Source organism: Pygocentrus nattereri, chromosome 2, assembly GCF_015220715.1.
Source record: "Pygocentrus nattereri isolate fPygNat1 chromosome 2, fPygNat1.pri, whole genome shotgun sequence".
Lineage (NCBI taxonomy): Eukaryota > Metazoa > Chordata > Actinopteri > Characiformes > Serrasalmidae > Pygocentrus > Pygocentrus nattereri.
This window is the reverse complement of record NC_051212.1, coordinates 50,900,303-51,013,820: the sequence shown is the minus strand read 5'-3', so window position 1 is coordinate 51,013,820 and position 113,518 is coordinate 50,900,303. Positions and strand designations below refer to the sequence as shown.

Below are 113,518 nucleotides of genomic sequence, written 5' to 3'. Positions count from 1 at the left end.
GATGAATACTGGATGGATAGTGGAGGCACATGGAACATCAACAGTTGTAGTACGTTGTTATAATAAACCACAAACTAGGAACTAGTTTTTGTGTTTTTAAATAAATAAGAAGTCTAAAAAAATACAGTAATTTATTCTATTAATGCTGAATCTGGCTTGGGTCCAGTGTTTTGATCAGACATTCTAGATAGTGAAGGTACAGTGAAAAAACTTTGAAAGACTTCTGCAGCCAAAGACTCTAAGAGTTTTTTTGGAAAAGCTAAATGAGGGGCTTTGTCAAATAAAGCTGGCATTTCATAAATGAATGTTGAAAAACAAGTCACCAGCAAATTATTTATTGATTTGTTTTGAATAATGCCTTCTATATGAAAAGCCACTGTGCAAATTAAAGAAGTGTGAACGTATTCAAGATGATGTTCTCCTGTTTATTTTGTCTGTTCTCTGTCTGTGTGTGCAGCTCCCGCTCTGGACGTGGACTGGCAGAGCAATAACACGTTCGCCTCCTGCAGCACAGACATGTGCATCCATGTTTGCAAGCTGGGCCAGGACAGACCAGTCAAGACATTCCAGGGCCACACGGTAATATTTCTTTTTTTAAACTGTCTAATTTAACCGAGTGTGTGCGTCTGTGTTGAGCTGATAGGTTTGATTCTCCTTTTTCTGCCTGTTCTCAGAATGAAGTGAATGCAATCAAGTGGGATCCGACCGGCAGCCTTCTGGCCTCCTGCTCCGATGACATGACGCTAAAGGTAACATGCAGCCGATAAACAAGGACCTCGTTTAGAACAAGATGGCCTTTATACGGCTTCAGGCTTTCTAGTTTAAAGGATAAACGGCAACATGGTCCGAAATCTTGTCCTGATATCTTTGTCTACACAACTTTGCTTTGACCTCACTATGCTTTTTATATCTAACTAACGTTTTTATATCAAACTTGCCGTTTTCAAATTGCAGGAGCTGCGGCTTTGTTATATTCTACCTTATTTAACACAGTTAACAGGTTTTATGGGGGGAAATTTAACCTAATAACAGAGCTTGTGAACTGGCTAGTCTGGAACACTATAGTCAACATTCAAGGCCCAATCCCATTCCTTATTTTTACACTTTCCCCTCGTTTTCAAGTGTCACCTTGGATCTCCTTGGAGTTACAATGGGCGGTGGTTGAAATCCCAATTAAATGGGACCCTCAAACCAAAACGTACATCATTCCGTTAACAGCTACCAGCGCTGCTCTGCAGGCGACCCGGCTTGTCTACAGTGACAGCAGAGGAGGGTAAAGTTCAGCTCCTCACTGCTGGGCTTTAGTTACATTTAGGGAGCCATATGCCTTCAAAGAGGGACATTTATTATTTCTCTCCCCAAGTTCTTCAGTAACATGAAGCTGAATTCAGATAGTCAACAGCTTCTTGTTCAAATTTTCCCGTTCCACTTTCAAGCAAATTGTGTATGCTGAGAAAATCTGCAACAAACACCACCTTCAGCACCGCATCGTGGAGGCTTGTGACAGCATTTCTCCAGAGATTCTCATGCGGGGTCATAACGATTGGATCCTGTGCCTTCAGCTCTGTGTTCAGCACCAGGGACAGCACACTGAACAAGTCAAATAGCTGTGCATCACAGGCAACGTTCCCAGTTGTAGTTGCAACTTTGTGCTAACTTTTGAACCATGAGAGATTGCAAATCTTATTGTGGCGATTTCATAGATAATTCTGGTCTTCTTTGATCTGCTACATGACCACCTTCCCATTGGGAAAAACTTGCCCTTGTTCCAATATGGCAGCTTTCAAGATGGCACAATGTTCCGGACATAGCCTAAAAGATAGACCCCCTTGCCTGTTACTTGCTGGGGTATTCAGATCTGTCATTTTCCCATTCGTTTCTGAAATAAAACGTGTCCTGTGACTTTTGACTGACCCTGTACATTGAAACGACATTAAGACAATATAATGTTTATCGTCATTTTTAACAGAGAAATTCTCACCTCTGTTTGGAGGGCCATCTAGCCCTAACATTTCATCCTACCCCTCTATCTCAACAAGAATCGGGATATGCTACCACTAGACGTGAACGTGCAAAACAGGGATAAAGTGGTAGGGCCAATGGGGTTGGGCCCAAGCCTCAGATGTGAACAAATGGAGGTGAAAGCTGGTCTTTTTGGCAAAAAAAAGTCTGGAGCTTAATTTATGACAATCACCTTTAAATTGCCAGGAAAAAAAACAGTTGGGTATTTTCCACCTGTGTTGTTCAGCCCTAGTTGTCAATATCATTCAACATAGTTATTGATAACTACATACATTTTTTAGTGCACATTAAAGTCTGAGTAGTATTGTGGTTGCTGAGTAAAATAAATGCTGTGTTTGTGTTCAATATGATTTATTGTGAAGATATGTCACATAAAATAAGTAAACACAAATACAAAATATAAATAAAAATCTCAAATCTCTTCTTTAATAAGCTTTGCACTTTCGCTGGGCCTTTACATTCTACATTCAGCACTCAGGATCCTTAAAGCCTTTACTTTGTGCTGTTTCGAGAGAATGGCTTGATGACTTCTCTCTCGCCTTATAGTGTCTAACGGGCACGTATTGCCACCTGGTGTACAGAACTGTTCAAAGTTGAAGCCCTTTTTGCTGATACTCGATTGAGATACTAGCATAATCATTTTAATTGAAAATGCTCTGTATTATTGCTATCAAGAAATGTTTCATTTTATTCTTTTTTTTTTTATTATTATTGCTTTGGTTTCTGTGCTCGTCAGACTGATTGAGTATTGCATCATATATAAAGTTCTTTATGACGCTTTTTCATTTCCAGCTTTGGAGTATGAAGCAGGACACGTGTGTTCACGACTTGCAAGCCCACAGTAAAGAGATTTACACCATTAAATGGAGCCCCACTGGACCGGGAACCAACAACCCCAACGCCAATCTTATGCTGGCCAGGTACGCGGTCATTCGACCAAACACCTGCCACCTAGAAACAGGAGTGCACAGAGTCCTGAATGATAACAACATAACACATCATGAAGTTTTCTCTGCTTTTACTGTAGGAAAGAGTGGTCAGTAACCTAGTGGTAGGAAAGGTGAACAGTAACTGGAAAAGTATTATAATAACAATAATAACAATCTTTGGATTCGCATGCCTTGCAACTTAATACATAGGATTTCAGGTACCACAGCTGTGGTCAGTGTGAGAATTATATCATAAATGGCCAAATTGCAACCCAAGTTCTGGCCCAACCCACTCATTGGGCCTCTTTTGAGATGTAGTATTTCTGTATATGTTGTAATGAAAGAGTCACACCTTCAATGTAGAAAGTTTAGACCATGTGACTTATTTGAGGCCACGGCTGAAAGCTGTAGTTGGCCTTCTTTAGTGTTGCACTGGAGCTAAGAAGCAGTGGAAACTTATGGCTGACATTTAGTATTGTGTAAACTGCATGCCTAAATGGTGGCTGCTACTTTCTTGGCTCTGCTGTGTCCCTCCACTTTTATAAATAACTATCCTACAGTATGAGAAACCTCATAAGCCAGTCTGTTTGAGAATCCACAACAACTCGACACGGTTTGAGAGAAGCATGGTATGATGTAGGCCTGGCCTGCAGATTACATCAGTAAGGTATAACTTTATTTTACTTGTTAGCAGTGTTAGATTTAGTGCCAATCTACGAGTTAACTTCAGGCATCGGGCATGTTTTGGTCGATCAGCTACTTTTGGTGCGCGGGGAGAATTCAGAAAATTAGATGTTTTTGCCAAAGTGTCTTTTTGTTGAGATGTTGGGGTCGCGGTGTGACGTCTGTGCCGCTGTTCTCTCTTGCAGTGCGTCGTTTGACTCGACGGTGCGACTGTGGGATGCTGAACGTGGCGCGTGCATCCATACGCTCACCCGGCACCAGGAGCCCGTTTACAGCGTGGCCTTCAGCCCTGACGGGCGGCATCTGGCCAGTGGCTCCTTCGACAAATGTGTCCACATCTGGAACACACAGGTACGACATGGATGTTTAGCCTTTTGCAAGTTTTCCAAATTGCAACAGAGGACAAATATTACTACCTTTTTTTTTTTTTTTTTAATTCGTTGTGAATGTGTCAGTCTATTTTTCTTTTATTTTTTGCTCCCCTTAGATTTGGAGTTTTAAAACCAAGTATTGTTTGTTTGAGGATTTTTTTATATTTCTAGATAATGGCCACTTATGGATTGCCGACCGATGAATGGCGAGGGAAATCGCCACTATTCACCACCGTTCAGTCGCCGTCATTGTTAGTATATGCAGAATGTAAAGCTCTGAATTGGGATGTTTTGGTTTTTTTTTGGCCTACTTTTTAAACTTTTTTTAAACGGATGATTTTGCTGTGACTTTTAAATGCTGCAGTAAAGTCTCACACACTCTTATACACTCTTAAATGATGGCTCTCATTTTGTGGACTTCTTGAACAGTTTTATATCGTCACAAATGTGTTAAAATTTCATATTGCTCTAACATGCACTGTGGCCACTCCGTTTGCTCCATTTCGAACATGCTGTTTATGCCAGCGACACTGATGCGTACCAGAAGCAGCTCGGTCTGGTCAGCAAAGCTGAATGTTCCAGCGATGCTTTCGTTTTCAACCAGTCATGACTCACAAATGAAAACGTTATGGGAGAGTATTTTGTACATGATTTTCATAGCATGTCGTTCACGGCAAGTTACAGAGAAAAAGCTCAAAGTATAATAGCCGGATTCCGGGCTTTTGAAGAAAAGTGGCTCAAACACAGTCAAAACACCAGCCTCTGGATCGGGGGCTTGTGTTTTTGGTTTTCCTCTACTACAGCGGTCATCTGAGCCGGACGTTCAGTGTCTCTGTGATGATCACCTGACTCAGTTGCTCATCTTTTCCTGTACGCTTCTGCTTTCTCCAACAGAGCGGTGCTCTAGTGAACAGCTACCGGGGGACGGGGGGCATTTTCGAAGTGTGCTGGAACTCCACCGGAGACAAAGTGGGAGCAAGCGCGTCGGACGGATCAGTAAGTCTTCTCTCTCTTACAGAGCAGAGAAACCAGGTCTTTGATACACCGGTCAAAATCTCAACAAGCGCATAATATTTGCAGATTATGTGGAGCTTCTGTTGGAAAAGCATCACGAGGCCACATGAGAGAATGTTAAGCGTGTGTAAAGCCGCATCAAGGCGAAGCGGGGTTCCTCTGAAGATTGTAAAATTGACGACTTTATCTGAATAGCCTCTATTATTGATGTTCAGATTATGAACAGACTTTATGGTGTCTTCATGATTAGGGTTAAGATGTTGTGACAGAGGTAGATCTAGATGTCTTACAAGTCAGGGTTCTCTAAGTTGCAAAGTATCGACACCTCGGAAGCAGGATAGCTAATCAGCTGTTTAGGCTTGTACTTCTACAGTTGCGTACAGGGAACATAAAAAGACCGTTATTAACAGCAATTGCTTCTAAAGCCCTAATCGGACGGCGATTAGTTTTACATGAGGTGCTACTGAAAGCGCCATGTCAGTTATTTTAATTAAAGTGGGTGTGGCAATAATCTCAGGTTATATTAATCCCATGCAGATCCACATGTTGATGTAAATGCTGTCAGATCTTGTGAAAACAGAGTTTAAGTATGAAGTTACACAGAGAAGTGTTCACTTGTGTTCTCTGTGGCTAAAATCAAGCGGATATGTAACTCGGAACATGTAAAAATTACAGAAAAAAGTTTGACTTTATGCGGTGAAGTTGGCTGTTTGCTGTGAATTTCCAAGATAATGACGCACCGCCTTCACTTCAGACGAAGAAATAACGGCTGAATGAATTTTCTTGACGTTTTCCACTCTTTTCTGACGTAAAGCTGGTGTGTAAATCAAGCAATCACTCCCATCTCTGTCATTTACATTGAGATTTCTTTGTCAGTTAATCATCAGTTAACACTAAAGGATAGTGACCTGTCTGACTCCAACCTGCAGAGAGTTGTGTTTAGTGTATTTTGAGTCAGGACGTCCGGGTAAGCAGGGAACCCTCCCAGCGTAATAACGGCTAATCCATCTGTTTCAGGTTTGTGTATTAGACCTGCGGAAATGATGCTGCCAACCGGGGAAGCCATGGACCGACTATGAATGTGTACATAGCCAAATTCACTGACTGTCCCTGGCCCTGGGTCTGCTGATCTGAGCTCTGGACCCAAGAGAGCCCTTTCAGAGAGGACACACTGTTCCACGCATACACACACACACAGGTGTGATAAAGGACTGTTATTTTCCCACACAGGACCCATGACCAATAAATCACCAGTGTACATCTGTTATTTTATTTTAATTTTTGTAAGAAAGAAAAATTCCCTTGTTCTTCATTCCAAAACGAAGAGGCAGACGGTATCATCGCTGATGTGTGGCACGTTCAGCACTAAGTAGACTGTCGTTTTATTTTAGCAGCTGATGAGGTCCCGTTGGGCGGCAGTCACTGAGAACATTTTCCCTTTATTTCTTTCGAGACAATTCGCTGTGGGTTTTTTTTTTTGTTTTTTTTTTAAGCTTTTGATATCTGAGTGAGGCCATTAGATGACCTGTATATTGATACGGTAAAGTGAAAAGTTCATCTTTTCAATTACGACCTATGCAACGTTTATGTTTGACAAAATCGAACGAATGAACGGAAATGAATTCTAGGGTTACTGCCCATCCTAACTTTGTCCCCGCAGACGTTTGCTCTGAAATGATTGGCTAGTACTTCCCAGGAGAATACCATGGGCTTGCTCTAGTGATTCCACTTGAAAGGTGGAATATTGGATAGTGGGATAATGCATCGAGGCAAAAAATCATTGCAGCTGTTCGGCAGCATTAACAACAGACAGGCTTCAGCTCCGTTTGCTGTCGTAGACTCCATTAGCACCTAGAAGACTCCTGCAGCGCTGAACATGAATGTTTGCCACATGTTTGTCTGTGGCGTGTTGCAGAGTGTAAACTCCATCAGGTCGACTTCTCCCCTTTGACGTGACTGTTTTCCCCACTTCAAATGTAGTTCATCAGTCAGGACGGGTTTGGTTTAGTTTTGCATTGGACCTGTGAGGCTACTGATGTTCAGTGGTTCTCAAACCACATTTTTTTTGCTTGATCTCAGCTCCCAACATCCAGGGACAGAAGAATGTGGACTGTCTCGGGGGGCTGAGGACTGCTTTTGAGAACCACTGATGATGCATACATGTATATATGGTTTTTCAAGGGTTCTTTAGTAAAGGCAGTGGTTCTATATAGAACCCATGGTTAAATGATTCTTTGTCTGGTGAAGTGGTTCTTTAGATTGATGAAGAATGCATTGTATCTTTTTGTAAATGCTTCTATATTGCACCAAAAAAGGGTTCTGCTAACAACGTAAGAACCCTTTTCAGTGCTATATAGAACTGTTTTCACGGTTGTTCTGTATAGAATCATATACAGCACATTGTCTATCAGTCTGAAGAGCTATTTAACCAGGCAAACAGCCGCTGAAGCATGAAATATTTGTATGTGGATAAATAGAAGTAAAGAACCCTTGAAGGATCATCTTGAAACGTGTAGATGACAAGAACTGAGGCTCACACCCCACCAGTCAAACGGCATTCCTAAAATCATCAAACACTTGCCTCGGATTATCCCCTAGACTTTCATGCACTGGTATCTGTAGAAGTGAAGGAAAGCACCTGAAGTTTGTCTGCATGAGAAATTATTTTTGAGATTTTTTAACTTGATGCTGTTTACAGGAAGTGTAAATTAAGATTTAGTCTGTGTTGAACTTCAAGGACTGGACTTGAAAACCCCTGATGTGGTCAGTAGGTTTTTTTTTTGTTTGTTTTGTTTCTCTCCAACCCAGATTAATCTTACACTGTAAAACGTGGCTCCTCAGACCCACCGAAAGAAATTACTTTGTGTGGTAACAAGAAAATTAACTAGTTTTTTTTCAACCTAAATAAAAACTTTGAAGTGTTTTTTTTTTTAAGCTGGAATAAAAGTAGTTCAACTGCTTGTTACCACACAAAGTAATTTAAGTAGATTTGACAAGCCACTTTTCACCAGTAGCGCTGCAGTTTAGTCCAATATTAGGCTTAAAAGGCTGATTTTTAAAATTATTTTTTTGTATAAAATTAATATTATAAAAATAATATTTTGTATAATTCAAGCATAGAGTGGTTTGCTGTGAAATGGTTCGCTGTAGATGGACTTTCTTCACGGGGGGGTGGTGGTCATGGGAACCAGGGGTCGCTGTATCTGTATTTTATTTACAGTCAAAAATAAACAGGACCTTTAGTTTTTATATGCAATGATAATAAATAGTTCTAAGTCTTTAAGGTTTTCTTTGGGGACCATTGTGCCTCTAAATAACCTGGGTGTACCGCTCCGCCATGAATCGTCTTTAAAATCACTTTTTAGGCTGGAAATATTATAAAATAATGTAATCAGGCACCTTTGTGAGGGAGCTTTTAGAGGCACTAAACTCTTCAGACGTCTGGTTCCTATCAGCGCCACTGTAACGTGAACAATCCTGACTAGAACGCCACATTCAAAATCAAACCTTTCTGAATAAATTTCCATCTTAAATGTTTTAGGATGCAGACATTTTTAAACATTCCCTTTGATTCGTGACTGGGAAAGCAAATTATGAGCACCAGACTGTCTTGGATGTCCAGTTACATGTGGTTTAAGGGGAAAACTGTCCATTTGAAGTATCACTTTAACGGCTCCTCGTAACCCTGTTGATCTCTGCGTCACTTCAATCACAGATCAGAGCTGTAGGAGCATCAGTGACCGTTTCCAAACACCTGCAGCTTTTCCCTACGAGTTCAGTCTCCTTTGCCCTCGTATGTCGTCATGGAACAGAGAAACGGTGTCCTCTTCAGAGCAGCGAAGGTCAGTCTGTGCACTGAAAGTCGGTGGCTTTTTTTTTTTTTTTTTTTTTTTTCTCTTCTCCATCCGCGAGCGCCACTAAAGCTCGACTGTAGACCCGGAGGAAGTTTTTAATCATTTAGTTTTGTTTTGTTTTTTTAAATCCATGTAAGCGCAGGGATTTTCCTAAAAACACTGCTTTGAAGTGCGTGATTAGCAGACGAGCTGTCAAGTTCCTTTATAAAATACCATTAGACGGTCATAGTTTCTACGAATCGGAAGTGAAAGGATGGACGACGCGCAAGTTACTCACCTGCACTTTAGATAGACGTTAATGCAAAGAGTTCCCTTGAGCACTTAACAATTCTGGATATGTTTTGAGGAAAGAAAAAAAAAACTGTTGCATTGACTTGAACGTTAGCTGGGTTATTACAGAACACTGGTTCTAACAGTTGTTGCAGGACGTTCCAGTCGGCATGTCCTACTGCGACGACATCCAAGGATTTTCTTTTTTTTTAATGAAAATCCAAGGCACTCATATATATATATATATATATATATATATATATATATATATATATATATATATATATATATATATATATATATATATATATATACACTGATTTTTTTTTTAAATATACTATAGCCTAGTATTGGTTCACGTTCTTCGTCAAATAAATCGTAATTTGCAGGTTTTGTCCAGAATGTCTAAAAATTTTGTAAAGAGAAGAAAAGTATTTTGATGCTTGCTTTAAATAATCAACATAGATTGTACCATAAAGACACTATTTATTATATTGTCTATGACAGTGGAATGGTATTTTATAACGTTTTTTTTATTTTAAAGAGAACATGCTTTTTATGGTGCACTCAAGAAAGTGAAATGAAACAAACAAGCAAAAAAAAAAAAAAAAGTCGGTTTCTTTTCCACCTGGCTCTCTCCTCGCCGCGTCCGCTACCCCTGGAGGTTTTGTACTCTTTTGAAATCTTTTGTAATTCTGCTTTATTTGTAGTCGTTTACGCAAATTTTAAAAAAAATGCTAAAGGACGTACATGGGCATATCACATCATCCTGGACCATGTAAATATCTGTTCATTTTTGGCTTTTTTGTTGTTTTTGTTTGTTTTTTGTTTTTCTTTTTTTTTTTTTTTCCCCCCAATTTTCTTTCTCTTGCTCACAGTTTGTTGCAGAAGCTTTCTCTGCAATGTTGATTTGACCTTTGTGATTTGAGTCAAATCAAATGGAAAAAGTCCAGAATAAACTATATTTTGATAAAGTGTCGTTTGTGGGTTCTTTCTCACAGTTTGTGTGACCCAGACAGTCAAAATCTCATTTAAAAACAGCTTGAATACATTTTTAAAAACGCACTGCAGCGGATAGCTTTGGGTTTGAAAGGGCTCTGCAGTCGCCGTCTTGTCCACATTAGGAACTCGACAAGAAAACTGAATGGCGTTTTCCAGATTCCGCCTGTGGTAAACAAATGTTCCTGGGGCCGGATTCACGACAGTGTCTTACAAAAGAAAATCACCTTAAATGTTTTTTTTTTTTTTTTCTTTCGTTTTTTTTCTCTTCATTCTTAACCTCTTAAACTCAGTGGTTCCAAACTGTACTTGGTCATGTTCTTCATAACGTTCATATTTCATAAGCTCCATTCAGAAGCTGGGCGTCGTGTGAGGCTGTAGTTCTTCTCTCCAGTCTAATAGACGGTGATGCCATTTTAAACCCTTATAATAAAAGAAGCTGAACTTTGTTTTTCTACTGAAAGTCGAGCCGTTTTTCCCCCAAATCTGGACTATAAACTATAAACAAACACCGTCTCTTCAGTGATCTGCTCTGAAAAACTAATAAAATACATCAGAGATTTTTGCCATTCAGCAGTAAATTGTAAGCATGTAGTAATATGTGTAGATCATAAAACACGTTCTGTTCATTTGATGGAAATTCGAATGGACAAACCAAAATATACCCTGGAGAATAAGAGGTTAAGAAAAAGTTATGAATGATGTGATATTTTCTTTTCTTAACTGTGTTCTTAAGAATATTTCTAAGAGCAAGTATTCTTGAAAATGTTATGTTCTTTAATGTTTTCTTGGCCTTGCACAGCCTCACGCTGTCTTAGACTGCAAGTTGACAAGGTCAGCGTCTAAACTTCTCAGGTATGCTGCCTCAGCTGTACCTGCCCGTCCTCGTCGGTCACCCCACAATTATTGTATTTTCCAACGAGGATTTTTTTTTTGTTGGTTATTTCTTCCTCCATCACCTCTAGCTCTTGTTTGCTAAACTTTCTGGTTTAATGTTTTGTTTTTTTTGTTTTTTTCCTTTTTTTTCTCCTCAATTAAGCAACAAATACATTCTAAATGTATCTTCCGCTGCTTACAGTACAGGGTCAAATGCAACATTAGCAGACATAAAAATACAAGGAAGATTGTTTTTGATTGAAATAGTCATTTAAAAGTCAGAGGTGCCATTCCGGATTTGGTGGTTTTGGACTTTGCTGGACCACGTCATGTGTTTACGTATTAACGCCATATGCACAGGCTCAAAATGAAGGTCCAGGTTGATGTTTTGATCTCAAATGCAAAATCAACATTATACCGATGAAGATGTGATGACAGAAGTAGATAATTCACTTTCATCCTTCAGGTTTTTAATGAGTTCTCGAACTCTCGACACACACGAGTCAGATTCATCTGCTTGTGGGGTTGTGAAGCACAATGTCATGTGCAGTTACATAAATCCACCAGAGAGGTCTCCAAATCCTACATAGTGTTGCTTCCAATCTAGTCCTGTTTTGAATGGGAACAATACATAGCAGATAATGTTCTCCATTGAGAGCTGGATTTTGGGTGTCCCTATTTGAACGTGTGAAGGCACAGATGGAGGGTGACCAGGATCTAATCAAAGTGTTGGACTGGGGTCTCTGGACCATGACTTTGTACACCGTTAGATGTCCAGGAACATGTTTGGAGGCCTTCATTGAACGTGAACCTGTTCAACTCTAGTAGATGATTTAGTAGACTTATAGGTCTTGTAGACAACACTCTGTCTGGAGATCCAAATTCATGCAAAGTGGTATGAAAATGTGTAAATGTCTTGGAAACATTGCCCGTCGGCCAGGAAAATCCTGACCAGTGATGCGTCCTAGAAGAAATGACCTGTATTTTCTGAAGAATCCCGAGAACATTGTCCTAAAGAGGCCATCGCTGTGTGATACATAGGTTTATCCATTAGGACACCAATAAAATATGCATATACTGACTTGAAAGTTGTCAATGATACATGACCGATTTGGATATTTGGCCATTTAACCCAAGAAGGGGAACTAATGAAAATAAGAAAAAAATCCAGTTCTTGGGTGTTTTAATAAAATCTTATTTCTTACACTGGCTGAAAACAAACCTTAAGGTTTTGACAGAAGTCATGTGTTTACATCACTTTCGGTTTCAACTTCTCGCTTTTTTATCTTTCACTACAATACCCAGCATGCTTTGCCCAAAATGTTGGAGAAATGCACCAATGTGATATTTGGTAGTGGTGGCATTAGCTGTCTGTTGACCTTCTAGTGGACAAACACTGTGACAAATGGTTCTGAATGCTATTCTATTCTAAATCTCATTTTTCAGACTAGTGTAGCACCACTGTAGGAGGTAAGCAGGCATGTTTACATACAGATGATAAATCATAAATCAGTTTTTCATGGCGACTATAGTGTTGCTTTAAGTAAAAGTATGAGCATTATCTTAATTAAAGTGAAAAATGGAGCCAAACATCTTCCGTAAAGGTAAAAACAACACTGACATTTAAACATACACCAGTATATACTAGAAAAAGTAAATATTTTTACACACAAATGAAGACTTTTCTTGTTTGGTGGTGGTGTGGCTTATCAGCGGTTCTACTATGCTAAGGCTACTTGACATAGTTCTGTTATATTCTATACTCATGTGGATTTGGTTGGATGTTTTAATAATAAAACAATTCAAACGCACAACAAAAAGAGGAAAAACCTCCCAGCCTTTGAGACTCAGTGTCACTGATACTTGAGTAAAGTTCAAATCTTCAAAAATGATACTTAAGAGTAGTGACAAAGTACAGTTATGCAAGTATTTTGTACCGCAACGGCGTGTTAAACAGTGTTGACCCTGATGGCTAGAGGATAGTGGGCCACTGTTGGCTTGCTGAAGGCAAAGCTGGCGGCCTACGAGCAACGTGCTCAGCGTTTTCTGGGTGGCCCACCGGTTTTAAGCAGCGTATTGTACAAAATTCCCCTTATTAACCCCTTATTTTCCACTCACAGGCAATTGTACTTATTTTTAGTTATACTTTTTAAATTAGTTCAGTGAATAATTTAATCTAGCTCTATGTTAGCAGATTTTTCTGTCAAATCATTTTATGTGAGGTCTAGTCATTATTTCTTTTCTTATATTTTTCTTAGTTTATTTTCTAAAATAAAAGTCTCTGCGTTTAAAATCTGAGGAGACTAAAAACAGCCAACCAACCTTATCAAGCCAGTGAACCGATATATGTTTGCTATCTGGGGACGTTTATTAGACTTCCTTTCATGCAATGCCAGTAGTTTTATGTGTATATTGACTGCTAAACAGCCTTATAGTTTTAAAAAAATCCAGTGATAACATCTACATTGGCAGCTATTCTCTAAAATAACAGATTTTTCACAGAATATCTGCTTAGTGTTCCTAACATCCCTGCTACAAAAACAAAACACAGAACCCATTAAATGTTTCTGTTCCTGGTAGTTCCTGATAGTTTTCTAACGTGTTTTGGCTTTTTAAATGGGTTGATATTACAATGTATCCTAATGGTTTAACAGTTGGACAGTGGCTGCTTCTAAATGCATTGATGGTGTCCTTGTGGGATCTGAAAGTGTTCTACAGGAAACTAGTGGTCTCTACTAAAACCCTTCAACCAATTCCCTTTAGAAAGCAAAAGCATTAGGCTTCAAACCTAGTGGCTGTTTATAGTCCTTTTACAGCAGGAATGGGATGGGCACCTGCTAGGAAAACCAGCATTGACCAGCGTGCATTGTGTTGTGGAGGCTAATATGCTAGTCAGCAGAATGTCCACACTGCGTGACCAGCTACACCAGCGCAGAATTCCTGTGTCTGTGCTGTATTTTCACCATGGACATGACTTCTGAGGACTATGGGGCAGAAATAGTCATCACCTCTTCAAAGTCTGCTTTTCTGTGCTACATGAGTTTAGCTAGCCATAGCTATTTAGAGCTTTGTAGCTCCATAATGAAAATAAATTTAAATATAAATTCATTTATGTCAGAGTACTACTGAATGAAATACATTCAGGGTTATATTTGACGTGAAATGCAATATAAGTTTAACATTAATAGGTTAGCGGTGGCTATTTATAAAGCTAGCTAAGGTGTATCTGATTATTAACACTGCCATGTGCTGGCTAGGCTAGCCTTACTGTTAAGGGGTCAGCATTGTGATGGTCAACACCAAGGGGGCTGGAAACCAAGAAAAAAGAGACAGTAAATTATCAAAATTAAACATTTGTAAGTACAGGTCTTATAGGTTCCCAACCCTGTCACCCAAGAGAACATGGTGACTGTAACACCCGTCACACTAAGGTCCATCAGCAATGGGGAACGACTCAGTGACCAGCCTGTTGGCTCCTGCCAAACCCTCTACAATCAATGAAACAAGAAGAGCCCGGAGGTAGAAAGGCGCATCTTGGCATATTAGTGTTTGTTGGGGTCAATGAAAAGTGTAACGGCTACATCATAGGCATAGAGATTTGGACTACCTGAATGTAGTCCGTACGATCATCGCTGACTGAAATAGAAAACGCATGAACTGAGGCATTCAGAACAAAATGAGTCAAGTTGTAGTGATGCCTTTTACATCAGTCATCGCCTTTTCAGGATCCAGAAATTCCTTCACGTCACTGTTGAATGAAACGCGGAGCCACGCGGGCCTTGGCGACCTTTGTGGTGTAGTCTGGGAAGATGGCTATCGGTTCTCCCTTGTAGCGAAGCAGCCCGCTCTCCCGAGCTCGGCGCAGCACATGAACACAGTCCTGGTAGTAGTGGAGTTTGGCAATAACAACCCGTGGTTTTCCATTCGGCTTTCTCGGAGTTAGTGGTCGACAAGAATGTCTTTTTCCAGATGCAACACTTCTTTCAGAAGATTAGAGACTGCCATAGTTGAGCATGAGCCGGATTCTTCCGCGATCCCCACGATACGCATATTGCATCTCCACATTCTCCCCTCCAAATCCTCGCACTTCTCCTTCAGATCAGCCATCTCGGTTTTGAGTCCCGCCACTGTAGTCCGCAGCTCAATTACCTCACTGGACCATGAAGACTGGCCCTCTTCCACGTCGCTGACTGGGTGCTTCATGGCGTCCATTTCAGTACGAATAGCTGCTGTGTTGTTTACAATTTCGGCCTTAACTTCTTTCAGTGCACTCTTTAGCTCTGACTTGATAATTGCAGAAATGCAATTAGGGCCGCGGTGTTCATTGCTGACTCTGGCTGTGGTCTAGGTGGCGTTTCCCCACGGTCTGTGGCATTTTGCAAAGCTTGCGTTTTAGGCCTGCTACTTGCGGTCCTGTTATACTTATATTTACAGAGACCAGCCACAGGTGTAACATTTATAAGTCCAACTAGCTTCCAGATGTTCTTACATGCAACGGCGTACAGCTTATACCGTATTTATGAAAATAACGCGCAATAAAACAAAGAAGTAAGTGAAGTAAGGCAGGAGCCACATTCTCCACTGCGCCCCCTTAATGGTTCGTTTCTGACCACAGAGCCAAATTCGGTTGGACAGTTTTGGGTTGTGGACTGATGTGCTTGCTATTTGGGTCTTAGCCTAGGAAGCACCAACATCAACCTGTAAAAACCCCAGCAACACCGTTCTTCTCAACAAGAGATAATTCACGGCAATGGTGGCCAAACTTGAGATGCACCTGTTAAGAATGAGCTGATTGAGCTGGACATGAGGGCCAGACCCTGAAATGACCCCATCTGTGTCCTCTAAGTGTAATTACAGCTTTACAAAACAGTGTACATTCTGCGCACAGTGCAATGGATATTCTTCTCTGAAGGCACATGTTTTTCCCTTCACGCTCATGGAAAAGATGAGTAAACCCGAAACGGCTTAAATAACACTGGCCTAATACATTGGACCAGTACTGGTACATAGAAAATGAGTCTAAAGAGCACTTTATCCAAGAAGTGGTCAAAAGGGAAGAGAGAGCTTTAGTGAAACGACTACTTTTTCAGGTTCACTGTGCTGTACAGTTTCATTGTGGCACTGACTGGATTGAGAGCTTTTGTGTGTGGATGTCAAAGCAGTTTCTCCACTTAGGAAGGCCGGGGGAAAAAAGCATGTCGTGTTTTTTTTCTTTCTTTTCATTTCCCATAAACATTCATCGGCCCACTGGCTTATTAAGGTTGATATACTACTGACTGTATGTCACTGCATGTCACTGCTAGTCGGCCCACCAAGATCACTTTCCTGCATGCAAAATCTAACAAGTTTTTTGTTCTCGACAAATAGTGCAAAATGTGCACAGTTATTAGGAACAATTGAGAGGAAAAAGGATGACTAGGCCTAATATAAAGTAATTTTGTTGACAATGTTGTTGTTAACACTGTGCTAGATTGGTTCCAGCTGTATAACTGGCCTTATTTATGATATAACTGTGTATAACTGATGATAAATGTAAAATGAATGGAAATTAAGTAAATTTGTTCTGTGAATAGAAAGTGAGCGATGAAAAGTGTCATTTTGTCTAACACTCTGCTTAACCACTAGCGAATTGCCCCATAAATACTGAGCAAAAAGCCAGTGGGCCACCAGCTTTGCCACCAGTGGGCCAAAAGTGGCCTGCTATCCGGGTTCAACTATATCTAACTGATAGTACATCATCATCAGTCCAGTCTCAAAAGCTTGGCCTCATCTACTGTGGTTTGAGAGCCTATTGGGTGGATCATCATTTTTCCCAGCAGTTGTTTGCAGGTGTGGGTAAGTATGAAATGTAGTGATGTTATAAATTAAGTTTTAGGGGGAGGAGCATGCCTGAAACCCATCCGGCTCCCAATCTAAAGCGCTATAAATTCACATCCTCGCCTTTCGTTCCTGTGATGAAGTGTTCCCAATCCCCACTGCCTCCCCATCTCCTCCCTGTTCCTCAGTCCTACTACAGCAAAGAGGGTGTCCAGCCTTCTAGATGCCCAGAACTCCAGCCCAAGTTCTCAGAGTTCTCCCCCCTCCCTTGATCAGTCTTCACTAATACTACCACCACCATGTTGACGGCATGGTCTGAACTCACAAACATTGTCTGGTAGATTTGTACAAAGATAGAACCATTGTCAGAACTTGCAAGTACTGATACCTTAAATACATTTGGTCTAAAATGACCACTTTTTATTATACCAGCTGATTTCTTTCAATTAAATATGAATAAAGTGAGACTTCCGCTTCTCCAAAACTCATAAAAACATCCTTGGAACCGTTAAAGAAGCACTCTGTCCAAAATCAACAATGTGATCTTTGCTACATCTGTTGTAAACAAAAGTACTCGCCTCCTACAGAGGCGCCATAGTGGTCTCTAGAGCGAGATTTTTCATTTTAATGACTAGGAAAATTCGTCTGATGATGCATCTTGAAGGTGGGAGGAGCTTTTGAAAACTACAAGGGCTTTATATATATATATATATATAAAAATAAAACATACACACGTTCAGGCATAACATTACCACCAGCTTGTTTCTACGCTGTATAGGATAGATATATATATATATATATATATGCTTTGTAGTTCTACAGTTACAGACTGTAGACTGTAAACAGACTGCATCTGTTTCTTAGCCCCCTTTGGACCCTACAGAACATACAGAAATGTTGTGATATGAAATACCATTTCATTCATATTAACATTTAATTGGATGAATAGTATAATATAAAGAAAATATATGATTACACTACAATAATTAGGCAATTATTAATTATAATTTATTCAACATGTTTACTAGTTGGCTAGCTTCCTAACCTAGCTAACTCGTTTTTTTATCAGTTAATTAAATGGTATATCACATCACTACCATGCTGGTTCGATGGACAGTGTTATGAAATACCAATGAATTGCCAGATTTAGTGATATGAATTTTTTTTTTAATCTTTTAACGTTAATTTAAAAATGGGCTAGCTAGTTAGCCAACTAGTGAACATGTTGAACAAAATGCATATTTAAAAAATTAAACTAAAAACGGTAAAAAGCATACATATCACCAATAGACTGGCAAGTGTCATCAGTAAGGTGGTTCTGTTTAAAGTCCCAGACCTCAAACTCAAAATCAGTTTCACATCCTTTAGGAGACACTCCATCAGGAAAAAAAAATTCTTTCCTTGCTGAAGAATATCCTTCAATCCTGCATCAGTGGCCATTTTAATTCTTCTGGTGCCACCTCCCTGCTTTGCCCTCACCTGTTTGGTTATTTTTCCATCATGATGTATCCATCCTATTTCAACATTTCTTGATGTTTTTTGCTTCTTTGTCTGTCTTGTTTGTGTGTCTGCATGTGAGGTGTTCTCCTTGGGACCTTCCTTTCTGTTTTGCATTTTTTCACGAAGTTTTTGTAAAAGTCCTTTTTTTCTTTGTGAGAGTGGTTGCTTGGTTTTGCAGAAATTGAAGATGGCAATGCGGTCTCCATAGGAGGGGATGTAATTTGCCAGAGCTGCGTCATCCATCGGTGCTATGACATCACTGTCAATCTACAGAGAAGAAGAAAGAAAAGAATAATTTTCTTCAAAGTTCACATTGCAAAACAATTCAATTCTATTTATACAGCACCAAATCACAACAAAAAGTCACCTCAAGCTGTGTCAGCGTCTCCAATTAACAGGAAAACCATGTATTCTGGGACAAATACAATAAAGGGATAAGAGAGCTACAGTATGGCCTTTAAGCAAACAAAAGAAAGTATAAATCAAGCTCTCTCACTGCATCCAGCAGTAAATAGTCATGTGAATTCCACTGAGCAAATGGTTTAGTGTTTGCTGGCCGGTATTATTCTGTTATTTATTTATTTATATTTGTCTTCATGTGTACATTACGCCCGGTAACAGTCATTCTACATTTCCATTGGTCGTGCGGTCAAAGTTCAGGGTGCTTAAAACATCGCCAACATTAAGCTTGTTTTTAGTTGTAGTGCAGCGAGAGTGTAGCCTCTTATTTCCATATTCTATAGTACTGACACTGAATTCTAGCTAGAAGAAGTTCACGCCCCGGTGGTACGACGATCGGTTGGTGAAGGACGGGATACAACCGCTTGCTAACCGCTAGTCCCCGCTTGCTAATTGTGGTCATAGCGATCACTTCCAATAGCGAACCAGTGAAATTCTCAGCCCGGGTCTAGTCAGCAGCCTGGCGCGGCACCGGGCTGAGAATTAGTTCGGCTAGCATAGAGCGGAAATTGTGATTTCAGTCTTGAACAGTCCTAAACTGGGATTAGCAGGCGGCTAGCGCTCATAACGTGCTGCTTAATTGCCGTAGTAAACATACTCAGTTCACACTGAAAAGAAGTACAATAATCCTCAAAAACCCGTCAATTCACCGACTTTGATGTAATGTGAGACGTGGCCTATTTGCCTAACATTATAAGCTAACAAACATGCTAACAAGTAACGGTAACTTGCTGAGAAAAAAAGTGCCAGCCGACAAACTGTCTTTGTTACTCACCTTCTGCTCTTCCATTATTGAAATGGTGTCTTCTGGCGCCCCTCGCCCACGTAGAAACTCACTTAAATCAGACATTTTCCGTCCACAGGTTGGTTCACCAACTGCACGCCTCTACATGTCTCTGTCATTAAGATGATGACTTCCAAGTACCCACAATTCCGAGAAAAAAGTCAGAATTGTGAGATTAAAGTCAGAATTCCGAGAAAAAAGTCAGAATTGTGAGATTAAAGTCAGAATTGTGAGAAAAAAGTCAGAATTGTGAGATTAAAGTCAGAATTGTGAGAAAAAAGTCAGAATTGTGAGATTAAAGTCAGAATTGTGAGAAAAAAGTCAGAATTGTGAGATTAAAGTCAGAATTGTGAGAAAAAAGCCAGAATTGTGAGATTAAAGTCAGAATTGTGAGAAAAAAGTCAGAATTGTGAGAAAAAAGCCAGAATTGTGAGATTAAAGTCAGAATTGTGAGATTAAAGTCAGAATTGTGAGAAAAAAGCCAGAATTGTGAGATTAAAGTCAGAATTGTGAGAAAAAAGTCAGAATTGTGAGAAAAAAGTCAGAATTGTGAGATTAAAGTCAGAATTGTGAGAAAAAAGTCAGAATTGTGAGAAAAAAGTCAGAATTGTGAGATTAATGTCAGAATTGTGAGAAAAAAGTCAGAATTGTGAGATTAATGTCAGAATTGTGAGATTAAAGTCAGAATTGTGAGATTAATGTCAGAATTGTGAGAAAAAAGTCAGAATTGTGAGATTAATCTCAGAATTCTAGCTGCCCTTTTTTTCTCAATGCCCCATTTTTATTTTTTTTATAGTGGCCCTAATCCTCTTCCGTAGGGTATACGTTTTAGGCACATTTATTACAATTTAAATGTTTTAATTTATTAATAAAAAATAAAGCCAGCTAGCTGCTCCGTGTGCTAAGCTAGCAGCGCGAGGTCACGCCCGCGCGCCTCAACAAAACGGCTAAAAAAAAAACACAACAGAAAAACCAAGGAAGGCAGAAAGAAATGAAAGAGAGAAGCAGCGGGTTCAGTGTGTGCTTGGCTCTGCACACGACCTAAAAGGTGTCAGAGAACGGCGTCCATGTGAAAGGCAGATTGTTTCCAACGGCAGCGCCGACACCCATTAACGTTACCGCACACAGAGGGAGAGGGAGAGGCGCCGGGGGAAGAGGCACTCTGCCCACCCGTGTCGGAGGTCTGTCAGAGCCGAGTTAACTTTAAACCAACCAGATGAACTTAACAGATGAAGACAACGGCGGGCGCTGAACTCCACAGACGTAAGGACCACCCTAACATTATCTGAGAAGCTTCACATTTTCCTCTCACCGTGGACGAGGAGGACGCCGGTCTCTCGCGTTACGGCGGCGACCGAGGGGTGAGTTTACCTAGCGTTAACTGTTAACCAGTTCGGTGACATTAATTTCGAATATGTGGGGTGTTCTTAAAAGCAGATAAAAGCGAAAACGTGTTATTTGACTTCTCAGCAGCAGCAAGTTTGAAACCCGCTTTTTCCCCGAACTTGTTCAGTTCCACCTTAAATGGTATGGGAGTTAGACGTACTGTACCTGCCGCGCGGCGTGCGGTTATTGTGCTGTTTAAGGTGGAACGGAAAATTCGAACTTCAGCTGCGTGGAAGATAATTCGTACACAGATGCTTAATGTTTACACGAAGCCTAACCGTTTATCCACATTTGTGGTCCCCTTTTCTGTGTATAATAGGAAATGTGTGACTTTAGTGTTTGGTTTGAGAGTTTGGTGAGTAAATGAAGAAAAACGCGGGCTTGCTGTTTGGTAGAAACTTGGCGGTTTGGCGTTTCTTTTAGTTTTGTCATGATTAAAAAATGCCTGTTGCCCTTTACATCTGGTTGCATTGAGTTACATTAAAAGGAAAGGAGGTTTTGTCCTTTTCTTGTAAAGTTACCATTTTAGAGATATGAGGTTTTGTATAGGCAACGGCTCTGTCTCTCTCTCTCTCTCTGTCTCTCTCTGTCTCTGTCTGTCTCTGTCTGTCTGTCTCTCTCTCTCTCTCTCTCTCTCTCTCTCTCTCTCTCTCTCTCTCTATATATATATATATATATATATATATATATATATATATATATATATATATATATATATATAATGAATTAAATACACACAGGCATAACATGATCACCGCCTTGTTTCTACTCTGTATAGGTGACCTGTTGTAGTCCTACAGTTACAGACTGTAGTCCATCTGTTTCTCTGATACTCTGTTACCCTGTTCTTCAGTGGTCAGGACCCCCATGGACCCTCACAGAGCAGGTACTATTGGGTGGTGGATCATTCTCAGCACTGCAGTAACACTGATGTGATGGTGGTGGTGTGTTGGTGTGTGTTGCGCTGGTTTGAGTCAATCAGGCGCAGCAGTGTTGCTGGAGTTTTTAAACACCTCAGTGTCACTGCTGGACTGAGACTAGTCCACTAACCAAAATATCCAGACAACAGCGTCCTGTGACCACTGATGAAGGATTAGAGGATGACCAACACAAACTGTGCAGCAGCAGATAAGCTGCTGTCTCTAACCATACGTCTACCAGGTGGACTAACAAGGTAGGAGTGTCTAATAGAGTGGACAGTGAGTGGACACAGTGTTTAAAAACTCCAGCAGCACTGCTGTGTCTGATGTACTTGTACCAGCTCAACACACCACCACCACAGCAGTGTTGCTGCAGAAACAAGGTGATGGTCATAATGTTATGCCTGATCACTGTGTATATAATATTAGTGTCACTGTGGCAGTAAAATATCAGGGGACGTATGCAACATAGCGCGAAAGCCCTGCAGACTGCAGGTCACATAGCAACACAGTCTCTCCTGGCTAGCAGTGGATGAAACGGCAGACACAGATTTGAGACAAACATTTGGAGACTTATTTGTAATTATAAGCACCTTAGTTGGTTTCCTGCAGCGTTAAATCTGCGACGAGAGACTGTCAAACACTAAAAAGTTGCGTAGTCGCTTCGCTTTCAAATTCTCCCGTTCCACCTTAAATGGTGCTGCATCTACATTCTGGCACTTCAGGCAGAATTTAAGGTTGAACGGCAAATGAGAAACGACTTTAGCCTCGTAAAACAGTCGAGCGTTGAGGGACATTTTACAAGAAACTCTTCTACTTCTAAGGAAACGTTCCCTGGCGGAAATGGGAGGAAAGCAATTATAACTAAAGCTTAAAGCAGAGCAAAGTAAGTCTGTTTTCTTTTATATTGTTTAGCCTGTACTGGACATTATCGCACACTAAGACATACTGGGCATTAAATGTTGCGGCTCCCAAGGTGGTTTGATTTTGTTGAAAGGACAAAATTTCTTCTTAAGATTTGGATTGTGACTCTTGATCTAACCCGGCTTTAATGCAGAGCCAGAAAGAAAGTCTTAGGCACCCAAGATTTTTAAAAATATATTTGTGTAGTTTGTTTATTTGCGTGTTAATATTTGAATAAATAAGATTTATAGAATGTGTGTGTGTGTGTGTGTGTGTGTGTGTGTGTATATATATATATATATTAGTGGATGTTAGTGTGTTTGTTTAACCATTTCCAAGCCTCTCCTCGAGGAAGCCCAGTATTATATGTAGTTAAAAAGCAGCTCCTGGTTTGACCAATCAGTGCTCAGTAAATTGAGCTTATGATGTAATTGATGATATTAACGAGTCTCTGTGAAGATGTGAAAATATAGACCCAAGAAATTCTTGTTACTTTTTATTGTTTTTATGTTTATTTGAAGTATGAATACGACTTTATTCTAATGTATACTGTGATGAACTCACTGCTGAGGTCAATTATTTAAAAATTAGATGCCTAAAACTTTCGCACGGTGTGATAGATAGATAGATAGATAGATAGATAGATAGATAGATAGATAGATAGATAGATAGATAGATAGATAGATCCTGTATTATTACAAACTGATTTTTTTTTTTTTATTTTAAACCTAAATACAGTTAAAGCTTCAAAAAGTACTGTTCTCTTCCTACTCTGTTCGGAGTACCTTAGATAACGGCTCATTTTGTTGATGTTTATGATGTCACGGAAAACCAGCACATTTATGTATATCTTTCTACTGAAGAAGTGCTGAAGTTATAAGGAGTGTTTCAGCCTCCTTTTAGAATGAGGAACCAATCAGAACAGAGCTTTGTTACAGTGTCCTTAAAGGCCCAGGATCCTGTCAGACTCTTCAGGGACAAAGAGAGGTTGGGCAACTATCGATATTTGTCCTCATGCTCTTTCTGAGTTTGTTCTTGAACATGTTCTTGAGAAAGTTCCTAAGAAGAAGTCATCATCGGATTAATGACGTGTTCTTAAAACGCAGAGTTGTTCTTACCTGTTTGCTCTTAAGTAGATTCTGTTCTTACCTAAGAACAAACCCCAGATAAGAGAATATTGGACACCAGAATCTTCTCAAAAACTGCGTGAGTGGGTTTTTATGAAGAAATGTCTCCTTAAGCATGGTTTGTGACTGATGCCCAAAGAGATTACAACGGTTTTAAGTTCATAACACCACACAAATTGACCTACAATGCAAGAAGAATGTAGAATGTGTAAGTTTTGTAGGGCTCAGTATTTTTCTGCATCATATTATATGTCTAACTTGGCTGCCTCTGATCATTCTCATTATCTTCGTTCATAAGTTATGAGATCCCAATCTATAAGAAACTTATGATGAAATTCCTGTGGGTTCCTGTGGTCAATACTGAGAAGAACATTTCTTACAGCATTTGACCAACACCAACCTGTGCACAGGTGTTGTTACTTTGTCGCATTATGTCTGAGACCATGGTAACAGAATTTTTAGCAGCTAACTTTAACGATGTGTGTGGAGGACGATGCATGAAGGTTCAAGTAAAGTTGCACCCAAGTGAAGCAAGAAAGGGTCCTGCATAGTACCAAACAATAGTAAAGCCATTTACAGTTTTCCATTATAGAGAATAACCACTTATGCAGTCAGATGGTTCACAGTTCTGAATATTTGCTTTTCCCCACACTCTCAGAAATAAAGATATGGATCTGTGACTGGAGCAGGACCCCTCTTGTCACTGAGGTGGTACCCTCAAGGGTACATCTCAGTACCTTTAGTCAGGGAACATAACTGAACCATAATCCACTGAAATTATATTTTCTAAGCAGTACCCCCATCCACACCCCCATCTCATCTCCAGGCTTTTATTTTATTGATCTATTTTAAATCATTAGGATATGAAAAGGTACAAATACGACCTTTACACCTGGAAAAACGTATTTATGCTGCGCAACTGGACCTTAAAACCACTGCTGTACCTTTGATGGAACGTTTACATTGTTTGGGATCTGGGATCTGAGTAGTTTACATTGTTTGGGATCTGAGTAGTTGTGATGGCTCATAATGAGAAACAAGGTCTTGTAAGTACTTGGGAGTGAGCCCATGTAGGGCTTTATACATCAATAAGAGAATTTTGTAATCAATACGGAATGGAGTGATGGCACTGGACTGATATGATAAAATTTTCTAGTTTTAGTGAGGACCCTGGCTGCGGCGTTTTGGACTAGTTGGAGTTTGCTCAATTCCTGCTCGTGCATCCTGGCAGTAGCGGATTACAGTAATCTAGCCTGGAAGTAATAAAGGCATGCACCAGTATTTCTGCATCACGCAGGGATGGGGCATTTCTTATCTTGGTAATGTTGCGAAGATGTGGAAAAGCTGTTCTAGTGATGCTGCCTATGTGTTGATCGAATGATAAATCTGAGTCAATTATAACGCCAAGATTTTTTGCTGCTGAGCCAGGTGTGGCTGGAAAGTCGGCGAGATATAAGATTAAATCTGGAAATGTACTTCTTGCTAATTTAGGACCCAGAAGGAGAACCTCTGTTTAGTTACTGTTTAGTAGGAGGAAGTTACGTGACATCCAGCATTTCACGTCTTTTACACAGTCCTCCATTTTCTTTAATCTGTATTTGTCATCAGGTTTGGCTGATATGTACAGTTGAGTATCGTCTGCGTAACAATGAAAGTCATTCCATGGTTACCTCTAACTGTGCCTAACGGTAACATGTATAGAGTAAATAATAATGGTCCTAAAATAGAGCCCTGCGGAACTCCAAATTTTACTTTTGAATAACTGTAAGATAAATTGTTTACACTGACGAACTTGTAACGTTCTGTTAGGTAAGATCTGAACCATGATAGGGCCGTCCCTGTGACTCCAACCATGTTTTTAAACCTTTCTAGGAGAATATTGTGGTCTATTGTATCGAACGCCGCGCTGAGGTCATGTAGCACTAAAAGAGATATGTAGCCCTGATCAGAGGCAAGAAGAAGATCATTAGTTATCTTAACTAGAGCCGTCTCAGTGCTGTGATGTGGCCTGAATCCAGATTGGAATTTTTCATATATGTGGTTCTTGTGTAGATATGAACTAAGTTGTTGGGCCACAGCTTTTTCTAAGATCTTAGCTATAAACGGTAAGTTAGAAAGAGGCCTGTAATTAGACAAAACGGTGACATCAAGATTTGGTTTCTTGATCAGGGGTTTAATAACTGCTAGTTTAAAAGCTTTGGGTACATGGCCCAGACTAAGGGACGAGTTTACTATAGTTGAAATAGGGTTTATAATGACTGGTAGTACTTCTTTGAGTAATTTTGAGGGAATTGCATCGAGTGTGCAGGTTGTGCAATTTGCAGAAGAGATAAGCTTCTCTAGCTCCAGCTGTGGGAGTGGGTAAAAAGTTCCCAGCCTTTCTTGTACAACTGTGTTTTCTTCTATATCAGCTAAGTCAGATGACAGCCGGGTTGGATTTAATACTGTGAGTTGAATTTGTTGTCTGATATTTTCAATTTTATTATTAAAGAAGTCCATAAAAACTTCACTAGTGAGAGTTGCTGCGATTTCACACTAAAGAGAATTCTAGGATTATATTTATTATTCTCGATCAGCGAGGCCAGATATGCTGAGCGAGCTGTAGTGAGAGTATTTCTATCCTCTATAAGGCTGTGCTTCCAGGCAGAGTGGAACACTTCCATCTTGGTTTGTCGCCATTTCCGCTCTAGTTCCCGAGTTTTTTGTTTTAAGGTACGGGTTTTATCGTTGTACCACGGGGCCGAGCTTTTTCTGCCTTATTCGTTTTATTTTAAGTGGCGCCACCTTTTCTAAAGTGGATCGGAAGGTGTTTTCAAAATAATCGGTAGTAAATCTAACTCCATGTGGTCGGATGGATTGAAAACTGGCGTTGATAGTTCTGGCAAATTTTCTACAAATTGTAGGGCGATAAAAGGTCTTATTGAGAGCTTTGTAGGTAGAATAACGAGAGGACGTACATATATTATGGCTAAGATGTCGGAGACTGAATGGTCTAATGTGAAATGGTTCGCTGTAGAGACTTGGGCCGCATCCGGAATGGTCCCCTAATAACGGTAGTAAATGATTTTGGACACTTTAATCATTTGGGTTTGCTCAGTTCTGTGCAACATGAATCCATCCCATGAACACTATAAACGTCATGCCACTAGTCCACTATAACCGGCAAGTTATAGTGCAGCTGTAACAGGTCTGAGAGCTCTGTGGAGATGCTGCCGTTGTGTCTGGGCTCAGTGATCCTCCCCAGAGAAGCTGCTTGTGAATCTTGATACCAAACAATGCTGTGTATTATTGGTATCCCCTCTCCACTAGGGTACATTCTTTGTACACTATTTATTGTGCACTTGAGTGAGTGCACTTGATCTTCTCCACTTTCTTTGGACACCAGTTCAAAATGACAGAATCCCAAAATAGGGCACTGTATAGAGGATGTGGACCAAACACAGCTTTGGATTCGAATTTCTTAAAGTGGTGGGAACCAGGAATCAAATATAACCGTAGCCATTTTATTTACTATCCAGAACCTTTTACATTACATTTACAATATTTTACAATTACATTTACAATGTTTGTGACTTACAAAAGTGGTTTGTTGTTGACTCAGAGAATGTATGTTTGCTAGTACAAACCTTTTAGAGCCCGTGTGTCAAACACCAGCCTCGTAGGCCAAGCTGGGCTCGTGACGCAGTCCTATCCAGCCTGCTAACCCATGTTAATTTCCTGTTGATATTAGCCGAACTGCGCTTTGGAGACAAACACACACACATACAACCTGTGGGACAGCGGTCTCTAGTTCTAGGTCTCTAGAGGTGTCTAGTTCAGGCAAATAGGCAGGTTTATAATACCTACCTCCTGGGGGCATTTAAACAGGTTTAACAGTTATCTGTAGCTATTGTGGCCTGTTGCTTTATCTCAGAAAAAAATACATGTTCCGATGCAGCAGTCATAAAAAAATGACTTGAAGTATTGTGGTATACTGTTTTTGCCATATTGCGCACCTGTAATCTTAGTAAGGATATAATTGTGCACGGCTTTAAAAATATCAGTGGAGTTCACCTTTTACAGGAGCTACCAGCCAACCAGCTACCAAGTCAGTCAATGCGTGACAAATACAGAAAGCACTCTGCAGATCCGCAGTGGGTCAACCAGGACTCTGGACGAACTGCTGTGTTTACAGATGTGTTTGGCCGTCGCCTGAGGGATGAGCTCAACGCTGTTATCTGAGACGTGCACGTCTCTCATGCAGCATTTATGATGAACCAATTATGAACAGAAGTTTTAAATTCGAGATGCTGGTTGAAATGTTTTGACACGTTGCTCAGCGATGGTGCCACAGAAAAACAAGCCGCTTTGTTTCTGGATCGTCATTGATCTTTGCTTTGCTCATGTTGGCTTCCTGTGTATTCTCAAGGTGGATTTATAGCATGTGGTTGAGCAGGACTTCTGCTTCAGAGGAAATATGCCGATGGTCAGAGAGTAGTAACTATTAGTAGCGTCTCGCTGTTGTCCGATGAAAACCTTGTACCTCCAAAATGGTAACTTTACAGGAGAAGGACTCGCCCAAGTCATTTTGGGCTGTTTATCCTTCATGAAATTTACACACAATACAAAGGCCAACAGACATTTTCAAATTATGTCCATTGACCTAACCTGACCATTACACCTATATGATCCCATTCTAAAACCATGGGCCCCGCTTTGTTGCTATAAGTGATCCTATAACAGCCTCCACTCTTCTGGGAAGCTTTCTAATGAGATTTTTTCCATTCAGTCAAAAGAGCATTCATGAGATCAGGCACTAATGTTGGACAAGAGGGCCTGGCTCACAATCTGCATTCCAAAGATATTCAGTGGGGTTGAGGTCAGGGCTCTTTGCAGTCCACTGGAGTTCCTCCACACCAAACTCGTCAAACCATTCATCTTTATGGAACTCACTTTGTGCTCGGGGGCTCAGTCATGCTGGAACAGGAAAAGGATCTTCAACAAACTGCTGCCATGAAGTTGGATGCATATAATTATCTAAAATGTCTTTGTGTGCTGTAGCATTAACATCACCCTTCACTGGAACTAAGGGGCCTGAAAAACAGTACTGTTGGAACTCCTGCAGGAAACAACACAGTTACAACCATCAGCCTGCTAGATAGTGTGATTCATCAGTCCAGGGAGCAAAACATGGCAAATTGATGATACTGAAGATCAAACAAGACACAAAAACACCACTTTCAGTATGACATACCTAAAAGGAGGACTGTCTGTCTGGTGTTGATATATTGTGGTTCACCCCTCAAACTACCACGATACAATAGACAAATCCAGTCGTTGCTAGCTGGTGTTTGAATACTGTGATATGGATGTGGTAGGAGCGTTGATGGGTGTGGTAGGAGCGTTCATGGATGTGGTAGGAGTGACGGCAGTGAGGCGGTGTGATCCGTCACTGATGTCCTGAGCCAGCTAATGTTGGCTGTTCGTACTAAGTTGACGTTGTTGAGAAACTAAACAGTTTAGCAGTGTTTTGGGCCACTTGATTAGTCTTAGTATCGGGACAGTCGAGCCTTGACTAAAAATAATCAGCTAAAAATAATCTTTTCTTTCTTAAGTTATGACTATTACAAAAACTGCAGTTGAGCTTTTTTCCAGCTGGTAAAACAGCTCACCAGACACTTTCTCCCACTGTCCCATGACAGATCTGTGAGATGTTCCACTGTTTGGTGAGTGTTTGTCGTGTTCTGTCCATAAAGGATGGTTTAAAACGGGGATTAACCACCCAGGAGCAAAAATCAGCCTCCAAACGGGAAAGAAATAATGATTTGACAGTTATCGCTGTATGTATCGATATCAAATGATATGAATTTTGTTTTTTGTGATAACATTTTTGGCCATATCGCCCAGCTCTAATTTTTTTTTTATTGCAGTCTGTAAACATACCTGTTTCTCAGTACACACCCGTTTTTTTGTTTATTTAAATAGAAAAAAGAACATGTATTACTTTTAACTGTTGAATCTCATTAATCTATTAGAGTAAACCAGAACAATAAAATATTGTGGCACAAATAGAAGCAAAACCCCCAGTGTTGGTCAGTATCTTGCGATCATAAGATAAAAATTGCAAAAATACTAACATTTGTACTTTTTGTAATTTAACATTTTACTTCAAAACACTTCATAACAGTAACTTTATATATTAGTGTTACAATAATGAGAATTTGGTCACTTAAGTTGGAAAAAAGTTACCAAAATCAGTTTGAAGCCATTTAAATTATTCAGGTTTACTTTTATTCAACAGGCGTCACTGTGTGTAAATCCAAAAATAAAAACAAGTTTTAAGGCTGCCAGTGTCTCACGTTTTCAGAGAAGAACTCCTGTACAAGTGTTTCTCGAGTGCATCTAAGCTGCTTAAGTTGATTCCCAGAGCTGTCAGCGTTGGTTTTAAATACAGAGTTCTAGTGATTTTACATCAGTTACAAATAATTGAGAACCTGCTTTGTTCTAGTTTTAGTTCTGTAATGTCAGTAAAGGGAACTTTGTTCTATGAGTCAAAGACATGGAAGTAAGCAGTTCTCTTTAACCCAGCGAAACGGAAAACCAACACACAGGATTGCAATTATAGCATGTTTCTATCGGTCATCATGTGACATTTGAGTTATGTACATATAGTTAATTATTTAATGCAGACTTTTTGATAATTTGAGGTTTTTTTGGAAGCAAGCATCGTAGTCATAGAAGCACCAGTGGTTCCTAGGCTATAAACTATAAACACACGGCATCTCTTCAGTGATCTGCTCAGTAAAAATTATTTTTGCAAAATAATACAAAGAGTGTCAGATTTTTGGCTTTCACCAGTAAATTGTAAGCATATAGTGATATGTGTAGATTATAAAACATATATTCTGTTAATTTGAGGTGACCCAAATCAATAAATAAAATAAAAATTTGCATTTATTTCATGCAGCTACTGAATAATTAACCTTATGATTTGGTCATGTCAATTCAGATGGACAAACCACAATATACCCTGGTCAGAGGTTCCTTTATTGCAAGTCCCATACGAAATTCATGCAGAACTATTGTTTTAAACTTATATCTGCAGTTCAGTCAGTGTGGCTGAAATCATCGCAAAATCATCTGTTTGGCAAAGTTCTCTTTTCACCGATAACGTCATCTGGCTACAAGCAAGCGAACAATGCTATGCACAGAAACGATGGTGCATGAAAATAAAGTCTACTGTTTAACTGTAGAGCTGGTCAAACTGTTGTCTAAAACTGCCAAAGCTTCTAAACGACCACATTAGACAGCTTCCCTCGTTGTGTGGGGTATTTTGGTCAAGTTATTAGCGTTCTGTCACTTCAGTGTCAACAGTGTTGGTTTGCATGAAGCATTGCTCATATTTGGCAGCTTAGACTCCAGAATGATGGCACAACTCCAGGGGTCTATAGTGCCTCAAATGCCGCTGCTGACATTGTACAGGGTGTCCTAAAAAACTGACATCTTCAGTGACATGACAGGCATCTTCTCAGGTTTTAATGTATGTAGTTATTTGTTTTCTTTTAAAGAACGCCAAAAACAGGGGGGTTTGGGGAAAGAATTTTTAAACAATAAGAAAGAGGGAGAGCTCCCCAGATTTAGTGTATGATTCCCAGTATTCCAGTCACCCCAAAAAATCAGTCCAACAATGTGAGACGTAAAAGCTTTGTTCCTCAACATCTCAGTCCTGCAGGGAGTTCTGAAAGAACCTTGAACCTTATCATCCTGACCTGAGGATTGCTGGAATACTGGGCCAAAACAAAGCAATGTGAGGAACGTAGTGAGGAATTCTAGGGTGATGATCCCTTGGTTTTATTCCCGTGCCTGGCGGAAGCTGCGGGTTCTGGGCGTCCTTTGTGCTCTCACTGCGTTTGAAAGCTCTGCATCCCTCTCAGCACTTTTTCACTGCCTCTAAGGCCTTAAAGCCCTCCATTATTGGTGACTTTATGGCACATTTGCTGTGTTGGCTTTTACATTGACACACGGATCTCTGAAAAAGTAAAACCAGGACACTTCCTTGACAAAAGTCCCTACAGGGAGGTATGCTAATGTGACCAGATTAGATTAGTTGGTATCCAAATGTCTGTTAGATAAATAGACACAGAGACATTTCCACTCAGGCAAAAATTACACTGCCAAACTGGAGTGTGTGGTTGTTTTATTAGTCAAAACTGCATTAGGTGTCTACATTGCATCCTTGTCCGTGCTGCCAGCTCTGGTTACTTTATAAATACACTTTGTAGTTCTGCAGTTACATATTGTAGTCTGTTTGTTCATCAAAGGTCAGGGCCTTGGCCTTTTTGATTGGTTTTACAGAGTTAAATTGTTGTAACGTCGATGGCTGCATTAAATTCGGATGCAAAACAAAAGCTACTAACTTTGTTTACATAACATTTAGTGAAGTGGTTATCTTGCTTGCTGATATACTGTTACGTACTGTACAGTTAAAGACTAACATAGCAATGACTACCGCAAACTGGCAAAATATTGTATGTTTATAACTGGCATTATATAAAATGTTTTTGTCATTATTTCACAATTAAACAGGAATAATTATGCTGTGTGTAATCAAATGGCCTCTGTTCGTTAAAGGCTTCAGATGTCCATTTATGTTAAATGTGTGAAGTATTGAAATCTCGTTCAAAAACTGATGAACTAATATTTCTATTTCAGATTTGAAATGGTCTCGGCTTTATGATGCATCTCCGACTAGGACACTGTGAGAAGCAATGTCTCTCCATGAAACGTAACCCAGGCCTGTTCTCTGCCACCTCCCAAACATGACTGCAGCTCAAGTTCTCAAAAGGTCCAGGATGTTTGTGAATTTTCACCGGCTCAAAACACGCCAAATTCAGCAGCTGATGATGACGTGCTTTGCGTTATCAGTGGTCATGGTGTACTGGCAAAGTCTTGACAGTGATCTAGTGAGTCATATAAAGTCCTACTCTTTACGACACCTGCTTACCAATCTTGACTTCATCACTGCCAACTTGACAATTAGCCGTGAGGAAGCCCAGAAGTTCAGCAACCACCGTTACTTAATAAACCAAGAGGGGAAATGTGCCGACAAAGATGTCCTGCTCCTACTGTTCGTGAAGAGTTCACCGCAGAACTTCGAGATGAGGCAGGCCATTCGGTCAACGTGGGGTAATGAGGCCTACATTGAGAAGACCTTGGGTGTTACTGTGAAAGTGGTCTTTGCTCTTGGCTTCCCCCCACAGCCCTTGCAGAGGAAGAAGCTGCAAAGGGAGCTGTTTCAGGAAGACCAGAGATACCACGATTTGATCCAGCAGGACTTTCTTGATACCTTCCACAACCTGACCATCAAACTGCTCTTGCAGCTGGGTTGGACGCATGCATACTGTCCACATGCCCGATTCTTCATGTCTGCGGATGATGACATCTTTGTTCACTTGCCCAACCTCATCCACTATTTGCAAGAGGTAGACCGAGCTGGGGTAAAGGACTTCTGGGTCGGGAAGGTACATCAAGGTTCTCCACCAGTTCGTGACAAGGACAGCAAGTACTATGTGTCTGAAGAGATGTATCCCTGGCTGATGTATCCTGATTACACTCCTGGATCTGGTTACGTCCTCTCCAAAGACTTGGTCTCCAAGGTCTACCAGGCTTCCCTCACCCTGAACGCCTCCCTTTACATTGACGACGTCTTCATGGGCATTTGTGCCAATGCAGTAGGGGTTTTGCCCCAGGAGCATGTCTTCTTTTCTGGGGAGGGCAGGGCCCCTTATCACCGCTGCATTTACAGGCAGATGATGACCTCGCATGGACATGTGAAGGACTTTCATGAACTCTGGAAACAAGCAACAGATCCCGAAGTGCAGAAAGTATACTCAGGAGCCTTTGGAAGACTTTACTGTACTCTGGCTAAAATCCCACTGCTTTGTAAACCATTTTTTACAAATACTTATCCATGCAAAGCAGCGTTCCTGTAGAACACGGAACTTGGTTTAGTATGAAATTGCTCAGATGTTTCCCGCCTTGATTTTTTTTTTTTTTTTTTTTTATAAACAGCTTGCCACCTTTTGCTCCGAGAGCAGGAATATTTTTTTTTTTATGGCCCAAAAGTGTCACTGTCTCAAGTGACACAAAAGTGTCATCTATTCATGATCATAAGTACTTCGGTTGTGCATTTTATTTTTCCAACTTCTCGAGAGAAACCTAGGCACACCCTTGAGAGTCTGGACCCCATACAAGGATTATACTCTTGACACTTTGAGCCCTCACAAAGTATATTTGCATAAGGCTCCCAATTTTGGTTTTGGACTACCCAACCCCCAAGACAGCTCCAAGACTGTGGTTGGGAACTATTGGTAAATGTTTGTCTACCGTGTTTTTACTCTTAAATTAAGTTTCAGTGAGCCATCAGTTGGGACTGCAACGGATGGAAGATTGGAGAAGCTGAAAACTCTAACACTGAGGTGACTCGTTCCACACATGGATGCAGAGGAGGGGGAGCAAGCCGCAAGGAAAGTACGTTGGACGTGGGTTTTGTTAACTAGTAGGCAGGGGCCAGTGCATTGGCAAATCACTGTTCCTCAAACTACGAGCGCTCGTCTCTTTGCTGCTGTAATGTGAAATTCTGTATTTGTACTCGTATGTGTAACCCACTACCTCAGCATCTGCCAAAAGACACAACATAAGAGTTTACTCAAGTGTGATCATTGGTTCAGCGCTGACCTCAAAATCACCTCGTGATCTGTACATCCGTCATACATTTCTGGGAAGCAGTGGTCAGAAAAACTGCGTATGATCAGAACTGCACGACGTTGCTGCCTCACAACTTGCCTTAAACACCACAGATGGCGTAGTGTGTTTATTTTGCACTGGAAAAAGTTTACAAAGGTGTGGCTTTGTGCGCTGAAGACCATATTTGTTCAAGTATGTAACCTTTTTAAAGTTTGTGTAATCAGGGACACTTGTTTGGTCATCCCTTTTGTGTGACTAAGTAGGTTGCTATGGGGTCTAATGAAGACGACTCTGAAACCCGTTTCATAACCGGGGACCTGTCCCTATCCCCTGCTGAAGGACTACTCTATTTTTAGCAGAAGGATCAAATGTCCCAGCTGCAAGACCTGGACATCAGATTGTGTTGCACATGTCAACTGTTGGCAATATCTAGAACTCAATGTTCCATGTCCCTGTTACATTCTTTTATAAGATGTGTATTTGAGTAATATTGAATATTTTTTTTTCTATACTGTTAATAAAGTGTTTGTTGCTCCATTATGTGCATACCTTCAATTTTTTGTTCATTGTTAAAGTGAGATGTTGAAATACAGAGGAGGGTTGTTGCTTTCTTAAATGTACTTTTCACTTAGTCTTCATTTCTCTCAATCATGGAGATTTTGAGGTAAAATGCTGTTAACAGCCTCCTACTTGTCAGAGTTGACACAGTAAACCTATGAAACTGTAACTTGCAAGTTTCAGTTGGCAAAATGGATCAAGATTTTCTCCCCCAGTTGGCTCTTTCCTTCACCAGTACTCAAGACTGCTCAAAAGACTTTGGAGACACAGGTTTAATAATTTAGGTTTATCCGTCTTTTCAAAGCAGGCTGCAGTAACTGGTTACTCAGTTTAGTGTTTAATTCAAATTCAACTTGGACCTCACTGTTTTAAGTCTGATTTTTGACTATTAATTGTAAATTTTTTTTTGGAGAAATGCATGCAAGAAAATTTAGCCTCATTCACCAACCTCATCCTAAAATTTCTGAGAAACATCCCAAGTAATTCATGATGCGTTCTGAAACCATAGGATTGTTTGCTGTGTGTACACAATTTCCAAAGAACAAATCTCTCAACATGGCAAATGTCAGAATCTTTATGAATTGTAAAGTAAGGTTGGTGAAAGAGACCCATCCTTAAATTCTTTGAAGATACTAATTTTTTTTGTCCAGTTTTCCCCTCTTAACTCAGTGCATGTTCAGTCAAACACTTTCCTACCACATTGGTGCATATATACAAGTGGTAGCAACCACTACAGAAAGCTCCTTAACGGTGACCCACTACCTGTCTCATCTCGATTAATCTAGCAAGCATCAGGCATTTTTGTGATCACTGAACCCACAGCTCTTTCCAGCCACTTCAGTCAAGAGTCAGGTCATGAAAAATTCAAAATCAAGCTAATCAAGCCAAATTACAATAACAACACTGCACAACTACTTTATTGGTTCATATAACAAAGCCAGCTTGGACTTCTAAAGTGGGGGAAGAGGGGGTTGGAGATCCTACATACATATTTTATATATATATATATAAAAATATATATATATATATAGGCACACCACAGTTCAAGCCTTGCTTGCTTGACAAGCACCAGCTCCCTTCCAGTATGCACAGCCAAGTCAAATTCTGTTGGATCGCCAAGGGGGACCAAGCACGATCTTCCTGCTATGGCTTTGTGGTTCTTTTGCATTTCAAATATGATGTGCCAGTGGATACATGCCAACCCCTCTAAACATGAAACTAGTCAGACATCTACACAAACCGTTTTCACCCCCACACCCAACTAGTCACCCAGGTCGATTCTCATTTAAAAAAAAAAAAAAAAAAAAAAAAACCACTCCACAAACAACTCTAAAAGATGTAAAGCCAATCCTTTATAACAGTGACCATGCCAGAAGAGCCATCAATAGCAAAACAAGAGTTTAAAATAAATACAATAGACACCTGTCAAGCTTAAAACACTCCAAAAAGCTCTAGGTGGAGTATATCACTATCCTCTTTATTTTCAAATGAGCCAAAACACCACATGGAACATTTAGTTTAAGACCCACCTTTGAAGAGGACTTCACACAAAGAAGTACTTGATAACAATATACAATTAAATTAATACATTCAACAAAATAAGTGCCTTTCGTTTTACTGACATAGGAAGAGTGAGCCAAGTTAAACTGCACACATATGTTAGCATAACATAATTGGCAGACTTGATGCAGCACTTGTATCTTTTAGTCCACAAGTAGATTACTAAACGGTGAAGAACATCTAACACGTACATTTTAAACATACTAGGGAGAAAATACCTGATAAAGAATACATTTAAAGAACCCATGTTCTGTAAACTCCGCTACCAGCGGAGGCTGGTAGGGAGCTTACGACCGTCCACGCAGAAGAAGTCACGTCACGTATCGAATTCGCAAGTCTGATCCACAGCCAGCATCGAGGAGAATGTTTTTTTTTTTAATTCTTCCAATAAAACAAGCGCAAAAATGCAAGTGATTATTCAACAGCTATCCCTGCATTAAAATCTCCGGAGTTTAAATCAGGTCCGCGACATTCATGGGCATCTCCTCAACGGTCGTGTTGTAAAACGTCTCGATGTCTCGAAGAATCCTCTTGTCCTCCTCGGTAACAAAGTTGATGGCAACACCTTTTCTGCCAAACCGACCTCCGCGGCCAATCCTGGCAAGGAAAGACAAGTTAAGCAAGCTGGCCTTACGACAAGTTCCAGAAATGGACATCTGACCACCGCTATGACTCACCTATGGATATAGTTCTCTCGATTTGTTGGAAGGTCATAGTTGATGACGAGCGAAACCTGCTGCACATCAATACCACGTGCCTGTGGGGGGAAAAAAAAAAATGGTCATTTTACTAACCTCACAAATGCTTTGTACAACATGTGGTTACAGCACAAACATATATGCAACAACCCAAGGAAGTGAAAACCCACTGCACAGAAACAGTAACCGTGTCAAAGAGCAGGCACACCAAGTTACCTAGTACTACAAAATCTGATTCACATCACAACAGAACCCCCAAGGACAACCAACGCTGCAGCAGCCACAACTGAAAGCATCCGAGGGGTCACAATCAACTTACCAACAAATCTGTAGTAATCAGCACTCTGCTAGAGCCAGATCTAAACTCTCTCATGATAACGTCTCTCTCCTTCTGGTCCATGTCTCCATGCTGCAAGAAAAGATTTTATTTAGAACCAGCACCAACACTAATCTCTCCAACTTCAGTTGGTGAGAAGCCAGTTGGTCAGAAGTATGATCAGAGAATTTGGAAGTGTCTCCATTACAAGTCAGTCCCGAAAGATGAACCATCATTTCACACTTAATCCAACAGGCAGAAACGGTAGGGACAAAGATTCGATTAACTTCTAAAGTGATATCTGCTGCTGGCAGATCGATTTTATTTGTAGTGCCAGATGCGTGAGCAGCTTTAATAAACTTCTCTTACCAGGGCAGAAACGGTGAAGTCTCTCGCATGCATCTTCTCAGTCAACCAGTCCACCTTTCTTCTTGTGTTTAAGAAAATGACAGCCTGGGTGATTGTCAGGGTCTCGTAGAGATCGCAGAGTGTGTCTAATTTCCATTCCTGCAAACCAAGGCATTTCGTTGTTAGAGGTGCATTAACTAAGAACGCAAATTTCGGCATCCCTGTACTGGAACTTGTACCACAGAATCTCGAGACCTAGGACATTGGACATTAAGAAAGAGGTCCGCCCCAGGCTCATTTCTGAAACTGTGTCTTTGCTCTCCCTTCTTTGAAATACCACACTAGCATGACCACCAGAACTCAGCTCGAAGGCTTAGTCCTGATGATTTTGGCATGGCGCTTTGTAGAAGAAGGTTTTTTTTCTATCAAACAGCACCAAGACAAAGTCCTCACCTCTCGTTCTACGTTAATGTAGAACTGCTTGATACCCTCCAGGGTAAGCTCTTCTTTCTTCACCAGAATGCGGACAGGCTCCCGCATAAATTTGGTGGTCACATCCAACACCTCTGCAGGCATGGTGGCCGAAAGCAGCACAACCTATAGAGAAGCACACGAGCATCACTCAATGCTTGGTTTCCTGGTAAATACATCACTTTTCAATAACAGCATCAATCTGAATAACTGTTGCACTGAACCTTGAAACAAAGGCCACTGGACATTAAGAAAGCGGTCCGACCATCTTTCATTTCCGGTGCAGGGCAATTGCTCTCCTTCCATTTTGTTACTCTGCTAGCATTATTACATAAACCAGGAAAACCTGGATTCTGTAATTTAAGCACAGTTCTTTTATATGGAAGGGAAAGAAGGCGAGAAAAAAGACTGGGTAAAGCTCAACTAACCTGAATATTTGTGCTCAATTTCTGGAAAATTTCATAAATTTGATCCTTGAATCCACGACTAAGCATTTCATCTGCTTCATCCAAGACAAACATCTTGATCCATTTGGGAGCTATAGGGGTAAAAAAAAGTTGTTCAATTCATTGTTCAGAGCAGCCTATACAGACACTCCATATACTGGACATGAACGTGATCAGTAAAAAAAGAGACATCTCCATGACAAGTCAGTCCCGAAAGATGGTACCATCATTTCACACTTGGTTCAACATAATAGGCCAGTGAACAGATGTTTTGGTTTGAAACACTTACAGAGGAACCTCCTGTTCAGCATGTCAAATACACGGCCTGGAGTTCCCACAACAATGTGTGGGGCTTCTGCTTGGAGTTTCTGCATTTCATTGCGAACATTGGTACCCCCAATGCAGGCGTGGCATGATGCACCCATGTAGTCACCTAGAGCCAAGATGACCTTCTGAATCTAAAAAAAAAAAAAAAAAAAAAAAAAAAAAAAAAAACCCAGCAAGGAGAGAATAAAGAACAAGTCAGTTAAAAATGACAAAATTAGATATATAAAAAACATAGCTTATAGCTCTTAACCATCAACTTCTAGATCTCAAGACATTTAAAAACAAGTCTGTTAACAGTGAATTCACAACCAAATGACTGGGTTGCTACTCCCTGCTAAACATCAAATAAGACTAAGAGACAAAGTCCACATTTCACCAGTTACATAGCAGGAAGAAAAGCAAAATATTACCTTCATTTCAGCTACCGCCCAAATATGCCGCCTTGGTCTGAGACACACTTAAGTTTATCATGACCTCGGGTACAGCATACCTGCTGAGCAAGCTCTCGGGTTGGTGCCAGGACCAGAGCCTGAGTCTCTTTCTGCTCAATCTCCAATTGCTGCAGGATTGAGATGGCAAATGTGGCTGTTTTGCCAGTGCCTGACTGGGCTTGGGCAATGACATCGTAACCTGTAGGACAAGCATCATTAATCTCAAGCAAATGCAGTACAAGAAGGCCTTCAACAGCCATTATACAAAATAAAATTTAACCCCCAACCAACAAACAAAATCACCTTTTATGCAAGGAATAATTGCTCTTTGCTGAATAGCTGATGGCTTCTCGAAACCATATGCATAAATCCCACGGAGAAGTGTCTCCTTAAGGTTCATATCATCAAAATTGTCTGTGATCTCATTCCAGTTGCTCTGCAAGCCAGAAAACCATGTGTCAAATTCAGCTCAAATGTGTGAGCATTTAAGGGAAACTCCACCGATTTCCAAAAAGTCAACACAATTTAGCAACTAAGATGTAAACAGTCCCTCAGAGTAGTTTGCAGGGAAATGCTCAGTTTGAGAGGTCACTCAGTTGTGGCGATGGGAACCAGGCGCCCACCTCTAAAACTGACATCTATGACCAGTTTGATATCTTTCAAAAAACATTCGGCTTAAAACGTATATTAATCAATGCATGGCAGACAGGATCACAGAGCATAGTAAAGCTAAACAGTCCCAAAAGAAGTACGCGTTTCAGATTTATGGCCATTTCACGATCAACAACATTTAAAACTCAAGACACTTTCAACTGTTTTTGAACGATGAATAAAACAGCTGTATTTGTATTGTAGACACGGCAACCCATGGTTTATCCAAGGAAACCCGAGTCCAAGTCTCTTGGCCATTAAGCACTGCAAGCCAAACCACTGTGAATGACTCCATTTACATCTCAATGACTGAATTATTCAAAAATTCAGAAGCATATCATAATTAAGACATTTCAAGGTGATTACCTCGATGACACCATCTGGGTCCATACCCTCCGGCCCGCCATGGTCTCGATCTCTAGAGCTAAGGGGGGAAAAAAGAGACCAAAAAAATGTTCAGGAAAGGTCTTTCCAGGCTTTTCCAAGGCCCTGGGGATACCCCAAGAGCAATTCCCAGAAGCAGTATAAAGAAATGTCCCAACTGGAAGTTAAGCTAGGAGCTTTGTGTGAGGGGAACCAGGCGCGTTCCTGGCGTGCCACGTGGATAGGGTGAGCAAAGTGAGCCCCTCTCTCCATGACGAGTAACATTAGCAGCGCATTACAGTACCATGCACTCCTACAACCCACTCCTCACGCAATTCACGAGGCTAAAGTTTGCCTAATATTCGCCAGCTTTTGTGCGAATTTTCCGTGCCACCTTAAGTGGTGCAACACTCGCATACTCGCGTTTCCCGTTTCACCTTAAATAGGGCAGCGGTTTACATTTCGCCGTTTCCCGTTTCACCTTAAAGGGGGCAGCAGTTACTTTTTGGCCCCAAGTGCCATAAAGTAACTGCTGCACCACTTAAGGTGGCGCGGGGATATTCGAACAACAAGCTGGCGAACAAGATCCTAACTTTAGCAACATACGCATTTATACCATTTTAAGGTCAAACGAGTTCACTATCTCAATATTAAGCCTGAAAACCTACTTATGGATGTTATAAATCGTTAACATACCCCTAAAGTACAGCACCATCAACGCTAAAGAGTGGTTAAATCACCCTGACGCCAAAAAACAGCTCTTAGCTGGTTAGCTGCATTGTTAACATGCTACTGCTCAGGCTAACAGGCCGCAGCATCAAGAGACGGGCGTGGAGCGAACAGAGGCGAAATATTGGGTTTTGACTGAATACATCACTTTATTTCAGACAGAAGAACGTAACCGAAGAACGATATGGCATTAAGATGTGCAAATTAAACACCATAAGCTGTCCGTTCTCCATTTTCGCGCCTTCGGTGTTTAACTATAGCTATGCGGCTAACGATAACTGGTGTGGCGCAGGCCGCTATACGGAGCCACGACCGTTTACCGGCAATTTAACACCAAAAACACGAAGATGGGCGGTGTTAAAACCGCGGTCGCTACAACATACAACCCTTTGCCGTAGCACAAAAACACATTTATCCGATAATAAAAAGAATTACCTGTGATAATCGGCAGAACCGCTAGACATGGTCCGTTCGCGACTTCGGCATCCACTTGGAAAGGAGGAGCAATTGAACCTCAGGCGATTTTTATCTGCCCGGAACTTCTTTCCCTTTCCTCCCCTATCGTACCCGAGCGGTTTGAAACGCTACGATTAGCGACTCCTTCGGTTGTAGATTCTTCACAACTCCCATCAGCTACGCAACAAAAATATTCCCCGGAGAGATTTAGCCTCGCTTTTTTCGTGGAAGTTGCGACGGAGCTTTCTAGCCTATGCGTAGGACTATATTGTGAGGCGCATGGATATTGCCGCAATGGGGAGGGCGTGGTGAGGTCGCTACGGGGTCTCCAGCAGTTGTGGCCTGCTGGACCGGCCCGGCTGGTTTGCTGGATTGTAGAACATTTTCCTCACATTTTTGATCTTTATTATAGTTTTTTCTGGCTTGTAACAGTTGTAAATGAACCTAAAACAAAACCCAGAGGAAAGAAATAATCTAAATGAGACCTCCTGTTTGAGGTGGGCAACATGGCAAAAATGTAATATCGCGATACTTCAAGAAATGTTCACGATACATCGCAATATTTATTTCTTCAGACATCGGATCAGTTGGAACTGAGAAAATAGCACTGCTACATCTTTAAAAGAACTGTGAGAAACTGTGAAGACAATTATTTTTTATTAAATATTGGACGTTTTGTTTTGTACTAAATCAGAGAAGTTACAAAAAAATGAAACCAGTCGCTGGTTAAAGTAAGAAAGGGAAGAGAATGAGGCAATGAAGCAGGGACAGCCCTCCCTGATGGAGTGGTGGACATCTACCCAAGCGCTGTAGCCTAAACAACTATTTTATTGATGTGTTATTGAGGCAAATGGTACAAACTGTTTATGATGTTTGTCTTCATGTTTTACCGGTGATTTCAAACATGTTTTTGAAACTGCAATTTGACCTTCAGTTTGAAGTATTTTGGTCTCTCCCTGGGAAATAACTGCCCGGTGGCGTTGCAAAGGAGGCTGCCCAATGAACAGACTTTCCTATAAGGACTGAATCCAGTTAAACAGGCTCGCTTAATAATGAAACTTGCTGTTGGTCAATGCTCTATGATTACTGACCATATCCACAATATGTTCGCTAAAGCATGCCATATTGAATTATGACATAATTTATCATGACAATGATACATATTGCCATATCGCGCAGTCCTGTCTCCTCTTAATCTCACCCATTTCTCCTAGACATGGTTAAGTCCTGTTTGAAATCAGGACGTGAGGATTATTAAAGGGGGAAACTCCACCGCTTTTTCAAAATTTCGGCATAATTTAGCGGTTGAGATGTAAACAAAATTGTTTGTGGTGTGGTCTGAAGTGTCTTTACAGTGGTGGTGGGAACCAGGGGTTACCATGACAACACAAATATAGGCATTTAATTTACCATCCAAAACCACCAGAGTGTCTTCTTAGTTTTATACGCAATGTTAATGATGGTAAAATAGTAGAAAATGGGAGGGGGGGGGGGGTACTTTTGGGTCTATTTTGCCTTAGAACACCCTTCTCTTGTATCCTTCCACCAAAAAAGGATTACAACAAACTGATGAAAATACATTTTATTAAACTATTTAACTATCACAAATCTGCCGCAAGATCAACATCTCAGACATCAGGCTGGGTATCTATAATCATTTCATGTGGTCACTTTCTGGGAGGGAGCTTTTAGAGGTGGACGTCTGGTTCCTATCACTAGCACTGTAAACAGTTCTGACTCTGTAAGTTTCTCTAGAATGAAGCGTTTCACACCAAACCGCTCTGAATAACTTTGTTTCTTAACTGTTTAATTATTTGGTTCCCCTTTAAGCCATTTTTTCCTCTGTTTCTGAAATTTGGCTCCTGCTGAAAACAGACCATTAGAACCATTAACGTTAAAGCGTTATGGCTTTGCTTTTTTAATGGGAATTGGTGTAATGGTTACAACCACTGGAAAGGATTGATCACTCATTAATAAAGAACTGAGATCGGCTGTATTTGTAGCTCTACAGTTACAGACTGTAGTCCATCTGTTTCTCTGATACTCTGCTACCCTGTTCTTCAGTGGTCAGGACACCCATGGACCCTCACAGAGCAGGTACTATTTGGGTGGTGGATTATTCTCAGCACTACAGTCACACTGATGTGGTGGTGGTGTGTTAGTGGGTGTTGCGCTGGTACGAGTGGATCAGACACAGCAGTGCTGCTGGAGTTTTTAAACACCTCAGTGTCACTGCTGGACTGAGAACAGTCCACCAACCAAAAATATCCAGACAACAGCGTCCTGTGACCACTGGTGAAGGACAACACAAACTGTGTCGTCTTATCGATGATTCCAGGGACATGGCTGGTGTTGGATCTGCAGTCCTGAGATCAGTTCATCACCTCAGCTCTTCTATTTACACGCTCAGTTTCATCTCTCGCTCTGCAGATGTGTTGCACACCTCCTTTCATGGCCTGAATCCTGCCTGGGCCTCGAAGTAAGTGCGGCGGCGCGCTCCGGTTCTCGGGCGCTTCGGTCTGTGCAGTTCATCACGGGGCTTTTTCGGGAGGTACAGGTGAAGTAATGACTCGACCCCGAAAGCTGCAGCTCCACCTCCACCACGGGGAATCTCACCCAGGCCCTGGTTTGCCAGCACCAGTCGTTTGTTTGCAATATCAGTTGGCACCCTGAGTGAGGTGGTCTGGATCGCTGGGAGCTTCGTGGTCTGGTTGCTCTTTGGCACGTGCTGGTGCTTCTCCACTCTTTGTAGACCTCCAATGCTTGGAAAGCGGGAACCACCTTTCATATTGGCTTCTGTTAGAAAGAACGTGAGCACATTAGAAAGTAATCATTAAAAATGTTATGTACATTTTTTTTTTTAAAAGATGGTTCCTCGTGGGTTCTGTGGTAAAGGGAATGGTTCTATGGTCCTATTTCATGCTTGAATGGTTCTTGGCATGGTAAAACGGTTCTTCAGATCGATGGACAATGTGATGTCAAGCTTGCAACAATAGAAGAACCCATTTTTGGTGCTACACAGAACCATTTTCAGAAAGGTGCCACAGCTTCTCTCATAGAACAACCCAACATCAAAAATGTGCTGCTGGTTCTCTAACAGAAGAACCCTTTTTGGCGCAAAGTAGGACCATTTTCCAAAAGGTGCTATACACTTTTAAAAAATGATGGTTCTTCAAGGGTTCTTCAGGGAAGAAAATGATGCTATACAGGACCACGAACACTCAAAGAACCCATTGCATGATTAAAGGATTCTCTGAGTTGTTTAAACGTTCTCCAGATTGATGGAGAATGTGCTGTAGATGGTTCTATAAAGAAGCTTTTGGAAAAGGGTTCTACATAGCATCAAACAGTTCTGCTAGTGTCGATGTCAAGCCTGTAACAATAGTGGAACCTCTTTTGGTGGTGTATAGAACCATATACTACATTTTCTGCATCAATCTGAAGAACCGGTTCACCATGTAACACACCATTAAATGGTTCTATATACGTAGAACTCATGGTTTTAAATAGAACCATTCCCTTTACTAAAGAACACTTGAAGAACCATCTTTTTAAAGAGTGCATCATACAATATGCTGCTGTTGGGACAAAACATTGCATCTGAATTCTTGTCGTTTTTTTACATTTCTGACATAATTTGATGGAATGAATCATTTCCTCTTCATTCATTTCTATTAAAACGTATAAATGTTTGTTCCTCCTCCTGTAACGTTCCCTTTTTCTGAGATGTTTTGTTCCAACAGCAACAATATATAATTAGCTTACGTATCGCTGCTGTCCGAACAAAACCTCAGTTTCAGTTTCTGACATCATTTGAAATGACCTGTTGCCCTTTTACATTGTTTGTAAGTTTCACGATAAATGGACCAAAGACACGGCCCAAAATGACTTGGAAAGACGTCTGGTTCCATTGACTTACATTAAAAGTAAAGTGTGTTTTTCCTTCTCCTGTAAAATTACTTTTTGGTGATATGAGGTTTCTTCTGAAACAGCGATAATATAAACACACTCAAAGCATTTACCTTTTTTTTTAGTTTGTTTTGCTCTTCTCAGGTGAAGTTCTCTAGTCAAAGGAAATTCTGCCTGTTGTAATAAAAGTAACGTACAGAAATAACTGGAGTTAAAAGTGCTAAAGAGCTGATATCGTATCTGTTCAGTCTTTTTCATGCAGTGGGCAAAATGGTAATGATCAGTTTTGCCCAGACGTTCTATAGAAAACATCCAGTGTGATGTCACAGGCGGAAGCGGTGATGTCATAATGACTGGGTCTCCAATGGAGACGCTGATAATAACTGGCAGTACAACGACGTAACGCCGCATCACAACACTGAGGACTTCAGTTCTTTAAAATCAAAAAAAGGATTAATGTGTTTATGACTTTTATACTGGTGTCCAAGACTGTATCCCAAACCACGGAGATGAAAAACATCGCAATTTAACTGTTTATCAGTTTCATATGTTGGTTAATAAAGACCTATTTCACCGACTGTGAAAGAAAATTCACAGGAATTTGGATTCGGATGAATTCAGAGAGCATTTCCGACATTGCCCGGAAACATTTAGGTCAGCTAAGGTACTATCAGAAATATTTGTGTGATTATATCACATTAAAGTGTTCCATAATCGCAGAATTAATTTCTCTCGCATGAAACTGCCGCACCTGGTGAGCTGTGGTAGAGCTGAGGGACATTCTGGCCCAGACTGATATGGTGCCGTCACTATCAGAGGAAAACCGCCCAGATGTTCTGGATGAAGCCGTCGGTTTCAGGCCTGGTCCTTGGTAAAGCAAACATTTGTGCAACATAAAACACAATTAAGAAAAACACTGAAATTACGGACTAGTCTTCTAAAATGAGGCTTTACTAACACAAAGAGAAAGGGGGACCTCTGGTGGCCAATAGTGGGAATAACCTCTTAATGGCCTATAAAGGAAGGACAGAAGTGGAGCCAGTGGATCATAAGTGGGCAGAATGTCCCGCCTCAGAGACACTTAGTGTTCAAAACAAGCTGCTTCAGCTTTTCTTTTCTCGAGAAACGCCTTGTTTCCTGGAAAGATTATGAGAATGTTATGAAATGGATTTCACCAAAATGACTATTTGGAGCTCTCAGTCCTTCTATCAGAGGAATTTAGAGGCCCGTTATAGTGAAGTGTAATGATCACAGTGTCAGGAAAGGTATAAGACTTGAGCGGAGCTGTTTTAGGTAAATCTAAATCTACCTCCCGTTCGACAGAAGGGTTCCAGCAGGATATTAGTGCATTTCGGATCCCAATAAAGTAAAATAAATATTAAAAAATTGTAAAATACTCATTTTTATCCTTGTAACATTCGCTCTATTTTACCCTTCAAATCTTTTTTTTGCCATTCAGATTTTGTACCTAAGGGGACAGCATGGTGGTGCAGAGGGTGGCTCTGTCGCCTCACAGGGCCTGGGTTCGATTCCCCAGCCGGGGAGTCCAAAGACCTGCAGTCAGGCTGATTGCAGGCATCAGATTGGCCCTAGAAGTGAATCTGTGTGTGTGAATCTGTGTGTCTGCCCTGTAATGGACTGTCCAGGGTGTCTCCTGCCTTCTACCCAATAACCTAGGAGGATAAGCAGCTAAGAAGAAGAAGAAGAAGAAGAAGATGATGATTTTCTTCAATGATACTCACAAACTCATTTCTCTAAATCAGATGATGGTCTTGTTCCTAAACTATGACACTTATTCGAGTGGAATTGAAGAAGCTAGTGGTGGCAAAAATATTGTCTAGTAATACTTTTTAGTAAATTATCTTCATAATATTTGTTTCTCCAGCTCAACTGGAACTGAGAAAAAAGAGCCAGCAGTGCCACTGCTTTAAAGATGCCATCAGAAACTGTGAACACAATGACTTTTATTCAATATTTGGCACTAAATCAAGTTAAACGGGACCCATTTTTCTCTCTTTATGAAGAAAATATTCTGCCAAATGTATTATTATTATTATTATTATTCACGAGATCAACAAAGACGATGATGATGATTTATATTTTATTTTATTTATATATATTTTTCTTTTTATTAGTCCTTTCATTTGAATATTTTCAGTGTAATTCTGTATATATATATATTATATAATATTATATATATATATATATATATATATTAAAAAGTGTGTATATATTTTTAAAAGAAGCCCAATATAAATCTGTATGTTTAATTCTTCTAAAACGTTCAGGATCGTTTAAATAAATAAATAAAAAAAAAAAACTTTTTTCCTGTTTTCTTTTTCTCCTCTACCTGCGGTGGAAGCCTCAGTGCGCAGTAGCGGAAGTAGATGAAGAGCCGAGAGGGAGAGCGGAAGAGGGTGTCTGGAGATCACAAACATGGTAAATGAGGACAAAAATGTGTTTTTATTCGTTTTACGGCCGCGTAGTTCATGGCGAGCCGCAGTCAGGAGCCTTATCGCTGTCGCCGGGTGGGTTCGGCTCGGGTTAAAGCCGCGGAAGGCGCGCTGAAGTGTGAGGAACTGTCAGAGAGCGGCTCTCTGGGCACTTCAGCCCGAGTGCTGAGAGTTAGCCAGCCGGCTAACGCTGCTCACAGCCGGACGGCGCTGCAAAGCCGCGGTCATTCTCCAGCCGAGGCGGCTAGAAAAGCGGACCGACGTGCGGAGGCGGTCAGTAAAACACGAGACCGAACGGCGGCCGAACTGGGCCGGCCTTCTTTGGGTTTAGATTAAAGCGTTCACCGCGAAACGCTGCCACCTTTTCAGAAACTGGACCTTCAGCGGCTGCGTCCTAAATCGCGCTAATTCGGGGGCAAAGTGCACTATTTAGGGCGCAGAAGGTGCTCTCTGATGACCTGTGCGGTGCACTATGTGGGGAGTTGGGACCCGTTTGGGTAGCAGCCAAAGCCAGTGAAGTCATTCATTCTTCAGTGTAAACAGACTCTGTGGTTTGCGGTGGCCCACGTTTGTGATGGTTCTGAATGTGTAGTGAAAAACGCTTCGTTGTCTAGTTAATGAGTGTTCGCTAAGAAATCTCAGTCAAATGTGCAGTAAAACAGGACAATATGTGTTTCCCGCAGTTGGAAGGGAGCCCACTTTTCATGTGTAAACTCCTGATTAAGAGGTTGAGATGTAAACAGTCATTAAGGGCAGATGAGTGTGAAGCGTTCCTCTTCCACAGAAACGTACCGAGTCGGGGTTGTTTACAGTGGTGGTGATAGGAACCAGACGTCCACCTGTAAAAGCTCCCTCACAGAAAGTTATTATTAGAGGTGGGTCCATATATGCCTGAGGTCTTGTTGAGTTTTGGCTTAAAATTTGCTTTAATACATTTATCTGAAATCGTTCGTGCTGGAGGGGCACACGCAGGGTGTGTTAAGGCAAACCAGCCCCCTAGATAGGACTGATTTTTTGTGTTGATGGCTGTTTCATCATCATCTACATTACATATGAAAACTCTGATGACACATATAGGGTCACTGTTGGTTTGGTTAGTAAATAAAATGGCTATTTGTGTTGACATGGCAACCCCTGGTTTCTATTACCACCACAGCGAGAAATCAGAGTTTGTAAGTTTCACTGCAGTGGCCCATTTCATGTCAAACCACTCCCAATGCTCTATTTTAAGTCTAAAGGATTGAATTATTCAGATATTTGGGGAAAAAATGGGTGGCATTCCCCCTTAAGGAGAACAGAAAGTGGATAAATAACAAATAATAATGAAAAACGGACCAGTGGCAAACCTAAATATTACCGTTGTAACATCTTTGGAAGACCACCTTTTCCCTTTTCCCATATTGAAGCCTAAAATATCAGTCATTTCCGATTCTGACTGACTGAGCTTCCTTTAAAGCCAGCGTCAAATACTTAATATACATCAGCTGAGTTGTGTATAAATGCACGGAGATACTAAAAAGTGGGTGGGGCCAGGATTAACGGTACATTAGAGTACATAAACAGCTTGAAACTGTACTAAACATGTCCTATGACATGTCTGAGGGTCTGACAACTATATATATTTGTGATTATTTGAACATAAGCTAAAAAAAGTAGATTAAATAACTGGAGTATACAGTGTATTCTGATGTCTTAAAGTTATATTTACCACTCATGAGTGGCCCAAGTTAAATGAATATAAATCCCATGGCTGGGGCACCTCAGGAGGCCCGGAGAGCTGTCACTGTCCATCATTGCCCACGCGCGATTTCGTCTCACTGTCTCTCTGAGCGCATAGAAGTAGTCGTCAGGCTCATCGCTTGTGGCTGTTTGCTTTCGGTACAGTTGTAGCTGTGCTGTGCCCTCTTGAGAAGTGGTCCCGAATATCACTATTTTTGGCTGCGTGCTTATTTTTTAGTAGGCCGCTTTTGCTTTCTGCGCAATTCAGAAACGTTCCTCAACTTAGAGTGATAGCCTTTTCAAATAGGAGCTGTAGTTTATTGGAAATGAAGTCAAATGTGTTGTTTTTTTACCAGTACATTGGTCAAACATTGGATTAATTGTCAGTCAGTTGCTCATTTGCATCCATAGCATCGCCCAGACTGCTGAGCTATTTTACGTTGAAGCGCTTCACTAAAGGTGGACATCTAAAAGCAGACTCTCGTGCTGAACCTGCTCAAACACTCACTACACCACAGGAGTGAATGAGTGCTGGTTCAGGATAGATTAGTTTCAGGATTGGATCGCATTCGTCTCTTTTTCCCCTCTGATATCCTGCCCAGCATTTTCTACTGATATTGGCCCGATACAGATGTTCCATCCATAATTGTGTCAACAGAGCAGATTGAAAAGTCCTGAAAAGTCAAAGTGCTGTCACTTCAGTGAAATAATGCTCCAGTGGAAGATACAGAAGCTGCCAGAAACCAACTCGGTCAAAATCGGGTCAGAAACTGCCCGAGGAGTTTCCTGTACGACGGCATTGAATTTTATTTATTTATTTATTTTTTACTGACTCCTGCATCTGTCAGCGTAGAAACTGGAGTTTGTTCAGCCCTTTTCTCCTCCTTTGGGGATTCTTTTGGTCTAGAATAAAGTGCTTAAGCTGCCAATAGAAAGATGTGAAGAATAGTAAGGCTTTCCAGAAGCTGACCCACCTGAACAGCATGAAAGGAAACCCATAAAAGGGATTTCTAATGCGAATTATTAAAATGACGCCGTGTAAAAAGTCCTTTCCTCACGTGTGTGCTTGCGTCTGAGGAAAACCAGGGCTGGGCAGTTTCACAGTATCTGTCATTATCGTGATGAATGACCTCACAGCGAGCCTATCTTAGCATATTGTGGATATCGTTAGTGCTTAGAAGCACTTTCCAACTCCATGCTCGATCACCAAAACAGCATCGTTACTTATTTTTAATTGTATTTACTGCAGCACAACGTGTGAAATGTTACATTCAAACATAGTTATTGAGTTTTTTCCAAAAGTGGCTGTTTCAATGTACCAAATGTCAGAAAAAAAAATAGCGTGACTTTATTGTGTATCCTGAAAACGTTTCAAGTATTGTGATATTAAAATTTTTTGCCATATTGCCCACCTCTAAGTAAAGCTATTGAATACTTAAGTAGCTCTTTCTTCATTCTGCCCGAGCAAATACATCTTAGTCCCTTAATCTTGTTTGTGCTCTTCCCAACAGAACAAGCTGAAATCCTCACAGAAGGATAAAGTTCGCCAGTTCATGATTTTCACCCAGTCCAATGAGAAAACAGCACTGAATTGTTTGTCTCAGAATGACTGGAAACTAGACGTCGCCACAGACAACTTCTTCCAGAATCCTGAACTCTACGTACAGAACCTAAAGGGATCGTTCGACAAGAAAAAATTAGAACAGCTCTACAATCGGTACAGAGGTAAGGAGTACAGAGTGTGGGGGGAAAGCTCATTATTGAATTGAATGACCTACAGACTAGGTGACCTACATTCAAGGGAATGGTTTGAAAGAAGGCTCCACTCTAAAGGCTTATAAGTTTTCATTGTTAGTAATTGTGTGTTCTTTTAAATCATCCTTCTTTGAAGCAGGCCTGTTTAATATTCTGCAAAATAGGGATGAAATTGTACCTCTATGTACTGAGATTGCGATATGCTTTGCAAGCAAGCAAGCAAAATTTATTTATATAGCGCTTTTATTTATTATATAGCGACAACAGGTGTTGTCAAAAAGCAGCTTTACAGAACAGTCAGTATTACAGAAAGAAAGAAAAGAAAAATCCGGGTCCGAGCCCCCATGAGCGTCGCCAGCGGCGACAGTGGCAAGGAAAAAACTCCCTAAAGAGAAAGAAACCTTGAGAGGAACCAAGACTCAGAAGGGGAAGCCGTCCTCCTCTGGTCGACACCGGATAGCAATCATTGTTAGTATAAAGTATTATAGTACAAAGTAGGAGAAAGCAGCGGTTAATTTGATTAGTTTATGAATATGCAGCAGCAGCAGCATCTGACCGTGAGGACTGCACAGCATCGTACAGCAAGAAGCTCAGTGGTGGTCAATCCGGTCCAGAAGGCTGGTGAGCAGTGGCACCCGGTCAAGGCAGAAGAGGCAACAGCAGTGTTTGCGATGTATTAACAAAGCATTGTTGAAATATTGATGTGAGATCTTTATAAGGACCGTTTGATCAGGACACCCACAGAAACGCTCATCTGGAGCTGTGATTGGTCAGGATGTTCACAACCCTAAATTTTTCTGATCGGTGCTCTCCATCGATAACGCAAGCAAAACAAGCTACGTAGGGAAACGCTCACTGCTTTTCACTAGTAAGAGGTGATGTTCTCCACGTATGCGACCCATACCTACAGGCTTCATTGGAGTTTGGTTTTTGGAGTACATTCATGCGATCTTACATTACATCCAAGGGCTAACGACAGGCTGCTTGTCTGCGGGACAGTGTTGACGTCGTCCTCGACTTTGAGGTCTGCTTTTACAAACAGTTGGATTGGTTTCAAAATTTCACACTTACTTTGCTCCCACCAGAGTAAATCTACGTTCCCACCAATATTTAGCCCAAAATTTCTCATGGTTGTTCCCGTACATTCATAGCCAAACGTTATATCATATCTCCGTGAGGTGAAATTAGTTCCCCAGCCATCTGATTTAACAGATTTTTCTAGCCCCTCAGGCTTTCATAGCTAGAAGCTGTAATATTTGCACACAGGCTTTGAATTGGTAAGTAAAAAAAATTAATTTGAAGCTGAGGTGTGCAGATTGTTTGCATTAAAAATCTGAATCTTGCGTACATGCATTTATTATTCAGCATAAAACGAAACGTGTTGGGTTGTGCCGCGCTCTCCCCCATTACTAAAGTTTTGAATTACCCAGCCTGAGCCTTTAATGATGTAATGGGGAACTAACCATGCTCTTTCTTTTCTTTTCAATAGACCCTCATGATGACAACAAGATTGGTATAGATGGCATTCAGCAGTTCTGCGATGACCTGGGTCTCGATCCGGCCAGTATTAGCGTACTACTGATCGCCTGGAAGTTTCGCGCTGCCACGCAGTGCGAGTTTTCAAAGCAGGAATTCATGGATGGAATGACTGACCAAGGGTAATTGACCTCTATAGTTCCTTATAGTCACATTGTTACGTCCACCGCTGATAAAAGATTAAAGGTGCAGTCAAGTTTCTCCACCCTTTGAGATACATTCAGACTATTGGTCTGTCAGTCAGTCTGTCAGTCAGTCTGTCAGTCAGTCTGTCAGTCAGTCTGTCAGTCAGTCTGTCAGTCAGTCTGTCAGTCAGTCTGTCAGTCAGTCAGTCAGTCTGTCTTATATAGCACATCTAAATCCAAAGTGCTTCACAGTAAAACAAAAAGACGGATTCCCACCTTCCGAACACCACTACCATACATTCCACCAGCAGTATACAGACCTCAGATCAATGACTTGTATTAAGGATTGTATCTAATATACCTTCTCTCTCACAAGATGTGACAGCATAGAGAAGCTTAAAGCACAGTTACCCAAAATGGAGCAGGAGTTAAAAGACCAAGGGAGGTTCAAGGACTTCTATCAGTTTACCTTCAACTTTGCAAAGAATCCTGGACAGAAAGGCTTGGGTATGTATCTGTTCATTTCTTCTGCATTGGATCAGATTTGTAGTCACACCGGTTTGTTAAATTTAGTCTTTTTTTTTTTTGTTCCAGATTTAGAAATGGCAATCGCTTACTGGAATTTAGTACTGGCTGGACGCTTCAAATTCCTAGACCTGTGGAACAAATTTTTAGTGGTAAGTGCATCTTGCTAACCTATTTTACAGTATGTTGCTGTTGTGAGAAGACCTTCTTCTGTTAGACTTGTTTTTTATTATATAAATATACATCTTTACAGTTTAAGCATGAATGCTTAATAAAGCATTTGGTCACTACAACGTTTACGTACTGGGCATGCATCGAAGATTACTTTAAAACCCAAGTATTAATTAAATGTGTAGCTAATATGCCTTTAGTGTTATTCTATAAGAGAAGCTTAGGTTTTTATTCTAGCCATGATCTTCTGTGTAGCTGCAATAGAGCTAAATAGACAGTGCTGTCTTTGGCCCAATCCCATTTCATCTTTTTACCCCTACCCATTGTTTACCAGTGTCACCCAAACCCCTTGGAACTGAATGTAGTGGTTGAAATTCTGCCCTACCAAATGGGACAACCCTTAAAAAATAAGAGAAGAAAAAATGATGTATAATCATATCAGCGCTCATAAAAACTTTCTGCTGTGTGTTGTATCTCCCGCAGGAGCACCATAAGAGATCCATTCCCAAAGACACCTGGAACCTCTTGTTAGACTTCAGCACAATGATAACCGACGACATGTCCAACTACGACGAGGAGGGTCTGTGTCTGCTCACGTTTTAACTTCACCCTTCACTTTGATCCTTTTATGTTCTGCTTCACAAGCAGAGATTTAGTCTTCTCGTTTGTTTTTATGGCTAAGCTGGGATTGTGAGTTTCTACACTGTTTCTAAATGGCTAATTCCTGCTGACACACACATGACTACATTAGCAAGTCAGTAATTTGGCAGTTAACTTCAGTATTAATCGTGTGATCGGAATGGACTGAAAGGGCCTCCATCCTACATTTTTTTTAAGGTGCACCCATTACCAAAAATGATGGTGATTCATTTTTATGTGGCCGTGATGTTTTGGTTACTGTGCCTTTAAGACTGGTATATGTAAATCATCTCTGTTTTGGTTGGTTGTCCTGTATTTTGCCTCATTCAAAAAGCACTCAAAGCTGAAACACTCCTTAGAACGTCAACGTGAATGGGCGGAGCTAAAGTGCTGTAGGGAGTTTATATATAATATATGGCTGTTGTCGGAAGAAAACCTTGAATCTCCAAAATGGGAACTTTACAGGAGAAGGGAAAAAAACCTACTTTACTTTTAATGTACGTCAATGGAACCAGACGTCTTTCCAAGTCACGAATTTTACAGACAATGTAAAGGCATTTTCAAATTATGTCAAAAAGTGAAAAACATCAAAAATGGAGATACAAGGTTTTCTCCCGACAGCAGCGATATATAGATGAGTTTCTCTTGGCAGCACAGAAACAAATTCAAAACAGGCTGTTTTCATATTACTTTAAACTTTATTTTAAAAAGTAAGTGAAATGCATTCGTCCATGATGTGAGCCCCTTTAACTGAACATTAACACACGACGCACAGCCTTTCAGAAATGCTAAAACATGAACAAAGAAAACAAAAAGAAATGATATAAAAAGTAAGAGAGCTGAAAGAGCGAGCAGTAGAATAATCACGCTGAGACTAATTTAATCTTCATATGATTTTTATTTTTTGTGCTTTTAAGACTGATATTTAGCCCCATATTCAGGTTTATTGAGTAGGATCAATGGAAACTTCACACATGATGTGATAAGGGCAGTCGTGGGCTGGAGGTTAGGGAACCAGCCTTGTGCCCGGAAGGTCGCCGGTTTGATCCCCAGAGCCGACAGCACATGACTGAGGTGTCCTTGAGCAAGACGCCTAACCCCCAACTGCTCCCCGGGCGCTGTGGATAGGGCTGCCCACCGCTCCGGGCAAGTGTACTCACTGCCCCCTAGTGTGTGTGTGCTCACTAGTGTGTATGTGGTGTTTCACTTCACGGATGGGTTAAATGCGGAGGTGAAATTTCCCTGTTGTGGGACTTTAATATTAATCTTAATCTTAAATATGCCTGATTTAGTGAGTAATTAATGACTAGTAAATTCATCAACTTCATCAGTAGTTTGAATAATTGCCTGTAAAAAATCATAATTAGGCGCTGGTACTGTCCTGACTCTCCTTCAGTAGAAGCTTGGATAGATTTAGTAACTTTGTTAAGTCCTGGTCAAAACGATTGCTTTTGTGAAGCCCTTATAAGCACATTTTAAGGAAGAATCCAATGTTATTTTATAATTATTATATAAAGTGAAATGAAAAGAGACTGTTCAGACGATGAGAGCTCCTCGTTTTTAGTACTGCTTACATTGCATCTATTATTTTAGTTTATATCTGTAAGTGTGGGCTCTTTTGAACCGTCTCTCTAAATAAAGTGGTTGGTTAGTGTAGTGGGTAACACCTCTGCCTTCTACACTGTAGACTGGGGTTCAATCCCCACCTGGGTCAGCACCCTACACTATACCAATAAGAGTCCTTGGGCAAGACTCCCAACACCACCTTGGCCTCCCTGTGTAAAATGATCAAACTGTAAGCCGCTCTGGATAAGAGCGTCAGCCAAATGCCGTAAATGTAAAATAAAGAATATTTTTAAAAATCACCGAACCCTTTGAACTTTAAAGGCAAACTGAAGTAGAAATGGTCATATTAAGATTCATTGCACCATGTAAAACATATTAGCCCCCATGATCTTCCTTCAAAATGTTCTCTTTTGTCCACCTATAAAGCAGTTTCTGATCGCCGTTGCTCACCAATGGACGAGGCAAATAATACTAAGCTATCTGTCATCATGAGAGACACTCCCTGATACCACGTTTCAGTCAGAAATACGTTACGGCAAAGAAATAATTCTTATTGTCCGTTTGTGGCCCCACATTTTAATTCCTCAAGCCGGATTTGCCCCTTTCCAGTTCGGGAGCTCGATCAGAAGCGTCTGATGTTGCGGATGATCTGGCAGCGTGAGGGGAGAAACGAGTGAATCTTCAGCCCCTAAAGTGATCCGAGACCCTCCGATATTATCAAACTCGTTTGATTTTTATGACTCGAAGCGTTCGCGAGTCCAGCAGCCAGTCAGAGCTGGAAGATGCTTATAATGTTGGATCCAGATGTCGAGTCACTCTCTTTAGTTTCAGCTCGGCTGCCAGTTTGTAGTGACGTTTTTCCAGCTCTCACTGTAATATCAGTGATTCTCAGCCCTACATTAACCCTGTTTCCATCAAACCCCAGACAGGTCCAGAGAGTTTAGCTTTCTTTGTGTTGTGGTTTCTGAGGAGTTCTGGGAGTTTGAGTTCTTATTCATAGCCCAAACTCATTAAGTGTTATACTCTCTCTGCGCTGTCGTCTACTCCGAGCACCCTCACGACACACAGGCAAGAAGTTCTGGGACGAACTGATGTTTGTGAAGTTGTGAAGTTTGTGATGCTCTCCATTTCACGTAGTGAAGACCAGCCTCACTGTAATAACGACGCACCTTATGTATTACTTATTATAGTGGTGGCTTAATAGTGAATAATTATTCTGCTGTTTAAGTGTTGTTTTTAATAATTAACACATTTGTGGCTTTGTTTCCTTGTCTTCCAGGAGCGTGGCCAGTACTTATCGACGATTTCGTGGAGTTTGCTCGGCCGCACATCGGGACCAAGAGCACAGCCGTCTAGGCCCCTAGGCCTTCTCAAAGGCCGTCTGGACCTCTACTTTGGCTCCCAGAGCACAGAGAACTGAACTGAAATCTACATTGCCTTTCCAACCCTCAGGATCGAGACGTTTGTGGACAACAAAGACATTTCAAAGACACGTCTCCTCTTCAGTCATCTAGTGGTGGTTGAGGCTTTTTAAATCGTAAATTTTTTTGGATGTGTGCCACTTTTGTGTTGGCCCGAGTCAGCAGAAGCTGGTTGGAACTCTGGGACCTCGTCAGTGCTCAAACCCCCCCCAGATGTGCTCCGAAATCAGCCGGGCAAAAGCTAAAACCCAACAGACACTCAGACATGCCATCTTAGTCCACACCCAGGGCTCGGTCGGGGAATGTCAAAATTCATCAGATAATCTTAATTTTAATACTCCATGTGCATTCCTGCTTTGAATGTTTGTTTTCTTCGGTTTTTATGAAACATCCGAGACAGAGCTTTGATTGTATTCTCTTTTTTTTAGGGGACATTATAAGTAAAACAGAAACACCCAAATTTGTTAGTTTTATTGTGACTTATTGTATATTTTCTGTTGCTGTTAAGAAGATGGCTATGATTTCACACTGCTTGTTTGGTTTTGATTAAACTTGATCGTCAGTATGACCGGATATCCTGTATATTCCATCGTTTTTTCTGTCAGTGTAACTACGTTTTACATTCTCTTAATTTACCCTGTAAATCAAGTAAGTGTAGTTCATGTGTGGTCTAGTTAAATAGATGACAGGTAAGAGCTTTTAAAGGATAAAGTGGTCTAATATTGAGCCGATATCTAATTATTTAGACATAAATTAATGCTTAGAGTGTTATTTTGTACAAGTGGCCCAACTTCATTTAAGGTAAAAAATAATTGTGTTGGGCTAATTGCTAACGGAGTGTCGGAGCCAGAGTGACTATATTTTACATTCCCTTAATGAATTAAGTCAGAATTAGTTTTTGGTACATCCATTGTATATATGCCAGGTTTCGTGTGGTGATATTTGACCCGGTTAATCCAAGTTTTTTTTGTCAATTTACAGCGATGAAATGAATGCGGCGCAATTTAGCTAAATGCTAACAAAATCTCTTCTGCATCTTCAACAAATCCTGCAGGTTTACAGTTAGTCTGGTAACCTCAGCAGTAAATAATTATTAAAATGATTAAATTAAAATGAATTTTGTATGTGGCTGAATTGCACATCTTAATTTAAGGGGGAAATGGTGCTGTTATGCTAATTGCTAACAGAATTGTGGTGATATTTTTACATTCCCTGGACGAAGTAAACGAGATATATATGTCATGTGTTGGTTACATATAAGCTGATTGATATCTGACTCATTGTTTAATGATAGTTTGGGGATCAAGTGTTGGCTTTTAATATAAATAATCTAGAATAATCCAAAAAGAAAACTTTTTAAAACATGGTGGAATTCCCCTTCAGACATTGTAGTACTATAATGGTAAATTAGGGAAATTGTTTCAGGAAAATTGTAGTGGAGCAACATCTCAGGCAACATATTCCTATATCCTCTGTTGGAGGGTTTAAACGTTTTCAGACACCTGCTTCACAATGAAACATCTGAATTTAGAGAATTTGGTGGAATGCCCCTTTGACAGCATAGCGCATTCATTCATACTCAGAACATTTCCAAACGTTTCCAAGCTTAAAGGAGTAACTCCAGGGCTTCCCTCTGGTGAAAGACTGCACACAGTTTCACCTCCAACCAAAAGACCACTGGTCCAGCAAACCGGTGGTGTTTGAAGACCATCATGTCCTGGATCAGGGTTTGGGGATTAGAGCTGAAACTGCTCTGGTGAAAGAAAGATTAGCATACAGTTGCTAACGTCTGGTAAGCTGGTTTCGTTAGCATTTAGCTAAACGCAGCCTCTTCAGCTCCGTGGGACCACCGGTGGTTCCTGAATAACTGGCCTTAAGATCTGGCCACGAAAATTCAGGTGGACAAACCCCAGTAGACCCTGGAGAATGAGTGGACCACATGGCTTAAGTTACCGCGACCGCTCAAAATATTCCTGTCAGACAGAAACAGCACAAACTGAGCGTGTCCGAGGGACAGGCTGTTAGCAATTAGCTTAGCGTTACCTCATTTTCCTTCACCTCACATGAAGTTTAAGTAAAACTTGCACGAATTTCACTCTAAAGATTCGTTTTTGTGGAAGAATCTGGCTCCTAAAACCTGAACAGCTCGTTTTGTTAGTTGGCATTCAGCTAATCATGCACTGCTTTTTGTATATATATATATATATATATATATATATATATATATATATATATATATATATATACACTTTTTTCATAAAACCAAATACATACTATATTGACTTGGTTAGTACTGGTCAAACCAACAAACAAACAATATATATATATATATATATATATATATGTTTGTGTAACCAACACACTTTCCGTACGGGAGTGTTTAGAGGTATTGAAGTCTTTAGACGTCTGGTTCCTATCACTCCCACTGTGAAAAATTCGGACTCTTTCTCTAGGTTTCTCTAGAACAAAGCACGCAACTCTGAATGACTTTGTTTACATCTCAACCATTTAATTATGTCGAAGTTTTGAAAATTACTATTCAGTAACCACTATGAATAAAATTCCCCTTTAATATTATCAACATTACACATATGAACTCAGATGATGTTTGCTGGCCATTTTGGAAAGCAAATAAAATGGCTATATCATATATCTGTAGAGAGATATAAGCCGATGGCTTTCCATACAATGCCCCATTTCATGTGAAACCACTTTGAATGACTACATCCAATGAATTATGCAGGTATTTTGGAAACTCGGTGGAATTCCCCTTTGACGTTGCTCGTTGTATGCGGCCTTTGACTCTGGCGCCCTCTGTTGGCGGTAGGCGGTACGTTTGTTGGCGACGCTGTTGCTAGGTAACGCATTTATAGGGCAACACTGGGCTGAGAGGGGAAGCGCTCAGCTCGCTGCGCTAGTCGGTAACTAGATAGTTATCATTTTCTGTTTGAATCCCTTTTTTACACATTTTTGCCGGCGAAGAACGACAGAAATGGCCAGCGCAGTTTTATCTGCGATAGACTGGGACGAAGGTTTCACCATCCCCGTGCCCAACGCAGCAAATAAAGCCCTGGAGGAAAAGGTGAGCGAGTTTATCGACGAAAATCAGCAACGTTAGGTTAACATTAATGCTAACCGTTAAAGGGGGGGGGGTCCACCGAATTTTCATAATTTGTGCATAATTTGATGGTTAAAATGTAAAGCAAAGTCTATCCGAGCGGTTTGGTGTGAAATGCGCCATTCTAGACAAACTTAATCTACAGAGTCAGAACTGTTTATAGTGGTGGTGATAGGAACCAGACGTCCACCTCTAAAGTCTCTCTCACAGAAAGTTTCTAGCTGCCTAGGTCAGGTTGGCTATGGTAGGATATGGTGCTCGATAGCCTGACATTGTTTTATTAAAATTCTCAGGTTTTGGCTTAAAACATCTGTTTTTAAAAGCCATTCATGGCAGAGGGGCACAAGCAGGGCGTTATAGGGCAAATACTCCCCAAAGAAATGTATTTTTTTCCAGATTTCCAGATTTTTTACCTCATCAACATAACATAATAACCCGAGAGGACGCTGGTAGTTGGGTTCACTGCTAAATAGAGTGCCTGTGTGTTGGTGTGGTAGACATGGCGACCCTGGCACCCTCCACCACCACCGTAAACACATCTGAGCTGGCAAGATTTCACATCAAGCCTCTCTGACTGAATTATACAAAGTTTTGAAGCATTGGTGGAATTCCCCTTTAACTTCAGTTCTACTGACCTTCTCATAGGTCAGTCTTTTAGTCCTTATTGTTCTGGCCTGTTTGGTCACTTAAAGCCACAGGTTTTAGTGCTGGACTTAATATCTCAAATGAATGACTTATTCTCTTAATATATGGACTTAATATCTCAAATGAATGACTTATTCTCCTAATATATGGACTTAATATCTCAAATGAATGACTTATTCTCCTAATATATGGACTTAATATCTCAAATGAATGACTTATTCTCTTAATATATGGACTTAATATCTCAAATGAATGACTTATTCTCCTAATATATGGACTTAATATCTCAAATGAATGACTTATTCTCTTAATATATGGACTTAATATCTCAAATGAATGACTTATTCTCCTAATATATGGACTTAATATCTCAAATGAATGACTTATTCTCTTAATATATGGACTTAATATCTCAAATGAATGACTTATTCTCCTAATATATGGACTTAATATCTCAAATGAATGACTTATTCTCTTAATATATGGACTTAATTTCTCAAATGAATGACTTATTCTCCTAATATATGGACTTAATATCTCAAATGAATGACTTATTCTCTTAATATATGGACTTAATATCTCAAAATAATGACTTATTCTCCTAATATATGGACTTAATATCTCAAATGAATGCCTTATTTTCTCAAAACACTGATTGATTGTATCAAACCATTTTGTATTTTATTGTAAATATGGACTCATTTTCTAAAGATTGGGAATGATTGAATTTTAAGGAAGTAAGTATTTGGGGATGATGAGTAAATTAAATCATATGTCAATATTTTCAGCATCGTCACTGTTTTTAAAATGTAAGTCTGAGAAACAAGTCATTATTACGACACAGCAAGTCGTAGCTCATGTTTCGGTGTCGAGAATGTCGATGCCATGATCAGCTTATTGGCTCTTTGTGCTGAATGAACTGAATGAGGACAAAGTGAATGAAAGTGTTTTGGGCTTTGAGCTTAAGGTGACTTCTCTCTCCCCTCTTCAGCTGCAGAGGAAGCAGAAGGAGAAGGCGAGCATCGACAACAAACTGAGTGAGAACAAAGACAGGATAAATGCCATGACTGAGCATCTGAAGAACGTCCAGCTGGAGCTCTCTCACACTCAGGTGACCCTAAAACAGCACTTCAGGCAGCAAAGTTTTTCCAAACCCTGCTGAAAAAAGACCATTAGAAAGCATTAGGGTTAAAACCTGGTTTTGCCTTCTAATGGAAATTGGCTTTATGGTTTCCAACAGAGAGCACTAGTTTCCTGTAGAACACCTTTTGATTCAGAACCAACCAGTGGTCACCTGTTAAACCATTCGGATCCTTTACCCTGTGATACCAACCCATTAAAAAGCCCAAACACATTACAAAACCATCAGGAAGCAACGAAACTGTCTTTGGTTTGGTGTTTCTAGAGAAGCTTCTAGAGGACTGTTCACAGTGGTGGTGATAGGAACCAGACGTCCACCTCTAAAAGCTCCCTCACAGAAGGTTATTAAATGAAAAAGGTTACAAATTTGCTGTTTTGAGAAGGTTTTGGCCTAAAATGTATGTATTTTAAAATTCATTCATGCTGGAGAGCCCATGTAGAGGGTTTGAAGAAAAAGTAGTAAGTGTTTTTAGCCATTTATCACTGCTGTACCATCATCAACATTGCATACTGAAACCTAGAAGACACATGTAGCTCCACTGGTCATTTAGGAGAGTAAATACAGTTGGGACATATTTGCGCTGTAGACATCACAGCTCCTGGAGCCTCATTCACAGAAGCTTTTCTAAGGAAAACAAACCTAATGATGAACATTAAGGAGTTCAGAAGATTGGGCCTCATTCATCCGTCATTCTTAAGAAGAAATGTCTTCTTAAAACCCACTTAGACAGTTTTCACAAGGACTCAGTTTCCACCACGTTTTCTTATTTGGGATTTGTTCTTGGGAACAAACAGAGTTCACTCAGGAGCACCAAGATGTGACAGTTCTGCGGTTTAAGAAGACGTCACGAATGACTTTTTCTCAGTACTTTCCTCGAGAACAGATTTAAGGAAGAAAGGCCCAATCCCACTTCACCCCTCGACCCTACCACTGAGCCCTTACCCCCTTTGTTCTGCACTTTCACGTCTAGGGGTTTTTGTTGAGATAGAGGGGTAGGGCGAAGTGTTAGGGCTACATGACCCTCCAAACAGAGGTTATGTTATGAGGCAAAAAGGAAAAAATGACTAGATGTCAGAACTTCTGCACTATTTACAGTGGAACGAGAAAATTCGAGCGAGAGTAGCTGACTTAATATCACTGAAGAATTAGGAGTGGGTGTTAATAAATAATTGCCTTCCCCTATGATGCCCCAAATATAACTAAAGCCCAGCAGTGAGGAGCTGAACTTCACCCTCCTCTGCTGCCACTGCAGACCGGCAGGGTCGCCTACAGAGCAGCGCTGGTAGCTGTTGATGAAGTGATGCTCTTTTTAATTTGAGGGTCCCATTTTGTAGGGAAAATTTCAACAACGACCCCTTGTAACGCAGCTTCAAGGGGCAAAGTGACCACAAGAGGCTGGAGTGAAAATAAGAAATGAGATTGGGCCTTGGTGTTCGTCTTAGGATGCTTTGTGAGTTTTTTCCAAGGAAAGCTTTCGTAAATCCGACTCCTGAGTCGGTGATCTTCCTTATCTCCCTGCCGTGAACCGTTTCACGTCGAGCCACTCTGACTGACTTTGCCCCAAAGGCTAAATTCTGGAACGTTCTGGAAAAATGGTCAAATTCTCAACAATTTAAGGTCGACTGATTCCTGATCTTTCCGCAGGCGCTGATTAGGGCCAGAGAGAAAGAGACAGAGTCCGAGCTGCACTTTAAGGCTCTGGCAGAGAGAGAGATGGGCCGGCTGCGTCAGGTGATCGCTCAGCTGGAGAACGAGCTCGGGTCGCTGCGGGAGAAGAAGAACTCACAGGAGGTTGGAGAACATGCTCTTTGACATGTTTGAGTGATTCAGAGTGGACAGCACCAGTTAAAAGACTGAACACGGCTGGGTGCATGTATAGTTTTCATAATCTTAAAGGCTTATGCTTAAACACTATATTGCAGCGATAATATCTTATTACTATTAATAATTATATATTTTTATTGTTATTATTACTATTACTATTATACATTTGATATTGTGATATCAAAAAATATCATGTTATTGTCTGAATAGTAGAAAATACCGTTCTATTAAATTTAAGTTCATATAGAACTCAGATTTTTTTGCCCCACCAGTCCAGGCTTTTATTTTCTTGATACAGATATCTGAACTTGATGGTCCGACGCTGGGGCTTGGTTAGGGCTTGCGTGTTTAGTAGTGGCAAAGCCCATAAACAAAAGTATACAGTAAAGGCTAATGCTCTGTTGTGGACATGGTCATGGTCAACCTGTTTTCTAGGATGGTGCAAAATATTTAATTCTGTTGGTTTATATGAGGTTTATATAACAACAAACCGTGCAAACTCCAATATCCAAAAAAGTGGTGACAGTAAGAAGGGTATTTTTAGGTATTTCACCCTCTGCAGCGCATAATCTCACCCAAAGATTCTGGGAATTTGGAGAAATCTGCGCGTGTAAAAGACAAGGCTGAAAACCACAACTGAATGCCCATGATCTCAAACGGCACTACATTAAAACGGCCATGTATCTGTGATGGATATCACCTCCATCACACCGTCCATCACCGCATCCACAAAAACAAGTTAAGACTGTATTGTGCACAGAAGTCATACATCAACAACCTCCAGAAATGCCGCCAACTTCTCTGGGCTGGAGCTCATCTGAAATGGACTGATCTGCTGTGAAAATGTAGGTTGTGGTTTGACGAATCAACCTTTCCGATTGTTTTTTGCAAGTAATGGACTTTGTGTTCTCTGGGCCAAAGAAGAAAAAGATCTAGATTGTTAACAGCATAAAGTTCAAAATCCAGCATGTCGTGGTTTGGGGGGTTATTAATTGGTAACTTCTGTGATAGCGCCATTAATGCTAAGGACATTTTGGAAAGGTTTGCAGATTTTTAGGTGCTGGCAAAGTTGGAGTGAGCATATATGTGCAAGAAAAATAGTAAATTTCATAGGTTAAACATCAAATATTCATTTCACTTACTTTCCCAACTATTTTGGAATTAGGGTTTTATTCATAACAAGCACAAAAAATCGCTAATAGCATGCTAATGCCTCGGTACCTAGCGAGCCAACATTCCCGTTCCACCTTAAATAGTCCAGCAGTTCTGACGCCTGAAGCACCAGAATGTAACTGCTGCACCATTTAAGGTGGAACGGGAAAATTAGAACAAGAAGGTGGTGAATATCTGACTTCAGCTTCATATCACTAAATAATTAGGGGTGGGTGTTAATAAATAATTGCCCCCCTCTTTGAAGGCAGATGATGCCCTAAGTGTAACTAAAGCCCAGCAATGTGGAGCTGAACTTTACCCTCCTCTGCTGTCACTGCAGACGGGCAGGGTCGCCTACAGAGCAGCGCTGGTAACTGCTAATGAAGCGACATATATATGTATATATATACTTTTTTTTTTTTATTTCAACCACTACGCCTTGTAACTCAGTTCCTAGGGGTTAGGGTGACACAAGCAAACAAGGGGTAGGGGTAAAAAGAAGAAATGGGACTGGGCCTTACCTTCACGCTTTACGTCTGTGACTTATTGTCTCACCTATGTAGCTTGCATTTGGGGTCCCCTGTCATAATCTTTTAAAAATGTTGTCCTGCCTTTCTGGCTTTTAGAACAACATCTTCAAAGCCACCCAGAAGCTGGAGGAGCTGAAGAGCCAACTGAACTGGGACCAGCAGACGCTGGACGCATGGCTGGAAGAATCAGCACGCAAAGATGAGGACACCATGGCCATCATCAAGTACGCTCAGCAGGACGAGAGCAGGATCCGAGTGAGTGCGCTGTGGGGTTTCACAGACAAGTCACGGGAAGACTGCAGCACATAAAGCGATAGTTTGATGCAATATTGGACAAATAGACTTTGCATTACTAAAACAGTCATAGCTGCTACTACGTACTCTTGTCAGTTAATGTTATACAGGCACCACTGCATTTTCACTTGCATAATATTTATGCGATTTTACTTACTGATTTTTGTTCTGTGCATTATATTCTATGGTTTTAGCATATTTTTATGATATATCTTTACCTCTTTTATTTACTTTTTTTCCCACTTTTGCTCTTATTTTACTCTTTACTGTACTTAGTGCTGCAGTAATTTTCTTTTCCTTTTCTATCTATCTATCTATCTATCTATCTATCTATCTATCTATCTATCTATCTATCTATCTATCCATCTATCTATCTATCTATCTATCTATCTATCTATCTATCTATCTATCTAGCTCACCGCCCACTTTATTAGGTACATGTTCAGTTGCTTGTTAACACAAATAGCTAATCAGCCAATCACACGGCCGCAACTCAGTGCATCTAAGCATGTAGAGGTGGTCAAGACAACTTGCTGAAGTGCAGACCGAGCATCAGAACGGGGAAGAAAGGGGATTTAAGGGACTTTGAACGTGGCGTGGTTGTTGGTGCCAGACGGGCTGGACTGAGTATTTCAGAAACTGCTGATCTGCTGGGATTTTCACGCACAACCATCTCTAGGGTTTACAGAGAACGGTCCGAAAAAGAGGAAATATCCAGTGAGCGGTCAGTTGTGTTGACGAAAATGCCTTGTTGATGTGAGAGGTCAGAGGAGAATGGGCAGACTGGTTCCAGATGATAGAAAGGCAGCACGATCTCAAATAACCAACCAGAATCTCTGAGTTTCCAACACCTTGTTGAAAGCATGACACGAAGAATTAAGGCAGTTCTGAAGGCAAAAGGGGGTCCAACCTTTCACTAGTGTACCTAATAAAGTGGCCGGTGAGTGTATATACACTATATTTCCAAAAGTATTCACTCACCCATCCGAATAATTGAATTCAGGTGTTCCAATCACTTCCATGGCCACAGGTGTATAAAGCCGAGCCCCTAGTCCTGCAGACTGCTTCTACAGACATTAGTGAAAGAATGGGTCGCTCTCAGGAGCTCAGTGAATTCCAGCGTGGTGCCGTGATCGGACGCCACCTGTGCAGCAAGTCCAGTCGTGAAATTTCCTTGCTACTAAATATTGCACAGTCAACTGTCAGAGGTATTATAACAAAGTGGAAGCGATTGGGAACGACAGCAACTCAGCCACGAAGTGGTCGGCCACGTAAACTCAAGAACAGCGCAGAGAGCTTCATGGAATGGGTTTCCATGGCCGAGCAGCTGCATCCAAGCCTGACATCACCAAGCGCAATGCAAAGCATCAAATGCAGTGGTGTAAAGCACCGCCACTGGACTCCAGAGCAGTGGAGACGTGTTCTCTGGAGTGACTAATCATGCTTCTCCGTCTGGCAATCTGATGGACGACTCTGGGTTTGAGTTTGCCAGCTTACTTGTCTGACTTCATTGTGCCAAGTGTAAAGTTTGGTGGAGGGGGGATCATGGTGTGGGGTTGTTTTTCAAGAGCTGGGCTCGGCCCCTTAGTTCCATTGAAAGGAACTCTTAAAGCTTCAGCACCAAGAGATTTTGGACAACTTTGTGGGAACAGTTTGGGGACGATCCCTTCCTGTTCCAACATGACTGAGCACCAGTGCACAAAGCAGGTCCATAAAGACATGGATGACCCAGCTTGGTGTGGTAGAACTTGACTGGCCTGCACAGACTCCTGACCTCAACTGATAGAACGCTTTTGGGATGAATTAGAGCGGAGACTGCGAGCCAGGCCTTCTCGGCCAACATCAGTGTCTGACCTCACAAATGCGCTTCTGGAAGAACGGTCAAACATTCCCATAAACACACTCCTAACCCTTGTGGAAAGCCTTCCCAGAAGAGTTGAAGCTGTTATAGCTGCAAAGGGTGGGCCGACATCATATTAAACCCTATGGATTAAGAAAGGGATGTCACTCAAGTTCATATGTGTGTGAAGGCAGATGAGCAAATACTGTCTCTCTGTCTATCTATCATTTCTTTAATGATAGAATGAATGAATCATTAAACGCCTCGCATTCAGTTTTCCAATGAAATCTGCAGCCACACCTCCAAAGTTCATTCTTAGAAGTTAGTTGCATAAATGAGTTTGTTGTATTTAAAGGCCATTTTGACTGGAAAATAAATTAATGAAGAGTGTTCTCACTTTTGTACAGTACTGGGTCTTGGTTGAATGGCTACATTTGGGGTTTGGGGAACATTTTTTGTGATCCATCCCGCTCATTAATGTCACATGATCTTTTTCTTGTGTGGTCGATATGAGCTACTCTAGCATTACTGCTGACTTCTGCATATACCTCACAGGAAGTGACTCTGAGCATTGAGAAACTGACTCTAGAGGCCAACCGGAAGAAGAAGGCCTTGGACAACGAGCTGACAGAGACCATCACAGCACAGGTCAGTTAATCAGGCATTCAGACCGTAGTTCATTTTTGCTACATGGTTTATCAGCCCCCCTCTACCCCTTTGGCCCATTTTGGACCACAGGGCTGCTGTTGCCCAGGTATTATTTGGGCGGTGCATCATTCTCAGCACAACAGTGACACTAACATGGCAGCGTGTGGTGTTGTTGGGCTTTTCACTCCACTCATAAATATCCAGACAAGAGCAGCTCTGTGGTCAGAAACGGACCATTGAAGAATGGCGAGAGGCTGGCTAGCACAAGCTACGCCTCAACAGATGAGCTACAGCCTGTAACTGTACATGTATGAGGGTGGAGCTGAGAGTTATGGTCAAATAGACGAGTAAAATGGCTGTTCTGTTGTAAACATCTCACTCTGTTTGTTCTCTGAGCTCAGATCGGTCTGGATAAGACTGCGGAGACATTCCGGCAGGCTCACATGGAGAGGCAGGAGCTGATCCGCCAGTGGGAGAACACCATCGAGCAGATGAGGAGGAGAGACCAGGAGATGCAGCAGTGCGCTCTGGTAACCAGCAACTATTGATTTCCTACATACGGCTGCAAATTTGAGCATCAGCGGTTTTGTTTTTTAGGGCATTTTCACACCTACCTTGTTTGATGTGGTGGGTGAACACCACTCCCTTACTTTGGTGCACACTACACATATGAACCGTCTGGCAAAAATCACAAGATATTAAGTGAACCCGGGTTCACAGCTGGTAAGACTGCTTTTCTCTTCTAGCAACACATGAGTGCTGTACTATCCACATAATCTACATTTGACTCTACCTAGACGCTCATATCAATTTTGCAACATGAGGTGCTGCTGATATCAGCAGATGAACAGCAAAAGCAATGCATTTGTTTGACACATGGGTCACAGCACTTATTTGTGGCCACCCATTAGCGACCTGGTGCCGTATTACAAATGATAACTTCATATCTTTTTGTCTTAACTCAAGACAGGACTAGATAAGATTTGTCACAAATTTCGATTAGAGAAGCCAATCTTCTCTTGATATAGGAATCTTATCCCAACTTACAGCATCTTATCTCAAGTTAAGAAATCTTAACTGACTTGATTGAAGTCGACAATCAACTGCCATGCCTGTTACTTGGCAATCGACCATATCAAAATTATATCGACACGTAATCAAAATGATCAAGCTAGTTAGACAGGTAGCTAACTACCGTTACTGATGTACAAGCTAAAGCAAGATAAACTGAAAGTTAAGAATATTGTTACAGCACTGTGTGCTGTTTATCAGACCGTCCTCACTCCGCAGTTTCAGTTTCATTTCCCAAACGCTTTAGCCAAGCGCGCTAACGTTATTCCTCCTAATAAACAGACCCAAGTTCAGCTCTGCCTCCTCATTATTCACCACCATCACTGTAATATTTTATCTCACGAGTTTTCATCAACATTACCATACGAAGGTAATAGTAGTATAGTAATAATGTAGTAATGATGAACTGTGCTGCGTGTCACTGCATAAAACAATAGAAACAGACGATTAAATCAGAAGACACCTTGGGCTTTGTCTTAAAGTTAGGAAAGCATTTAGGAGATTTAGGCCCGATCCCATTTCACCCCTCACCCCTATCGCTGAGCCCTTTGTCCTCTGTCCTTTGCGCATTCACGTCTAGGGGTAGGGTGTCACAATTTTTGTTGAGATAGAGGGGGAGGGCGAAGTGTTAGGGCTGTATGGCCCTCCAAGTGGAGGTTTTTCAGAGACTCCAAACAGTGTTATGAGGAAAAAAAAGAAAAATCGGCAAGACGGCTGCACGAGACGGCTGCAACCAAATAAACCCACAAATGTGAGAATTTTCTTCTTTAAAGAATCACGATAACCATTACAGGATCTTAGTTTAATGTTGTTTCTGTGGTTTTTTTGGTCGTTTTCTTCAGAACAGGCATACAAAATCGCTAATAGCATGCTAACGTCTCAGTAGCTAGCTGGCTAACTTTCCTGTTCCGCCTTAAACAGTCCAGCAGTTTTGATGCCTGAAGCTCCAGAATGTCACTGCTACTCCATTTAAGGTGAAATGTGAAACAAGAAGCTGGCGGATATCTGACCTCAGCTTCGTATCACCAAAGAATTAGCGGTGAGTAATATAATTAAATAATTGCCCCCCTCAGTGAGGAGCTGAACTTCACCCTCCTCTGCTATCATTGAAGATGGGCCGGGTCGCCTACAGAGCAGCGCTGGTAGACTCTTAATGAAGCAATTTTTTTTTTTGAGGGTCCGATTTCGCAGGGCAAGACTTCAACCACTACCTCTTGTAACTCAGTTCCGAGGGGTTAGGGTGACACTCGAAAACATGGGGTAGGGGTAGAAAGAAGAAATGGGATTTGGCTTTAGTCTAGTTATGATGTTTCTGTAATATCTTATCTGGAAATAAGATCCATCCATCCATCCATCCATTTTCTAAGCCGCTTCTCCATCAGGGTCGCGGGGGGGTGCTGGAGCCTATCCCAGCAGTCTTTGGGCGGAAGGCAGGATACACCCTGGACAGGTCACCAGTCCATCGCAGGGCAGACAGACAGACAGACACAGACAGTCACTCACACCTAGGGGCAATTTAGCATGTCCAGTCGGCCTGACTGCGGGAGGAAACTGGAGAACCCGGAGGAAACCCACGCAGACACGGGGAGAACATGCAAACTCCACACAGAGAGAACCCTGGCCGCCCGGCAGGGGAATCGAACCCAGGCCCTCCTCACCATGAGGTTACAGCGCTTCCCACCACGCCACCGTGCCGCCCTGGAAATAAGATAATAACAGTAATTCAGTCTTAACTGAAGTTGTCATGGTGATTAAGCAGATAAGATCATTTTCTGTAAAAAGGCCCCAGATTAATTGGTTCTTTTCAAAATGACAAACCATTCAGTCTTAACGAAGCAGAAATCAAGTGTGGTTTATGTTTATTACTTTGATTGTGATACATGTACGTTAAGCATCTCTAGGCAGTTCAGTACTAGTTTTAGCTGTTTAACCGTAAGAACGCTGCTCTAAATTGGTTACGGTAAGTTTTGGTTCAGAGGTGTATTAAGCTGCTGTAGCGTCTACCCTGACTGCATGAAAAAGCAGTGCCATAAAGCAGCCCAGCTGTCTGACCAGTAGATGGTGCTTTTGTTCAGAGCCAGGCAGTGGACCTTGCATGTAATCTGAATGGCTGTTGAAGTAGGGCTGAAGGGCTGACCATGTAATATCTGGGCTGAAAACACATCAGGCCGACCATGTAATATTTGAGCTCCGGCTGGTGATGATACATCAGGACCCAGTTTTTGGTTCCCTCAAAGCACCGTTTTTGTCCACCATGGACATCTGTAGATGTCTCTGTTATCACTCGCAATAATAAAAGCATATTGTAAGTTTATAGCCATTATTTTTCACTCATATAGTTTGTAAGTAGGAGACAAGATATTTTATGATCCAAGTTTGATGAGAAGTTATTATGTAAAAATCTTTTACACTTTTATCATGTTTTTATCTTTTTTTTTTTTACGATAAAATGAAAATGCAGACTCGAATGACCAGAATTGTAATTCAGTACTTAAAGGCTAATCTAATACTCAGCAATTTCCTCAGATTTTTCAAAATTTCTGCATAATTTAGAGTCATTTAGAGTGGTTTGATGTGAAACGGTTCTAGAGAAACGTACAGACTCATTTTTTTACCGTGGTGGTGATAGGAACCAGGGGTCAACATGTCTACAGCATACAGGATATTTTATCCAGAATGACCAGTGAATCTACATGTGCCTTCTGAGCTTTTATGTGTAATGGCTGTTTATGGTGAAGTAGTGGTAAATATATATATATATATATATATATATATATATATATATATATATATATTGGGTACCATTTTGCCTGGTAGTGTCCTCAGCACTGTCCTCAGTAGTGTCCATGTATCCCTCCACCATAAATATATTTTAAATTTGCTTTGAAAAGTCTCGGAGGCAGGTCTTAGAGGTCTGGTTCCTATCACCACCACTGTGCACAATTCTGTCTCAACTTGTTTGAGACTTGTAACAGATATTAATATATATTTTACCTTGTACCAGTTTCACAGCCTCTGTTTTGCCCCTTGACTGAAATGCACTGGTCAGGCTGCCACTCATCTAGAATGTATCTAGAACTTACTTCCAGGACTGGAGTGATGTTTTGCACTTCAGTTGGTTCCAACTGTTATAAATCAGAACGTGATCGGTTGCTTCCACTGTCCATTCCTAATTATGCTGGTAGCTAACCGGTCACATGAGGCCTTCAGTTTGGCTCCTGAAGGCCTAACCAATGGGAGGTCTAGCATGGCTGTATCAGTCTCTATACCATGCAGAAAAAAACTGATTGGATCATTTTTCATTGGCCGTTTCAGGATTTTAACCCTTTTGTTTTTCCACCCACGACTTAACAATAAAGTAAGAGAAGTACTGTAACACCTGCAGAGTTTAAACAGCAAGCATGCTATTAAAAAAGTACTGAAAACTACAGACGTTTGTTTAATTCCTAGAAATCGTTAGGTCTCCTCTTAAGGCCTAGAAGACCCCACTGCTGTAAGTCGTGTAATATCAACTTCCTTGTCTCCTCTAGACGCTTGCTGAGAAGAACCAGATGATCCGTGAGCGAGAGGCGCTGATTAAGGAGAAGAAGAGCTTCTTGACCAGCGAGGTGGAAAACAATAAAGAGTGCGAGAGGAAGATTGCAGCTGCAGAGCGACAGGCCACCAGGCTCCGGCAGCAGCTTCAAGAAGAGGAGGGCAACCGCATACGCCTGCAAGACGAGGTGAGTGTTTCATAGCTGCGCTGAAGGCACTTCGTAGACAGGACAAGGCTTGTTGCTCAGATCTAATCTTTTTGACTTGACAGCTCACATTCGTGCTTGTGACACATCCACTGTCATTCATCTGTCATCTGAAATCATCAGTCACATGTGGCATCCAAGGGTTCTAGGGCTGTCAAAGGATTAGAGTAATAAATCATGAATAAAGGAAATGTTTGTATGGTTTGAGCAAATAAGACAAATGCGATTAATCGCTATTAATGACACAAATTGCCATTCATCTCGATTAATCGTGTTTGTCTTATTTCTTCAAATTAGATTTTTTTCTGTTCAAAAGGCTGTACATTTTATTAAAGCTATATGAGTTGACGAAATTGTCACGATTGGTCCCTCCCAGTCTAGTCCACGTGCTTCTTTGTTTTGGTATCCGTAGTCCTGCCCCTTGTTTTGTAACTCCGCCCCTGATTGTTTTCACCTGTCCCGGTGTCATTTTTAAGCCCTGTGTTTGCCCTTTGTTTTTGCTGGTCTTTGTTTGCTTTGGTTGATGTATGTTGCTTGAATCTCTGTGTTGTTTGTAGTGTTTGATTCTTGTTTGAGGCTCTTTATTGTCATGTCTGTCCCGCGATTTCTTCGTGTTGGCTATATGAACCTGGACCGTTCTGACCATGACCTTGGATTTGCCCTTAATAAATCTCGCTTATCTCCGCATATGCGTCCGCCTCCTCACTCCCTGTTACAGGAATAAACTTCATCAAAATATATTTATTACTTTTTATAATGCAATAATATGGTGTGAATGCAGAATACACATCAATACGAACATGAAAATCATGTGATTTCCATACCAATGTTCCTCACCAATGTCCAGGGAGAGCAATAGCAGCTTTCCAAACAATGAGTGTATATATCATATTTCATAAATATAGTCAATGGTTCAACTCCCATTCTTGTTCATGCAACTGGGTTCTTGTTACATTGGAGGCTCTTGAGAGGAATCTGAAGCTCCACTTTACTGTTGCTGTTGTTAGTTTGCTGCTCGTTTATTTATACATAGATTATCTGCCAGCACTGTCTAGTGTGGTTAGCAGAGTTTCTGAAGGTCCTGATGAAAAGCTATTAAAGCTATATTTTAATGAATGGGCTGCAATCACAGATTCTACCATAGTAACACAGGATTTGTTTTACTTCAAGCCTCAGATGTGAACGTAGCCTAAGACCCGATGCAAACTGCATGTTTCTCTCTGTGAATGATATGGAGGAATTGACATTAATATGAAGGTGTTGCTCTTCCTTAGCTGGAGACTCTGAAGGGGACAGTGGATGGCGCTGCGACAGATGTGGAGGTTCTGAGGTCTAACTTAACCAGCATGAAGAAGGAGATCAATGACAAAACCATCAAGTAATGCTATGTTATGTGTCTCCAATGTACATTTTTGTGTCTGCTCTGCTCTAAAACACGCCTTGTCCAGCTTCTGCAGGACTTCATGGGTTTGGTTAAGGCACTATCCTCAGGAGATCTTGAGCTCGGTCCCTGGTGATGCCACAATAATCTGTGACCAGGAGTCCAAGATAATTGGCCTTGTTCACATAATAGGCCCTCACAAGACTATTCCATATGATCATGTGTAGCTCATCATCTAAGGGTTTGTGGACGGTGAATTCAGCAGCAGTTTGTGTTTCTGTCTCACAGGCTGGAGGAGGCCCGGCTGCAGAACGTCGCTCTGGGGGAGAAGCTTCAGGTGGCCACAGAGGCGGCGCTCAGCGTGGAGGAGAGAGCAGAACAGATGGAGCAGATGCTCTGTGACCAGGAGCTACACAGCAAAGTGAGTGTCAGCAAAGCATCGAGGGTTCTCACCTGAGACAGGCTGCTTGAGGCAAACTCTGCAGGCAGAAAGAGCATGAAATTGTCACGATGCAAGCTTGTTCTGAGGTTTGCGACGGTTGGTTGACTTCAGATTTCTTTGTGCAGTGTAAGAGCATGAGAAAACACCCAAAATCACACCCCTGTGTCTGAAGGCAGGATACACCCTGGATAGGTCGCCAGTCCATCACAGGGCAGACAGACAGACATATACATTTACACACACCCCTAGGTGCATTTTCAAAACCTGCAGTAACGCCTTATGTTCATTACGGTGAACTGTTATATCTCTGGCTCAGTGCACCTTCCGGTGTTAAGTCTCACCCCATGATGGTGGGCATGACAAAATCAGTTACTGCATCACATATAAACAATCTGGTTGGTTGGTGCTTTTGTACAGAATGAGAGAGCAGAGTGAGGGATCTGCATCAGTGGTCTGTTGTGTCCCTATGTGTGTTTATACACTCACCGAGCAGTTTTGCTGCAGTGCTGAGAATGACCCACCAGCAAAATAATACCTGCTCTGTGGGGGTCCTGACCATCAAAGATGGTATCAGAGAAACAGATGGACTACAGTCTGTAATTGTAGATCTACAAAGTGCACAAAGTGGAGCTGATAAAATGGAAAATGAGTGAAGATGCAAGGAGGTGTTCCTAATGAATTGATGGTGAGCGTGTATATATTCTATATGTGTATATTGTCATCTCTGGCCTTGTAATAACGCCTTATGACATGTTCTGTTTGATGTAAATTGTGAAAGAAATTAAATAGAAATGCATGACATCGTTTTTTTTATGACACGTATGCGGCTTAAAATGTTAGCGCCCCAACTTAAAACACTTTCCTGCGTTCCTGCACACACCAACACTTAAATGTCTGGGCTTAACTTAAATCAATAAAACATTCTAGGAGTTGTTGTATTTTAGGTTTATTTTTTTAAGGGCAGGAAAAGACACTTTTAACACACAGAATATTGAAAAGCGAATGAATTTCGGCCTCAGAATTGAAAATTGCTATCAAACCTGAAACTGTGTGCATCTTTACACCCCTACTGTGTAACTGCATGCATCTAAGCTGTGCGCAAGGTGCAAACGGCAACAGGTAAACATTTGCATACGACCACATGACACTTATATTTGTGTTTGAACTAACCATTACACTCCTTCTTATAAGTGCTTGTCATGTTTGTAAGGGTTGCTGAGCTGAGCTGAGCTGAGATGTGACCTGTGTGTGTCCGTATGTGCAGGAGATTGATGCCCAGCTGCAGCGGCAGCGTGAGCTCCTGTTCCGCAAGAGGCAGGAGCTGCAGACCCTGAGAGCGAAAGAGAAGAACGCCACGGCGGAACTCTCAGGCAGCCGGGCCGCGCTCTCCAACCTGGACAGTCGTCTCAACAAACTGGACCAGCATGCTCTCAAACAGCAAGAGATCATCTGCAATCAGGTAAGAGACCCATCCAGATGTTCATACTGACCGCAGCAGATGTAAAGAAAGATTCAGTTCATCTCACTAAACATCTGCACCTCTGTACTAAAACATGTACTTTTGCCAAATGTGGTCAATCAGCCAAGTCTTTGACTGTGACTTTGACTTAGTGGCTGCTTCTTTAGTTTTGTAGTGAAGCTATCAAGCTAATGAAGGCAACAAATAACAGCCCTACAAGTTGAACTGCATGCTTAAATTATTACATGCGTGCTGCAAACAACTTCGAGTTGTTAAGTAATCTCAAATAGACTTGCTTAAGTGCTTTGTGACTCTATATGGCATGTTGATAGTTTAGATTTCGTTTCAATGGAACTAAGGGTCCTAGGCCAACCCCTGAAAAACAGCCCCATAGCATCATCCCTCCTCCACCAGACTTTACAGTTGGCACAGTGCAGTCATGCAGGTAATGTTCTCCTGGCATTTGCCAAACCCAGCCTCGTCCATCAGACTGACAGACAGAGAGCGTGCTTCATCACTCCACAGAACTTCCACTGCTCTAGAGTCCTGTGGTGGCTGCTTTACTCCACTCCATCTGACGCTTGGCATCGTGCCTGGTGATGTAAGGCTTGCATGCAGCTGCTCAGCCATGAAAATCCTGCCATGAAGCTCCTGGCACAGAGTTTTTGTGCTGATGCTGATGCCAGAGGAGGTTTGAACTCTGAAGTTATTGAGTCAGCAGAGCTTTTATGCTCCTCAGCACTCAGTGACCCGCTCGGTAACTTTACACGGTCTGACACTTCATGGCTGAGTTGCTGTGGCTCCCAAACGCTTCCGCCTTTCACAGTTCATCGTGGAATATCTAAGAGGGTAAACATTTTTTGACTTGTTGCAACCGTGGCATCCTATTACAGTAGCACAGTCAAATTCAGTGAGCTCTTTAGAACAACCAGTTTGTTCAGAAATGGGTGTAAAGGCAGACTGCATGGCTATGTGCTTGATTTTATACACCTGTGGCAATGAGACTGAGCAAAACACCTGAATTCAGTGATTAAGATTTGTGTCCCAATACTTTTGGCCACAGAGTGTATTTCTTTGTTTGGAGTTTACAGGATGCCACTTTCGCCATTCCAGTTCTATGAGACCAGACTGATAGCTACAGCTGGAAAATATGACAGGATACACTATTATCATGATAACATAACATCACAATATGTCACAATAGGTTCTTCTGAGAATATCATGGATTATCAGCACTTTAACTGCAAGTTTGATTAAAAAGAAAGCATAATCAGTCCAGTTTGATTGGATTTAGTGTGGCACGGTGTGTGCAGTGTTGAGTACAAGTAAACGGATTAATAGTTTTTGATGGTCTTTTTAAGACGTCGCAATACTTTGTCTGTTCTAACTTATCAGAAGAATCACAGAAAACAAATATCGTGAGTTGTGAAAAAACAACATATTATCATATTTTGCCATATCGCCCACCTCTGCTAATAGCTGCGTATTTACCAAACCTGTAGAGATCTCAATGACTGGTGCTTTCCTCATATAGCAACATTTATCTCATATTCTATTCGATTGATAGTCCAATTAGTCTTTTGTTTCAAGACCCAGCATTAATTAAAAAGCAATACTGTGCATCCGTGTTCTTCTTGTTTCTCCTCAGGACGTCCAGATCCAGATGCTGAAGATGAAAATGGCTCGTCTGAAGGGCGAGGTGAACACAGAAGAGAAGCAGGTTCTGGAAAAGAGAACCTCTGAGCTCAACAAGGCTCTGGAGGAGAAGAAGAAGACGGCTATTATGCTCACCTCACAGCTCAAAAAGCTCCAGGTGAGGCCAACAAAGCTAAAACGACTTTAACTGGCAACAGTGTCTATTGTACAGTGATGATGAGCACAAATTTGGGAGTCTAAACTGTTTCTTCATATCTCCCAGCACTGAACTGAGTGTAGTAATGCAGGCTTGGGATTTACTGTTCATTTGAAAGTGATTCTTCAGTTGGGCTATGGACTTCATTTAAGTTGGTGTGAACCAGTATTCAATTATGTTATTATACTCTAGTTATAATTATCATTCCCAAATCATGAGGTTTAATATGTAGTTGCCTCCCCTTTGCAGCTATAACAGCCTCCACTCTTCTGGAATGCTTTCCACAACATTATGGAGGAATTCTTGCCCATTCAGTCAAAAGAGCATTAGTGTGGTCAGGCACTGATGTTGGACAACAAGGCCTGGCTCACAATCAACGTTCCAATTTGTTTAGTGGGGTTGAGGTCAGGGCTCTGTGCAGGCCACTGGAGTTCCTCATGGACCTTGCATGGTACAGGGGCTCAGTCATACTGGAACAGGAAAGGGCCTTCCCCAAATAATTGCCACAAAGTTAGAAGCATATAATTATCAAAAAATTTCTTTGTATGCCGTAGCATAAACATCACCCACAGGGGACAGGCACTGTGCGCTTCATCACTTTGTGCGTTTACATGGTCTACCATTTTGTTGTTGAGCTGCTTCCATTTCACAATAATAGCACTTACAGTTGTCTGGGGCAGATCTAGCAGGACATAGATTTCACAGACTGACTTGTGGCAATGGTGGCATCCTATGACAGTGGCATGTTTAAAGTAAGTGGGCTCTTCAGTTCAATACATCTGACAGCCAGTGTCTATTGAGATTGCAAGGCTATGTGCTTGATTTTATCCACCTGTTAGCAATAGATGTGGCTGAAACACCTCAAATGAATAAGTAGGAGGGCTGTCCACATACTTTTGGCTACATGGTGTACACCTTTATAATAACAGGAACTGTTTCAGATTCTTTGAAAACCTACCAAGGAGGCACGAAAGAATCGCACCTCAGCTTTTTTGAAAAGGTCAACCCTCAAACAGTTTTCCCAAGCCACTGTATCAGATGACTAGTTTATATACAGCTATTTATCACTGCAGATCCTGTTGTACCATTTCATAATGGCAAATTATGGAGAAATTGTCTAAATCAAAGTCTGTGTATTTGTGTAAATGTATGAGAACTCTTTACAATATCAAATGCATATTTCCAGGATGATATCCGCTGTCTGAGAAAAGAGACGGAGAAGACAGGAGCGGAAAAAAGAGACCTGACCACCAAGATCGAGGAACTGCGTCTTTTCAATGACACTTCTGACAAAGAGCTGAAGAAACTGCGACTTAAGAAACAGGTGACAAGACCATGCTCCCTCTTCACTGACCAGTACAGTTTTTTTTCATATATTATGTAATAATTTGGCAGTCGTGGGCTGGAGGTTAGGGAGCCAGCCTTCTGGCCAGAAGGTCCTCGGTTTGATCCCCTAACAGGACATGACTGAAGTGCTCTTGACCAAAACACCTAACCCCCCAAGTTCTCCCCAGGTGCTGTGGACAGGGCTCCCCACCGCTCCGGGCAAGTGTGCTTACTGCCCCCTAGTGTGTGTCTTCACTAATGTGTATGTGGCTGTTTAACTGCACGGATGGGCTAAATGTGCCAGTGAATTTCCCCGTTGTGGGATTAATTAAGGATTAAATGAGATGTTGCTTAATTACTTTGATTTCTTTTTATTTGAGAGTAAGCTTGTGTGTGTGTGTTGTTTCAAAACAGTGGGGTAATAGAAATATTAAAAGAAAACATGCTCTTAATAAATCACAGATTTGTATTTGTGCGCACCGAGTTTTTAGGTCAAAATAAACTGAAATGTCCAGACACCTTTGCGCATGATCGGCCATGTAAATCTCAAACGCAGTGCATATTCGGAGGGGTTCAGGGCCGCGCACACAAGATTAGGAAATTCCCGTACGTTTCCCAGTCCCTTCGGATTTTCTGGGAAATACGCACGTCATTAGATTTCCAGAAACATCACCTTTCCTGCATGACCTTTAGCCTGTTGTAGAGAAGAACATTAATGTTTATGAGACGGACGACCGAAAGCTTAACTTGAGCTTGACTGTTTAGATGTTTGTTCAGCCACGATTCCACATTTTCCTTACTTACAGCCATCTAGCACTAATAGGCACTTCGCTTTGATTGATTGATGACATTTCTCCGAAGGGCAGAGCGGCGCACAACCTAACCTGGGGTGAATTATACCAGGAATATTTTATGTAGATGAACATTTCAAGTAGAACCTGTTTTGTTCATCTCCTGGTTTTCTCCCAGCAGCACCATCTGTGAACTACAACAGCGGTCTGATAGACATTTGCCCTAAAGATTGAGATTTATATGTATATATTTATGTTTTTCATTTATTGTATTTAGAGTAGAAGTCACAGAATTTACACCTGGTTTGTTTTATTCATTCTCATGGTGTCTGTAATATAGCAACGGTGGTCTTCACTCACTATGATGGGCCACAAGCAGCAGTCATCGGTTTTCTCTCTATTCAATGTTAAATATTCATTCAGAATTCCTGTCCTCTCTTCACATTGCTCTTGTCATATTATTGCTTTGCTATCCAGGGTTGAGTAGAGAAGGATAGATTCCACTCTTGGTTGGTCTTAAGGTTTCTTCCCCATCCTCTTAGGAAAGGTTCATTGAAGCTGTCACCTGTGGTGATGCGCACCAGGGCCTGGACCTGGAGTTTCTGTGAAGCTGCTTTGTGATAACACCTGTTGTAAAAAGCACTATATAAATAAACTCGACTTGACTTCATGCTGTGAGAGCTAGCCAGGCTAAAGTACAGCCTGCACATAGTAGTTTTAATGTAATGTAAAGTGTTGCAGCAAAACCTCTCAAAGTAAATAACGAGAGAATCCATATCCCCCTACAGAAAAACTAGCCCTGCCGTGTGGAGGCTGTACTTTAGCCTGGCTAGCTCTCACTTGTCTCATGCTTCACAATACAGCCACCGAGCGAGTGAGCAGAATAATAGGTGTGAATTCTGTGACTTAGATACAAAACTAGGGGTAAGTTTCTTATATGGTACTTGGAAATGCCCGGATGACGTTAATATGGGATTATAGGAAGATGACCGAATTGAGGCCGTTTAGCTTCATGTTAGTTTGTGCCCCGCTGTCCTTTGTTAACACTGCCACTGTAATGTTCAAACTTCTTTTGCATTCAGTTGAATTATTAACAAATGGCTTACTTTCATTTGTAGCAGAGGTGTGCAGATTGCTAGGATAAACACAACTAAAGTACTTTTTAGACTGTTTAGCAAAAAAGAAAATTCTTTAGGTTGTGCCTCGTTCTTTCCTGTTGCTACAAAAGTAGTCAAATAGCTTAAAACAGCAATAACAGCCAATTAGAAGACGTTCTGAAATGTTTCTGTGTCCATTTTTATAACTAGCAGTGTTTATATAAATAGTCTTTATATAAAGATATAAATCGTTTAGTTTCACTCTCGTAACCCCCCACAGAACTTCTTAAGAAATAAAACCCATTGTAACCATTTCCCTGCATTAGGACAGCATGGTGGAGCTCAACATCCTGAGGCTGGAGGTAAAGCGGCTCCGTGACCTGCTGTACAACAAGGCGGACGGCGTTCTCTCTCTGGAGAAGAGGCGGCTGCAGCTGCAGGCGGCCATGAAGGAGCGTCAGGAGGAGATCCGTGTGCACAGAGAAACCCTCACCAAGCAGCTCAAAATCACCGATCAGGAAAGGCAAAGACTCAGGTGAGGCAGAGGGGCATATAGCAGGCCTGGACCTGTGTACAGCAGAGCTGTGTTTTGTATTGGGTTCTGAAGTGAGCAGGGATGTTCCTTACCCAGTGCATTATCTCTTACACTTTGTTCTTAAAAGGTTTCTGGACTTGCATAGAAAAACAAAAGATTTACAGGGTGATTTCAGAAAGATGAATCCGATTTATTTCACTTGTAAATCGTTACGGAACCGTGCAGTGCATTGTAGATGATTTAAATGAGCATAAAGTTTATTATGCAATTTTACAAGTGCTCAGTCTGAACCTCCTCCAGCTGTACGGATGACATCAACTTCAACGGCATAGTCAAACTCCACTGAGCGTTGGGGGGGGGGGGGGGGGGGGGGGGGTCACCGCACTCCTGGCTCTTTCAGTGCGATTTCGGAGATCGTCCAGTGCTGTGGAACCAACGATGAACGCTTTGAAATCTCACGAAAATCTCGTTGCACAGTTATGATGGATTCACTCTTATTGACGTGGAGAACGCAGAACGCGTTCTGCTCTGGGGTCCTCGCAGACGGAAGGGAGCTATCTTCCAGTGACAGTCAGAAACTCTATTACCCCCCCCCTTTCAGTTGGTATGTGATTAGTTCCTGGGCGCTTAATGGTTGTAAGAATAAGGCGCTTTGAAATCGGACTAACCTCTCTGTATGATATCAAGCATGTAATGTATAGATAATAAATGGCTTTAAACAGTATTATTAAAGCGACTACATGCATTTTAATTGAAATACAGGATACTTTCTTACATATAATTACAAAGGATGTGGTTGGAGAGACAGTATTGAAATTACATACTCCAGTGTAGAAAGTCATTGAACCAAAAGTGAGCACACCTGGGATGTGATTTCCCATTAAGCCCAATTATTTAAGCCCTATTACACCCTTAAATTAGTTAAAGTATTCATGGCTGCTTGGCTGTTCATTTGTTTTCCAGACAAATTCAGACGGGAAAACCTTACAAAGAAGGGAAAGGGTACAGGAATGTTAGCAAACTAATAAACATAAGCCGAAACACAGCTGCAAGTAGGTATTAGGAAGTATCCAAAGAGCAATACCATCACTAATCAAAGGCATAGCGGCAGTCCTTCAAAGATCCGCTGTTTACCCAATCTTGAAAAAAGCACCTTTCCTAGAGAATCCGCACGAACCTACAAGACTTAAAGTTTGCGAAAGCACATGAAAAGAAGCCTGATGAATATGGCGTTACGTTATCTGATCAGATGAAACTGAGATGAACTTGTTTAGATCAGATGGAGTTCAGCGTGCTTGGTGTGGACCTGACCAAGACTATCACAGTGACTGCATAATGGCAACTGTGAAACATGGTGGAGGTAGTATGTTCATATGGGGCTGTATGAGTTCAGCAGGTGTAGCAGAGGTAACTTTACTAGATGGCATCACCAACTAGTGTGTACACCAAAATACTGAATGAAAGGCAGTTCGCTATATAAAACTCTAGGTAGGATATTTTGATTGCTTAAATCACCTGAGCAGAAAAGGCTCTGATTTTTTCATCCCACTTTAAATGGTGCAGCAGTTTCATGTCAGTGCCTGAGGTGTTAATAATAACTGCTGCACTTTTTAAGGTAGAATGGGAAAATCTGAACAAGGAGCTGGCCAATAGGAAGCCAACTTCAGCTTCGTGCCAAAACTAGAATAGTAGGATAGTTTGATAGTCTAAATGTCCTTATCAGGAAATGTTACCAGCAAATCAGCTTCTCAGGGGTGAAGCAGTCATATTAAGCAGAGACTGTGCTGAAGTAAAATTCACGTTGTGGAGAGTAGTATTAATTAAAGTATTGATAAGTATCAGTATCGATATCAGTATTGATAAAATCCTAACGATAACCATCCCTAGTTTTAGCATTTCACCTGCGGTTCCAAACGGAGAATTGGGATTGAGGTTACATACAGACACCCTGCAGTTGTCATCCTGGATTGTGGGAATGTCAGTGTTGTGTTCTGCTTCGACAGTTGAATCAAAAGCCAATTGAAGGCTTAACCAAGTTTTCGAGAAGAAATTATGCGTGTGACTCTTTTTTTGTTTGCCCAAGGAGATGTAGCCCAGATGTTCAGAGTGCTCACTGGTTGCTAATGATCTCTTCACAGCGCTGAGGTGCATGAACGACTGTCCAAAATCGACAAGATGAGGAAGAGATATGAGATCATGACCATCGCAATGGCTGCACCAGAAGGAGAGGAAGACAAATCCCAGGCCTATTACATTATAAAGGTAGCTGGTCTTTAATATTAGTCACAAATAGGCTTATTTGAAGTGACCACATGCTTTGGATGGGGTAACATCTAAGGGTTAAATTATAACCAAGAGTGCGGGGTCCAATCATCACTCTTCCATTTTTTAAATGAGAAAAAAAGCATTTTTTATTGTGAAGTTGGTGCTGTTGGGCTTCAGTGCTTCAGTTTGTCAGTGTGGACCGTTTAGTTCCCTCAACAAACCACCACATAAATTTATAGCAGTAGCTTTTACCTGAGGCCTGGTGCATCACTAGGTCCAGCATTTTGTATATAGTGGGAAATTTTAGCACATAATTAATCGTCATATGAATAATTGCGATTAACAGTATCCCAATCCTCACATCTATGGGTAGGGTGTCCTGATTTTTCGTGAGATAGGGCTATGGGGTATGGCGCAGTGACTATGTGACCCTCCAAACGGAGGTTTTTCAGAGACTCACTCCAAACGGAGTGCTATGAGAAAGGAAGAAGATCGGCAAGGTGGCTGTGAGAGAAATGAAACACACAAATGTGAGAATTTTCCCCGTTTAAAATGACAATAGCCATGGTGTTATCTTAGTTTAATGTCATTTCAGTGTATTATGGTCCTTTTCTTCATAACAAGCACACCCTGTCACTGCAGACTGGCAGGGTGGCCTAGTAGCTGTTAATGAAGTGATGCTCTTTTTATTTGAGGGTCCCATTTCATAGAGGACGATTTTAACCCCTGTTCCTTGTAACTCGGTTTCAAGGTGACTCTCAAAAACAAGGAGCTGGAGTAAAAATAAGAAATAGGATCGTGTCCCATTTTTTGTTTATTGTATGCTACTATTGAAGCACGAGCCTTAAGTGGCCAAATTGGCTGATTACCATTTTTGTTTCTTAGCTATTATGGTTTAGCCGCTCGTACCTGATGACAGACACAGCAGCTCAAACAAACATTACTCTCTGCTGCCCCCTAAAGGTGTTCAGAAGTAACTGCTGTCGGAAGAAAACCTTGTATCTCCAAAATAGTAACTTTACAGGAGAAGGAAAAAACATACTTCACTTTCAATGTAAGTCAATGGAACCAGAATTTTTCCCATGTCATTTTGGGTAATTTCTTTTAGGCCACTCATCACAAAATGTACAAACTGTGTAAAGAGTGACAGATACTTTCACATTATGGAGATACAAGGTTTTCTTCTGACAGCAACGATATTGAGCTTACTGAGTGCCATATCCCATTAGCTGGCATAGTGCTGGAGATATCTTTAATACTGTGCTGTCAAAAATGACCATGAAAGTGTAGAAGAGCAACACGGCCCCAAAAATAAATGCCCAAATACAGCAATTGAGCTAAATTTATGCCGAATCACATCTCAGGCTGTGTTTTTTTTTTATCTGGCTTTTAAAGGCAGCTCAGGAGAAAGAAGAGCTTCAGCGTGAGGGGGACGAGCTGGACACCAAGATCCGTAAAACAGAGAAAGAGGTCAAAGCCTTGGAAAACACCCTACATGTTGTCAATAATTGGAACAGCACTTACCGTAAATCCTTCAGCAAGGCCACAGAGTCCAGTATGTCCCAGCCTTTCTCTACCTGACTGTAGTTAATCAAGGAATGAATCATTAATAAACAGACTGCATTCCTGTTCCAGTGTTTTCAAGAAGCAGCTCTAGATTCCAGTGTCATGTCAGTGGGGATTCCAGAACTAGGCTTAACATTTGTCTGGAAACTTTAGCAGTAGATGAGCACATTATGTAAGCTGTACTGAATCCATTAACAGTTGTGGCTTGTTTTGGTAGGTCCAGAGTATCAGGAGAAAATGAAGTTAGATGAACAGAAAAGAGCAGCTGAAGACAAGTACAAATACAAGAGACGGCAGATCAGGGAACTCCAGGAGGACATTGAGGTCAGTGGTAGGTTGGGGATATTTCAGTTCTCATTCTGTGCAAACGTTTGAGAAGTCAACACTATTTCTGGACATGGTTAGCATAAGGCTTCCTTATATTCCTCAAATTCATTCAAATAGATCTAACACTACTCAACACTAGGCACTCTGAATTGAAATCCACATTGAAATTGAAACGTGAGATGTTGTGAGAGTCCCACCCCTAATATGCATCATATTTTTACCTTAATCCAAAATACTTGCACAAGCAATTTTTATGAATGTTTGAATGAATGAAGAAAACTGCACATTTTTACTGGCTTATTAACCCTTAACCCAAAGCCATATTGGGTTATTTTCATATTGATTTATGAGTCTTTGTGTAAAGTTGTCTCCTGGACTGGATGTTTCAAACAAGCAGTGGTCAAATTGTAACAGCAATTGAAGGGGGTGATGGTGTGTTCAAACAACTTGGTGGAAGCAACTGAAAACAACTTGGGCAACTTTGTGTGTAAACATTTAAATACACTATTGCCAAAAGTATTTGCATGTCTGCCTTCACACAGCTTCAACTCTTCTGTGAAGACTTTCCACAAGGGTTAGGAGTGTGTTCATGGGAATGTTTGACCGTTCTTCCAGAAGTGCGTTTGTGAGTTCAGACACTGATGTTGGACGAGAAGGCCTGGCTCTCAGTCTCCGCTCTAATTCATCCCAAAGGTGTTCTATCGGTTGAGGTCAGGACTCTGTGCAGGCCAGTCAAGTTCTTCCACACCAAACTCACTCCTCCATGTCTTTATGGACCTGCTTTGTGCACTGGTAGGCAGTCATGTTGGAACAGGATGGGGCCATCCCCAAACTGTTCCCACAAAGTTGGGAGCATGAAATTGTCCATAATCTCTTGGTGCTGAAGCTTTAAGAGTTCCTTTCACTGGAACTAAGGGGCCGAGCCCAACTCCTGAAAAACAGCCCCACACCATGATCCCCCCTCCACCAAACTTTACATCTGGCAGAATGCAGTCAGACAAGTACTGTTCTCCTGGCAACTGCCAAACCCAAACTTATCCATCGAATTGCCAGACAGAGAAGCGTGATTCGTCACTCCACGTCTCCACTGCTCTAGAGTCCAGTGACGGCGCTTTACACCATTGCATTCCACGCTTTACATTGCGCTTGGTGATGTCAGGCTTGGATGCAGCTGCTCGGCCATGGAAACCCATTCCATGAAGCTCTCTGCGCTGTTCTGATCTGAAGGCCACATGAAGTTTGGAGGTCTGTAGTGATTGACTCCGAAGAAAGTTGATGACCTCTACGCACTATGCCTTTCAGCATCCACATCCTCATTTTATGTGGCCGACCACTTCATGGCTTCCTCTTTGTTATAATACCACTGACAGTTGACTGTGGAATATTTAGTAGTGAGGAAATTTCACGACTGGACTTGTTGCACAGGTGGCGTCCGATCACGGTACCACGCTGGAATTCACTGAGCTCCTGAGAGCGACCCATTCTCTCACTAATGTCTTTAGAAGCAGTCTGCAGGCCTAGGGGCTCGGCTTTATACACCTGTAGCCATGGAAGTGACTGGAACACCTGAATTCAATGATTTGGATGGGTGAGTGAAGACTTTTGGAAATATAGTGGATGTATAATAAATATGTTAGGATATCACAACTTAATCCAAAGGAGATGAAAATGGGAGTGGCAACTGTATTAATTAATCTATTTATTTATTAATTTATTTATTGCAAGAAGATGGCATTTCTTTGCATTCCCCACTCAAAGACGGGCCTTGCAAATAGCTGACTACAGTTTATGATTAACTTTTGTGCAGAAGTATGTTTGTACTCAGCTCTGGTTTGTTCAGTCATGGTCAATTTGCCAGATATTTATCAGAGATGTGCTGAAACATTATGGCAGTGGAATTCCAGGCTTAACCTTCCTAGATTCCCTGTGGCATATACAACCCCAAATCGGACAAGCAAATAAAAAAGCAAGTATTTCTAAAATTTACTTTGAGTTTTATTTTATTGCAGGCAGTTGAACACAAGATATTTCATGGTTTGTCTGGTGGAGTTAATTTCATTTGTAAATATACATCCATTCCAGCCATTCAGGCCTGCAACACATTCCAAAAAAGTTGGTGGGAGGGGGGGAATTCAAGGCTAGTAATGAAGTAAAATAATAAAATAATGAAACAGGTGATGCCAAACAGGTGATTGTAATCATGACTTGATACAAAAGCAGCATGGGGAGGGATTAGGATATTTCGGTGCACAATATAATTAAAAGATTCAGCATCACGAACAATCATTTATCTATAAGCGATATAACCTAATTTGTCAAGTACTACTATACATAGTTACATCCACAAATACCAGTTAAAACTGAAACACTCTGCCAATAGGAAGCCTTTTGATGTTAACCATGTTGACCTCTCTGGGCTTGGAAGCATCTGGGATGGACCATCACACAGAGGAAATGTTCAGACCAATTTGGTCTTTTTTGGACGAAATGCATGCTATTCCATTGATACCAAAAAGTACATAGATTTTGGAGCAACACGTGCTGCCTTCAAGACAACATCTTTTTCAGGCTTGCATGCATATAAAACCATGTTCTGCACACAATACAAAGGCATGGCTGTGGATGTGGGACTGGCCTGCATGAAGTCCCGACCTCTTCTCAACAGAGAATGTGTGGCGCATTTTACAACACAAAAGACCCCGTTTTGTTGCACCCTTTAAGACTTGTGTGCAGGAAGAATGGGACAAAAGTTTATCTTAAAAGCAGCCTCTAAACGTCTTGAAAGTGTTGAGAAAAGCAATGACAACATTACAAAGTGTTAAATACCTTATTGACCCAACTTTTTTTTTATATGTTCCAAGAATCAAAATTAAAATTAGTTTATTTTGAGACAAACAATATAATTCATGAGGTAAACATCATATAATAATATGCTGTTGTCCATCCATCCATCCATCCATTTTCCAAGCCGCTTCTCCGTCAGGGTCGCGGGGGGGTGCTGGAGCCTATCCCAGCAGTCCTCGGGCGAAAGGCATGATACACCCTGGACAGGTCGCCAGTCCATCACAGGGCAGACACACAGACAGTCACTCACACACTCACACCTAGGGGCAATTTAGCATGTCCAATTGGCCTGACTGCATGTCTTTGGACTGTGGGAGGAAACCGGAGAACCCGGAGGAAACCCACGCAGACACGGGGAGAACACGCAAACTCCACACAGAGAGGACCCCGGTCACCCGGCTGGGGAATCGAACCCAGGCCCTCCTCGCTGTGAGGCGACAGCGCTACCCACCACGCCATATGCTGTTGTATTGTTTGTAATACAGGTCAAACATAATTTATAAATCACTGTTTTTGTTTATTTTTAACTTAACATACCATCGCAACATTTTCTGATTTGAGGTTGTAAATGTTTAAACAAATTCTATTGAAAGTGCAGATTCAGTACCTTCAATTGATGCTACATTTGGATTTGTAAGTACTGGAGATCTTTTGTTACTATTTGAAATTGATTTGAAGGTATGGTTAGAGACAGAACCTTGTTTTCTTTGGAAAGAAAAAACATTCTTTACATTCTTTACACTGTTGCCATTCTTTAGTGATTAACATTGAATGGCATTACAGGAGGCTGTGGTTTTACATTTAAGAACCTGAGTCCAGGAACCAGGAACCAGAATCAAAGAAACTCTACAAGAAGCAGTTCAATAGAGAAAATGTCATTTTTTCAAATGAAATGAAATCAATTGACAGTTTCAAGGAAAAACTCCCTCAGAGTTGAGGAAGAAATCTTGGGAGGAACCAAGGCTCACAAGGGGGGACCCATCCTCCTGGTCAAACTACCTACAAAATTGTTATACTACTAATATAGATAGTAGTAGTAATAGTAGAAGTAGTACTAATTAGAAGTCCATAAAAACGTCAATTTTCAATTTAACTTGTTGCCAGATGGCGAATTGAGTTTAGATACATGCCATAACCAGTTTTGCCTGCCTTTTTTATCAGTCACAACAAATAATTCCAGATTAAAATCTACATTTCAAAACATTTTGTGTTGTTTTTCTTTTCAGGGTATGAACAGCTCATTGAACAGCCTACAGCAGGAGGAAGCTGCACAGAGCAAAAGAAACGGTGACGTCCAAACACGCATTCTTTCTCTGAACAAGGAGCTCGGTTCCCAGCAAGAGAAACTGGGCAGGGTGACCAAACAGGTCTGACTCACTGCATTATTATCACAATCGAACACTGGTAATGCATTTGCTGGGAAACTGAAAGCATATACCAGACATGCCAGTAATGTTTACAATACAGCCAAGCGATAAGAATACTAGTGTTATTATTGGTTGAAGGTATTCAGACACTTTCGTTTTGCTATTTAATGTAATTGTATGTATCCACTGAACTTCCACACATAAAATCTTTCGACTTTGCTCTTATAAATGTATAAAATTTATGTGGAAAAAAGTATTGTCATTATTTAAAAATACACATATATGTAAATGTTGAAAATAAGAATCTCTACATGTTAATGCTGTTAAAATAAGAAGCTCTACATGTTAATAATAAAAACGGCACCCATTTTTTATATTTTTATAAAAGCCGTTGCTGTTGACTGAGAAGGTGTTGGGAAGTAGCAATTATGGTGAAGGTGAAGGGGTTCACTTGGAAAAATAAAATAGAATCCTTCACCCACAGTGAAGTATGAAGGTGGGAGCATCGTAATGTGGGCAGCTTGGAAACATGAGTGGAATGTGTTCCTGGGTGATATTCGATTAGAATTCAATCTTATCAGTTAAGAAAGGGGAGAAGATGGATGTTTCAACAAGACAGCAGCTCTAAATATATAATTCAAGGCTGGTTTCTAAAGCAGGTGAAAGTACTCGTTGTTGCTCCCAAGGCCATACATGTTGATTTTACTGTCTCGACTCTGCTTTAAACTTCAGCTCAGCTATAGCCACTTTTCTCACATCTCCAGCAGGAAACTTTTCCTCAAAAGTAGAACAGTTTCTTGTAAAATGTCTCTCAGTGTTTAACTTTTTACAAGGCTGATGTCGGGCGCCTGGCCTAGTTCCCATTGAAAATGTATGGAAATGCGATTTCATCAGAGGAATTGTGGGGAACTGGATGAGATTGGTCAAAATGGAACCTAATTACTTCTTACCATACCGGTCTCAAAGCCAACATCAGCTTTACTAAGTACTAATATTATTCATTTGTTCATTCGTTTGTTTTTTAACTATATTTTTGTTTATATTTTGTTAACATTCTCAAATACAAAGTCAAAAAACATTCATTTAGATCATCTGATATGATCCACTTTCAATTTCATTTGAAGTTGAATTGAAATGTTGTGTAATAGATAAAAACTGAATCTACGCATGTTGTTCTGTTGTGGCATGAATTCATTGGCTGTTAAACCTGCACACACCCAGTGCAGAAGGCAGTTACAGCATTCCAAAAGGATTAAACCTATTTTGAAGACAATAGATCTATCAAATGCCATTAAACGGGCTCATCTGATTGATCCTGTTGTTAGATCTTCTCTACTTTTAAAGACCTCAATCTCTCTTTACTTGTAATACTCCAACAGTAGTACCATTCTACAGTACTGTGGAAAAGTCAGAGGCCATGTATTTTATATATTTCATTTTCAGTCAAATATATACTATATCAGAGAATATCAGAGATATTTCTGAGGAGATCAGAAAGAAGCATAAATAAGGGGTTAACACTGTGTCCAATTTGAAATAGTAAATAGACTTGGTAGACACCAAAACTGTCCCCATCAGATAAACAGCACTGAAAGCTTCCATCTCTGAGAGAGAGGAGAACATCAAGCTGCATCAGATCTGAAAACATCCACAGGCGTTTCTGTCCATCCTTCCACTGTGAGAAAATGACCCAGAGCTGTGAGTCTGAAAAGATGTGTAGCTGATTAAGAAGAACCTTGCTGAGAAAAAGAGATGGACACATCAAACAGAGAAGCTGAACCATGGACTGACCCACCCCAGAGTCCAGACCTCAACACCACTGAATGTGCAATTGCTTGGATAGTGAGAAGTAGAAAATGCCAAGCCAACTTCTAAGACTGAACTTTGGAGGTGTGAAAAAATAAATAACCCTGGAGATTTCTTTGAAAAACCGAAAGCAAGTCTCCTAAAAAGACTGAAAAAAAAACTGATATTATATTTAGTTATTGACCATTTTGTCTGGGTAATCAAATAAATTAAGGGTGGTCTCTGACTTTTGCACAGTCCTGTATATGATAAGCTTTGAAAAGCCAATCACACATTGAATTTGGTGAAATATTCCCACTGTTCCTCTGCTGCAGTGCTCCAGACTCACGAAAGAAATTCGGTCAGCTAAGAAGACCAAGGAGGAGACCTTTGAGGAACGGGACATTGAGCTGAAAGAACTGAAAGACTTGAATAAGACTGTCAATAAGATGCTTTTGGAAGTCATAGAGGAGCATCCTGACCTCCAGGCCACATTGCAGATGTACTTCATGCAGGTAGTGCGTTCTATGGATGACAAATGGGAAAACATTAGATTTTGATAAGTCTATTTTAGACACTTTGTAGATATTTACATTGTTTTACTTCAGTCCAGCAGAATTTCTGTTCAGTTAAATGTAACTTTTTTCTAAATGCCAAACTTAACGTTCACTATAACCTTCACCTTTTCAGGCGCTTTAATCAGACAATAATAAGTATAAGAATATGTGTGTGACTTACAGTATCTTGCACGCCAAATGAAATTATTTTTTCCGCCCTCTGATTTTTGCTGAACTTTGCTGATCATGATCGCCTTTGCTGTTGGCATGGCGACAACCAAGATGACGAAGCAGCTGTTTTCCAGCAAACAGAACCTTTTCACAAACGCTAAAAGCTTCTCTCACTTTTCCATCCTGCACACTATCGCATTTTGTGAGGAACAAGGGACGTTTTTTTGATATTGTAGATATATATTTCGCCAATTTACATTTTAATAATAAATATACTCTTAGCGGAGCAAAAAATGTGCTATTGCATCCAGTGTGTAGTTTTGATGCTAAAAGAAATTGCGTCCAAATATTATGCATGTTCTTTTTTTCATGTCACGTTCAGAGTGTAACAGCCATAACACTGTTTAACAGCGTGTTTACTCAATAATCCCATCATAATCCGACTTCTGCAGTTATCTGATTATTCAAATGGTCATGTAAACAGCATACTCCCATCTCCGATTTAGAAATCTAATAAAGAGAGCTGGATTTAGCTCAACAATCGGACAATACAATTATTCTTTTGTATCATGGGTACCCTTACTCTGATTTCTTTCGGTTTTCTCAGTCTGAGCATGTGCGTAAACAGGCCGGAAATAAGTGAGGACCGCTGACGCTTTTTGTTTTCTAGATGATGTATGCTCATATTTTTAGATAGAGGCTCGATGATTTTTTAAAAAAAGCCACATCAGGAAGTTTTACATTACATTAACGTCACATCATCCTTTGTGAGTTTATTCGAAATCGGATTACTGTCCAATCATGTAAACCTGGAGTTTCCCATTATCTGATTACTGATCCACTGGATCCTTGATGTCTATTTAATGTACCATATTGAACGAAGCGACTGTTTTACTCTTGATTTCAATTTTTGTAAATGCATCTCTTCCAATGTAGGCCAGTCTAGCCCTCCCCTCTCCTGCCTCTACCCCATCTAGCCGGCAGAGTTCAAAGATAAGCTCAGCACGCAGCTCCATCTCTCTGAGGTAAAACTGAGCTCTCCACCCACCCAGTTCTACTGTCTTTTGGTGCACATTTGTAGAGCACTGTACTGCCACATAGAAGGCACTGTACCACACAATTCATCTTAATTACAGTCCTTTAAAAAGCATTCAGTGCATCATGAAATCTCAAATTATTTCAAATTCAGTGAATCTGAATTCAAAATCTGTGCACATTGTTATTAAATATTAAAAACATTATAACCAATTATTGGATTACACATTTGTTGCAGTTCCAGCTCCAGGTCAACATGTCTTGATACGAACATGAGAATGGAATACGTCAAATGGTCTCTGTTTATTGTGTATTGTTGTCGTCCGCGTTAGATCCTCAGGGTCGTCAGCCGGCAGCAGCTCCAGGGGCTCAGCAGTGCAGTCTCGCACAGTAAAGACGGTGGAGCTGGGACTGGGGCTGTCCGTCTCGTCTCCTCTGGCGTCCAGCACTTCTCCTCGAGCTTCTTGCAGCAGCAGCAGCAGCAGTAGTGGCAGGAGCAGGAGCAGTCAGCTCAAGAGACCCTAACTAGCAGCTCTTCCTCCCCAGGGCTATAGCAACTGTTTCTTGACGATAGGGCTCCATATTTTACAGATAAGCCACATTCACTGTTCTACTGTTCTACACATTTGACTATACAGTGTCATGCAAACAGCTGAAGTGGTTTGAAACCATTTATGTGGGTAGTGTGGATATGTGTGCTTATAAAGACTATAATTTTTTTTTTTTATAGAATGTGCTGTCATACCTTCAGACATTCTTGGTGAAAAGTCTTGACTTTCAGTCTTCAGCTGGGAAAACCTTCCTGAATATCTATGACCTCGTTTCAAAAATGCAGCTGCTCCCTCGACTCATTTAGATTATTATCTTTAATCTGCTGCACACGGAAATCCAAGGACAGTTGCATCGTTCGCTCAGGATTAATCCATATTTTTCAATTACATTCGTGTTGAAATTAATTCATTCCAACATATTGTCTATTTACATATTTCACGGGCTCAGATGATCTACTCGCAGAATGATTTTCCTTTCTTTTACTGTTTTCCACTTTGGGGTAATACCAAACATAACGTTGTTTTTTTTTTTAGTTTTTGCCATAATTTGAAAATGCCTGTTGTTCTTTACATTTTGTGTAAATTTCATGATGAATGGATCAAAATAAACGGCCCAGAATGACTTAGAAAGACGTCTGGTTCCATTGACTTACATTAATAGGAAAGTAGGTGTTTTTCCTTCTCCTGTAAAGTTACCAATCTGGAGATATGAGGTTTTGTTCCGACAACAGCGATAAATAGTATATATTGTGTTTGTGTGTGTGTGAATAAGTTAACACGTCCTCTTCAGAGAACACACTTCTGCACATTTAATGCAAAATACAGTTTATTTGCTGAATTTAACATATTGGGGGAAAATTTTAAGAATTTTTTTTTTCAGCTTCTGACAAAGTGTCTGTTGTTCTTTACATTGTGTGTAACTTTCATGATTAATGGACCAAAATAAACGGCCCAGAATGACTTAGAAAGACGTCTGGTTCCATGACTTGCATTAAAAGTAAAGTAGGTTTTTTCCTTCTCCTGTAAAGTTACCATTTTGGAGATACAAGGTTTTCTTCTGACAACAGCGTTAAATTTTTTTTTTTTTTTTTTTTTTTATGTTTGAAACTCCACAAATACATACAAAACTGGAAACTTTGGCATACAACTATATATATATATATATATATATATCAGTCAGTTGTGGGTGGAGCTTCTCCGATTAATGCATTTTTTATACTCTGTAGTTGCTTTACTGGAAGTGCTGGTTACCCAAGGTGCGTAACACTTTAAGGCAGAGTCCCACATGAAAAGTCCTTCACTGCAGTTAGACCAAACGGACACATCTAGCTGAAGACATGCTCCTCTTAGCGCTGCTTGTGGGCGCCATCGCTTTTACTGATGGACAGTCCTCCGGTAAGTCACTAAAACGGATACAGACTCTTAGCACAGAGTTGATCCAGAGAGTCTCATAGAAAAGTTAGTATCAAAATCTTTGAGTCATTTTCCCAGGCAGGGATTACGTCTAATCCTGGACTAGTCTGAATGGAGAGTCTACATTGCAAAGAAAATAGGAGCTTAGTACAAGGTGTAATTGCTGACCTGGAAAAGTGACATTGCGAGGCTGTAGAGCTCAAGTTGTTGACAGAGAGTCAGACAGACGCCTAAATTTTAATTCATCTGCTGCTGTGCTCATGTAATCTAAAGGGGAATGAATGATTTTGAACCTACATCTGGCTCCAGAATTATTGACAATACATAATGTATTTATTTTAGATGTAATACATTTTTGTGTTTGTCTTTTTGTCCAAATGCATGAGGATGATGATTGATATTAATATAGTCAAGTAAAAGTGGCAAATTAGTTCTACTAAAAGGTGTTTTCTGCGTTCTTTGGTCATCCATCATCCTTTAGAAGATGGAAAGAAGTTTGCCACGTTTGTCTGCTTCCATACAGTGTTTTACAACTCATCTTCTCAGGCTTATTACAAGAGTTTCCCTATTTTACAGCAGTGTGTAGCACAACCGTGCTGATATCTTTAGTAATGAGTAACACTGCTGGGGTTAAACACAGTCCACTTAGCTTTTTATGTGATGTAAGAGGGTTTTTGTGAAGCAGTTTCCCCACTGAACAGTGTTTGAACTGCAGAGGTGAGAGGGATTAGCATAAATGTTGCTCCTCTGATTATTTTCTACAGCTTTTGTTTCTTTCTTGCTCAAGAAGGCCAGTAATTCTGTTGCTGACATTATGATATAAACTAACCGTGGACCGTAAAGGAAGCCATACAGTCTACATTTACGTGTGGTCTGGTAAATCAGTGTTTAAGTTCTGTGAGTAATTAATAAAGTATAGATTTGGACAGTTGGAAGGTTTTGAATTCTACCTGATATTTGTCAGTTGCCTCTGTTACAGGCAATCAAACCGTCCTGGTCAACATAACAACTGTGTTTAACACCACGTCGATAAGCCCCCTCATCACAACAATGGAGACACCAGAGACAACACTGGAGGCAACACCACCTGAGACGACAACAACACCGGGGACAACAACAACAACACCGGGGACAACAACAACAACAACACCGGGGACAACAACAACACCGGGAACAACAACAACAACACCGGGGACAACAACAACAACAACAACACCGGGGACAACAACAACAACACCAGGGACAACAACAACAACAACAACAACACCACCGGGGACAACAACAACACCGGGGACGACAACAACAACAACACCGGGAACAACAACAACACCGGGGACAACAACAACAACAACACCGGGGACAACAACAACAACAACACCAGGGACAACAACAACAACAACACCAGGGACAACAACAACAACACCGGGGACAACAACAACACCGGGGACAACCCCACCAACTGAGATGACAACAATAACACCTGAGACAACAACACCGGGGATAACAACAACACTGGAGACAACACCAGGGACAACAACAACACCACCGTGGGCAACACCAGGGATGACAACAACAACACCGGGGATAACAACAACACTGGAGACAACACCAGGGATGACAACAACAACACCACCGTGGGCAACACCAGGGATGACAACAACAACACCGGGGACAACAGCAACACTGGGGACAACACCGGGGACAACAACAACAACAACACTGGGGACAACACCACCACCTGAGATGACAACACCACCGGGGACAACAACACCGGGGACAACAACAACACCAGGGACAACATCAACACTGGGGACAACACTGGGGACAACAACAACACCTGGGACAACACCGGGGACAACAACAACAACACCTGGGACAACAACAACACCAGGGACAACAACAACAACACCTGGGACAACAACAACAACACCGGGGACAACAACAACAACACCGGGGACAACAACAACACCGGGGACAACACCACCAACTGAGATGACAACAATAACACCTGAGACAACAACACCGGGGATAACAACAACACTGGGGACAACACCAGGGACAACAACAACACCGGGCACAACACCAGGGATGACAACAACAACACCACCGTGGGCAACACCAGGGATGACAACAACAACACCGGGGACAACAGCAACACTGGGGACAACACCGGGGACAACAACAACAACAACAACACTGGGGACAACACCACCACCTGAGATGACAACACCACCGGGGACAACAACACCGGGGACAACAACAACACCAGGGACAACAACAACACCGGGGACAACATTAACACCGGGGACAACATTAACACCGGGGACAACATCAACACTGGGGACAACAACAACACCTGGGACAACACCGGGGACAACAACAACAACACCTGGGACAACAACAACACCAGGGACAACAACAACAACACCTGGGACAACAACAACAACACCGGGGACAACAACAACACCGGGGACAACAACAAGAACACCGGGGACAACACCACCAACTGAGATGACAACAATAACACCTGAGACAACAACACCGGGGATAACAACAACTCTGGGGACAACACCAGGGACAACAACAACACCAGGCACAACACCAGGGATGACAACAACAACACCACCGTGGGCAACACCAGGGATGACAACAACAACACCGGGGACAACACCGGGGACAACAACAACAACAACACTGGGGACAACACCACCACCTGAGATGACAACACCACTGGGGACAACAACACCAGGGACAACAACAACAACACCAGGGACAACAACAACAACACCTGGGACAACAACAACAACACCTGGGACAACAACAACACCAGGGACAACAACAACAACACCTGGGACAACAACAACAACACCTGGGACAACAACAACAACACCAGGGACAACAACAACACCTGGGACAACAACAACAACACCAGGGACAACAACAACAACACCTGGGACAACAACAACACCAGGGACAACAACAACAACACCTGGGACAACAACAACACCAGGGACAACAACAACAACACCTGGGACAACAACAACAACACCTGGGACAACAACAACAACACCAGGGACAACAACAACACCTGGGACAACAACAACAACACCAGGGACAACAACAACAACACCTGGGACAACAACAACACCAGGGACAACAACAACAACACCTGGGACAACAACAACACCAGGGACAACAACAACAACACCTGGGACAACAACAACACCAGGGACAACAACAACAACACCTGGGACAACAACAACACCAGGGACAACAACAACAACACCAGGGACAACAACAACAACACCTGGGACAACAACAACAACACCGAGGACAACACCACCGCTTCCAGCTGGTGGGTTTACAGAACAGTTCACTGTGAACAGTCACTCTCTCACAACTTTCACTCTCTCACAAGTTCACTCTGAACCTTTAACCTCATACAACAAGCAGACGTTGTACGGTAAGAGGCTGACCAGCCACTTCAGAACGGGTTCTAACATGCCAGCGTCCACTTGGCCACTTCTGTTTCCACTAAGAGAAATTCCCGACTCCCTCTTAAGACCTGTCTCATTACTGCATTAGCTCCAGTGAAGTAAATGCACACCTACAGAGAACAAACGTCTGCACATTTTAATGAACATTTACTCTTTATTTGCTGAATTTACCATATTGGGAGGAGAGGGAAAAAAAACATGAAATGAGGCCTGTGCAAAAGTTATGGCACATTTGATGTTTATTTTCCATGTTCTCTATAGAGGATGTGTTCGTTTATTTTCACTTTGAAAATCACTAGATAATACCAAATTGTCCCACTATGAAATTGCGCTCCAACTGCCAACAAAATCATATTTACAGCTGGTCAAACAAGGCAATAATGACGGCTTCATACAGCTGAAAAACACTGCCGAGTTTGCGTTTCGTTTAAGACCATATGTTCTCTATAGGGTTTAAATATTAACTCTGACCGGCCCAAAACCATCAGGAAACACCTTTATATTTTGGCCTTGGCCCATTGTTTTGCCCCAGGCGTAACTGTTTAAACACATAGCTTTAAGGCTGGCTACTTACTACTTGAGTGGTCTGGCTTTGTGATTTTATGCCACAAACTAACTGTGGACCTTCACAAAAGGCACAAAGTCTGCTTTACCTTTAAATATCTGGCGAGTCAGGATTAATTAATTAATTAATTAATTTTTTGTAATGATTCTGAGCTGATCTGTTTTGCCATATGAACAGTTTTCCTCTGAATGTCGGCCGATCCTCTGAATTACACGATCGCGAAGGAGTCAAAATATGAATATCGCTACATGCAAGCTAACACTGCTGTGCTTTGAACCGACATCATAAGACTGACAAACCCACCAAAATACCCTACAAACCACTCTTTGTCCAGTGTGGTAGTTAAGTTGGTTTGGTAGTTTCTATTCTACCGCTTGAGAAGCTGGTGTTGGTATAGAGGTGTTAAAGTTCCATAGTAGACTTACTTTACATCATTTCAGCACTTGCATGTAACATTAGTCGTATTTTGACTGCTAAACAACTTCGTAATTCGGAGGTCCAGATTCATTTGGGCAGAAAAATCTACGCAAGATAAAACTTTGGAACAACTTTGGGACATTATTGTTTATCACAGGGCTTGATAGCATTGATTGATTGATTGGTGAAAACAAAACAAAAAAAAAAAGATTTTTCCCCCAAAGAGGCCTGAAGTTCCTATTATGGTCATGGGCCAAATATAGAATGACTTCAGAGGTCTGTTCCAATAGTATTGAAGTGTTTTGTTCCATCTTAACATTTGTTATCATCTCATACAGGCAATGGAAGCTTCCCAGTTCTTCCCATATTACCAGACTTTTCCACAACACAGGGGATCACAACACTGCCACCTGGTGCGTTAGCGGATGAACTTCTAGTATTTCACAATTTCTTGCACAATAGTGATCAAACAATCCGTCTTGCTGCAGTAGGGCTGCATGACATGTACACATCATGCATCTAAACGTGTTGCTGAACGCCACAAAGATGATATGAGAAGTGATAAATTATGATAATACTCTTTTTTTTGTCATATATACAGAAATCTAACAAACCTCCTCTCTAAAGCTGCTCTATGTAAGTTTTAGAGATTTGGCGACCTCTCTGGTGGAAATGTGTAATTACGCACAGTGTGAAGACAAACATCTTGTAACGTGGGTTGTGCGTTGACTACTTCCCTGAGCGGACGAGTCTTGTACTTAAGAGTGTGTTGAAAGAGAATTCAAAGAGAACTCTTGTCTTCTGAGGATGTGAGTGAATTATCTAGTTGTCATATCTTCATTATAATGTCGCTTTTGCATTTTGCATTTAAGGTCTAAACATTGTGCTGGACCTTCTTTTTAGACCTTCTAAATAATGCGTTTATCGTAGAAACTTTTATAACAGCAACGGTATAAATACTATTTATCGTGCAGCCCTACTCTGCAGCAAAGCGATGACAAAACCACGGCTCATGTCTACCCTTACAAAAAAGTAAGAAAAAAAATATATAAACTTCACGTATATTTCCCAAGTATGTTCTGTAGTAAGTATACTAATATCAGTGTACTAGTAGTATATATGTAAGTGCACTCTTTCAGTACTTCTTGGGAATTAATTGCGTTTCCTCCCAAAGACATGCAGTCAGGATAATGGATATATAGACCACCTCCTTGTTTCTACGCTCACTGTCCACTTTATCAGCTCCACTTACTGTATAGGAGCTCTTTGTAGTTCTACAGTTATAGACTGTAGTCCATCTGTTTCTCTGATACTCTCCATGGACTCTCACAGAGCAGGTACTATTTGGGAGGTGGATCATTCTCAGCACTGCAGTAAGACTGACATAGTGGTGGTGTGTTAGTGTGTGTCGCTGCTGGACTGAGAATAGTCCACCAACCAAAAATATCCAGACAACAGCATCCTGTGACCACTGATTTAGGACTAGAGGATGACCAATACAAACTGTGCAGCTCCAGACAAGCCATCATCTCGGACTTTACATCTACAAGGTGGATTGATAAAGTAGGAGTGTCCAATAGAGTGGACACTGAGTGGACACAGTGTTTAAAATGGAGCTGATAAAATGGACAATGAGCGTAGAAACAAGGAGGTGGTCTGATCAGTGTATATATCCATTGTCCTCACTGCATGTCTTTGGGAGGAAACACATGCAAACTGGTTGCCCGACTGGGGAATCGAACCCAGGCACTTCTTGCTAGGAGATGACATTGCTTACTGTTAGTCATTCGTACTTATATGTATAGGTGGAATATACTTAATTTTCTGAATACCTGTCAGTATAATCCAAGTATACTTAAGTATAATTTTGTTTAGTAAATCTCTGATAAGTACATAAAAGTAAACAGAAAGCCTGCTCAGTTATTTTAGCTTAAAAGAAGTCATAACACACTTGAATAAGCTTCTTTTTTGGAAGGGAAACATTCTAAACAAAAATGGTACTGAACCAAATGTGCACCAGCGCTGAGAACTGAACGGAGATTTGATTTGCTTGATTGTCCTCTCCCTCTCAGATTTCCCCCTGGTTGCTGCGCTGCGGCTCAAGATCAAAACCTTTCAGGAGCTGAATTCAACATCAGCCAGCCAGGTCTTACAACGCCTTGTAGAACAGGTATCTTAGTTTTAGCCGCTTTTCAGTTCTTCACATAGATTTTCCTTTTCAGATTTTATGCCTTGCATCAAATTGATGATTTTCTTTCTTTTTAATGTAGTATCTACCGTACGTCTCGCCCCAACACCTTCGCATGACTATAAGAAGCATTAAGAAGGTATGAAGACCTCCATCAGCTCCACATCTCTTTTCTGAAGCTTTCATCATCTGCAATTACAGTGATGTTTGGCAATGTTTATATTAATGTAACCTTTTTTCCTTTTTCAAATCATTCTCTGTTGAATTCTTTTCATGTATAGGATTTCTAAGTACTGTACAATTTTTAGGTAGAATTTATATACAAACAAGCATTAAAGATTTCTTTGTATTGGTCTGGGTGACCAAATAAGATGTGTTGTTTTGTTGTTTAATTGCTTCTCATATTACACAGTGGACCTTATTCAAAGCAGCAGTAAATACAGGATGTGTTTCATCTACAAACATAACAGGAGCTACTCTAAAGGTGCTCATGTTTGAGACTTTGAGACAAACAAACATACTTGTAAATGTTTTCTGTTCCTCCATTTAAGCTCTTTATATTCAATGTGATTTATTCATGCAATTTATTTGGATGACAGCAATTCATTCGAACATGTATAACTGACAGTAACTTTCACATCAGTCGTGATTTTTCAGACAATAAAAAATTCAACAATATATTCAGATTTTTTGCAAACTATCAGGAGCGCCATAAACTCCCAGACAATGACAGCCACCTCTGCTGTTGGCATGGTGACAACCAAGCTGACAAATTGGCTGGAATTGTGGCATTTTACAAACACTAAAAGGATCAGGGCCCATATTCATCAAAGCTTTCTTAAGCAAAAACATGAGGAGGTTGTCACGACAAACACTAAGAGGCTTATACAATTGTTCTTAAAATTCTCAAAAAAATTAAGAAAAGAAAGCTTAAGAAGTTTTTAAAGACAATTTTTTTCCTAAAGTTAAGAGAAAACACATTTAAGATGTCCTTTCTTAAGACACATTCAGCCCCAGAATCTCCAGAAGCAGCTCAGATGGAGCTCAAACTGGGCTACAACCATCAAGTTAACCAGCATGTTCACGCTACTTTCCTTTTTTTCTTTTTTTAAATGGACCGTAGTCCAGTGTCTTGGTTTGCTCGTTCTGTGAGGAGTGAAGCAGATCTTATTTTCCCTTGAAGACAAACATGATTGCTGGGATCCAGGCTATGATCACTTAAAGTTTCAGCTCCTGAATGAGGTGGATAAACTTTTTTTTTTTGCTTTTCCAAAGTGTAAAACGTCCTGTAGTGTCACCGTTTGCCATTTTCGTGAGATGCAAAGGACCTTCTCATAGATATCCTGCCCATCTTTTTGGGCAGTCCTGTCTTGTGTAGTTTTAATGTGAAGAAGAAGAAGAAGAAAAAAAAACAATTTTGTATTTTATGTGTTTTTCTGCATCACAGCTTGTTTTTATGAACAACTCAGCCAGAAATGGAGTGCTAATGTGACTTCTAACTCTTATCCCAAAAAAACCAAAAACATTTTAAACAAGAATGATCAAACTTAACCTCGTAACTTTCAATGTAAGTTCATGTAACACATTTTTATCCAAGTATAAATCATATAAATGGCAGCGGGCAGCTGAAATATGTACACAATTTTAGTAAAAATTGTAGCAAATATTAATTTTAAGCGAAAGGAGGTTTTGTTGAACTGGATACATTTATTCTGACCACAAAGTAGAACAGCAAATATCAACAAGATAGAAGTGACATGCATTTTATTAGTTATCTGTAGTACATCTTTAATGAATCAGTCAATAAAAAGGTTCCAAAAAAAATTAATGTGACGATGTTTTTTGGGGGGGTGGGGGCGGGGGGGGCGTGCACTTTCTTTATAAAGTACAGCCAATTACCCCCACTCCACCCCCCCCCCTTTACTTTGTACTTTAGCGTGGTTTGCGCTCACTGGATTCTTTACATGCTTCTAAACCGTGCTACATCACAGCCACCAAGAAGCTGAGTAAAACAATACAGGTGTGAAAAACGATCTTTAAAAGAGCATCTGGAGAAATGAATGTGTGACTGCTGGCAAAATTCACTTATGAGGACACTAATACAACACGAACAGGTTTCCAAAAGCATGTTCTTCTTCAGGGGTCACCAGCCCTGCAGCTGGACATCTACCTTCCTGCAGACTTCAGCTCCAATCCTAATCCACCTCGCTTGATCCATCTAATTACTGCCTATAGAAGAACTAGATAACTGGACGCAATCAGTAGACGGTGAAGTAGTCCAGACAGATCCACTCGTTGGTGTACTGCTTATAGCCTTCAGCATCAACCAGTCCACTGCCCGCAGACCACAACTCGGTGAGATCCAATGCATCACACATTTCAGGAGGACAAAACAAATAGAGGATAATAGCCCACAAGAATAAAGCGAAGAGGTACAAAATACAGTACTGTCCAAAAGTGTTAGCCACCTAAACAAACTCGAAGTAGTTGACATCTTCTGAGCTTCAGCTCTAGATTCTTCCTCAATGTTCCCAGCCATCGCAGGATGTGTTGGGTTCCATCACCAGCACACTTGATTTAATTTCCTCAAGGATCCATCACCCAAACCAGGTACTGAATGATAACCACCCAATTAAACTGGGCTGCCATGAGGAGAGGCTTGGAAATACTAACGACACTTGCAAACAAAATCCCTTTATCGTATTAATATGATTCAGATTTGTTTCTAATATTAATATTTACTGCCCAAACGAATTCTCGGGGTGCCTAAAACCCATTCAAACTCACTGCTATTCACATAAAATTGTGGCAGTCGTGGGCTGGAGGTTAAGGATCTGGCCCTGTGACCGGAAGGTCGCCGGTTCGATCCCCAGGGCCGACAGTCCATGACTGAGGTGTCCTTGAGCAAGACACCTAACCCCCCACCTGCTCCCCGGGCGCAGTGGATAGGGCTGCCCACTGCTCCGGGCAAGTGTGCTCACTGCCCCCTAGTGTGTGTGTTCACTAGTGTGTATGTGATGTTTCACTTCACGGATGGGTTAAATGCGGAGGTGGAATTTCCCCGGGTGTGGGATCAAAAAAGTATCACTTAAAAAAATTTGATCAAGCTACAAATTTTACCGTCTATTAAGTCGTACAGACGGTACCGTTGTCTGGCAGCATGAACCAGGACTCAGAAGTAGAAACGCCCTGTAAAAACAGAAAAATGGCATTTACTTAGCGCTGGGGCTGGACATTCCTGACCACCACTACAGTTCGATTATAGCACAAAAAACAATTCTTGAGGAGGTTCATTTAAACATTCTCAAATCAGATTCAGAATTATTGTGAAAAATACACTGGAATCACAAATGTATTTCATTAAAAAAAATCAAAGACAACTTACCAAATATTTTCCTTTTTCATTAATGATTTTATTAATACATCTTTTTATAGTACTGACTGCTGACTGGTTGGTGAGCAAATCAGTTCACTGGCTGAGTGAACCAGTCACTGACATTGTAAACACACCTCAGAAACTGTTAGAAAGTCCTGTAACTGGAGTAGTTCTGTGTTCACGGTGTTGTTCTTTATTGAGAAAACGAGCTGATTGTTCTATATAAAACATGATTAAGCATTTACTCCAACCTCCATTCATTTAGGACTCACTCAGGAGCGCCCTCTAGCGGCCAACAAGCCAGGAAATTAAGTAACAATTAATTCCTCGCTGGAAATTTAGGTCAGGTTTTGTTTTTATGCTTCTAAACTTCTTATTAAAGAGTGAAGCTCGCTGCTCACCTGTAAGACGCTTGTGAAAACGTGTCTCTTTATTTAGGCTTTAATTGAAGTTTTCCCTTTTTGGTGTTACTGTCCCAGCCGAGTTTTATTAATACTCATAACTTTCATTTACTACTGTTAACTGAACTTTCTCACCGTCTGGAAAGCATTTTGAGCTGCTAAGTGAAGTCTGCGATATGCTTATATTTTTATTATTGTTATAAGAATACAAAGAATAAAAATAATAGTATTGTAATAGTGGTACAAGTTTGTTTATTACATTTTATTTAAAAGGTACGCACTGTACTGAATACTGTTATATACAACTATATGCAATTGTGTGTCAAAGTCTGGGGAAAATCCACGTCTTGTTGATTTTATGAGTGAAAATAAGTCAGCAAACCCTCCAAAGTGAACACAGCAAAATATGGCACATTTCTGCACGTTATTTCTTGACCTATCGGGGGAAAAAAAAGGTCAAATATAAAATGTACCATAACTTTTACACAGGCCACATTTTGTGTGTCATTTTTCCATATTTTAAATTCAGCAAGTACACTGAGTGTATATTAAGATGTGTACTTGTAGATGGTATGGTCACTTATTTCCACTTAGAAAATCAACAAGACATGGAATTTCACCAAACTTTTGAACATGACTATAGTTTAAGATCAGTCCAATATCCGTGCAGTTGAATCAGTGCTTATAGGCTCTGTAGTCACGAAGCTCTCCAGCTCTAAAGTCCGTATGGTTTCTTACTGTAACTCTGCAGGGCAGCTCCTGCTCTGCGGGCCTAAGTGCGAAGCTCAGGTCCTACGCACTGTCCCTGTGCCTGGACGTATGCTTGGCTGTGATGAGCAGTGGCCTGGCAGACGCCAGCTGAAGGAGGCAGACAGAGGGAGAGGGAGGTGTTCACCAGTTCTTACTACTGCGTGGCAATGGGAGGAGGAGGAGGAGGAAGTGGCTCTTACCTCATACAGGCACTTCTCCCCCCGGGTGGCGCAGCTGGACTCAGTCCTCCAGGCCTTGATCTGATTCACCAAGGCCACGAAGACCTCCCGACACGGGACTCCGAACAGCCTGCCCATCACAGCGAAGGAGAGGCCAACAGAGTGCAGGGTCCTACTTTCTCTGGGTAGCCCACTACAGATTATCTACAGATCCTGGGTTGGGTTCCCCAAAGGCGTCTTAGCGCAGAGAGGACTCTTAAAATATTAGGACTCTGTTAAATATAAATTAAGCTATTACAATATATACATTGTTGTTGTCCAAAAAATGTAAGTTAATGTGTGGGGTGGACAGTGAGTGGACACTATTTAAAAACTCCAGCAGCACTGCTGTGTCTGATCTACTCGTACCAGCACACACTAACACACCACCACCACATCAGTGTTACTGCAGGGTTGAGAATGATCCACCACCCAAAGAGCACCTGCTCTGTGGAGGTCCTGACCACTGAAGAACAGGGTAACAGAGTATCAGAGGAACAGATGGACTACAGTCTAACTGTAGAACTACAGAATGCAGCTATACAGTAAGTGGAGCTGATAAAATGGACAGTGAGCGGAGAAACAAGGAGGTGGACTTGAAGTCGTTTTCTCTGCTGCATCTAGGTGGACATGACTTAGCAAGCTGTCCTATTGGTGAGGACTTCAGGAGCTGAAGAGAAGGCCTAAATCATTAGATTAACTATCAGCATAACTAGAACGTGACAGAGGGATCAGCCAGTCACGTTTTGATTACCAATGAATCGGACCAATTATGTGAGAAAAAGGTCACTCTAGGCCTTTTGGAGGTTCTAGATATGGTGAGGACAAGATGGGACTTTTATGGTCTAAATTGAAGGTCCAGCTTTAAAAGTGATATTAGAATTCAACGTGACCCTCATCTCATCATTTGACCACATCATGAGTCAAAACCCACAGGTTCAGTGCATTTTTCAGTGCAAATGAACCCAGGTCAGAATTTTTGTTCCGTCATAAACAGCACTGAAGCTGTGGAAAATTGTTGCGGTCAGTGATTGTGGTCAGGCGACTGTGTAATAACTGTGATAGCCTTATCACAGCGTACACTCATCTTTCAAAGACCGTATGTAAGCAGTTTTATCTCAAAATTGTTCATCTCAGTATGATAACATCCTGACAAAGCTTTTCAAACTAAAAGCACGCTATCTTCACGAGAAGCTGTAAATCCTTCTCCCAATCCAGTGGTGTTTTTCAAATGTGAGGCTCTTTGGTTTCAGAACTGGCCTTGGAGACGCACGAGTAGTGATTTGAGTGGAGGTGATGTCCTGTTGTGATGCATGTCCACATCTGACACTGCGGTGTTACAAACATCAGCAGCTAAAATATAAACCTCAGTGGCTTAACAGCCCAACTATACACTTTTCCAGAACCTCACTAATATTTTCAGGACATCTGAACAGTTTTCACAGTTTCCAGATGGTCGCCACGGCTACAAATCTACTAATCTCCTTAGTTTATAGACGCCTGTTATAGTTTCAAGATCTACCACCTTGTAAAGTTTAGTTACAGTCCTAATCCATCACGGCTCTAGGCATTATATGTACACAACAACCTTTATGACCTCTAGATCAGGTGTGCGCCAACCATCTACAACAGTCTCAATGCAATGTTGCCTCAGGGCAACAAACTCATTTCCCTTGCTTTACAATAACATTATCCATATTTAAAGACAACAATAGGGTTAACAATAAAAGGGAAGAGTTTGAGTAGGTCAAGAAAAAGCATGTACTTGGTCATACAATCTCCTAGTGGGCACATTTAAACCTCTTTTTAACATTTAGTATCCTTTTTTTTTAAAACAAGAATTTACGGAAATATGCCTGTTGCCTAGAAGCAACACCGACAGTAGAATGGGTTTAGCCAGTCACAAGCCAGATCTTCCCTTTCAGTGTGGGCCAGTAGGAGGACAGCAGCACAGCCAGACACCGTTCAAGGAATCAGAATGACCCATCACCTAAATAATACCTGCTCTGTGGTGGTCCTGAACACTGAGGAACCAGGTAACAAAGTATGCAGAGACACAGATGGACTACAGTCTGTAACTAGAACTACAAGGTGCTCCTATATGGTCAGTGGTGCTGATAAAATGGACAAGAACTGTAGATACAAGGCGGTTTTAATGGAATAGCCAGTCATTTCCCTTCTGACTCAGTAATGCTACTCAAAAAAATCTTATAGTGCAGCTTTAAGAAGCTTTTACCTCCAAAATGCTTCATTTTCAGCAGGAGCAGAGCCCTGCATGTCACGGTCAGAACAAAACCACGCATATCCATTTTTGTCATTTTCCAGTGTTTGAGGTCATTTAAAAATGTTTGCTGTTTGCTTTTACATTGTGTGTAAATTTCATGCAGAATGGACCAAAAGAAACGGTCCAAAATGACGTCTGGTTCCATTGACTTACATGCAAAGTAAAGTAGGTTTTTTCCTTCTCCTGTAAAGTCACCGTTTTACAGTTTGAAGATACAACGTTTTGTTCATATTGTGTTCAGTAAGGTTCATGACTTTTTCAGCAGAGACAAAAGTGACTTTGCTGGTTGCCAAATGGGGGGCAAACAGGGACACGTGTTGCCAAACAGGGACACGTGACAGGTCAGCATTTCCCGATTCTAGTTGTGAAGTGTCACTGTCCTGCACATTTTAACGCTTTAATGCGAGGTCAGGAAGAGGCCAGACTCGTGTCTGATGTGCTTCTCTTAGAATTACCCAACAGTTTAAGTTTGTGCTGAGTCACTGAGTGCCAATAATCTCTCTGGGTCACCGTGACCCAGATTGCTCTGAGGTGCCGTGAAGTTCCTCCTTCTTTTGGAACGTTACAGATCAGCTAGTTCCTCCCTCTAAACTGCTGACCTTCTCCGGCTTACGCACGGACCGGATGAGTCAAAATGCGTCAAAAATATAGCAGTAATAAATCAGCAACAGTGCAGTGTGGACAGACTAGTTATGAAAACATTTATACAGCAGTCAAAAACTCTGACCAACTCAATTTCTTACAGGTCCAAACGGAAACAGTGACAGCCAGTTATTACTGAGTCTCACATCACAAACATGTAAAAAACTAAGGAATCCCTTAAAAAGCTGGAAAGAGTAGGTGAAGTGGATACAAGCGCCAGGAAGATGGTAATAACATGCAGGGAGAGCCCACAGCTCTGCAATCTACAGCCATGAACTGGACAATATAATATTAGATGTCAGCCATGGGAGTTCATGGAAGGCTGTGCCATCTATTTTAAGCAAGAAGCATCTGGAAAAGTAAAGCAGTGTTGGCTTGCAGAGGAAACTATCTGCCTCTTGGCCTTATAAAAACCAATTACTAAAGGTACATATTAGTGGCCTACTCGGGGGGGGAAAAATCTACACTAAGCTCCAACAGAATGAGTCTTGTTGAAGAACATAAGACATTTTACATTTTAATATTTAGCCAGTAAAAGCAGTCCACGGCACTACTGCTGCCATTCTGTTATTTCTCTATTACTGAGGGAGGATCATGTCAGTGTTTTAGCAAGGCAAAGAAGAAATCTCTGTATGCAGGGGACAATGCTGAAAACCAGTGTTGGCTGGCCATGATCTTCAGGCGTCAGGTGGCACGGCATCAAAAACAGACATGATTCTGTAGTGGAAATCACCGCAAGGGCTCAGAAACACTTCTGAAAACCGCTGTCTGTGAACAAAGTTCACCACATAAATGCAATTCAAAATTCTGCCATACAAAAAAGAACAAGATCCAGAAACGCCGCCACCTTCTCTGGGCCCAAGCTCATTTAAGACTCATCTAAGGACTGTATTGAAGTGGAAAAGTGTCCTGTGGGGAAACGGGGTTGTGGATCAAAGACCACTATATGCTGCAACACCTACTTAATGACAATATGTTGTAAAATAATATTCATTTTAGGCATTTATGCTTTGGAAAGTATAAAAATGTCAGCTGGTGCGACCATCCGATCATGTATTCAGATTAAAAAGAGTGACGTAGGCATATAAAGTTCAGTGACACCACTGAAGGGCCTTTGAAGGCTATGTAGGCCTTTCATGACCTGTGACAAACCTACAGGAGCCTTCATGTCATTTCCCTCACCAAGCGTTATGACTCGGTACTGAGACAGTTGAGCATGGACTGGAAGTTCACTGCAGCCAAATAAGAACACAACTAAGTTTCTTAAAGGTTCCAATAGGAACAATGAAAGAAACTTATTCCAAAATGCAACTGTACTGTGTGTCCAGTTTGACCTTTTGCATAAGTCTAAATTTGAGTAGATCAGGTAAAAACCTTTAGAAATTTCTAAAGATTTATGTCAGCTGTGATGAAAGGCTTATGTAGTAGTTGTTAGGTTATTAGGTACAGAGTTACCAAAAATTCGAAATAAAGTTTGGCATGATTGTATGTTTGAAATCATAACATGTGGCAAAATAGGGCACCTAACTGAAAAAAGAAAAACTTTTGTCCATCCATTCCCATTTCCTCAAATGTTACATAGCACAACTGACAACAAAGGACTTTTATTGTGACAAGCTTTTAAAAAAAATGCATGTATGAACTTTTATTTAACACATTCAAAATGATGGCTCTTCAAGGGTTCTTCATTAAAGAAATTGGTTCTATATTGAAAGATGAATTCTGAGTCTGAATATTGGTATTAATAGTCCAATATTCCAATATTAACTCAAACAGAAATTGTGCAGTAAAATTGCTGAAAAATGCCGTATTTAAGTTTGCTTCCTGTAGAGGATCTCAATGGCAACAAAATGGCATTTGACCAGGGGGGTTCAAACTTTTGCATACAACCAAAGTTGATTTTTATGATTTCAGTCAAGTGTAAGAATCTCATTACCACTGGTGTTCATGTACATGATGGACGGTCCATAATTCACTCTCTGGTTTCCTGACATGACCAAAATGACCGCTCATCACTAATGAAAGACAGAGGACAGACTTAAAGAAACATTTATGAAAAGTGCTGAAAGTCACAGTAGAAAACCGTTCACACCAGAAATTCAACAGTGTTACAAAAAAAGATCTGGAAAAGATGGAAACGTGTTCCATTCTCTCGCCTTCTCTTTACAGCATGAGATACGTACACGTCCAGCAGGCTCTGTATCCGGTTGAATGCACGTCTTTGGATAGTGGTGGACGGTAACAAAGTAAATGTAATTAGTTACTGTACTTAAGTAGTTTTTTTCCTGTATCTGTACTTTACATCTGGATCACACTATTTTATAGTAAATGAGTTTGGGCTGGTTTATGTTTATGAACAGACGCCTACAGATCAACATAGTAAAGGAGCTCATCTGTGATCCTGAGTTTAAAGCAACTCGGTTCTCCCTGATGGAAATCGTTTGCCGTCAGTGTTTTGTGCTTATGATCATTTTAATAGACGTCAGCGTCACTAATTAATAACATTCTATTAAAAGATGGGATTCCCAAGAGTGACACTGGAGTATGTTCACCTAAAATGAGTTGATAAAGCAAGAGTCTTCTCACAAAATTGATAAATA

General features: G+C 41.1%; 6 protein-coding genes and 4 non-coding genes across 13 annotated transcripts in view; 4 read left to right on the top strand and 6 right to left on the bottom strand.

Annotated features, from left to right (window-relative positions):
• Positions 1-6,287, top strand: part of tbl1xr1b (tbl1x receptor 1b) — a 27,737-nt gene extending 21,450 nt beyond the window's left edge. The window contains exons 11-16 of the mRNA XM_017714662.2: positions 458-579; positions 675-749; positions 2,815-2,942; positions 3,821-3,986; positions 4,901-5,002; positions 6,038-6,287. Of these exons, the coding sequence (XP_017570151.1) occupies positions 458-579; positions 675-749; positions 2,815-2,942; positions 3,821-3,986; positions 4,901-5,002; positions 6,038-6,064 (620 nt within the window). The 3' untranslated portion in view covers positions 6,065-6,287. The remainder of the gene's footprint in view (positions 1-457; positions 580-674; positions 750-2,814; positions 2,943-3,820; positions 3,987-4,900; positions 5,003-6,037) is intronic.
• A 14,309-nt stretch (positions 6,288-20,596) lies between these two features.
• b3gnt5b (UDP-GlcNAc:betaGal beta-1,3-N-acetylglucosaminyltransferase 5b) lies at positions 20,597-35,180 on the top strand. Its single transcript, XM_017714635.2, has 2 exons — positions 20,597-20,940; positions 32,607-35,180. The coding sequence occupies exon 2, from the start codon at positions 32,714-32,716 to the stop codon at positions 33,884-33,886; it is 1,173 nt and encodes a 390-aa protein (XP_017570124.1). The 5' UTR covers positions 20,597-20,940; positions 32,607-32,713; the 3' UTR covers positions 33,887-35,180.
• Positions 35,181-36,530: 1,350 nt separating this feature from the next.
• On the bottom strand, positions 36,531-42,142 carry eif4a2 (eukaryotic translation initiation factor 4A). Its single transcript, XM_037535398.1, has 11 exons — positions 41,974-42,142; positions 40,813-40,870; positions 40,099-40,231; positions 39,855-39,994; positions 39,327-39,495; positions 39,020-39,129; positions 38,574-38,717; positions 38,142-38,279; positions 37,776-37,865; positions 37,436-37,515; positions 36,531-37,355 (listed from the first exon to the last, which is right to left on the bottom strand). The coding sequence occupies exons 1-11, from the start codon at positions 42,000-42,002 to the stop codon at positions 37,211-37,213; spliced, it is 1,236 nt and encodes a 411-aa protein (XP_037391295.1). The 5' UTR covers positions 42,003-42,142; the 3' UTR covers positions 36,531-37,210.
• On the bottom strand, positions 37,947-38,015 carry LOC119262683. Its single transcript, XR_005129825.1, has one exon. It is a non-coding gene; the product is annotated as a small nucleolar RNA SNORD2 (small nucleolar RNA).
• Positions 38,352-38,535, bottom strand: LOC119262678. The gene has a single exon (XR_005129818.1). It is a non-coding gene; the product is annotated as a small nucleolar RNA SNORA81 (small nucleolar RNA).
• On the bottom strand, positions 38,800-38,978 carry LOC119262677. The gene has a single exon (XR_005129817.1). It is a non-coding gene; the product is annotated as a small nucleolar RNA SNORA81 (small nucleolar RNA).
• LOC119262682 lies at positions 39,205-39,274 on the bottom strand. Its single transcript, XR_005129823.1, has one exon. It is a non-coding gene; the product is annotated as a small nucleolar RNA SNORD2 (small nucleolar RNA).
• Positions 42,143-48,264: 6,122 nt separating the features above from the next.
• Positions 48,265-58,388, top strand: dcun1d1 (DCN1, defective in cullin neddylation 1, domain containing 1 (S. cerevisiae)). Of its 2 annotated transcripts, none has more exons than XM_017714660.2 (7): positions 48,265-48,342; positions 51,587-51,800; positions 53,320-53,488; positions 53,868-53,998; positions 54,086-54,168; positions 54,671-54,767; positions 57,672-58,388. In XM_017714660.2, exons 1-7 carry the CDS (start codon positions 48,340-48,342, stop codon positions 57,746-57,748), a joined length of 774 nt encoding a protein of 257 aa, XP_017570149.1. In that variant the 5' UTR covers positions 48,265-48,339; the 3' UTR covers positions 57,749-58,388. The 2 variants fall into 2 exon arrangements, with proteins under 2 accessions (XP_017570149.1, XP_037400444.1); XM_037544547.1 differs by lacking the exon at positions 48,265-48,342 and adding an exon at positions 48,441-48,629.
• A 2,311-nt stretch (positions 58,389-60,699) lies between these two features.
• Positions 60,700-95,776, top strand: ccdc39 (coiled-coil domain containing 39). Of its 3 annotated transcripts, XM_017714632.2 has the most exons (20): positions 60,700-60,895; positions 62,568-62,687; positions 64,362-64,508; positions 66,320-66,478; positions 68,913-69,005; positions 69,407-69,535; positions 73,607-73,798; positions 75,091-75,194; positions 75,486-75,618; positions 76,904-77,098; positions 78,747-78,911; positions 80,137-80,274; positions 82,491-82,699; positions 84,838-84,961; positions 86,360-86,519; positions 86,748-86,854; positions 90,928-91,068; positions 93,189-93,368; positions 94,518-94,606; positions 94,949-95,776. In XM_017714632.2, exons 1-20 carry the CDS (start codon positions 60,806-60,808, stop codon positions 95,139-95,141), a joined length of 2,868 nt encoding a protein of 955 aa, XP_017570121.2. In that variant the 5' UTR covers positions 60,700-60,805; the 3' UTR covers positions 95,142-95,776. The 3 variants fall into 3 exon arrangements, 2 of the variants coding, with proteins under 2 accessions (XP_017570121.2, XP_017570123.1); XR_005131608.1 differs by lacking the exons at positions 94,518-94,606; positions 94,949-95,776 and having other exon boundaries at positions 86,748-86,861; positions 93,189-93,304; XM_017714634.2 differs by lacking the exons at positions 93,189-93,368; positions 94,518-94,606; positions 94,949-95,776 and having other exon boundaries at positions 86,748-86,861; positions 90,928-91,260.
• A 9,446-nt stretch (positions 95,777-105,222) lies between these two features.
• Positions 105,223-108,091, bottom strand: wu:fc46h12 (uncharacterized protein LOC568958 homolog). The gene is made up of 4 exons (XM_037544061.1): positions 107,975-108,091; positions 107,821-107,882; positions 106,394-106,436; positions 105,223-105,715 (listed from the first exon to the last, which is right to left on the bottom strand). The coding sequence occupies exons 1-4, from the start codon at positions 108,089-108,091 to the stop codon at positions 105,506-105,508; spliced, it is 432 nt and encodes a 143-aa protein (XP_037399958.1). The 3' UTR covers positions 105,223-105,505.
• Between the last annotated feature and the right edge of the window lie 5,427 nt (positions 108,092-113,518).

Excerpts from the sequence above, each read along its gene's own strand:
- b3gnt5b (XM_017714635.2), top strand. The coding sequence starts at position 32,714 with ATGACTGCAGCTCAAGTTCTCAAAAGGTCCAGGATGTTTGTGAATTTT.
- eif4a2 (XM_037535398.1), bottom strand. The coding sequence starts at position 42,002 with ATGTCTAGCGGTTCTGCCGATTATCACAG. Across the intron at positions 37,866-38,141 it reads ACTTCACCGTTTCTGCCCTG|CATGGAGACATGGACCAGAA; the intron begins GTAAGAGAAGTT and ends CTTTTCTTGCAG. Across the intron at positions 37,356-37,435 it reads CGAGAGAACTATATCCATAG|GATTGGCCGCGGAGGTCGGT; the intron begins GTGAGTCATAGC and ends TTTCCTTGCCAG.
- dcun1d1 (XM_017714660.2), top strand. Across the intron at positions 53,489-53,867 it reads GATGGAATGACTGACCAAGG|ATGTGACAGCATAGAGAAGC; the intron begins GTAATTGACCTC and ends CTCTCTCACAAG. Across the intron at positions 53,999-54,085 it reads TCCTGGACAGAAAGGCTTGG|ATTTAGAAATGGCAATCGCT; the intron begins GTATGTATCTGT and ends TTTTTGTTCCAG.
- ccdc39 (XM_017714632.2), top strand. The coding sequence starts at position 60,806 with ATGGCCAGCGCAGTTTTATCTGCGATAGACTGGGACGAAGGTTTCACC. Across the intron at positions 80,275-82,490 it reads AACTGCGACTTAAGAAACAG|GACAGCATGGTGGAGCTCAA; the intron begins GTGACAAGACCA and ends TCCCTGCATTAG. Across the intron at positions 86,855-90,927 it reads AACTCCAGGAGGACATTGAG|GGTATGAACAGCTCATTGAA; the intron begins GTCAGTGGTAGG and ends TTTTCTTTTCAG.
- wu:fc46h12 (XM_037544061.1), bottom strand. The coding sequence starts at position 108,091 with ATGGGCAGGCTGTTCGGAGTCCCGTGTCGGGAGGTCTTCGTGGCCTTG. Across the intron at positions 107,883-107,974 it reads GGGAGAAGTGCCTGTATGAG|CTGGCGTCTGCCAGGCCACT; the intron begins GTAAGAGCCACT and ends TGCCTCCTTCAG. Across the intron at positions 106,437-107,820 it reads TCCAGGCACAGGGACAGTGC|GGCGTTTCTACTTCTGAGTC; the intron begins GTAGGACCTGAG and ends CTGTTTTTACAG.